The sequence below is a fragment of the Lemur catta genome, chromosome Y, assembly GCF_020740605.2.
Source record: "Lemur catta isolate mLemCat1 chromosome Y, mLemCat1.pri, whole genome shotgun sequence".
Classification (NCBI taxonomy): Eukaryota; Metazoa; Chordata; class Mammalia; order Primates; family Lemuridae; genus Lemur; species Lemur catta.
Genome location: NC_059156.1, coordinates 5,811,814 through 5,955,992, shown reverse-complemented (window position 1 = coordinate 5,955,992; position 144,179 = coordinate 5,811,814). Strand labels below are relative to the sequence as shown.

General features: G+C 36.0%; 2 protein-coding genes across 4 annotated transcripts; both read left to right on the top strand.

Annotated features, from left to right (window-relative positions):
* Positions 1-37,738: 37,738 nt before the first annotated feature.
* Positions 37,739-60,151, top strand: LOC123629105 (eukaryotic translation initiation factor 2 subunit 3, X-linked). 3 transcript variants are annotated; one of them, XM_045539075.1, is made up of 13 exons: positions 37,739-38,036; positions 38,662-38,725; positions 40,030-40,157; positions 40,240-40,361; positions 42,148-42,242; positions 44,677-44,835; positions 45,965-46,099; positions 48,149-48,243; positions 48,605-48,749; positions 51,873-52,042; positions 53,438-53,610; positions 58,858-58,922; positions 59,729-60,151. In XM_045539075.1, exons 1-12 carry the CDS (start codon positions 37,968-37,970, stop codon positions 58,913-58,915), a joined length of 1,413 nt encoding a protein of 470 aa, XP_045395031.1. In that variant the 5' UTR covers positions 37,739-37,967; the 3' UTR covers positions 58,916-58,922; positions 59,729-60,151. The 3 variants fall into 3 exon arrangements, 2 of the variants coding, with proteins under 2 accessions (XP_045395031.1, XP_045395030.1); XR_006731905.1 differs by having other exon boundaries at positions 37,741-38,036; positions 58,862-58,922; positions 59,729-59,770; XM_045539074.1 differs by lacking the exon at positions 58,858-58,922 and having other exon boundaries at positions 37,751-38,036.
* A 5,341-nt stretch (positions 60,152-65,492) lies between these two features.
* Positions 65,493-124,792, top strand: LOC123629040 (membrane-bound transcription factor site-2 protease-like). Its single transcript, XM_045538972.1, has 8 exons — positions 65,493-65,563; positions 73,574-73,701; positions 107,750-107,868; positions 108,904-109,084; positions 114,579-114,673; positions 115,250-115,445; positions 116,987-117,062; positions 124,529-124,792. The coding sequence occupies exons 1-8, from the start codon at positions 65,493-65,495 to the stop codon at positions 124,746-124,748; spliced, it is 1,086 nt and encodes a 361-aa protein (XP_045394928.1). The 3' UTR covers positions 124,749-124,792.
* The last annotated feature ends 19,387 nt before the right edge of the window (positions 124,793-144,179 follow it).

Here is a 144,179-nt window from a genome sequence, read left to right as displayed (position 1 = left end):
GCTATGCTGATGCCATGGCACTCTAGCCTAGACAACAGAGTGAGACTCTGTCTCAAAAAAAAAAAATAATAATAATCTATCACAACAAATTTGGCTTCATCCCAGAGATGCAGGGATAGATCAGCATATACAAATGTATAATTGTAATTCACCACATAAATAGAAACAAAAACAAAGACCATATGGTCCTCTCAAAATATGCAGAGAAAGCATTTACCAAATTCAGCACTCTTTTATGAAAAGAATGCTTAACAAAATAGGCATAGAAGTGTTGTAGCTAAAAATAATAAAATCCATATGTGACAAACCCACAGCTAACATCACTCTGAATGGGAAAAAATTGAGAGCATTCCCACTTAGAACTGGAAGCACGCAAGGTTGCCCTCTACCACCATTTCCATTAAACATAGTGCTGGAATTCCTAGCCAGAGCAATCGGACAAGAGAAGGAAATCAAGGGGATCCAAATTGGGAAACAAGTGGTCAAACGATCACTCTTTGCTGATGATATGACATGATATCTAGAAAACCTCAAGGATTCTGCCAAAAGACTACTAGAATTGATAAACTCAGCAAGGTCTCAAGTTACAAAATAAATGTATAGAAATCATTAGCATTCATATACACCAGCAAAAGTCAAACTAAGATCTAAATCAAAGACTCAATACCCTTCACTATAGCAACCAAGAAAATAAAATACCTAACATATATTTAACTAAGGAGGTAAAAGACCCCTACAGAGAGAGCTATGAAACACTGAGAAAGAAAATAGCAGAGGATGTAGACATGTGGAAACCATTAAAACATCCATACTACCCAAAGTGCTCTAAAGATTCAATGCAATCCCTATTAAAGTACCAACATCATTTTTCACACATCTAGAAAAACAATTGTATACTTCGTATGAAATCAGAGAAGAGTCTATATAGCAAAAGCAATCTTAAGCAAAAAGGATAAATTGAGAGCATCAATTTATTGTACTTCAAGCTATAGTACAAGACTACAGTAACTAAAACAGCATGATGGTGGCAGAAGAACAGAGACATAGACCAATGCAACAGAACTGAGAATCCAGATATAAAACTATCCCCCAAAGCCAGCTAATCTTTGACATAAGAGACAAAAATATACACTGCGAAAAAGAATCCTTATTCAATAAACAGTGCTGGAAAAATTAGATAGGCACATGTAGAAGACTGAAACAGGATCCAGACCTTTCACATCTCACAAAAATCAACTCATGGTGGATAACAGACTTAAAACTCAGGCATGAAACTGTAAGAATTCTAAAAGAAAATGTTGCAGAAACTCTTACAAACATTGGACTAGGCAAAGAATTTATGAACAAGACCCCAAAGGCAATCACAGCAACAACAAAAATAAATAAATGGTATCTGATCAAATTAAAAAGCTTCTGCACAGCCAAGGAAACTATCATGAAAGCAGACAACCTACAGAATGGGAGAAGATATTTACAGGCCATACATCAAATGCAGAGCTGATAATTAGAATCTATATAGAACTCAGGAAAATCAGCAAGAAAAATCAACTAACCCAGTCAAAAATTTGGCAAAGGACATGAACAGAAATTTTCAAAAGATAGACTAATGGTCAAGAAACATATGAAAAAATGCTGAACATCTCTAATCATCAAAGAAATGCAAATCAAAACCACAATGAGATTTACCTTAACTCCAGTGATAAAGGCCTTTATGAAAATGTTACAAAACAATAAATGTTGGCCAGACATGGTGGCTCATGCTTGTAATCCTAGCACTGGGAGACTGAGGCAGCTGGATTGTTTGAGCTCAGGAGTTTGAGACCAACCTGAGCAACAGCAGGACCCCGTCTCTACTAAAAACAGAAAGAAATTATATGTACAGCTAAATATATATATAGAAAATTTAGCCGGGCATGGTGGCACATGCCTATAGTCCCAGCTACCTGGGAGGCTGAGGCAGAAGGATTGCTTGAGCCCAGGAGTTTGAGGTTGCTGTGAGCTAGGCTGATGCCATGTCACTGTAGTCCAGGCAACAGAGTGAGACTTTGTTGCAAAAAAAAAAATCAATAAATGTTGATGTGAATGCAGAGAGATAGGAACATTCATACACTGCTGGTCAGTCTTCAAAGTAATACAATCTCTGTGGAAAGTAATGCGGAGATACGCAAAAGAACTAAAAGTAGAACTATGGCTTGACCAGTTATCTCATCTCTGTGCATTCACCGAAGGGGGAAAAAAAGTCATGCTATAATAAAAACATCGAGACTTAAATGTGTATAGCAACACAATTCAGAATTGCAAAGATGTGGGAACATCCCAAGTGCCCACCAATCCATGAATTGATTAATAAAATGTAAATGTGTACCATGGAGTACTACTCAGCCACAAATAACAATGGTGATCTAGCACTTCTTGTATCATCCTGAGTGGAGCTCTTGCTCATTCTTTGAAGTGAATTTTCACAAGATTGGAAAAACAAGCACCACATGTACTCACCATTTAATTGGTATTAACTGACCAACACTGTGTGGACATATAGTAGTAACATTCATCGGGTGTCAGACAGGTGGCAAGGAGAAAGACGTGATAGGTTTATTCACACCTAATGGGTTCAGTGTGCCCTATCTGGGGGATGGACATGCTTGAAGCTCTAACTCAGGTGAGGCAAAGGCAATATGTAACTTAAACATTTGTATCCCTGTAATAGACTGAAATTTAAAAAACTTAAAAAATCAGTTTAAAAGATAAGCTGAGATTTAAAAAGGATATTAATAAAAGAAGTAAAAAAAAAATAAAATTTTAACTTTGTTAGTGGCTTATATTACTACTCCTTTAAATAAAACCTTTATACATTTATCAAGCTGTAATGGTATTTGTTATGTAACAATGTTGATGTAAAATTTATGGTACGTTAAAAATAAATAAATATCAGGATTGTGGGACTGTGTTGCCTCATGGATATAAAAGGGCTGTGTTTCCTTGTTTGGTTAAAGTTTAGCTGGGGACTTGTGGAACCTGCAATTGGACAGATTTGTAAACATGCATTAGCTTATTTGGGGTTCCTAGGAATGGTGTCTGGACTGCAGGCTTAGGACTGTTGGGAAAGCCCTTGTTGGGGCTCTTAGAGGCTCAGCTTATGATTGCTCCACTCTGGGTTTGTCTGACATGTCAATAATATTGAAGACAAGAAATCAACTTTGGTCTGATGCTATAGCAGCATCAACGCCACTGAACAATATTGTAAGAGGATAGCCTCTTTGCCTCCAGGTAGTAACAGCTACTTCTGAGTTGACTGTGTCTATTCGCAATCCTGCCACCCTTTGTCTTTACAATGTGATTGTTTAATGGTTCTAGAGACTATATTCTAGCAGAATGGATCTGTCAAATCAGTCAATCCCAGAACAGGATTGGGGATCTTTTTCACTGATGGGAGCAACTTTATAGACAATGAGCAGCTGGATATGCAGGGATCACAACAGTGGCACTACCACCTGGGACACCAGCCCAGGAAGCTGAGCTGCAGTTACCAAGGGGAAAAAGGTAAACATTTATATGGATTCTGAATATACTTTTGTAATTGTGCGTGCTCATACTGTTGTTTAAAAGAAAAGGGACCTCCTGGTGGCAGAAAATAAGATTATTAAGTAAGGCACTGAGATAATTGCCTTGGTGCAGGCCATGGCTAAGCCCAAGCAGGAGGTCAGCATGGTAAAAAGAAGTCAGGGTAATGACAGGGCTGCTAAGGAGGTTGCTGGAGGTGATTTGTTCTCTGGGCCCTTAATATCCCAACTAGATTTAGATTCTCTTTAAAACAAAAGATTGGGGCCGGGCGCCGTTGCTCACACCTGTAATCCTAGCACTCTGGGAGGCCAAGTCGGGAGGCTCATTTGAGCTCAGGAGTTTGAGAGCAGCCTGAGCAGGAGCGAGACCCTGTCTCTACTAAAAAAAAAAAAAAAAAAATAGATATTAGCTGGACATCTAAAAATATACATAGAAAAAATTAGCCGAGCATGGTGGTGCATGCCTGTAGTCCCAGCTGCTCAGGAGACTGAGGCAGAAGGATTGCTTGAGCCCAGAAGTTTGAGGTTGCTGTGAGCTACACTGATGCCATGGCACTCTAACCCGGGCAACACAGTGGAGACTCCATCGCAAAAGTAAATAAATAAATAAAACAAAAGATTGGGACTCTACCATTTGGGATGGCATAGCTAAGTGGAGACAATTCTCATGGACTTGTTCTCCTACCTGAAGTTTTAGTTTGGGCTCTTATGAGTCACCTAAATAAATACACACATTAGGGGTGTGATGCCTTAACAGATTTGGCGAAACTCATTTGGGAGGATCCCATGTGCAACAAACTGTTTATGTGCTTGGGGTAGTCCAAGGACAGAGAGACAAACTTCTGCACAAAGACTCCAACATGTGGGGGACCCAATTCTTTTGGCAGTTTCACTCAGTATTAGTAGATATATTTTCAGGATGGAGGGTTGTCCCATCTGAATGGAGGGAGCATCTAAAGTTATCACAGTCTTTCTGAAGGAAATCACTTACTTTGTGAGTTCCAGTGTGCTTGAGTTCCTGTGGTGGAGGGAAGCAAAGAGTAGGAACAAGCCTCAGAGGATGACAGGATAATAGACATCAGCAATCCAGGGGAAGAAGCCAAGCAGATGAAAAATGGCATGCAGGTAATGGGTGCTATGGACAGGTAGATAGATACAGAGACAGTTTGACAGCTCAAGGTATTACAGTGTTTATTTGTTCTCTTGGCCAGGCTGGAGTCAACGGCCAAATATTAAATTAGGAGGATGGGGTGGGAGTAATGGCTCACGTCTGTAACGGTAGTGCTTTGGGAGGCTGAGGTGGTAGGATCATTGAACTCATGAGTTCAATGCTAGCCTTAGCAATACAGCAAGACCTTGTCTCCACAAGAAATAAAAAACAATTAACCAGACACAGCAGTATATGCTGATAGTCCCAGCTACTCAGGAGGCTGAGGCAGAAGAATCACTGGAGGCCAGGAGTTCCAGGCTGTGGTAAACTATTATTGCACTACTGCATTACAGCCTAAGCAACAGAGCCAGACTCTGTCTCTAAAACAAAAATAATAAAATGTCAAAAACAATAAAAAATAAAAGAAAAAGAAAAATATAAAAAGAAAATTAAGCCAAAATGTATACTTTTTTATTTTTGGAAGAAAGAGACTTTTTTCCAGCAAACAGTTTGCCAGTTTGCAAACCAGGGAGTTCCTGGCTTCTGTGTAAAACCAGTGTGCCTTCCAGAAAACAAAGAAGGCTTTGGTTTTGTAGCAAAAATTCCTGCCAGTGTTCCTAGTCTGGTATATTTATATAAATACAGGATTGAAACCTCTCTTAGTTCTGATTGGCAGATACAGCTGAGCTCTGATTGGTTAGGCAGGTGAGCTCTGAAAGTCCCACAGACACAGAGCTGTGGATTTTCTAGGAACTCAGAGCACATGTGTGACCTCTGGCACATTAACTGCCACATGAGTTGTATTTAACTTACACTAGTTTTGAGCCCAGGGCCTCCTTGAATCTTATGTAACTTACACATCTCTACGTTGGGAGACATGTGAACTATTTTTCAGGTTGCATATAACTCACACACAGAAAACAATAAAAAATAACAAATTTGTCCTTAAATTAAAAAGGATCATTTTGTATTTGAAATTTTATTCTATTTGTGTAAAAAAAAAAAAAAAAAAAAAAGGAAAAAAATAACTATGGCCCCAGGGAAAACTTTATTTTTCTAATGTGGCAGTCAACAAATGGCCTCTAGGCTCTGTGTCAAAGCTAGGCCCAATAGCCACACAGGATCCATTTTAAAGGATTGTCTCCTTCAAGTTCACATTTATTCACATTTTCCCCTTTTGGTTGAAACCTGTGGGCAGACAGCACGGATGGCTATGTAGGTTGGTTGCATTCCATCACAGTGCAACGTGGCTGGCATCCTGCTCCAGGTCCTTCTAGTCCTGCACAAGGATCCTAGTGGCAGGGGAGAGGCCATTTGAGCAACTAGAACAATTTATTTATGAAAGGCACTCAGGTATCTAATTTGAATCAAGTGCTCTTGTGTTAAGTTGCTTCCAGTTTCTGGCTGGAGCGAGTTTAAAGTCTCAATGTGTGGGAGTCTCTTGCAGAGTTCTGTTAAAATAGATGAAAGCAATTTTAAAGAACAGCTAGATGCTTACCCCGAACAAAAAAAAGGATCATTAAGACCTTTGGGGCAGAATGTAGAAGGGATCCTATACAGAGGGAAGCCAGCTGAAAATATCTGGAAATTTGAAATTTAGTCCAATAAATCCAGCCAGGAGACTTCCTGAAGATGTTTCTTTCAAAGATTTGGCCAGCTTTAGGATTTTAGATGTTTCTAATTCAATCTGAATGAAAGTATTTTCCCAGGTGCAGCGAAAGTGTTAGCAACAGCACAAACATCACCCCATGCAGCAAGGAGATATTCTAACACAATGCAGTTGTCTAGAACCCCATGGGCAAGGCAGCCTGGAGACATTATTGTGTGCTGATTGCATGGGCAGTGGAGCAGGCAATTCTGTTAACAGTGTAGGGGAAGATTCTGATCATATATCCATTCTAAGCAGGGTTTAGTTAGAACAAGAACCCCAGAAAACTTCCTCACCTACCTCCTTCACAAAGATTAACCCCTCTAGGTAATTTGCATCCTTGGGAGTGCCCACAGCTATCATTTTCCTAATCTGGGGGTTATTGTCAGTGTTGGATTGTGCTCAGACTTTCAGGTAGGTCTTGGAGAGTAGGGTGGGTAGCATTGGTGAGGCTAACTGAATACACTCAGGTAAAAGGCATTTCTGTGGCCATTTTTCTGTGGCAAAATCTCCTGGTTAGGATAACTCAAGCGTTAGTTCCCCTTTTGGGGAGAAGGAAATAGGGGCTGGGTAGCTTTCTTATATTTATTTATTTTAATGTCATATTGCATTAAATAATTAATTTTATTTTTTTTCCTTTAGGCTATTTTTATTTTTTTAAATTCAGGATATTATGGGAGTACAAATATTTTGGTTCTATGAAATGCATTTCCCTTCCTCAAGCCAGGGCCACAAGTGTGTCCTTTCCACATACAATTTGCCCCATCTCAATTAGCTGTAGGTTTACCCACCTTACCTGCCCTACTCCCCACCCCCACCCCCATCCCGCACCTGAGTGGCATCCAATGAGCATTACTACTATGTGAGCACCTTAGTGTTGTGTTGGGAAATAAAGCTAAGAGACATGAAAGGTTTGACAGGTTTGGATGGCTTGGCCTTGAAGAAATCTGTCAGTGTGTTAGCTCACAGACTAGAAGCTGCTCCCCAAAAAGGGAGGCATTGTTAGAACACATTTTCAAAGCAACGTTTCTTTGATGCTGCAAGCCATTGCCTAGAGCTTATTGCAGAGCAGAGCTCGGTTTGGGCCCAAGACTGAGAAGCTGATCAAAATGCCTGCCCAGCAGACAACATGCAGCTGGAACTATCTTAAACTTCAAGACTGTTTCTGCTTCACTCCTGACCACATGTCTCTGTATTTGGAGAAATAGATTAGATTAGTATACAGACTCAGTGTTCCTGCTTTATACATTTTTATCTTTAATTTATATACTCAACTAGGTCTATTTCTAACTTAGGGCTTAACATGTTTACCTCAGAAAAATTTTGTAACCATCTATTCTTGTAGACAGAATTAGGTAACGGTGCCTTAACCCCCAACAAATGAGCTATACACATAATTCTTTAACCAAGGACAACTGTTTGCTGTAACAATAAATACTGATGTGGGATTTCACTCAGTGCCTCACAGCTCATGGGAATGCTGGAGGACCCATGACTCCCCCATCACTTTAAACTGCATTTGGCCTCTGTCTGTTATTTCTCTATCTCTATTATTTCCAAATCTCTTGTGATGATCCTGCCTAGGACCTGTTTTACTGGGAGAATAGCTAACTCCTAGTAGTGTTGATTAATAAATACCAGTTTGATGGCAAGTACATGTGGTGCATGTTTTGCCATGTTTGTGATACCTCACTTCAAAGGATGGGCTCAATCTCTAACCAGGACAATATAAGAGGTGCTAGATCACCATTGTTTTTTGTAGTTGAATAGTATTCCATGGTATACATATGCCATATTTTATTAATCCACTCATGGATAGATGGACACTTGGGTTGTTTCTACATCTTTGTAATTGTAAATTGTTCTGCTATAAACATCAGAGTGCAGATGTCTTTATTATAGACTGTCTCTTTTTCCTTTGGATAAATGCCTAGTAGTGGGATTGCTGGATCAAATGGTATTTCTATTTTTAGCTCTTTGAGGTATCACCAAATTACTTTCCACAGGGGTTGTACTAATTTGCAGTCCCACCAGAAGTGTAAGAGTGTTCAAACCTCTCCACATCCACCAGCATTAGTTATTTTGGGACAAAATGTATACTCTTTGATTAGAAAATTCCTTCTAGAAATTTGTGCAAAGGAAATAATACAAAAAATATATAAAATTATACTCGCCATGTTTTTCTTTAAAGTCTTATGTATAATCAAAAGATAAAAAATATCCAGAAGCCCAACACAAGACAGTTAAAAAATATGTATACTTCTACAATAGATTGTTATGTTAATAATGTCAATAATCTACTATTGTGACAAAAGATAGTTAGATATTGTTAAAAGGAAAAGAAAAAAGAAAAGACAGCCACAATATACTGCATATATTTAAATGTAGAGGAAGAGAGGGCAAGGTGGCAAACTAGAGACATCAGTCACCATATCATTCTGAATAGGGGAAGAAGGTTCAGGTATAAAAAAAAAAAAAAAGCATAGGTAAAATACTGAGGGAAAGGTGCCCGAATCTACCCTTACTGGAGATCCCATGGGAAGAAGTGGTGGTGCAGAACAAGAAGGAGCAAAATCTCCATAAGGGAATCAGAGCTTACCAAAAAAGGTAAGTAGGCATGTTTATTTTTCCTCCCCTCACACCTGTGGCAGTCTGCCAGTTCCCAGTCAGTCAGAAAGTCCTTCTACCCTGACAAATCCAACCATTTCTGCCAGTAGTGAACTGAGAACTCAGCACCAGATTGCAGGCTTATGTATGGTCATATCCCCCATCACAGATCTACCTGAGACAGTGTTTGCCATATTGCCTGCCCATATACTGGGTGCCTCTATCCTGATGGAGAATTTGCAGCCTCTCAGTTTCCTTGTCACTGGATCCCATATGAACATTCCTCAGTACCTACTCTGACTGTAAAAACCACAAAGGAACAAGGAGACATAGGAGAGCTGCAGTATTCTCAGAGTTCTTAGAAGGCAGGCTGAATGAAGGAAACTGGGAAGTTCTACACATGCTTTTTAGGAGAGAGAAGGGAATTCATACTCTCCTATATCAGAATCCCTGGATCGTAATCTGAAGTTGTATGTATCCCCCCCAGTGAAGACATATCCCACCATTTGGGGCCTTATCCTCCTCCTCTCTTTTCCTGCCCATTGCCACAGATGCAGCCATGCCTAACAGGGTGTTTTCATTCAAGACTCATGAGTATTTCACAGGGGATGATTAAGCTAGGGGACCTGAGAGTGGCTGCTGTGCCTCTGACAGAGCACCTATCACACCCATGCTTCCATGGAGCTTGGGAATCATTCCCTTCCCACTAAAAACAAGCAATGGATGTTTGAGTGTGCCACAAGAACAAAAACTACCACCTCCTCTGAGGGAGTGCAGAGGTAGCCGTGCTCTCCCAGAGGTACAGGCTGTCTAAAACTCCTGGAGGCAAGTCTCTATAGCAGAACCACACTTCTCCTGGTGAAGCATTTTAGTCACAGCCCACAAGCAGTCTGGTAGCCCTACTACTATGGATGAACTTCCTCCACCATCTCTGCTGCTCCTAGACCAGGGAGAGAGCTGGGAATCTGGGTGTTTTTTGCCCCCAAATGACAGACACCACTATCATTCATGAGAGAGGAAGATGTGAGCAGATTGTGCACTCCACTGCTGCCCAACTCCACTAATCTCATTGCAAGGGATTCACCTCTCCTGTCCCCTGCTCACAGTGTATCTGTCCTTCTCCTGCCTGCGCACAGTTCCAAAATAGAATAGCACCCCACCCCTCACTATCACAGCCAGTTATGAACCCAAGGAGGCTTGAGACAAATTTTGCCAGCTTAGTCTTTTTCCATGCCCCCAAGACTCAAGCACACCATCCAGGGACCTGGGGAATGGAGATTATCAAACTAGGCCATTACTGCTTACACCTGAACACTCTTCCAGGCATCTGATATCTTACCAATCCAAACTGCCAGCAACACTACCATAAATACCTACCTGAACAAGCTGAAAGACAGTGTACTTCTCCTTCACTACATTGAGCATCAGAGTTTCCAGCAAGAGAGAACAAATAACCACAAAGTTTTCTGTTTCTAGCTGTGGAAAGAGATTGTAGATGAGAAGGAACCAGCACAAGAAATCTGGCAATATGAAAAATCAGGTTATTTTGATATGCCCCAAATGATCACACCAGCTCTCCAGCAATGGACTTCAACCAAATGGAAATTTTGAAATGTCAGATATGAAATTCAATATGCTTTCTCCAAGAAAACCATTTTACTCATAAAGATTCCCATAGACTCAAGGTAATGGGGTGAAAAAATGTCATGCAAATGGAAACCAAAAGTGAGCAGGAGTAGCTGTTCTTATATCAGATAAAATAGACCTTACATCAACTAAAGTAAAAAAAAAAGAGACACAATGGTCATTATACGGTGATAAAGGGTCAACTGTACAAGAACATATAAAAATCCTAAACATACAAGTTCTTAACCCAGGAATCCTGAGATTCACAAAACAAATACTACTAGTTAAGGAAAGAAACAAATAGCAGTATCACAAGAACCAGAGACTTCAACACTCCATTGAAAGAACCAGACAGAATATTGAGGTAGAAAATCCACTAATACTGGACATAAATGAAATTCTAGGGGGGAAAAGGACCTACCAGACATTTACAGAACATTCTGCAAAACTGCAGAATATACATTCTTTTCATCAACATATGGGACATTTTCAAAGATATGTTAGACTACAAAACAAGTCTCACCACATTTTTAAAAAGTGAAATCATACCATCTACCTTCTCAGACCACAGTGGAGTAAACTAGAAATAAGCTTCAAGAGGAACTCTCAAAACAACACGAATACATGGAATACCAAATGAAATGGAAACAAACAAAAAATACAAATGATGAACAAAATGAAAAGTTAGTTCTTTCAGAGATAAACAAAATTTACAGACCACTAGCAAGATTAGCCAGGAATACAAGAGAAAGAATTCAAATAAGATAAATCAGAAATGATAAAGGAGACATTACAAGTGATACCACAAAAATACAGGTTATCATCTGAGACCGCTATGAAAACCTTTACACACAAACTAGAAAATCCAGAAGAAATGAATATATTTTTAGAAAAATGTAACCTTCCAAACTTTCAATCAGGAAGAAATAGCAATTCTGAAGAGACCAATGACAAGTAGCCAGATTCAAGTAGTCATTTAAAAAAAAAAAGTCCCAACCAAAAATAAAACCTGAGGTGGGGGGAGGGGATAGGTGTATACCTACATAATAAGTGTGAAGTGAACTGTCTGGGGAATGGACATGCTTGAAGCTCTGACTCAGGGGGCTGGGGGGACAAAGGCCATATACATAACCTAAACTTTTGTACCCCCATAATATGCTGAAATAAAAAAAATAAAAGATAAATAAATAAAAAGGCTTTCTCAAGGTCACAGAGTCAGCTAGTACATTTCCTTGTCATTCTGTGTACATTATACCATTAAATCAGTACTCAAGGAATTATGTCTTTTTAGAATGTAGTTTCAGTTAAGTGATCAGGATATAATCTCAGAAGAATGATCTGTCTAGTTGATCCCAAGAGGTTAAACAAATGAAATGGCGAAGAAATAAAGATGGCAGTAGCATACCAAAAAAAAAAAAAAAGCCTGAGACCACATATATTCACAGCCAAGTTCTATCAGATCTCCAAAGAAGAACTGGCACCTATCCTACTGAAACTATTTCATAACATAGAGAAGGAAGGAATCCTCCCTAACTCATTCTACAAAGCCAGTATCACCCTGATACCAAAATCAGGAAAGAACACACTAACAACAACAACAACAACAACAACAACAAAAAACTACACAACAATGTTCCTCATGAACATAGATGCAAAAATCCTCAACAAAATATTAGCAAACTGAATTCAACAACCTATCAAAAAGATAATTCACATGATCTAGTGGGTTTCGTTGCAGGGATGCAAGGATGGTTCAACATACACAAACTAATAAATGTGATTCACCACATAAACAGAATTACACACAAAAATCATATGATTACCTTGATAGATGCAGAAAAAGCATTGATAATTCCAGCACCACTTTATGAAACTAACGTCAACAAACTAGGCACAGAAGGAATATATCTCAAAATAATAGGCGTCATATATGACAAACTCACAGCCAACATCATACTGAATGGGGGGAAATGAAATTATGCCATCAAAGAACTGGAACAAGACAATGGTGCTGCTGTCCCCACTTTTATTCAACATAGTACTGGAAGTCCTAACTGGAGCAATCATGCAATAGAAAAGAAATCAAGAGCATACAAATTAGAAAACAGGGTGTCAAACTATCTCTCTTTGTCAGTGATATGATCTTATATCTAAAAAATCCTAAACACTCCCCCAAAAGACCCCTGGATTTTGTAAGTGGATTCAGTAAAATCTCACATTACAAAAAAATGTGCACAAATCAGCAGCATTTGTATACACTAACATCAGTCAAACAGAAAGTCAAATCAAGAACTCAGTACCGTTTAGAATAGATGAAAAGAAAAGAAAATACCTAGGAATATACTTAACCAAAGAGGCGAAAGACCTCTACAAGGAGAACTAAAAAACACTGATGAAAAAAATCATAGATGACACAAGAAATGAAAAATCCCCCATGCTCATGGATTAAAAGACTCATTATTGTTAAAATGTCCATAATGTTGCAAGTGATTTACCATCAAAATACCAATGTAGTTTTACACAGAACTAGAAAAAACAATGCCAAATTTCATATGGAATCAAAAAAAGAGCCCCCAAAGCCAAAGTAATCCTAAGCAAAAAGAAAAAATCTGGAGGTATCACATTCCCTGCCTTTAAAGTATAAAACACCCTATTAACGTTATTCTTATGGGAGGAGGAGGGGATGGGTGTATACATACATAAGTGAGTGTGATGCACACTGTATGGGGGATGGACATGCTTGAAGCTCTGATTCAGGGAGGAGGAGGGGGAAACAAGGGCAATATACATAATCTAAACTTTTGTACCCCCATAATATGCTGAAATAAAAAAACAACCAACTTTTACAATTAAAAAAAATTCTAATACAACGCTATAATAACCAAAACAGCATGGTACTGGTATAAAGGTAGACACATAGATCAATGGAACAGAAGAGGTTGAACCCAGAAATAAAACTGTCCACCTACAGCCAACTGATTTGCAACAAAGCAGACAACAACATATACTAGGGGAAAGAGCACTCTATTCAAAAAACAGTGCTGGAAAAATTGCCTAGTGTCTTTCAGAAGAATGAAACTGAATTGCTATTTTCACCATATATAAAAATTAACTCAAGATGAATTAAATACTTAAATATCAGACCTGAAACATTAAAAATTCTAGAAGGAAACTTAGGAAAAACTCTTCTGGACATTGGCCTAGGCAAAGAATTTATGGCTAAGATCCAAAAAGCAAATATGGCAACAACAAAATAAATAAATGGCACTTAATTAAACTGAAAAGTTCCTGCACAGGAAAGGAAATAATCAACCGCGAAAGCAGACAACCTACAGAATAGGAGAAAATACTTGCAAACGATATGTCTGACAAAGTTGTAATAGTCAGAATCTACAAAGAACTCAAACAAATCAGAAAAAAAAAAAATCTTATCCAAAAGTGGGCAGAAAATTTAAACAGAATTTTCTTTCAAAAGAAGGTATACAAATGGCCAAAAAGTATATTAAAAATATATTTTAGTGATGCTCAACATCACTAATCTTCAAGGAAATACGAATTGAACCACAATGAGATGTCACCTTACCACTGTCAAAATGGCCTTTACTAATAAGTCAGAGAACAATAGATGTTTGGCACAGATGCAAGGAAAAGGTAATTCCTGTACAGTACTGGAAACTAACACAACTTCTATGAAAACCAATATAGAAATTTTGCAAAGAACTAAAAGTAGACCTACAATTTGATCCAGAAATCCCAAAAAGACACCTGTACCCAAATGTCGATCATAGTAAAATTCACTGTTATTAAAGTATTGAATCAATCTAAGTGCCCACCAACTAATGAGTGAAGAAAGAAAATGTGGTATATATTACACACACACACACACACACACACACACACACACACACACTACTGAGTCATAAAAAAGAATTAAGTAATGTCTTTTGCAGCAACTTGGGTGAAAATGAAGATCATTATCCTAAGTTAAGTATCTCATGAATGGACAAAGACCACATGTTCTCACTTGTAGGTGGGAGTTAAATAAGGGACATATATGGTCATAAACAGCTGTAACAGACACTAAAAACTAAAGAAAAGAGGGGGTGGAGGATCAAAAATTATCTATTGGGTGCAATGTACACTACTCTGGTGATAGGTGCACTAAAAGCCTTGACTTCACCCTATACAATTCATCCATGTAAAAAAAAAAACAGTTGCACTCCCTAAATCCATTGAAATAATAAAAGTTTTTAAAAAGAAAAACTAAATTTAAACATGCATGTATATGTCTAAATGAGGGAAATATCTACCAAAATGATGTCCCTGGTTCAGAAGATTTTTAGGTTTTTCTTTCCTTTTTCACTTACATTATTTGCTTTATTTTTAAAGAAATAATTATATATTGCTTCAATATTAAAAAATATATTACTTGGTAAAGAATCAAACCAGAGTTTGAAGCATAGCCAGAGTTTAAAATTATATATTTTAAATAAAGCAGAATAAACTATTTCAGTCTATTGGACTGTTTTATGAACCAAAATAATTTGTCATTTTTACACAAATCACCCAAGTTATCTATTACCTCCACCCTCATTCCCACATAGATCCCATTACTTCCCCAATGACCCAGTTTCCCATTCCCAAGTCTTCTCTTAAACCGTTCACTGTGCCCTGTGGAATCTTGCTCAATGTAAACAAAATTCCCTAGAAGATAATGTTCTTGGCAGAAAATTTCCTCTACTTTGTGATTTAAATAAGACATAGATTTCCTCAAAGTTGCAGCTTCTGGATCTGCTACCCTCATCTATAATATTACCAAAAACACACAAATAAGCAAACAAAGAAATACATATTCCTCTATAATTTCTACATCTCTACCGCTAAGCTTTCTCTTAGCTTTCTTTCTATTGCTCTTTTTTTCAACCTAGGCTTTGCTCAAATAAAAACATATCTTCTATTTCCTCTTGTCATTTAACATACATATACCTACTGACTAATTAGTGATTCTCCCACATTCAGTGGTGATTCAGCCCCTGGCTAAGAGTCATCTTCAACTCCTCAATATGCACATATGATCAATCATCCAAAAAATCACAACTCCTACAACCTTCCTTCTTCCCTCATTGCAAATCTTACTCCCAAACACCTTCAACCTGGTCCTTATCCAGAATTGGTTCACCTCTGAAATCCTAACTACGAACTTCCCCGCTCTCTCTTATTTTTATTTAAACTCTTATTCTTAATTCTTTATTCCCACTGAAATTTATTCTTTGAAATCTAGAGGAACTCTTGTCCTGGTTTCTTTTTAACTTTTCTATCATCCCTGATGACAGATCCTAAAGTCTTCCATGCCTATCTTCAGTTTAGGACTTTTAGTATGTCAGGGAAACCACTGTTTTGCAAAGGCTGTTATTCCCCTTACTACTTTGCCTATCCTTCATACCTGCCCTGCTAAACCATCAATATACTGACCGGTATTGTAAAATTATGGTCCTTTAATATTGGGTAGACCTTTCATGCCCTTGGACAATTTTTTTCCTTTGAACAGTTGTAATAGCATTCTCTGTTGATATACATTGATGCAGTATGGATGCTCCCAAAGTAAGGACAACTAACATGAAAAAATTTATAAGGTACTATAGCCATTTTAACCTTTTTTTTTTTTAGAAGGATTCTGCCTGCATTACCCAAGCTGTTCTCAAACTCCTACGCTCAAGCAATCCTTCTACCTCAGCCTCCCAAGTAGCTATGATAACAAGCATGAGCACCCACACCTAGCTCTACAGCCACTGTAAAACATTATCTGTAACAACTTGAGCCTAATGACTTAGAGTTATTTACTAAAACACTATCCACAGACCTTGTCAGTTTAAAAGAAGGCAATTAAAGATATGGCAGTAAACATTTATGGCTCTGATTGCCCACCAGTGACAGCAATGAAACCCAATCTTCCAATTTCTTTCCTTTTCTTGATTTTCCTTTTCTTATTTATTTGGATAGACCACAAATCTTCCAGTGCAACTGGCACCGTAGTCAACTGATGTCACCTGCTCTACTTCCTTCCTCAGAGAGGCCACCTCTGCCAGTCTTACCACTTTAAGAATGCCACTGCTTTTATCTACTAAAAGGAAGAGCCCCTCTGTGTGCCAGGCACTGTCTCTGTACCCTGGATTTGGCTAAGCCCTCAGCTGGCAAGAGGGAAAAGGCATTATCCATGGACATTCCAAAGACAGCACTTCTCTGCTCTCATGAGCAGGTGACCACTGGATTTACTTTGTGTCATCAAGGCATTATCTATAACTTCTTACATTTAACTTCTTGACATACTAACCTACTTATCCAAGTCTAAGATCATCTCTTAAAAAATGGTGATAAAAAAAGAGTCTTAAAAAATAATATAATACAACAGAATGTTAAATGTTTAAAATGATTATCTTTGGATAGCAGACTATCAGGCTCCCCACCCTACCTACTCATGCCTCTTTTATGAATCTGTTTCATTGTATTTTCTGTAATGAAAATGTATAATTGCTCATAAACTTTCCAATTCTTAAACTGATCATTTCTCCGTCTCCTTCATGAACTTATCTTTCTTGAAGTATCCCTTAAATATATGTGTTTCTTAGGGTTGTTCTTGCTCCTTCTCTCCTTTCATTTAAACATTGTGTTCTCCCTGAATGATCTTAACATCACGGTTCCTACTGGTACCTACTTTTACTAATACCTTCACAATCTTTACCCAAATCTCTGTCCTTGTTCCAGTGCTGTATATATCAAACCTCCTGTTAGACACTCTTGAATGTCCAACAGGGATCTCAAAATTGACATGATCTAGAAAAGAAACATAATTCTACCCCTCCACACAAGCATGGTTTAGTTTTTGGGTTGTTTTTTTTTTTTAATTCCCCAACATATCCTCATTCCCTTCATGTGCCCTAATCTGCTTTTAAATCTTATTTGTTGTGTGTCCTCTGGGCACACAGTAGACTCACTTATCTAACACAGCAAGCTATGATATGAAATTAGTATCAAATTTTTTAAATTAATTATATTACTTAAAGGTATATGTTTGAGTTTTGAAAATGTCTGATATAAGAAGGTTATCCATGATTTGGGGAAAAAACTTATTTGAGACACTGTAATACTTGACAGAATTACTAACTGATTAGTTTTAATACTGGGTGTTTGGTCTTATTTATCTAATTTTTTTCCACATCACACATTTATTTTCACAGTTAAGAGGGAAAACATTGTGAGCCACACAAATCAAGTTTCTGTTTTTAGTGTACTGCTAAAAACACAAAAGACAGCATGATGTGACTAGAATACAGATCACTGTATTATTTTTTTAAAATAATTAACATGCAGAGAATTTTCCAAGTATTTAGAACAAATGTCACTATGGACAAAAGAGACCATCGTATTACAGTATGTTCTAGTTAATCAAATATTTTGATTAGTAGAAAGCTATCAATATTATACTGATTACCAATTTTTAAAATAATTAGAATAAAGTATATACTAAATTAAACCAGATGAAAATGTAATATTTTATTATCCGTCTAAAGGTCATTAAGGACATCAGTTAATGTTATGTACTTTCTAAATGTATTTGGTTGTAATTAATGGAAATTTTTTTATTTCAGCATAATATGGGGCAAAGGCAATATATGTAACTTAAATTAATGGAAATTTTAAAGTGAAAGACTATACATTAGAATTTGTACACTTGGGAATTGCTACTGTTTAGTTCTTTTGTATTTCATCAACCTGTTATTTTGACAGTTCCTAAAACACCACATATTTCCCTTCTCTCCAAAGTAAACCTCATTATTCAACAGTTACTTTACCTGAAAATGTCTCAAATACTTCATATGCATTTAGCATATTCTTCTCTGGAAAAGGCTCCATCTGGAAAAAAAATTTATAAACAGATACTACGCTTTCTCAAAAAAAAAGTTACCAGGTTTCAGATACTTACTATAATGGAAATGTCATAGCAATAAGAAGTGTGATTTTGGTAAGGAGGAGAAGGATTGGTAAGCTGTCAGTCAAAATACATCACCTGTGTGACTCAGCACTCTCCTCTGGGCACTCAGCCTGAGGAGAGAGTAGGCAGTTTCCACTCTGTAATCCTAGCCCCAATTACATGTTGTCATTCAGAAGTAGAAAATATGAATCAAAATGAACAGAAATTTAGCAAAGGAAGGGTGATAGAAGGGAGAAAGAAAACAGGAAAGAGAGAGAGATGCACTGACTGTGTAAGACTAGAACTAGAACAAGTCAAAGAGCAACAGTGGACACCACTTCTGCCTTCCATGTGGGTTGAGGATTACAGAAAGGCAATCAACTGAGAAAGAAGAATAAAATCAAGAGAAGAGCATAAGGGATGCTTCTTTATTTATTTATTTTTTCATTTCAGCATGTTACAGAGGTGCAAATGTTTAGGTTACATAGATTGCCTTTGCCCCACCTAAGTCAGAGCTTCAGAGATAGCAAAACACATACACTATTGGTGAGACTGCAAACTAATTCAACCTCTATGGAAAGTAATTTGGAAATACCTCAAACAGTTAAAAGTAGAACTACCATTTGATCCAGCAGTCCCATTACTGGGCATCTACCCAAAAGAAAAAAAGACATTCTATAAAAAAGACATCTGCACTAGAATGTTTATAGCACCATAATTCATAATCGCAAAGATGTGGTAACAACTCAAGAGTTGCTTCTTAATGCCTTTATTTTCCTAGCCCCTAATCCTAGTTCTATGTCAATCCTTCGGTTCAGGGAGAGATCCTTTCATACTTAGAAAAAAGGTCCCTTTTCACTACTTTAACTTGATTTCTTCTGCTTACAATCATATCTCTATTGGTCTTATCTATCTGTCAAATGACAGAAGAGTAAACGCCGTAATTCATTTTTCGCCTCTCTTGCCTAACAGCTTTACTTTTCTCCAAAAAGTCTGATTTCTCTGATCATTCATCAGCCTGCATATGATTCAAGGAGTAGTAAAGAGGAACATGTGCTCTTAAGTGGGAAAATCATTTCAATCCTTATGTTGCCACTGGCTAGATGTTTGATTTTTAGCAATTTTCTTAACTTCGAATACCCGCGTCTTTAAAAGGGGATCATTTCCAGGAAATGGAATTTTAAAACAGAGAGAGAGAGAGATCGAGAGAGACCACGCAGATCAGTGTGGCAGCTCACACCTGTAATCCAAGATGTGTTGGGAGGCCAAGACAGGATGATCACTTGAGGCCAGGAGTTCAGAGACCAGCCTGAGCAACAGAGCAAGACTGTGTTTCTGCAAAAAAACTTAAAATTTGGCCAGTCATAGTGATACATGCTGTAGTCCTAGCTACTTGAGAGGCTGAGCTGGAAGGATTGTCTGAGACTGGGGAGTTGAAGCAGTCATGAGTTATGAGTGCATCACTGCACTTCAGCATGGGTGACAGAGCAAGACCCCATGAAAGAGAAAGAAAGAAAAGAAAGAAGGAAGGAAGGAAGGAAGAGAGGTAGGGAGGGAGGGAGGGAGAGAGGGAAAGAGAATCATGCTTCCATCACACATTTTTCATTTTTCATGAGAATATACATCAACTACCTATTCCAAGGCCCAAATCTTATAAACATTATAACCCATCATACGTACTTATTACACATGGAGTCTCCATAATATTCTAGCTTGTCTGACCCTGAATAACTAAGTCAGGCTATATTCTACTTGATTGATGACCCACCCTTGTTCAAATAAAGTAGGAAGGCAAGGGAGAGAGAGTGTCATACGATGCCAATACAGGACTGACATTTTCAACACAAATGATTCATGCATATTATCTTTCTTCAGCATTCCACTTTCAACTCAAAATTCTATTGTGAACCAAAATAGGCTGTATCTTATGAATAGTGCTTTAGACTGTCAGATGAAGAAACTAAGTCCATAAGTGAACTGACTTTTTATTCAAGGTCAAACAACTGGTTAGAAAGAGTTAGGATAGGCATTCAATTTGCCATGTATGGTTGGAGTAAAGTCTTTGAAATCAGAGAAGGCTTTCTAGTACTTACAATCTGTGTGACCTGGAGAAATTTAGTAATGCATATCATCTTGACCTTGATTTCTTTATCTGTAAATTAGGAAAAACAAGAATAATCTTACTCAACTGGGATGGTGATTAAATATGTTAATATATTTGAAACATCTCTCCCAGAGCAAGGTATTCACCAGAAGTCAATGTAGTTCTTGCTTAATTCTCTTTTATCCTGCTTTTTTTTTTTTTTTGAGACAGAGTCTCACTCTGTTTCCCAGGCTAGAGTGAGTGCCGTGGTGTCAACCTAGCTCACAGCAATCTCAAACTCTTGGGCTCAAGCAATCCTTCTGGCTCAGCCTCCCGAGTAGCTGGGACTACATGCATGTGCCACCATGCCCGGCTAATTTTTCCATATATATTTTTAGCTGTTTATATAATTTCTTTCTATTTTTAGTAGAGATGGGGTCTAATTCTTGCTCAGGCTGGTCTCTAACTCCTGAGATCAAGCAATCTGCCCACCTCGGCCTCCCAGAGTGTTAGGATTACAGGCGTGAGCCACTGCACCTGGCCATACGCTCTTTTTTTAATTAACTTCAGAACATAATGGGAATAACAAACATTCCAGTAACATGAATTATTTTTGTACAGTTTGAGTCAGTTATGAGTGTGCCCATCACCCACATAGTGTGCAATATACCTGTTACATGTGAATTTACCCACTCCCTCCTCTCCCCTCTCCCAGCTGCTTGATTCCCATTGAATTTTACTACCTGTGTATATATCAGTGTTGATCATTTAGGTCTAACTTAATAGTGAGTACCTGTGGTGTTTGTTTTTCCATTCTTGTGATACTTCACTTACGAGGACGCTCTCCAGTTCCATCCAGGTTGTTACAAACAGTAGTAGTTCAGGATCCTTTTTTGTGGCTTAGTGGTATTCCATGCTATACATATCCCACATTTGATTAATCCATTCATGTATTGATGGGCACTTGAGTTGTTTCCACATGTTTTGCAATTGTGAATTGTGCTTCTATAAATGTTGGAATGGAAGATTCTTTTCAACAAAATGTCTTTCTTTCCCCTTTGGGTAAATGCCCAGTAGTGGGATTTCTGTATGAAATGGTAGTTCTACTTTTAGCTCTTTGAGGTATCTCCATACTCCTTTCCATAGAGGTTAAACTAGTTTGCAGCCCTGTCAGCAGTGTATGAGTGTTCTCATCTCTCCACATCCATGCCAATGTCTGTTGTTTTGAGATGTTTTGATAAAACTCATTATCACTGGAGTTAGAGAAAATCATATCATGGTTTTGGTTTACACTTCACTGATGACTAGAGACATTGGGCATATTTTGATATGTTTATTTGCCATTAGTCTATCTTCTTTTGGAAATCTTCTGGTCATGTCTTTGGCCCACTTTTTAATGGGGTGGTTTATTTCTTGTTGCTTTCCTTGAGTTCTTTGTAAATCTGGTTATTAGCTCTTCATTGGATATATACCATGCAAACATTTTTTTCTCATTCTATAGGTTATCTATTTGCTCTATTGATTGTGTCCTTGGCTGTGCAGAAGCTTTTTAATTTGATCATTTATTTATTTTGGGTTTTGTTTTTTTTTTTTTTTTTTGAGACAGAGTCTTCCTCTGTTGTCCAGGCTAGAGTGAGTGCCATGGCATCAGCCTAGCTCACAGCAACCTCAAATTCCTGGGCTCCAGAGATCCTTCTGCCTCAGCCTCCTGAGTAGCTGGGACTACAGGCATGCGCCACCATGCCCAGCTAATATATATATATATATGCATATATATATATATATATATGCATATATACATATATATATTTGGAGTCTATATAATTTCTTTCTATTTTTAGTAGAGAAGGGGTCTCACTCTTGCTCAGGCTGGTCTCGAATTCCTGAGCTTAAACAATCTGCTTGCCTCGGCCTCCCAGAGGGCTAGGATTACAGGTGTGAACCACCGTGCCCGGCCCCATTTATTTATTTTTGTTGTTGGTGTGATTACTTTTAGGTTCTTCATAAATTTTTTGCCTAAGCTGATATCAACAAGAGGTTTTCTAACCTCTATTTCCAAAATTTTTATAGTTTCATGTCTTATTTTTAAGTCTGTTATCCATAATGATTTAATATTTGTGAGTAGTGAGAAGTGTAGATGCCATTTCAGTCTTCTACATGTGGGTATCCAATTTTCCCAGCAACATTTATTGAATAGTGATTCTTTACCCCAGTGTATGTTTTTGTGTGCTTTGTCAAAGATTAGATGGTTATATGAGGATGGTTTATTTATCGGTTCTCAGTGCTGTTCCATTGCTCTATGTCTCTGTTATTGTGCTAGTGCCATGCTGTTTTAGTTACTATACCCTTGTAGTATACTTGGAAGTCACAAAAGTAATGCCTCACAGTATGTTCTTTTTGCTTAAGGTTGCTTTGGCTATTTGCAGCCTTTTCTGGTTCCATTTGAAGTGTAGAATTACTCTTTCCAGATCTGCAAAAAATAATTTTGGTATTTAATGGGGATTGCATTAAATCTGTAAATCATTTTGAGTAAAAAAGATATTTTAACAACATTGATTCTGCCGATCCATAAGCATAGCATGGTTTTCCATCTGTTTAGGTTTTCTGCTATTTACGTCCTCAGTATATCATACTTCTCCCTCTGGAGTTCCTTTTCCTCCTTAGTTAAATATATTCCCAGGTATTTTATTTTCTTTGTAGCAATTGTGAAAGGTATTGAGACTTTGATTTGGTTCTCAGTTTGATTGTTGGCATATATGAAGGCTCCTGATTTGTGTACCTTGATTTTATAACCTGATACTTTGCTGAACTTATCCATTCCAGCAGTCTTGTCCCAGACTCTTTGCAATTTTCCGGATATAAAAATCATATCTTCAGCAAAAAGCAATACTTTGACCTCTTCCGGCCGCATTTGGATGCCCGTGATTCCCTTCTCCTGGCTGACTAGAACTTCCAGTATTATGTTAAATAGAAGTGGTGATAGAGGGCAACCTTCTCTGATTCCAGTTCTGAGCAAGAATGCTTTTAATTTTTTCCTGTTGAGTATGATGTTGGCTGTGGGTTTGTCATATATGGCTTTTGTCATCTTCAGCAAAGTCCCATCTTTGCCTATTTTATTAAGAGTTCTTACCATAAAAGGGTGCTGAATTTTGTCAAATGTTTTTTCTGTGTCTGTTTAGTGGCTCATATGGTCTTTGTTTTTGCTTCTGTTTATGTGGTTAATTACCTTATAGATTTGAGTATGTTGAACTATCATCCCTGCATCTCTGGGATGAAGCCCAGTTGGTCATGATGGGGTTTTTTTGTTTGTTTGTTTTCTGTTGTTGTTGTTTTGGTTGTCTGTGGGTTTTTGATTAGGTGAATTTGATTTGCTAGAAATTTATAGAGAATTTTTGCACATACATTCCCAAGGGATATTGGTCTTTAGTTTTCTCTTATTGTTGAGTCCTTTCCTGCCTTTGATATCAGGGTGACGTCAGGTTTTTAAAATGTGTTGGAGAGGATCCCTTCATCTTGATGCTGTGAAATAATTTCTGCAGTATAGGCACCAGTTCTCCTTTGTGGGTCTGGTAGAATTTAGGTGTGAAACCATCTGGTCTGGGATTTTTTTTAATAGAAGGTTTTTTTATTATAGCTTCAATTTTGGTGCATGTTACGGGTCTATTCAGGAGTTCTGTTTCTTCCTTATTGAGCCTAGGGTGGCTCTGTATTTCCAAGAATTTTTCCATTCTCTCCAAATTTTCAAGTCTATGTGCATAGAGATTTTGGATGATATTTTTTATTTCCATGATATCATTTGTAATTTCTACTTTTTCATTCCTGATTGAGCTTATTAAAGTCCTTTCTTTTCTGCTTCTGATTAATCTAGCAAGAGGCATGTCAATTTTGCTTATCTTTCCAAAGAACAAACTTTTTGTTTTATTAATCTTCCCTATAGTTTTGTTATCAGTTTCATTTAGTTCTACTTGGATCTTTGTTATTTATTTATTTATTTTCTGCTGCTGGTATTGGGGTTGGTTTGCTCTTCCTTTTCCATTTCTTTGAGTTGATTCATTAGATTATTGATTTGTGATCTTTCTGTCTTTTGGACATAGGCCTTTATGGCTATGAATTTTCCTCTCAGGACTGCTTTAGCTTTGTCCCACAGATATTGATAACTTGTGTCCCCTTTACTATCAAGTTCAAAGAATCTTTTGATTTCCATCTTAGTTTCCGCCTTGACCTGAGTATCATCAGCAGTAGGTTGTTTAGTTTCCATGACATTGTGTAGAAATGAATGTTTCTAGTGGAGCTGATGTCTAACTGTATTCCACTGAGACATGTTTTTTAGCCTAGAATATGGTCAGTTTTAGAGATTGTCCCATGAGCTGTTAAGAAGAACATATACTCAGTGGTTTGGGGACAGAATGTTCTATAAACGTCTTTTAGGCCCATTTGTTCTAGAGTTCTGCTTAAAATCATTGTTTCTTCATTTATTTTATTGTTGGAGATCTGTCCAATTCTGTCAAAGGGGTGTTAATGTCCCTGGCTATTATGGTGCTGCTGTTTATCATTTCATGTAAATCAAGTAGGATTTGCTTTATGAATCTGGGTGCATCTCTATTGGGTGCATATTTATAATTGTTATGTCTTCTTGTTGAATTGTTCCTTTCACCATTATGTAATGACCATTACTTTTGTTGATTTGAGCACTAAGTTATCTGATATGAGAACAGCTACACTAGCTTTCTTTTGGTTTCCATTTGCATAGAATATTATTTTGTGTTCCTTCACCTTCAGTCTGAATGAGTCCTTGCACACTAGATGTGTTTCCTGAACACATTAGCTTGTGTATATTTATTGATTCATCTAACTTATGTCTCTTCAGTGAGAAGTCCAAAGCCATTCATATTTATTGAAAGAATTGATAAGTGGGTGGATTTCTGTTCATCCTCTTAAGTAGAATTCTGTTGCTTTACCTCTTGAGCCATTCTGGTGTCTGTCCTTTGACCTTTAGCTTTTGGGTGATTTTACACTGGTAAGTGGTTATTGTGCTGGCCCCATAAAAAATGCAGTTCTGAGTACTTCCTGAAGGGAATGTCTTGTTTTGACAAATTCCCTCAGTGTTTGCTTGTCTGAGAAAGTCTTGATTTCCTCCTCATATATGAAATTTAGCTTTACATTATACAAAATTCTAGGTTGGCCTTTATCCCATTTAAGAAGAATGAGAATGGGGCCCAATCCCTTCTGGTTTGTAAGGTCTCAGTTGAGAAGTCTGTAGTTAGTCTGATGGGTTTTCCTTTGTACATTCCCTGCTGTTTTTGTCTTATGGCTCATAGGAACACCTCTTCCACATTTATTTTGGGAAGTCTGATGATTATTTTTTGTGCTGACTGACTCTTTGCAATAAATCTTACAGGGGCCCTTTAAGATTTTTGTACCTGGTTTATTTAGATTTCTAAGAGGACCAGGAAATTTTTTCTCAATTAATTCCTCAAATACATTTTCCAATCCTTGTGTATTTTCTTCTTCAGCCCCAGGGAGGCCAATGAAACAGCAGGCCTGCATCCTAGCTGCTGTTTTGACTCAAGGAATTCCAGGACCATGGTGTGGACCTCCCTCAGGTGCTCTGTCCAAGACAGGACACTCCGGAGTCCCAGACCTCCAACAAAAGGGACATACCACTGCAGGTCCCAAGCAATGTGCCTATTACAAACAGGAAGGTAACTGAAAGAGATAGTGCCCAATCTTAGAAGAACTAATTCTGATAAAGATTTCCTCCCCATTAACCACATGCCTGGGGTAGCTGGGGGGCAGGAAGCCAAAATTGTTGAGGATGGGGACCAGAAATTGACAGGGCCCCAGGAATTCCTCACAACCTAAGAAACACCCTCTAAATTTCCCACATGGAGCCCTGGGTCATGATGACAGTGGGAAATCTACTTTTGAACTTTTTGTTAGATGCTGACACCATTTACATGCCAATAAACACCCAGATGTCTAAACTGTCTTCAGAGACTATGGAGGTGACTGTAGTCTCCAGAGAAACCTCCATGAGGCCATTCCTACAATCCTTGGAGGATTAAGGGTTAACCCAAACCCACTTGAAACACAGTTTACTCTATGTGCCTGAGTGCCTCATTCCTTTGCTGGGGCATTATCTTTTAACAAAACTAAATGCCAAACTTACCTTTAGCCCTGGACAACTGAATGAATATCAATCAGGGTGCCTCCAGAAAAGGGCCTGTGGCTTGCAGCCTGAGCTGCTGAAATCAGAAACCTCTGCGCCAGTCCCCACTCCTAAACAGAAGCTTCAAGAGGTGAGTCTGTAGTCATGGGAAGACGGAGACTAGGAAGGGCTAAGACCATCCCAATGTAAACCAATGTACAGGTGAAAATGCCACCACCACATTTAAAGAAATGCCCCTGCAGGGAAAAGCATGACAGAGAATCCAGTCTCTCTTGTCCACTTTCCTCAGTTTGGACTCATTAGAACTTACTGGTCCCCAAATTACACATCCAGCCAGCCAGTCCAAAAGCCTTGAACTATGGAATATAGATTTGTTCAGGACCAGAGACGTTAGCCCAATTGTAGAAGACATTCACCCAGCAGTCCCCAAGCCTTATAAGCTACTTACAACTCTGACTGGTAAACTTTGCTGGTTCATGGTCTTGGATTTGAACTGTGCTTTCTTCTGCATCCCTCTGAGCCCAGAGTCAAAAGAACTGTTTGCTTTTGAATAGGAGGACTTGGAAACAAAAGCAAAGCAAATACTACTGGACAGTTCTTCCCCAAAGTTTAAAAAAATACCTATAATCTTTGTGGAAATCCTTGCTAAAGACTTCGGAGACTTCCAATTAAAGGATACAACTTTACTGCAATATGTTGATAAAATACTAGTTGCTAGTATCACAAAAGAGGCATCTTATCAGAACACTATATTAACTCTAAAGTTTCTGGTTGAGTGGGAGTATAAGGTAAGCAAGAAAAAAGATTTAAGTTTCACAACCTTCAGTCAAATACCTTAGATTTGAAGTTTTCCAAGGAAAGAGAAACATGCTCCTGGATATGAGGTATGCCCTCACCAGAGTAGCCAAACACAAAACAACAGCCATGAGGCTTCTTAGGCATGGCTGGATTCTGACATATATGGATTCCTAACTTTGGACTTCTTGTTTGCTAAGCCCCTATTTGATCTCTTAAGGAGAGTAGATAATGAATCTGTAGAATGGACTATGGACAGTCAGAAGGCCTTTTTTTTTGTTTGAGACAGAGATTTGCCCTGTTACCCAGGCTGGAATGTAGTGGCATCACTGCAGTTCACTGCAACCTCAAATTCCTGGGCTCAAGAGATCTACAGACATGCACCACCCCACCTGGCTAATTTTTCTATTTTTCGTAGACATGGAGTGTCTCACTGTTGCTCAGGCTGTTCTTGAATGCCTCCCTCAAATAATTCCCCCACCTCAGCTTCCCAAAAGTACTAAGATTACATATGTAAGCCACTCTGCCTAGCCTGAAGGTCTTTTTAAATATACAGGAAAAGCTGCTGACTGCCCCAGCATTGGGGCTCCAAAATACAAGAAAACTTTTTGATCTTTTTGTGTATGAGAGGCAAGGAATAAATCTGGGAGTGTTAACTCAGGATCTGAGAAATGTTAAGAGAACGATGCTTATTTTCCAAAGCAACTGGACATTGTTAAAGTGATGGCCGTTTTGCCTCCAGGATGTTGCCACCAACTGTGACCTGCATCAAGAAGCAGAAAAGTTTGCATTATGTCATCCCACCACCATTCATGCATACTACTATGTGCTTCCCTTGCTGGAACAAAAAGGAAGATATTGGCTGACCTCTGGGAGGGTTAGCAGATACCAAGCCATCCTTTTAGGCAACCCAAATGTAACAGTGAGAGGAGTATCTCCTTTAAATCCTCCCACTTTACTCCCCCATATGCCCTATGAACCCATGCATGACTGTTTGCTCTACACAATCAGATTCAACAGACATAACCTTAAAAAGCCCAGACTTAAAGATGTTTACTGATGGAAACAGTTTTATGGATGAAGGACAACAGAAAGCTGGGTATGTGGTGGTAACAAACATCAACAAACATTAGAAGCCAAAACTCTCCCCACTGGAAACTTAGCACAGAAGGCAGAACTCATAGACCTTATCAGGGAACTCCAACTAGATAAGGAGCATGAGTAACCATTTCCACAAACTCCAGGTATGATTTTTCTGTTGCTCATGCTGATGAGGCCATCTGAAGAAAATGGGGAATTCTAACCTCTGGTAACAGGGAAATAAAGCATGCCCTCCTTGATGCCATTTTTGCCGCCAAGTAAGTAGTCATTGTGTGTCGCCTCAAACATCAGTAGGCAGTTTGTTGGCAAGGGGCAATCATCAGGCAGATTGGGTCATGAAGGAAGCAGTAAGAAAAAAATGCTCCCAAGACTTCACTGATGCCCTTATTGCCTGAAGTAGATGTTGGCCCTGAACCTCCCATATACTCAAGAGTGCTTTATTGGAAGCTTGACCCCGAACAAAGGACTCAGGATGGGTGCATATACAATGAGACTGGAATGGTTCCCAAATATTTTATGAATAACATTTTCAGGCATATTCATGACTCCACCCACTATGGTGAGATACCACCCTATTACAATGGATACAGATATATATCATTGGTCCAATATGAAAAGGACCATGCTGAAAGTTATAGAAATGTGTCTCTTATGTACTTTCCTTGTTGGAGGGAAAGAGAGCTTCAAAAGCCATAAGGCCCTGATAAAAGAAATGATTCCTCAATTTAGAGTACAGGTTTCCATTCTAATGTGACCTCAGAAAAGTCACTGCCTATTGCCCTATTTAGAATAAGAAACCTGCAGGAGTTTATTCAAGTTCAGCCATTTTGAAGTTCTATATGGAAGACTGTCCCTGTGCTCTGGCTCTAAACTATGAGACCCCAACAGGTTATTCATCAAAGAGTTGGATATTATATAATTAGCTATATATAGCCCACAGTTCTGACCCTAACTGCTATACATATATATATATTTTTTCTGAGACAAAGTCTTGCTCTGTTGCCAGGGCTACAGTGCCGTGGCGTCAGCCTAACTCACAGTAACCTCAAACCCCTGGGCTCAAGCCATCCTTCTGCCTCAGCCTCCCGAGTAGCTGGGACTACAGACATTCGCCACCATGCCCGGCTAATTTTTTCTATGTATTTTTACTTGTCCAGCTAATTTCTTTCTATTTTTAGTAGAGACAGCGGTCTCACTCTTGCTCAGGCTGGTCTTGAACTCCTGACCTTGAGCAATTCTCCCGTCTTGGCCTCCCAGAGAGCTAGGATTACAGGAATGAGCCACCGCACCCGGCCCATAACTCCTATTCATGAGTTTGCTTCTAGCAGATTGCAGTTCCTGGTGGACATTCCATTATATCACATCTGGCCTGGGGATTGGGTACTGCTTAAGACATGGAGAAATCAACATTCTGATGATCAACTAAGGCCCTTGTGGAAGGTACCATATGGAAGTCTTGCTGGTGTCTGCTCTTCCGTCAGACTCACAGGAGTCAAGGCCTGGACTCACCAAAGTCAAGTAAAGCCAGGCCTGATTGATTCCTGTCCCAGCAGAAAAACCAAGAAAATACTTTGGGGCTGGGTGTTGCAGCTCACACATATAATCTCAGCAATTTGGGAAGCTGAGGCAAGAGGATCACTTGAATCCAGGAGTTTGAAACCAGCCTGAACAATATAGCAAGATGCTGCCTCTACAGAAAAATAAAAAGATTAGTTGGATTTGGTGGTACACACCTGTAGTCCCAGCTACTCAGGAGACTAAGGCAGGAGGATTGCTTGTGCCCAGGAGTTCAAGGCTATAGTGAGCTATCATGATGTCATTTTACTCCAGTTTTGGGGAACAGCTCAAAAACAATAAGAAGAAGACACTCTGAGCTCTCATGAGTGCATAAACAAGCCCATCAGAACTTAAGTATCTCTACACGAGAAATCCTAGATAAGCATTTCTTTTATGTTTTAGTAGAACTTAAATGAAAATATATGCCCTCCTGATTATAATCATTATTTTCAATGTCATAGGAATCTTTCCTATCATGGTGCTTTGTGAAAAAATACGGGATACCTTCATAATTTTTGTTGCCTACTAGGTGTGTAATCCATACATTTATTTCATTATTGCATTTATTATTGTTATTGCTAGAATCCTTTGCATTCTAGACATCTTGTGCCATGCAAGAATAGTTCCTTGTTTCCTCTTGTGGACATTCCATTATATCACATCTGGCCTGGGGATTGGGTACTGCTTAAGACATGGAGAAATCAACATTCTGATGATCAGCTAAGGCCCTTGTGGAAGGTACCATATGGAAGTCTTGCTGGTGTCTGCTCTTCCGTCAGACTCACAGGAGTCAAGGCCTGGACTCACCAAAGTCAAGTAAAGCCAGGCCTGATTGATTCCTGTCCCAGTATACCCTTGATACTTAGGTTTATCAAGGATGCCAACTTTTAATTCTGTGAGCTTAGCCACACTTACATCCCCCCCGTCTTGTCATCCAGCCTAGAATGGCATAACAATATTATAATCAAACTATCTCAAAGCAATGCTACAGGGATAAATCTGTCAGATTGTTGGATTTGTCAATACTTACCCTAGTCTATTCAAGACAAACATTTACCACTGATAATACCCATCACAGAATTTTCAGATATTCCCAGTGCCACCACATATCCAAACCAATCCTTCTATTTACTTTTCAAGTTCAATTGATCATGTTCCAAGATATACCTACTCCTTGTATCAACCTACCTGGTGTTCTTAGAACAGGGTGGTTATACTGGACCACAGGACCCCCACAGTCCTTGATCTATACGATTAACAAATGGAACCTGGACCCAGTGCAGGATCCTTCTTATACCAACAGATCATACATATGGGGTATCATATAAATACATTTTGTAAAGCCTGCAAAAAACATGATTTCTGGCTTGACTGCATATTATTCATGCTCCCTATGAATGAGTCTATTAATGAGCGTATTCTAGGGAGTAGTACCTGTGGGCCCCCTGCATATCCCATTGTCTGTAGCATGGAATCAGATCCTCCCTTGCAATGATGGGCCCATTTCCGCCTTAATAGTATACATATAGAGGGCTCCTGTTTTTTGGACACTCTGTGACCCTATTCTCTGTCCTAATGACAAAGATTTCCAGCCACTGCCTCATATATTAAAGAGAGGGGTACCAAGAGAACACCAGGACACTAAGAGCCTTTTAGGAATAATTGTTCCCAGCTAAGAATTTCACACTAACAAAGATGTGATCATAAACTTGATAAACAAAGATGTGATCTGCCACCTTGGGGTTCATTTATGATGAAACCATAATAAGCCGCAGGGCCCAAGAGAAGGCCTCTAACTCACTAGCACAATCACGCAGCCTGAGACCTCCAGTTGGCTAAACAAGGGGTTTTGTACAGCACTAAGTATCACCTGGTGAACCTACATGAATATCTCAGAAGAAGTTGAAACCCAAAGAGAAAAGATTTCCCAATAAGCTGCATGGCTACCACAGGTTCCTACTAATAACAGCAGGTTGCTGGAGCTGTTTATCTGGATTCCCCAAAGTTTCAGATCAGTTCTACAAGGCCTTTGAAAGTTGAGATCCTCCCTTCCTCTGACGGGACTCCTCATTTATTTTATCATCCACTGCTCCCTTAGGTATTATATACAGAATGAACCTCTTTAAAGTTGTTTTATAGAGTTAGGTTCCTATCCATTAACACATGGAATTTGGGAAGTGGAATGGTGTGAATGTTGGTGCCCCCCAAAAATTCATATGTTGGAACCTAATACCTAATGTGATAGTATTAATAAATGGGCCTTTTGTAAGTGATTGAGCCATGAGAGCTCTACCCTCACGGATGGCTATTGTCCTTATAAACAGGCTCAAATAACCTTTCTTTCACTCTTCTGCCATGTGAAGATGCAGCAAGAAGGTATCATCTTTGCGTTGTGTTTTTGTTTTTTGTTTGAGATAAGAACTCATTCTGTCACTCAGACTAGATTACAGTGGCACAATCATAACTCACTGTAGCCTTGAACTCCTGAGCTCAAGGGATCCTCTCACCTCAGGCTCCTGATTAGCTGAGACTGCAAGGACGCACCACCACATCCGGCTAATTTTTAAATTTTTTCTAGAGATAGTGTCTTGCTGTATTGCCCAAGCTGGTCTCAAACTTCTGGCCTCAAACAGTCCTCCTAAAGTGCTGGGATTATAGGCATAAGCCACTATGCCTATCCCCAGGTGCCATCTTTGAAGCAGAGACCAGTCCCTCACCAATTATTGAATCTGCCATTGCCTTAATCTTGGACTTCCTTTTTCTCCAGAACTAAAATTTCCATTGTTTGTAAATACCAGTCTAGGGTATTTCGTTATAGCAGCTGGGATGGACTAAGGCAGGAAATATCTAACAATAAATATGAAGTCATTCAATCCATGCACACAGGATGTGTTTGTGTTTATTTAATTTAATCTTTAATTTCTTTAATTTCATCTTTAATTTCTTTCTGTGTTGTATAGTTTTTAGTGTTCAACTTTTGAATATCTTCAGTTAATTTTTTTCTAAGTATTTTATTCTTTCTGATCATGTCATAAATGAAATACTTTTAACACTTTATTTTCAAATTGTTTATTGCTAGTGATACAATTGATATTTGTAGATTAATTTCGCATCCTGCAACCTTCCTGAACTCATTTATTAACTTGAATAGTTTTGTTGTATGTGTGAATTTCTAATGATCTTCTAAATCTAAGTCATATAATCTGCAAAAGAAAATAGTTTTACAACTTCCATTCCAATCTGGATATCTTTTATTCTTTGTATAGTTTAATTGTCCCAGCTAGAACTTTCAGACAATCTTAATTAGCATTGCTGAAAGTAGATATATTTGTTCTTAATCTTAAAGAAAGAATCCAGTCTTTCACTGAACAAATGTGAGACTAGGTGTAGAATTTTCATAAATGTCCTTTTTCAGGTTGAGGAAGTTAGTTTGTCTATATTCCTAGTTTGTCGAGGATTTTTGTCATGAAAGGATGATGGATTTTGTGAAATCTTTCTGTATGTGTATAGATGAACAGATAGATGAACAGAATCTTGTGAGGTTTTTTTTTTTCGTCTTTAATTTACTCATCTGATATATTACATGGATTTTTATGTTTTACCAACTGTGCATTCCTGGCATAAATCCCTCTGCTTTGCAGTGTATAATCGTTTCAATATATGTCTCAGTTTGGTTTGCTACTGTTTTGATAGAATTTTTACACATATATTTACCAAGGGATATTAGTTGAAGGTTTTTGCTTTAAATTATTTCCTTTTATTATGATGTCCTTGTTTGGTTTTGGTATCAGGTTAATACCAGCCTCATAGAATGAGTTGGGTGTTGTTTTTAAATGTAGGTTTGTTATTTGTACATGGTGAAACCAACAGAATAGGAAATGACTGCCACTGAAAAAGACAGTTACAGTTCTGTGAAAACATCAAAAATAATTAAATACTTAGACACACCATGCTATGTGCAGGGTCTCTTGTGAAAGCACCAGGCTTTGTCATGAGACAGAAGGACTGAGGGAGAAACATAGGCAAGCTCCATTATGGTGCCTTTCATTGGGAAGATTGGGTAAGGCAGAGGAGTAAGCAGAGTATCGTTATAATTGGCTTTAGGATTAACCTTAGTTCAAATAATTTTATCAGGCCTTGGGGCACACGGCTTATCCCTCCTAGTCTAGTGACAGGCCCTGAGTGATTAAGGAATGGGGATAATGACTGCATATGAAAGCCTAATGGAGGGGTGGGGTGCGCAGGCTCTGGATTAATTGGTGTGCATTTTGAAGACCGTGCTCTGTCAGGACTCTACTAGTCCTCAGAAAGAAGTGTCAGCAGTGTCAGCAAGACACAGATGGGAAAATGTCAAGAGATACAGAAAATACAAAAAAACATGATTAATACAGAAATGTTCCCTCTGTGAGGGACTGGTGTTAATTCTCCAAATATTTGGTAGAATTCAGCAGTGAAGACATCTAGTTTTGAACTCTTCTTTACTGGTGTTTTTGTTTGTTGTACTGTTTTTGTTTTTAGTTACTGATTGAATCTCCTTACTCGCTATGTTGCTACTTGAATTTTGTCTTTATTTCTTCTTCTATTCTGTTTCAGTTTTGTGTTTCTAAGAATCTGGCAATTTAATACAGCTTATCTTATCTTGGGGGTCATATAATTGCTTATAATATTGAATTATAACTCTTACTTTCTATAAGATCTGTAGTAATGGCTTCTCTTTTGTATTAGATTTTAATAATTTGAGTGTTTCTTTTTTCTTAGTCAGTGTATTAGTGAGGTTCTGTCTCTAAAAGAAAAAAAAAATGCCAAGCATGGTGGCTAGCACCTGTAATCCCTGATACTTGGAAAGGTAAGGCAAAGGATTGCTGGACTGCTTGAGACAGAGAAACAGAACCAACGGAATATACATAGAGAAAGAGACATTGATTTAAGGAATTCACTTACATAATTATGAAGGCTTTGGAAATCCAAAATACCAGGAGGCAGCCTTAGAGAGCTGAAAATTTAGGGAAGATTCAGAGTTTGAGTCTATAGGTAGTCTGTTGGCAGAATTCCCTTACTTGGGGAAGTTCAGTCTTTGTTCTTCTGTGGACTAGATGAGGCCCACATACATTATGGAGGATCATCTGTTTTACTCAGAATTCACTGATTTAAGCATTAATCTCATCAACAAACACCTCCACAGAAACATCTAGAATGTTTGACCAACTAGCAGGGTACTGTGGCCAACATACGTGTAAAATGAAGCATCATAGCTAGTCTAGTGGCAAAATTCTTCAATTTTCCTAATGTTCTTCCAAGAACCACCTTTCAGTTTTATTAATTTTCTTTCTATTCTTTTTCAATTCTTTATTTCATTTATTTATGCTTCGTTTCCTTTTTTCTATTTGATTCTGTTCATCTCACTCTACATTTTTTGATTGTTAACATATAAGATTTGATTGTTAAGCCAGGCACAGTGGTGCTATCTGTAGTCTTAGCTACTTGTGAGGCTGAGGCAGAAGGATCTTGAGCCCCAGAGTTTCAGTTGTCCAGCCTGGGCAACACAGGAAGGCTCCATCTCTGAAAAAGCAAAATAAAATAAAATTAATTTTTTAATGTTTAAAAAAAGATTTGATTATTGGTGGTTTTTTTTCCCTAGTTGTCACCACTAAATGTCATAAATTTTATGAATTTTGATATATTGTGTTTTCATTTTTATACCATTTAATACAGTTTCTAATTTTCTTATGAGATGTCTTATTTACTCAAGGTTTACTTAGAAATTGCTCAACTTCCAAATGTTTGGTTTTCCAAATCTCCTATTATTGATTTTAAATATTAAAATTGTTTCTTTTCATCCTTTTAATTTATTGTGAATTGTTTTATGACTAGCCCATGATTTACCCTGAAATATGTGATTAAGGATTGATGATGGACTTAGCACACAATGACTTTAAGGCAAGTATCAAACATGTTCAAATAAGTAAAGGGAATCAAGTCAAAAGAATTAAAGGAATATGGTGAATTTAAAAAAAAGAATTAAAGGAATATGAGTAACTTCATATGAAGAATATCAATAAAAAGACAAATTATACAGCCAAATAGAATTTTGGAGTCGAGAATTTCAAAAAATAAAATGAATTATTCACCAGACTATCTCAACAGCAATTTTGAGGTGGCCTGGGCCAGTAAACGAAGAGCAGTAGAACGGAAACAAATGAGAGACATAAAAAACATATAGCAAAATGGCAGATGTTTAAACCCACAGAATTTCCCAGAGGTAGGTACAAAGCAAAGGGAGGACTCAAAGATGACTGCAAGGTTTCTGGTTGGATCAGAAATTAGAGTTGTCATTATCTGGGATCAAAAAGACTTTGAAAGAAGCAGAATTAGGAGATGGAGGATATTAATCATTCATTTGGAAGTTAAGTTTGAGATATCCAAGTGGCACTGTTCGGTAGGTATTTGTATACATAAGCGAAAAGATCAGGACTGGAGAAGTAAACACTTGGAATTCACTAGAATCCAGATAAGTTATTTTTCATTACCAAGCACAGCATAAATATGACAAAGTGACTCTGAAAGCAGAGGTAGCACTGATTTGATGAGTTTAAGAGTGCTGAAGCAGAAAAAGCACAGCACAAGCGTTATGAATTCCACCTCCACTACCTACTAGCTGAAGGACTTTGCCAAATTAAATTTTCTGTAACTCAAATGTCCTTCTGTAAAATAGAACTGTACTACAATGGATTGTTGTGAAGATTAAATAAAATCAATACTTCACATCGTAAGTAGTCACTCTTATCCAAAATTTGTTTAAATTAAAATACTAACTTCTTGTGAAACCTGCCATTAAAGAAGTAGGTTTTCTTAGATTTGCTTTACTTAAACATCTGAAATAGCTTTTACCCCATGCCAAATCCATCTAAGATTAGTTTTGCGTCACTACATACCACTGGAGCTAGAAACCACTACTACCCGGAGCCGCTCAGCCCTCCACCCCCTCCCACGAGAGGGCGCCCTCCCCTCCTAACAGGGGCCGCTTGGAATTCGGAGCGTGGCTGGCTCAGCACCGGTCTCGTCCTCCCCAAGAGCCCCATCACAGGCAGGTTCTGTCTACAAGCTGACGTTATGAAATTACAGAACTCCTAGCACTTTGGGAGCCTGAGGCAGGAGGATGGCTTGAGTCCTGGAGTCTGAGGTTGCAGTGAGTTTGATGACCACTGCACTCTAGCCCAGGTGACAGAGCGAGACCCTGTTCTCAATGAATGAATGAAAATAAAATAGGAAGGGAGGGAAAAGCGTCCGATGGAGGAGAAAAGACTTTGTCACCGTTCTCCCATTCAAGATACAATGCTCACGTCCCAAGAAATTGCTTCCGCCAACGCCACAGGAAACGGAAATGGCTTCCAGAGAGCAAGTTGCATCACTCGCCTTGCAGGGAGCATTTTGTGGGACTGTCCTCAGCGTTGCCTGTACAAAAATATCTAACAGGTTTGGGAAGTAGATCCCGAAATTTTGCGTCATGTTTGCAGTGAGCCTGCCGGCAAGCATTATACAAATCCAAGTGGAGAGAAGCCCAAGCAATGAGGCCACTGCCGCACCAGTCACTCTCTAGGCCCGGGCCCTAGTTGATGTTTCAGCTTCCGTTTCCCTGACCCGCTTCAGGGGGCCTTCATATTGTCAGGCGGTAGCCGGCCTACTTCTTTCCTCTCTGGACAACATGGCTGAGCGGGAGGCTGGAGTGACTCTAGGGCAGCCGCATCTTTCGCGCCAAGATCTTTCTACCTTGGTGAGGTTTTGCTTTGGGAGGATGCAGCTTGAGCTCAGTAGTGGGCATGCCCGAGCCGCCGTAGAGTCGGTGCTGGGCTGTCGGGAGCACGAGTTGGGAGGGAACCCCGGGGCCGGGCGCCTTCACTCCGGTAAACTTGCCGTCCCCTGTACCTTGGCCGGCCAGCCACCTAGAAATGGGGATGTGCGATTGTGGTATTCTGAGTTTTTGAGGAGTTCGGCTGCAAGGTCTTGAGGTTAAATGACACTACTGTTTTCATCTCTGAAGGTCTAGGAAGAGGGTGTCTGTAAAACGTACTAAGATTTGTATCTCTAGTAAGGCCATGGGAAGTAGCTGTTTACCCTCTCTGTACTATGCCTCCAAAGACTGGACCTTAGACTCATGTTTGTGAGGAGCGAAGGCTTGCAATTCTCTTTTTTTTTGTAAGCACTACGTGAAGAGCTTTTAGATCTCCCCAGCCCAAAGAATTTATCTCTAAAATAAAGATTAGTTTTACAAGAAAGGCGGTTTTTGTAAACAGAGACCAAATTAGATAGAGAAGAGCTTGTAAACAGCAAACGTGAAGTGAAAGGTAAATACTGCTTTGTCCTCCGTGCAATGTTTAAACTAAAATGTTTCATTGCAGGATGTTACCAAGTTGACTCCACTGTCACACGAAGTTATCAGCAGACAAGCCACAATTAACATAGGTAAGAATAACTGGTTGCGTAAAGTACTAGAGTTCGGGACTCCTAATTTGACTAGTCTCTGACAGGAAAATTTAATCTCCTGTGTCTGTGGTCTCCAACCTTTTTGGCACCAAGGACTGGTTTCATGAAAGACAGTTTTTCCACGGACAGGCGTGGGAGTGAGATGGGACAGGGGGTGAAGGCGGTGAGGGGGTTGGGAGGCAGAGCTCAGGCAGTGATGCCAGCGCTGAGGGAGCAGCTGACCTCCTGCTGTGCGCCCACTTCCTAAGTTTCAGGGGGGAGGATTTGTCCACAGTGGGGGCGGGGGCCTGGTCCGTAACAGGCTTTCCCGGGGGATTGAGGACCACAGTCCTATGTGATTAACCGAGTTATCCTGAAAATCAGATATTTAAGGTGCAGATTTGAGCAAAGCGTCTGCTAGACCTTTTGGGAACCAGAAAGAATCGTCTTCGTTTCTGTCTTACAGAATAGATGTGTTGGAAACACATAGATAGATAAAAAAGAAATATGCTTTATGCATTTGTAGGAAGAGTTTACAATGCATGTTGTACAGACTTATCACAAACAGTGTTTGTCAAGGTCTTACTTAATAAATAAGCTGTTATTAGAGTATATAATTTTCCTGACTGACATCCTTAGCAATTTGAAAGTTATTTTGAGTGAGTGGAAACTTTGGATATTTTAGGGTTTCCACAAAAAATAAAACCTACTGAGACTTGGAGTTATTAAAATGTTACAAAACATGCGTTTGGCCTTCCGTGTGTGTGGCTTTAAACAACCCAATCTGGGAGTAAAAAATATTTGGAAAAAATTTTATCCATGTTAAACATGTACATACTTTTTTCTTGTGTCATTATTCCCTAAGCAACACAACAATTGTAAGCAATTGTAAGTAACTTAGAGATGATTTTAAATAATGGGAGGATATGCATGCATTATATACAAATACTGCACCATTTTATATCAGAGACTTAGGCATCCTGGGATTTGGGATTTGGGGGAATTTGAAGAACCAATCCACCACAGATACTGAGGAACTAAAGTATTCCATTCTTATTAAACAGGGATTGTTCTTATGGATTCCTTGTTTTTGTATGAGGGATAGTCACACCTGCTTAGCTCACTTTGGGAATACTGGAAGTTTCTTAGCATACAGAATTTTGTATTCCTTTCAATAATGTTTCTTTTAAGTGAAGGGCATCTTATTTGAGGTTAATAAGTTCAATAACATATTACAGTGAGTATGGTTTTTTACACAAGGTGCTTAGTTACATGGAAAGTTCACTTTTTGTTGTTTTTTGTAGGTACTATTGGTCATGTTGCTCATGGAAAATCCACTGTTGTAAAAGCTATTTCTGGTGTTCACACTGTCAGGTTCAAAAATGAACTGGAAAGAAATATTACCATAAAGCTTGGATATGCAAATGCCAAGGTACATACTATATTGTGGAAACCATTTTACTTTAACTGTTGAATATGCACATGACAGATTGTCTTTTCATTGCAAATTTTAGATTTATAAACTAGATGACTCAAGTTGTCCTCGGCCAGAATGTTATAGATCCTGTGGAAGTAGTACACCTGATGAGTTTCCTACAGACATTCCAGGGACCAAAGGGAACTTCAGACTAGTCAGGTAATCATTTTTGTGCTAAGCACTTTTCTTGTCTTGTGCTTGTTGAAATATTTAATGGAGATTTTAAACAGTGATTGAAACTTTAGCTTGATACAGATGCATTTCTGACAAAATGTAGGTTAAAAACTCTGAACAGTATTTTCTGGCAAGGTGATATAACAGATTACTATAGTTGCAAATTAAAGTTGTTGTCTGTGTTTTTTGGATAGGAGAAGAGCAAACCTTTCCTTAATTCTTTTTATTACTTTCGCTTGTCCTTTATCAGTTTTTGGATTGTGATTGCATGATACTAATTTTTCATAAGAGAATACTAATGTCCACCAAGTAACTTACGTGGTTGTTAGGGGTATCCAGGGAAAGTTTAAATCATGACAATACGTGCTACAGTTTTTTAAAATGGTAACAGTTTTGAGTGCGTAGTGTAGCTTTGTTTGTTGTTTGTTTATTTAAGTGCTACTTTGTTTGTGTTAGGATGGTCATTTCCATTTAGCTTTTCAAGATGCTAGAGAAAATCTTTAGCAAATTCTTTTTTTCAGTGACAATTCCCATTCTGTTTTTCCGGCAATTTAATATGCATACAATCATGCATTGCCAAAAAGACCTTTAGTACAGTTCCTGCCAAAATCACAACAGGGTATTTTGTTCATTTAAATAAAATTATTTGGAAAGTAAAAGGAGCCAGAATAACAAAAAATTTTGAAAAACAATAAAATAGGAAGAATTGGGCTACCAAATGTTAGGGCTTATATAGCTACAGTAATCAAGATTGTGGTGCTGCTAAAGGAGTGGGTCAATGACACAGAATAGAGAACCTAGAAGAAGACCACATCATAAATATGTTCAATTGGTCTTTGAAAAAGGCACAAAAGCAGTTCAGTGTAGCGTAGGTTTTCCAAAAATGTATTAGAGCAACTGAATGTCCATAGTTGAAAAAAGAGCCTGCTTTTAGACCTCACCTTATACTAATACTATAGCCCTATATTGTACAGACACTTAAAATTTACGTTTGCTCCGGTGTTGAGTAAATGCTTAAAATATGCATACATTTTAGTGTTAGCTCAAATAAATTAAATAATAAATTAAATTAAGTAAATTAAATAAATCAAATAAATTAAATAGAACTTTTGGAAGAAAATATAGGGGAAAATCATTAGAACCAGTGGTTTAGTGAGGCATTTTTAGATGTTACACTAAAGTATGATCCATAAAAGAAAAAGATTAGTAAGTTGCAAGTTGCGTTTTATCAAAATTGAAAATAATTGCTTTGCAAAAGATCCTGGTAAGAAGATCAAAAGACAAGCAGCTAATTCCCAATAAATAAAACTTGTAAATCGTATGTTTAACAAAAGACTATAATGTATAAAGCACTCTCAATACTGAATAGTAAAAAATAACCCAAGTAGAAAATAGGCAAAAGACATGCAGATGACAAATAAAACTGTAATGATTCATTAGATTTTGACTTTTTAATATGATTTCTAGTATAATCGGTAAAGTTTATTTCTTCTCCTCTTTGGGTTTTATAGTTTTTCTAGGCTTATTGGAAGCTTGTCTTTGGATAGCTGTATCTGCACAAGCTGACTTTATCTGTTTTGTGTTGCTGTTTAGACATTTTAATTTCAGCTGGTAGTCTCATTTTGAAATTCTAGAACCACCAAATTGTATAGCAATTTTACTTTGCAAAAAGATTAATTACTTTTGGAGCGATCTAACCCTAAAAAGTCTATGATTTGTGTGTTTGAGTATTAATTATTCTGAAAACTGATTGTTACTTTTCAATTGTTAGACATGTTTCCTTTGTTGATTGTCCTGGTCATGATATTTTGATGGCTACTATGCTGAATGGTGCAGCAGTGATGGATGCAGCTCTTCTGTTGATAGGTAAAATACATCAGAATTGTTTTGAACAAGTAAATGTGGAATCCGTCTGTTAGGGAATATTTAAAGGAGAAGGTAGGTCTTTAAGTGCCTTAAGAGCCTGTAAATGAGAACTAACAGGTCATGCAAAATAATACCCATGGCAATCAACTATTATAAAATACTAAGGAAGGTGAATTTGGGGCTGATACTTGTTAGAATTCCTATGCTAGTGTGAAAAAAAAAGTATGTCATTGGTGCTTTTTTTCTGCCAAAATCATGTGGGTTTATACAGTGTCTTATTTGGAAATTCAGATATAAAAGTATATGTTTGCTTGTTTGTTTGCAAACATACTCTGGGCTGTCCACTTTAATAATGACAATGATTTTATTTAGATACCAGTCTCATTCATATGAAATGCTGAAGTCAAGGTCTGTTTGGATGTTTTCAAGGCCAAGATTGTTCTTTCTTCCCTATTGTGAGCTACCAAGAGATTTGTTGTTGGGAGCTACATGGAGTATAGCCATATATAAAGTTGGAGCACACAGGCTGTACATAAAACTGTTCTGACTTCTAGCAACTGCAAATTCAAGGAGTTTCCGGCACCATCCTAAAGTTTGACAATTTCTTTGAAAGGCTCACAGAACTCACTGAAAGATGTTATGCTCATAGTTATGGTTTATTCAAGAGAAGGAATACAGATTAAGATTATCCAGAAAAGAGAAACATAGATTCTAGGAGAGTTCCAGATTTTAGGCTAATGTGTCATTGTATTTGTTCAGGCAGAGATTACTTTTCCAGGATCATTGTGTGACAATGTGCATGAACTATTGCCAACCAAGGTAGCTTACCTGCATAGAGCTATTATTGGAGTTCATTTATTTAGTCATGATTGATTGCCTATTAGATTGATGATAATTCAGGATCCCAAGCCTTCACATTAAATCAAATGGTTGGTCTTTCTGATGTGGGTAGCTTCCACCCCAAGATTTTCGAGTGTGACAGCCCCATCCTGAGGTCTGATTTGGGCAGCCCCAGATCTAAATAAGGATACTCTGTCAGGGTAACGTGGGTTACTTTCAGTCCAGGACAAAGACCAGGCCTCTTTTTGGGCAAGGCCAAATGCTACTTTACAGGGATATACTTTTCCAGAGACATAGCAAATGAACATCACAACTTTGGGAAGATGATCTTTGATGTATGAACAAATTTCCTTATATTATTGGTTATCTTTGAAAATAGTGTTTTTCCCTTTTATTAATGAACAGCTGTATTTTCTGTCTGTTGCTGTGTATAAAAGTACAGTCAGCCCTATGTATCCAAGGATTCCATATCCATGTATTAAACCAACGTGGATTGCAAATATTCAGAAAAAATAATTCCACAAAGTTCCAAAAAGCAAAACTGGAATTTTTCACATCCTAAGTACTACATTCAATCCATGCAAAGGAAGTGATGCATAAGTTTTGTTATTAGATACTATAAGTAAGCCAGAGGTGATTTAAAGTATACAATAGTAAAGTAAAATGCATAGGTTATAGGCAAGTGACACATAGTTTACTGTAAGGAACTGGGAAGCACCTGTGGATTTTGGTGTACACAGGGGGTCCTAAAACCAGTCTTTCATGAGTACTGAGGGACTGCGCTGTCTTAGAATTTGGTGGCTTGGAACTAACATTTATTTATAGTTTCTGTGGGTTAGAAGTTTTGGTGTCTCTGAATTGGATCTTTTATGAGGTTACATTAAAAATGCCAGTAGGGGCTGCAGTTATCAAGATTTTTCTGGGGCTGGAGAGTCTTCTTTTAAATTCACTTGAACTCACTTCTTTCCACGTGGACCAGTTACCTTGGTATCCTTATGACATGACAACTTCTGGTTTGAGAGAACGCTCAAGTTGGAAGCCACAGTTTTTGTAACCTAATTTGAGAAGTGGCATCCCATCACTTTTGCAGTATTGTCTTTGTTAGAAGTTTTTGGTCTATCCCCATACTTAGAGAGAGAGATTTCACAAGAGTGGGAATTGCAGAAAATAGCGATCATTAGGGACCACCTTAGTGGTTTTCTACCTTGATAGACTTGGGTAGTTACAGTTCGTACATTGCATTAAGCACCTTGTTTTAACTATTTTGGTGCTGAGGAGCTAACTGGGCCAGAATATTCCAAATACCAGGTAGAGCCAAAGGTTTATGTTTTGCTTGAGCAAAAGCTGTGGATAGGCCTTGAGAAGCCAAGTTTGTTGACTCCTAAATTGTGCTTAAGACCAGGAAAGGGAGTTAAAAGACTGGGGGATCCAAAGAAATCAGGCCTGGACTTTTAAACAGGGACACACAAAAGCACATTCTTAACAATGGTGATCAGGAATTTGCCTTGAGCAGTATATCCAAAGAGCTTTTGATTAGGTACTACTAATTCTTACAACTCAACTTGTTTTATTTTTTTTTTAATCATCAATTTAGCCGGTAATGAGTCTTGTCCTCAACCTCAAACTTCTGAACACCTGGCTGCCATAGAAATTATGAAGTTGAAACATATTTTGATTCTACAAAATAAAATTGATTTGGTAAAAGAAAGCCAGGCTAAAGAACAGTATGAACAGATCCTTGCATTTGTACAAGGTAAGAAGCCTTATTTAAGAAATGTATGGATTATTTTGAGAAGCATTTAAACTGGATATCTTACTATATTATGTCAGATAGTCAATTTATGGTTGTAAGACCTGTTTCTAAGCCTTCTAATTAACGTCTTTGTTGCTTTTAGCCCCATAATAAAAACTGTGAGATCTATTTCTGAATTTGATATACTAAAAGGACATTTTAGCTAAAAATGCAGTAATATTCTGGAAACATTTTTTTGCTTTTTGATTGTTCTAACAATATTTTTTTCTTATTGGATATTTCCAGAAGTGGAACTGACAGTGATTTCTTTAGGTTTTATGGTGTCTTTTCTCTAACAATATATTGTTTTCATTTTGGGGAAGACTTGATTTATTGTATTTTTCACATCTGATTTCTTGTTCTTATTGTTAGGCTTTGTGAATCCTTCCATGTGCTAAAGAAAAGAAAAAGATAATGTTTTCAAGATCATTATGCTTGGTCCATTTCGTTGACCAGTCCGTTTGACATTTAATAAATAAGGAATAAATTTTTTATGTGTTAGCCGTGTTTTCAGCTAGCAGATTTTATTTTCTGGTTGTGCTATATTTATTCCTTTAATTGCTTTTTAAAAATTATGCTTGTTAATATAACAGTAGTCTTTCTTTTTTTTTTTTTAAGAGACAGAGTCTTGCTGGGGATTGCAGTGGTCTAATCATAGGTCAGTGCAGCCCCAAATTTCCAGGCTCAAGGAATTCCTCCCACCTAGCCTCGCAAGTAGCTGGGACTATAGGCATATGCCACAGCACCTGGCTAACTTTCTTTTTTCCATTTTTTTGTAGAGGAGGGGCCTAAGCATGTTGCCCAGGCTGATCTTGAACTTCTGGCCTCAAGTCATCCTCCTGCCTCAGCCTGTCAGAAGTGCCTAGGATATTACAGGCTTGAGCCACTGCACGGAGCCAATTTTTCTTCTATAGGGAATAGTATTTATTCTCAGATAGAAAAACAGAATATTGTTATGTTTCCAGACAGAATGATTATTTTCTACCTGTTGCTGACATATATATGAGGATCTTTGTATATCTGTGTTAGAGATTAACAGATTATGAAGAACAGTTTCTTAAAACTTATTTTTCTGAATTTTGTTACACAGGTACGGTAGCAGAAGGGGCTCCCATTATTCCAATTTCTGCTCAGCTGAAATACAATATTGAAATTGTCTGTGAGTATATAGTAAAGAAAATTCCAGTACCTCCAAGAGATTTTACTTCAGAACCTCGACTTATTGGTAAGGACTTTACCTGTTGTCCTTTAACTATTGATTTTATCTTTCTGCCTTGCTGATTCTCCTATATAGATGTTTATTATTTGTTCTTTATGCAGAGTTGATAATAGATTGCAAACTTCATATGCTTTTTTTTTTTTTTTTTGAGACAGAGTCTCACTCTGTTGCCCAGGCTAGAGTGAGTGCCGTGGCATCAGCCTAGCTCACAGCAACCTCAAACTCCTGGGCTCAAGCAATCCTCCTGCCTCAGCCTCTCGAGTAGCTGGGGTTATAGGCATGCACCACCATGCCCGGCTAAATTTATTTTTTCTGTATATTTTCTTAGTTGTCCATATAATTTCTTTCTGTTTTTAGTAGAGACAGGGTCTTGCTCTTGCTCAGGCTGGTCTCGAACACCTGAGCTCAGACGATCCGCCCGCCTCGGCCTCTCAGAATGCTAGGATTACAGGCGTTAGCCACCGTGCCCGGCCTATTCATATGCTTTTTTGAATTTTAAGAGAAAGAATGGGTTTATGAAATCTAAGGACAACGTTACATTTTAAAATAAGTGGAGTGACATTAAAATGTATATGTTCAATTAAAATGGATTAATTCTAAGATTGTATTAGCAATGCTAGATTACCATTACTGGGTGAGGAATCAAGTCCTGAATAAAATAATAGTTGTTAATCTTTTGTGCTAAGTATGCGGTATGTTGTGTGATCAAGATTTGAGTAATATAAGCCAGACATGGTGGTGTACACCTGTAGTCCCAGCTACTTGGGAGACTGAGGTGTGAGGATTGCTTGAGCCCAGGAGTTCAAAGCTATAAAACACTTTGATGGAGCCAGTGAATGGCCACTGCTCTCCAGCCTGGACAACCTAGTGAGACCGCATCTCTAAAAAAATACATATATTTAAAGATTGGAGAAGGATAGTATTCTTTATGGAAAGGTAATGTTTTAATAAAGAACAAGATATTTGAACTTCTATACAAATCATTTCAATGTACTATTAATGTTAATTTTCATGTTCCTTTTAGCATAATTTAAATCTGCTGTATCAGCATTGGTCTGATTGGATTATTTAGCTTTGTGGTTTCTGGACAGAGGTGGGACCCTTTCCAAAACAAACATTTCAGCCTTTCTGGGACTTCACATGGGCTTTTCTGTATTTTGTGGAAATTGTTCTCTTAGGTGATTGTAATGCACACCCTTTGTTAAGAATCACTGTTTTCCACACCTAAGTGCTGGTTATATAATCCTAGAATTATTTTTTGTTCTATTACAGAAGCCATATAATATAAATGTAATATTAAGAAAAAATTTGGTCCTGCAACACTAAAGCAAATGTGTATTTCCATATCTTTCTCTGTGTTCATGTAATTATATAAACACTTATGTGGATATATAGTTTTCTTTAAATGGTAGTAAGGTTTTACCCTTCTAGAGCTGTTGTAACAAAATACCACAGACTAGGTGGCTAAAACAAACAAACAAACAAATTATTCTCTAAGTTCTAGAGGCCATAAATTCAAGATAAAGGTGTTGGCAGGTTTGGTTTATTCTGGGACTTCATCCTTCAGCTTATAGAGGGCCTCCTTCTTTTTTTGTCTTTACATAATCTTTTCTCTGTGTACATGCATACTTGTCTCTTTGCATCCAAATTTCCTCTTTTAAGAACTCCAGTCAGATTGGATTAGGGTCTATTAAATTGGCTTCATTTTAACTAAACCATTTCTTTGAAGGCCCAATCTCCAAATATATGTACATTCACAGGTACTAGAGGTGAGGGCTTCAGCACATGAAGTTTGAGGAGATACAATTCAGTCCACAGAAGTCATGCTTTCAAATAATTGTGTATAAGCAGTGTTTATGGGTTTTTTAAATAAAAGTTACATTGCACTCTCTGGTGTACCGTAACATGTCACTTACAGATCAAATTATTTTTGTTTTTCATGTTACAAATTTCAAGTGACTATTCCTATAGAGAGCTAACTTGAAAAAATATTTCTTCTAGTTAAAATAACAAGAGTTTTATGAATTCCTTTTTTCTTCTCTATCTTCTCCCCAGTCATTAGGTCCTTTGATGTTAACAAACCTGGCTGTGAAGTTGACGATCTTAAAGGGGGTGTAGCTGGTGGTAGTATTTTAAAAGGAGTGTTAAAGGTAAACTGAATTTTAAATTCTTGTTGTCTTAACCAGAAAAAAAAAATGTGGTAAAATTAAGTCTAAAAGTTAAAGTTTTTTTAGGAAAAATATATATATAGTTTTGTTTACTGTTGTGACTTTTAAAGGTGTCTTATATCTAAATTTTAGAGTTTTTGTAGATGATTACTTAAATTGAGTGGTTAATAGCTTTAGGAATCTTTTCTACATTTTTATTTTTATTTTTTTATATTTATGTTTGAAATTGTTCTTGCAAGTAGGGGTCCTTTTTCAGTTTAGCTGTCTACCTATTAGGACTGTTTACATTCAGATGGTGGTTATGTTGTCCCACGTATTTCAGTCACTTATTTGTATGTTTCAGGTGGGCCAGGAGATAGAAGTCAGACCTGGTATTGTTTCCAAAGACAGTGAAGGAAAACTCATGTGTAAACCAATCTTTTCCAAAATTATGTCACTTTTTGCAGAACACAATACTCTTCAGTATGCTGCTCCAGGGGGACTTATTGGTAAGGATTCTACTCTAGTCCATAAGCTTTTGTTTGTGGCTGGTCATGTAAATTTTTGTGTTAAGTGGATTATCCAAGAAGATACATCAGTAATTAGACATTTTAATTTTGTGTGGAGCAGTTGGGTAGACGGGTAATACATGTGGTTAAGTTGATTTTAGTTCACATGAAAAAAGGGAAGAAAGAGAGGCAGAAATATAACCTGTGTCATATGACATCATATGTACACTGGGCTGACACTAAAAGATAACTTCCATTTTGTAGGAATTGATGAAATAATCTGGATTTTTCTAGTTCTTTACTATTCAGTGTATTACCATTATCCAGGAAAGGCAATTTTGTGAGAGTTTCTATAGTCTTTTGTATTAAAGAAGAAAATATTGACTGAAAAAGAGTTTGGGTCTGTGTTTTAGTTATATATTTCCTTGAGCACTTGGAAAATGTTATCTCAATGCACTCTCCCTTCTATCTGCTGACTCATTCATTAGTTGTTCACCTTGTGAGAATTCTTTGTACCTTGTGAGTCACTTCTCTCGTTTTTAACAGTCTGGATAAAGTATGTCTTACTTGGGATCTCTTTGAGTTTATCTGAGGGTGGTTGAGATTCTTCAATGCATAAATTGTTTTTCCCTTTTTTTCTTTCTCTTTTTTCTCTCTTTTTAAAATCAAGTCTGGGAAGTTTTCACCCATTATTTATTCAGATTTTTTTCCTTCAAAGACTGATTGTGTGTTGCTATGCTTGATGGTTTTCTATGGGTTTCTGAGAATATCTTTGTTTTTCTTGTTTGTTTCCGTTCCTCAGACTGGATAACTCAACTGTCTTCAAGTCTGCTGATTTTTTCTTCCTGCTTAAATCTTCTCTTGCTACTCTGGCCATTTTTTTATATTAGTTGTTATTCTTTTCGACTCCAAAATGCCCATTTGGTTCTCTTAGACTTTCTCTGTCTTAATTGATATTCTCTAGTAGATGAGCCATCATCCTCATGCTTACTTTTACTTCCTGAGACATAAGTTTTTAGTCCCTAGGACACATTTAAAATGTGCTAACTTAAAACAATTGTCTAGTAATTTTAACGTCTTTAGTTCCTTGTGTACAATTTTGTACACGTATGTGTGGTTTTTTTTTTAACAGGCAGGGTTTCTGTTGCCCTGGCTAGAGTGCAGTGATTCAATCATAGCTCTTTGTAACCTCAAACTTGAGGGCTCAAACAATCCTCCTGCCTCAGCTTCCTGAGTATGACTGCAACAACACCTGGCTAATTTTTAATTTTTTCTTAGAGCCAGCATCTCACTACGTTGCCCAGGCTGGTCTCAAATTCTGGCCTCAAGTGATCAGTGATTTTCAAAATTGTTTTCTTTTTCTTTATATAGGCCATACATTCTACTTGTGCATCTCATAGTTTTCTGTTGAGACTATTTTGAAATGATACAGTGGTGGCTCTGTAATTTAGTTCACTCTCCTGCTGAGAGTTTGCTGTTATTGCTGCTGCTTGTTAGTTCTTTGTTTATTTAGTGACTTGTGTATTATTTTTGTGTGTGTCTGCTGAAGTAGGCTTAGTTAGTTTAGTGGTCAGCTAGTGGTTAAATAGATTTCTTTAATGCCCAGAACCAGTGAGTCTCTCAATGCATGCTAAAGGGGTCTGTGTGCATGTTGCAGCATGCTGTCAATGCTCAGCCCAGTAGCTAAAAGATAAGAACTGACCATCTCAGGTCTTTCCTGAGTATGTGATAGCTCTACCCATGCACATGGCTTTCTAGGTTTGCAGGAATATGTCACACTTTTGAAAGCTCCCTCATGTACATCTCATTCTAAAGCTTTTTCTTTTAAGCTTTGTTATCCTCCAGTGTTATACAGTTACCTCCAGATGATCTCAATAAATGCTTTTTGGGAAAAGGCTTTTTGCAGCAGGCATAGAGACTCAGCCTTGAAAGTAGGATATTTCAGGAAAACATCACACAAGTCCAATGATAATTCTCTGGGAATGAGGAGCTCCACCTCCCTCCAGTGGATGCCAGGCTGCTGCTGGCTTTCCGCCACAAGTGCAGGTTGTTAGTTTTTGTTGCCACCCAACAGCTGCTGTACAGAGATGAAATTAGGGCAAGTGAAAAAGATCACAAACTCACTATTCTTACTGAGATTCAATGATTTTTCTTAAATAAGCACTTCTCAGATTGCCTCAGAGTTTTGAAATATTGATCTGACATTTTTATCAGTTTTCTCATTGTTTTCAGTAGAGAAGAGAGTTTTGGGGGCTTGTACTATGCCATTTTGCTGAAATTCTCCCATTGTTACATATTTAATTTCTCTATCCCCATAATTAAGAGTTTACCATATGTGGTTGGGGCTGATTATTACATAAGCATGGAAATTCTGAGAAATTTTTAATCTAACTTTTTATAATTGAAATGTATAAACATGTAAATAGACTCATGCCTGTAATCCTAGCACTGTGGCAGGCTGAGGCAGGAGGATGGATCACTTAAGGTTAGGAGTTTGAGACCAGCCTGAGCAAAAGCAAGACCCCTTCCCTACCAAAAAATAGAAAAAATTAGCAAGGTATGGTGGTGCATGGCTGCAGTCCCAGCTGTTCAGGAGGCTGAGGCAGGAGGATTGCTTAAGCCCAGGAGTTTGCGACTGCAGTAAGCTAGTGATACCATTACACTCTACCCAGGGTGACAGAGTGAGACTCTGTCTCAAAAAAAAAAAAAAAAAAAAAATGTAAGTAGAATAGTAACAACAACAATAACCCTTATATGTCCACCAACCAGTGTTAAAAATTATCAGTATAATTATCATTATGACCTATCTTTTTAAGCTTTATTATTACTGAATAGCTTTATTAAATAAAATTCATCTTAATTAAGCAGGTAGTATTTGCCCTTTGTAATTTAAATCAAGAGAATCTCTTTGTTCTTAAATTTTTAGCAAACTTGTTTCCAAATCTGTATTTTTTAGATAAAGGAAGGATTTTGTATATGATTTAATTATGTGCCTATTAAATGATATGGGCAAAGTGTAACTGTAAAATGTGTAATATACGCTTTCCTGGTTTGGCTAACTTTAGCTTTGTAGGCATTTTAAGAAATAAAATGTTAAAATAGTTATGTATTATTTTTTGTTAGGAGTTGGAACAAAAATTGATCCAACATTGTGCCGTGCTGACAGAATGGTAGGACAGGTGCTTGGTGCAGTTGGAAATTTACCTGAGATCTTCACAGAACTAGAAATTTCCTATTTTCTGCTTAGACGACTTCTAGGTGTACGTACAGAAGGAGACAAAAAAGCAGCAAAGGTAAATCCTTTTATGATTTCTATTTCAGGAATATAAGCAGAACAAAGCGTCACAACCAGTTATGTGTTTCATCCTTTTATATTTATGAAATAGAACTACAAAAAAAGGAAGGCTGAGTAAACTGAAAAGATTTATAGGGTAAATGTCCATAAATCAATTTGATAGTTTTTGTGGAGTTTTTTGTGCTAGTCAAGTAAAGCAGTGGGAGTGGAGAAGGGACAAAGGAATTTGTGGTTGGTCATGATCAGTTACTTGTAAACACCACTGCAATCAGACCAGTGAATTTTTTAAAAAGTATTTGTGTCATGTATTAAAAGACTTTTCCTAATATGTGACTTTAACGTAAGACTGAATAAGATTCAGTTGACAAAGATGGAAAATTATCAACACCCCAGTTGACAGGGATACAGGGAAATAATTACTCATACTCTTAGAGAATATATAAATTTGTAACATTTTTGTAGATGAATATAGTACTGGTTATCAAAATATTAAATGTGCAAACACATAGTTTCAGCAGTTTCACTGCAGAGTTAACTTTTTTAACAGTGATAGGAAAATGTGCCATCTGTAAAACAATGAGATGGATTATATATTTCTTGATTAAAAGATATCCAAGATACAGTAATCTTGCCCAGAGAAACAAGTGACCAAAGATCAGTATGGGATTTTATATTACCTTTTTAACACTAGGCTTTTGTGTAACCTTAAAAGGAATGCATACTTCTACTATAGTACTAGAAATTCTGTATATGTATGGTCATAGAGTCCTTTATATATTAGGGAAAAGATATGGTTATGAAAAAGCAATAAGGACATTGCTTAAAATATGAATCATAGGCTTATCAAGGTTTGTCTTTTTTTTAAGTTTCTTTAGTAAGGTTTTTAGGCTTTTTTGTTGTTTATTTTCTGGCTTTTAATGAGGTACGAAGCCCTTAAAAACATTGATCTGAACTTTGACATTAGTCTATAAGAGTAGATAAAGCAATAGGAGCTAATATTCGCTTTGGTGATAGGTGTAACCCAGTTTTACAAAGCCACAAAGTTTAAGTAGACCCACGTAACCACTGTATTATTCTTACCATACTGTTCCTTTCAGAAAATTTGATAAGCCCTTTTTACGAGATAGGTTCTTCAGACTTTTAAGAAATTTTCTGATTATTTGATGTCAGAAGCTCATTTTAGGGGTAGCTCTTGTATAAATTCATCGAATGCCAAGTAAACTTTTGTTTTGATACTTGTAAGATGTATATAGTTCAAATCCCATTATAATGAAATTAGTACAGAATTATTTTTCCCTTCATAAGTATAATACATTTTTCTTAATAACCTCACTTATTTTAGAAAGCATTTTCTTGATTTTAGAGTTTAGTTTTTTTGAATTTATTTCTCTAGGTACAAAAGCTGTCCAAGAATGAAGTTCTCATGGTAAACATAGGATCCCTGTCTACTGGAGGAAGAGTTAGTGCAGTCAAAGCTGACTTGGGTAAAATTGTTCTGACTAATCCGGTGTGCACAGAAGTAGGAGAAAAAATCGCCCTTAGCAGAAGAGTTGAGAAACACTGGCGGTAAGTTTGTCCACTTTGCCACTATCTAATGAAGAAAAACACAGCATATTTTCTTGGGAAACTTAGTTCTTGATGGTGTAAGGAGGCACACACTTTTCCTTGAACTCAATATTTCTTGAGACTTTCACTCTCAGTTATAAATTTCTATGACTGAAATCTATATTTCTAACCCCTAATTGTAAAGCTATAATTCAGTCTTTATTAATACTTTGAATACTGCAACTGGCTTTTTTTTAATCTCAAACACAACGTATGTAAAAACAAACAATTCAAAGTTAATAATTTTGTTGTCTTTCACTTCTTACATATACATTTACATGTATATAAACAAGGACTTTATTTTTTTCTCAACTACTTGAATAATTTGCATACTGAGACATAGAGTTCAAGTATGTATTTCTTGAGAATATGGACATTCTCATACATAACTAGTGCAGAAGTTTTAACTTGATGAAAAGCTAAAAACTGTACTCCAGATTGCACTTTTGTCACTAGTCCCAATAATACCCTTTTTAGCACTTTTGCTTGCTCCAATCCACAGTCATACATTACTTTTTTTTTTTTAATTTCTCCTGTTTCCTTTAATATGGAACTTTGTCAGCCTTTGTCTTAACAGGATTTAAATACCAGCCAGTTAATTTATAGAAGACTCCTCAATTTAGATTTGTCTAATGTTATCTCTGATTAAACTGAGGTTGGGTATTCTTGGCTAAGAAGGCTATGTAGGTGGTGATATGTCCTTTTGAGAGAATCACATTCAGAGTCATACGACGTCTAGTTGCTCCTACTTGTTGAGATTAATTCTGTTCATGAGGTCTAGACATTGTTTAACTTCTCAAATGAAGTCTGTAAAGTCTCTCTTTTATTCTTACAACTATTAAGCAAATTATGGAGAGATCACTTGAGACTGCAGTAGCTTCTTTCCTGTAGATAGCTTGTTCCTGATCAGATTACCTCCCCTCTTCCCACATGATTATTCATTATTAAATTAATCTTGACTGTCAGGATAGCAAAATAGTATGTTTTTATATTTCTAACTGCTGTTTTTCTGCATTTGTCATTCCATTTCTCCTGTTTATTTAACCTATATAACTACAGTGTGAACTTAGATGTCTGTTTTACTCGATGGGTTATGATGCAGTACTGTTTCCTTTCTTTTGGTGATCAAACTGTTACATGTTAGCCAATGGGGCTCTCATCAAACCTGTTCCTGTGCTTTTTTGGAAATGGATTCATCATGGTGCAAAATGCCCCAGGCTCATCTTGTACTTCCTATAATGTGCCATTTCTCCATGTTTAGAAACCAAGAAGTAGATAGTAGGATGTGTGCCTATTGCTACTGGACTTATAAGACTTGTAGTAGATAGCTAGAAACTATCCTTGTGAACACAGGTCTGTGACTCTTAAATGTATTTTTTTCTTCTTTCTGGATTACTAATCTATCCCTTCTCATTCTGAGTAACATTGTAGCCCACATCATCATTGTGTACTTAGTAAGTTTTAGAAAAAAAATTCTGACCTCCTTTTTCAGTGACTTTACTGCTTGGTCAAATTTAGTCTTTTAAAACATTTCATCATACTGTTTTCAACAATTTCTAGTAAATCCTCACCTGACTCCAGTATTTAAGGCCTTAAACAAGCATGCTTCAATCTTTCTTTTTTGTTTTTTTTTTTTTTTTTTTTAGAGACAGGGTACAATCACCCTGTTGCCTGGGCTAGCATGCAGTGGCATCATCATAGCTTAACTTAGTTCAATCTGAAACTCAATCTGTCTTCTGCCTCAGCCTGTCACGTAGCTGGGACTATAGGTGTGCACCAGCATTCTCAGCTAATTTTTCCTATTTTTTGTACAGATGGGGTCTTGCTCTTGCTCAAGGTAGTCTCGAACTCTGGACTCAAGCTATCCTCCTACCTTGCCTTCCCAAAATGCTAGGATTACAGCTGTGAGCCACTGCACCTGGCCATTTTTTTTTTTTTTGAAACATCAGAGTTGACACCAACAACTTGACTTTTCTTCCCGTTCCACCACTATAAACTCCATTTTTCTGCAGTTTTTATTGTTCCCATAATAATTCAAATCCCCTTTGGCTCTCTGTTCTTTTCTTATCAAGCTCTCTTGTTAAGCCTATCCTTAAGACTTTGCCCCATGAAGCTTTCTCATTGTTTATCTCTTTTTTCTTTTCTTTTCTTCTTTTTTGTTGGGGAATAAAGTCTCACTCTTTGTCACCCTGGCTAGAGTGCCTTGCCATCATCATAGCGCATTGCAACCTCAATCCCCTGGGCTCAAACAGTCCTCCTGCCTCAGCCTCCCAAGTAGCTGAGACTCCAGGTGCACCACCACACCTGGCTAATTTTTCTGTTTTTTAATAGAGACAGGGTCTCTGTCTTGTTCAGGTTGGTCTACAACTCCTAACCTCAAGCAATCCTCCCACCTCGGCCTCCCAGAGTGCTAGGTTTGAGCCTCTGCACCCACCGTCATCATTTATCATTTTTAAGATTCATCCAACTTATACTAGTATTGTAAAAGTTAAGTTTTACTATGTTTTGAGAAAATAATACAGTTTTGTGGTGATTTCTGTTAATTTGATTTTACTGTTTTCTCTCGTATTCTGATTTCCATTGATTGTATTTAAGAATAAGTGTAAATAATATAGAACTTCCAAAGACTTCCACCATGGAATGTAATGTTTAGAATGAATAGGGCATTTTCTGGATTAGAACAAGTTTTTAAAACAAAATATCTTTTGCTTCTGCCCACTATTATTGTAAGAGAATTCTATCCAAATGAAATTTTAGGCTTGGAAAATTTTTAAGTGTTATTTAAAGGAATGTCTGAATTATCCTTTTTATTTTTTTAATTATGCTAAAATACACATATCATGAAATTAACCATCTTAACTAATTTTAAGATATAGTTCATTAGTATTAAGTGCATTCACATTGTTTCACAACCATCACTACTGCCCATCTTCAGAACTCTTTTTAAAACCTTGAAAAGTGAAAGTTTCCCATTAAACAATATATTCAACTTAGCAGTTGAGCATCCCTAGTCCAAAAATAGGAGGTGCTTTGATGCATGTCTCTCTGAACATCATGTTGACACCCCAAAAAGTTTCACGTATTTTTGGATTAGGGATATTCAGCCTTTTTGTCCCTCATTTCCTCTTTTATTGCCTTTTTTGTTGAGTTCATTTTTTTTTAATAGTAACACGTTTCCTTACCATTCTCTTTTGTATATATTCTATAGCATATGTATTTCTAATTTTCGTGGGTATTACATATAACATCTTAAAGTTAGTAACAACTTATTTACCTTGATACCTTTAATTACATACAAAATCTTTTTTAGGCCGGGCATTATGGCTCATGCTTGTAATCTGTCATCCTAGTACTCTCAGAGGCCAAGGCGGGAGGATTGCTTGAAGCCAGGAGTTCGAGACCAGCATGAGCAAAAACAAGACCCTGTCTCTACAAAAAATAGAAAAAATAGCCAGGCAAAGTAGCATGTACCTGTAGTCCCAGCTACTGGGGACGCTGAGAGGCTGGAGGATTGCTGGAGCCCAGGAGTTTGAGGCTTCAGTGAGCTACCATGATGGCACTGCACTCCAGCCTGGGTGGACCCCATCTTCAAAAAAAACTTTCAGTTAGTTCCTCCCCTTTGTTACTGATCTGACAAATTTTTCATCTTTCTATACCTCTTTTTTTTACTGTGTACCCACTAATGGGTTTATAGTTTTATACTTTTGTCTTTTAAATCCTATCAAAAGTGAAAAGTGGAATTTTGAACCCAAATTCCAGTAATAATGGTTTTTATATTTGTGCATTTACTTATAGTGGAGAACTTTTTATTTGCATCTGGCTTATTGTCTAACATCCTTTTGTTTCTATTTGAAACATTTTAACATTTCTTTTAGTGCAGCTCTAGTAGTAATGGACCTTCCTCATGTTTTGTTTATGTGGGAAAGTTTTCATTTATCCTTCATTTCTGAAGGACAGTTTTGTCAGATATTGAATTCTCAGTTTACTGATTGTTTTCTTTCATCATTTAAGTGTGTTATTCTACTGCCTTCTGGCCTCTTGAGAAATCTGCAAATAATATTATTGAGGATTGTTTGTATGTGATGAATCACTTTTTCTTATTGCTTCAAGATTTTCTGCTTGTCTATAACTTTACATAATGATTATCATGTGTTTCTATGTGGGTCTCTGGGTTTTTCATACTTAGATGTCTTTGAACTTTTGTATTTGGGTATCTGTGTCTTTATATTTGGGGAATTTGGGAGCATTATTTCTTCTAATACATTCTCTACCATTTTGTCTGTCTCTTCTCCCTTAGGGACTTTCATAGTGGATGCATTGAATAGTATCTGTAAGTTCCTCAGGCTCGGTATACTTGTCTTGATTCTTTTCTCTCTTTGCCCCTCAGCTTGATAATTTCAAAAGACCTGAATTTAGATTTGCTGATGCTGCTTCTGTTAAGGTTTGCTTTTGAATGCTTGTAATAAATTGTTTCAATTCAGTCATATTTTCAGCTCTTTTTAGTTATTTTTATAATTTCTTTCTCTGTTGGTACTATCATTTTGGTTATTCTTTTTTTTATTTCCTTTATGTTTGTGTCCGTCTTCTCCTTTAGGTCTTTGAACATATTTAAGATAAGTATTATAAATTTTCTATTGAGTAAATCTGAGGCCTGTGTTTCTTCAGAGTTGGTTTCTAGAAATTTGTTTGCTTCATTTGAATGGGCCATGTTTCTCGCATTATTTGTGTGCCTTGTCACCTTTTATTGTAAACTGGGCATTTGAAAGGACATCTCCCTCTAATCTTGCAGACTAGCTCTCTGCAGGGAATGATCTTCTTTAATCAGCCCATAATGAAGGCAGAGGATCTCCAGCTTTTTCTAGACATGTGGCTTCCCTGGGTCTGTGTGTGTTTTTTTCCCCAATTCTCTCATATACATGGCTACCAAAAAAATGTCTTCCCCCCGAGAGTCACTCACTTGGTGCTGTTTGAACCTAGTTGTTCTGTGATATTCCTGTGCCTGTATTCTTTGCCCCCAGATGTAGATTCCCTTGCACTTCTCAAGCTTACAGCCCCACCACTCCTTTCAGAAGGTTCCAATCTGATATCTGTACTATGCCAGTTTCTGCCAGGGCTTCAAAAAAGCAAAGCATAAATTAGTCCCTTGGGCAGGCTGCAGTTAAGCTAAAACTTTGAAAATGAGTTCCACTCTTTTCTTTCTTCCCTGAGAAAGGAACTGAGAATTGATTGGCTTCTGCTTCACGGGGTTGCACTTGATAGATGGTGAAACGAAGGTGAGCAAAATGCCACAAAAGTTTCTACTATGTTGAGCATAGCTTTTTCTTGGTTGAGTATTTGGTTGATTACTGCAAATCCTTAACTAGTTTCTAGATTTTCCACAAAACTATTTTGACCAGTATGTTGTTGGTTATTTGGTGTTTCTGTAGGGGGAACAATGCCCTGGAGCCTTCAAGTCCTCCACTTTGCTGATTTTCCTCTTTCTCTTTTAGTCTTTTTACAATTGTAGTTTTTACCCATGTTAAGGTAGATTTTGCTTTTGCTAAATTACTGGCCTGGTCATTGACCAGTGCAAGCTTTAAAGTAGCTATTAAGAAGCATCTGCTTAGGGATTATATGATCTTCTAATTCTTATTTTTTTAAATCCATTATAATCTGTCAAGATGCTGTAAAAGTTGGGGAAAAAATTTTGCATTTTTCATGAAGGAAGGATAGATAATGAAATTTTGTTTAATTAGTCTGAAGTGTTTTATATATGGGCATGGGTCCTTAAGGGGACTTCGAGTGCTCTTATTTGCTGGTTCTGAACGAGAACGTATATTGCATTAGAGGAAGATGTGTGTGTGTGTATAGCAGCAACATCTTGTTTGCTTTTCTTGTCATTTATGCTGTCCAGCACTTATATATAAGGTTCCATAAATCTAAGGAGATGATATGGTCATTTCTTTATATAGGAACATGTTATGAGAACAAATTTGAATTTAGAATTAGGCAAGCAAAAGCAGTTAATGTCATGATTTTATGTGATAATGCAGATCAAATGGATTTTAAATTTATGATTTGTTTTATGCTCACTTTACAGTTTAATTGGTTGGGGTCAGATAAGAAGAGGAGTGACCATCAAGCCAACAGTAGACGATGACTGAAGAATCACAGTTAAATATTTGAATGAAGTCAGAATTTTTCTTAGCAACCTAGAGTTATATATTTTCAAAGCAAATAAGGGAATAAATTCCACTGCCGATAACCTTAGCCAAAGCTATCAGATTATTCTCATTTTTTTGTTGAAAATCTTATTTCCAATTAAACATTACAGTAGTGTCTACAATAAATGTCAGAACTGACATATTGATTAATTTAATGTATACTTTATTAGACATTGATCTTTGCTAAACATTTTCAAATTTGTACATCCATGCGGCTTTGAAATGAAATTGCTTGTTAACAACTAGCCTTTGCTGTATAACACATCCCAAGAGTTTGAAATAAAAAGTTTTTCTTTTTATTCCTTCATAATTTGTTTTTGAGTTTCCAGGCATAAAGGACTGTTGGACTAGTAGAAACTTGAAGACAAAAGGTGTCTTCAGAGACTGGCTCCCATTTTGTCCCAGATTTTATGTGGCCTTATCTTTAAAATTTAGGATGAAAGGAGAATTAACAGATTCAGATTAAATTCTCCTTTGGAGCATAAGTGCTCATTTACAGGGACCTTTTCAGAAATCCCCCTAAGATTCTGTTCCTAGGCTGGAACATTAGGAAGCTCAAGATAGTTCTCGTCACCCTGTCCCTAGATACCTTGCACTTACTTCTCATTGGTTAGCCCTAAAGTCAACACACTTTTTCTTTTGGAAAATACTATAACACCAAATGCCTCCACATAAGTGATGAGGGTCATTCCAGATTTTATTTTATGTTTATCTTAACTATATAATTTATAATGCAGTAGAACATAGATTTTCAAATGCTAGCATTTTTTTCCTGCTGTGAAGTGTCAAATATTTTTGTCTTTTTCTTCAAGTAATTAGTGAAGTTATTAACGATCTAAAAAAATAGGAGCTCATATAATAAAAGGCAAGTTGGTGATATGAAGTAAAATTTAATTATATTTAATGATTCATTTTTGTTAGGTCACATATATTGAATGATTGTGAATCTGCTTACACTTGACTTGTTGGTTAACTCACCAGTCAACAATAATGATAACTTGTGTTTAGAAAATTGGTAATTTGTACTAGTACTCTCTCAGGAGTGGGGAACCTACGGCCTTGGGGCCACATGTGGCTGTCTGGATACTTGAGTGCAGCCTTTTGACTAAATCCAAATTTTACAGAACAGATAAAGGGAATTGTTTTGTGAAGTTTGGATTGGGTCAAGGAGCCTCTCACTTGGAGATCCGGAGGACCACATGTGGCCTTAAGACTGCATTTCCCACCACAGTATCAAAGTTATCTTTCACGGTATTGATTGTGTTATGCAAAAAGCTTAAGAACAGCATTAACATTTATGCTTTTAGGAGCACAGATATCATAAATTTTTTTCAAGAACAAATATATATGACTTTTTAAAGGTAAATTTAGTCAGTTTTACATAGAATTTTCACAGAGCTAGAAGATTCATTCCATAAATTTCATGTTAATAATACTTATAATTTAACCATTTCATAATGTGTGCATATATCAAAACCACATTGTACACTATGATTATATATAATTTTTGTTTGAACTATATCTTAATTTAAAAAAAATTCCTATAATCTAACCTGTCCCTAAGAATATTACTACTAAGTATTTATTAAGTACTTTAACCTTCTGCTTGGCGCTATTCTAAGTTACTTGTGTATATATAAATATAATAATTTTCTAAAGCCAGTAAGCTAGGTTTATTATCTCCAATTTATCATTAAAGAAACTGGAGCACAAAGAAGATAAAAATGTGCCTAGGTAACGGAGTAGAATTCAAACCTAAGCAGTCTGCCTTAACCATGAAGTTATACTGTCTCTCTTGGACTCTTCTTCATTAATTGGGTACAGTGACTTATATCTTCCAATAAGATAGAACCTCCTAGTTACAGTTAAAAAGTTTTTTATTCTTTTCTTTTCCTACCCTTCCCCAGCCCACACTTGTTCTATTACTGAGAGAGCTCTAAGATCTCGCACTGTTGATGGAAGGGTCATCAATTTCTCTTCATTGTTGTTTTAGCCTTTGCTTTACATGTGTTGAAACTAAATACACATAAGTTGACAAACTATCTCTTCATGAAACAAATGTCTTTCTAATAACTATTCTTGTCTAGGGAAACATCTGCTAAGAATATAGCTACACAAGCATAATTTTGGTTTGTATCTACCTAGCGTTATCTTTTTTATTCTTTAGCCTTTGATATAAACTATTTAATTTTAGGCAACATTAATTAAAGCATGTGGGGATTATAATTTTTATTTCTATGTAAGATGAGAGGATATTTGCATTCATGTGAGCACGGTATGATACAACAAATAAAAAGTACTTTATACGTTTGGTTTTTATAGCATAACTGGAGCATAGCCTATGATGTGTCATGGACTTCTTATGATGGATATGCTATGGATCGTAAACTCCATAATATTAGCAAGATAGGACTTAACTCACAATATTGTCATGAGGAGAACATGTGGAACTACTCAGCCACAAAAAACAATAATGATTTAGCACCTCTTGTATTATTCTGGACAGAGCTGGAGCCCATTCTACAAAGTGAAGTATCTCAAGACTGGAAAAACAAGCACTACATGTACTCACCATCAAATTGGAACTAATATATCAACACCTACATGCACACACAGAAACAACATTCATTGGAGGTCAGGGGGTTAAATTCACACCTAAGGGATCTATCATCTCAAACCCAAATTTTACAGGACCTAAGAAATATGTTAGTCCACATAGGAGTATTTTAGAAGCATCCCTAACATAGATGTTTTTTCAAATCATGCTAGTGATCTGTTTTATAGAGTTAGCACTCTGCTTTAATTCAATGCATACCTGGGGTGCTAGATGATGGAATTGCTACTACTCACTGAACATGGAGGAATTTGTACAGTTGATGACACTTACTGATGCACATAGATAAAATGGGTATTACACAGCAGCTAGTTGGTTAATATGGGCAGCCTCCCATCCGGCTATTTGATTTTAGTTCCATTTATGAAGACCCTATCTAATTAGCATACTATAAACTCTTGGTATTATCCTCCTGGTGGTCATAATACTAGTCTTCCTGGTGTGCTGTATCCGCTCAGGAAGTTTTAAAGGTTTCCCTGTAGGCATATGTCAAATGGTCTCTCCGACTAGAACAACAAAACTGAAAGGAACACGTGATAATAGAGGATACCATAACCTATAAATGACATGTTGAGAGCAGAAAACCAAAATGATGGTAACTGAGTGGCACCAATGCCCCTGGAATTGTGAAATAAAAATTGTAGAAGGGCTTTGTTTTGGACTAGCTTCGGCACTTGGCCCCAGTAGGCTAGACTAAAAATCAAAATGGAGTGACCCATGCTAAAGTTCCACATCATCAAACCTGAGTAGGTTGTCTGACCTTGAGAGAAATCATGAGAAAGAGGTAATAACCAATTTTCCAAGCAAACCGGTTTAAAATCTTTGATGATTATTATAGTGAAGTTCTCTGTGCTTTAATTGTTACCCAAGAGAAGTAGCCTGAATTTTCCTGATGCTATTTAATCAGTGTTTCTCTATTGTTCTGTCTTCTTGTCCCTGTCTTACAAGAAAAGTAGCTTTGAAACTAAGCTGCCCTTTGTTCTCTGCTTCTTTCTTTTCTGTCTATAAAACCAACCTTATCTGCTCAGCTTTTTGGGACACATTCTATGTTATAACATACAGTGATGTTGATTCTAGTATCACAGTGAAACCAATTGAGATCTTTAAACTAAATTTGTTGTAATTTTGTCCTTTGACAGATCTGGCAACCAATGAAGGGATCTGAAGGAGACTGCTAATGACTGAGATCCCTTGTGTGTGAGACATTTTCTTTGTCCATTCATCTATGGATGGATGTTTGAATTACTTTCACCTCTTGGCTGTTGTGAATAGTGCTGCTATAAATATGCATATGCAAATATCTCTTCCACACCCTGCTTTTCAATTCTTGTGAATATACAGTCATGTGCCAGATGTTTCTGTCAATGATGGACCACACACACACACAACAGTGGTTCCATTAGATTATAACAAAACTGAATATTGCCTATTGCCCAATGACACTGTGGCTATTGCAGATCTTAGTGAAACTCATTACCCATGTGCTTATGGTGATGTCAATAGAAACAAACCTGTGTTGCCAGTCATGTAAAAGTGTAATACATATACTCATGCCTAGTACATAATGCTTGATAATGACAACAAATAACTATGTTACTGATTTATGTGTTTACTGTACTATATACATTTACCTTTTGTTGTTAATTTTGAGTGTACTCCTTTTACTTACGTAACTGAGTGCAAACTCATACCACTTACCGCACAGCAGCCGGTAAGTTGAGAGACAAGGTGTTATTCAGGAAGCCAGCAAACTGAGAGGATGGCAGACTAATGTCCTAAAGAGCCATCTTAAGTTGATATGAATTTTAGGCTCCCTCTTTTCTTCCTACTCTTCTGCTTCTTCTTCTTCTTTTTATTTTTATTTTTTTATTTTTTGGACACAGGGTCTCATGCTGTCACCCATGTTCGAGTGCAGTGGCATCATCACAGCTCCTCACTGCAATCTCAAACTCCTGGGCTCAGCCTCCCGAGCAGCTGGGACTACAGGTGTATAACACCACGCCTGGCTAATTTTATTATAGTTTTTGTAGAGATGGGGTCTCACTACTTTGCTCGGGCTGGTCTCAAACTCCTGGCCTTGAGTGATCTCCCTGCCTCAGTCTCCCAAAGTGCTGGGATTACAGGTGTGAGCTACTGCGCCCAACTGGGTTCCTTTTTATTTTAAGGGAAAGAGAAGAAGGAAGTTGCAAGAGGTGACTGGACAACTGTGGACATCTGGGCATCAGGGAGGGTCTGAGGATGTTATGAAACTTCTCTGTCCTTGGTCGGTTAACTTTGGATGATGTAGATCAGGTCACAGCTTTCAAATGCTATGTTCAATGCTATGTCAAATAAATCTTTCACATAGCATTGTTACTTGTGTGCAACCTTTCCTTATTGCCCAAGGAGTTAGTTTTGGGAAAGGGATGGTTAAAATTTTTCTTGTAAAGTTGAACTACTAACTAAATTCCTCCTATAATTAGCTGGCCTCCATGCAGAGCTAGGAAGCAGCTGTGAACCTAAGGGATATTGCCACCAGAGGTCAAAAACAGAAATGGAGTTGTCATGCTAAGCCCCACTTCCACTACTGCACTTACTGGAAAAGTTATAGTTGAAAAAGTTACATGTAGAACAGCCTCAGGCAGATCCTTCAGGAGGTATTCCAGAAGAAGACATTTATCACTGCGGATGACAGCTCCAAGATGTAGAGGTAGAAGACAGCGATATTGATGATCCTGGACCTAGGCTAATGTGTGTGTTTGTGTCTTAGTTTTTAACAAGAAAGTTAAAAAAGTAAAACAGACACACAAAAAGTACAATTTAAAGTTTTGAGAAGCTCATAGAATAGGGCTATAAAGGAAGAAAATAATTTGGTACAGCTGTACTATGTGTTTATGTTTCACCCTGTGTCAAAAAGTTAAAATTTAAGAGTTTATAGAGTGAAACAGTTACAGTGAACTCAGGTTAATTTATTACTAAAGGAAGAAATTTTTAAAAATTAATTTAGTGTAGCCAAAGTGTCCCTAAGTCTACAGTAATGTGCAGCAATGCCCTTGACCTTCACATTTATTCACAAACTTAGTCAGAGGAACTTTCAGTCTCACAAGCTCTATTCATGGTAAGTGCCAGCTGTACCATTTTCTCTCTCCTCTCTTTATTTTATTTTTTTCTGAGAGATAAGTTCTTGCTCTGTCATCCAGGCTGGAGTACAGTGGTGCCAATTGTAGCTCACTGCAGCCTTGACCTCCTGGTCTCAAGTGATCATCTTGCCTCAGCCTTCCAAAGCACTGGGGTTATAAGAATGAACCAGCATGCCTGGCCTAGGTGTACCACTTTTTATTTTCTATGCTGTATTTTTACTGTACCTTTTCTATGCTTAGTTCCAAGCAAATGTCATAGTGTTATAATTGCAGCGCAGAAACATGCTGTACAGGTTTGTGGCCTAGTAGCTACATATTTTATTTATTTATTTATATACATACCATATAGCCTAGGTGTGTAGTAGGCTATGTCATCTAGGTTTATGTAAGTACCCTTGGTAATGTTCAGACAACAACGAAATCTAATGACCCATTCTTCAGACGGTATCCCTTTCCTTATGTGACGCGAGTGTATACCCAAAAGTAGAATTGCTGAATCATCATTATCATCTGGTAATTCTATTTATAGTTTTTTGGGAAAGATTTTTGCTCCCTTTTGAGGTCAGTTTAATGTATGGTGGGAGTACAACTTAATATATTTTATGTAGATATACAGTTATTTCAGCATCATTTATTGAAGAGGTTATTACACTTTCCCCATTGGGTGGTCATGGAATAATTGTCAGAAGTCAGTTGTCCGTAGATGTGTGAGTTTATTTCTAGACTTGAAATTCTGTTTCATTGATCTATGTGATTATCCTTTGCTATTACCACACTTTTTTTTAATTTTTATTTTATTTTTATTTTTGAGATAGAGTCTCGCTTTGTTGCCCAGGCTAGAGTGGGTGCCGTGGCATCAGCCCAGCTCACAGCAACCTCAAACTCCTGGGCTCAAGTGATCCTCCTTCCTCAGCCTCCCGAGTAGCTGGGACCACAAGCATGCGCCACCATGCCCGGCTAATTTTTCTATATATATTTTTAGTTGGCCAGATAATTTCTTTCTATTTTTAGTAGAGACGGGGTCTCGCTCTTGCTCAGGCTGGTCTCGAACTCCTGACCTCGAGTGATCCACCCACCTCGGCCTCCCAGAGTGCTAGGATTACAGGCGTGAGCCACCGAGCCCGGCCTACCACACTTTTTATCAGTGTAGTTTTGAAATTGGGAAGTTTGAGTTTTCCAACTTTATTATTCTTTTTCAAAAATGTTTCACTATTTGAGGTTTCTTTCATATGAACTTTGGGATATGCTTTTCCATTTCTAGAAAATTTCTGATACACATTGCATTGAATCTGTTTATGTCTGTTGGAAGTACTACCATCTTAATAACATTAAATTTTCCAAGCCATAACATAGGAAAATTTTGTAAATTTTAGTGTACAAGTTTTAAACCTTTTTTTGTTAATTTATTCCTAAGTAAGTTAGTGTATTTTTTGAAAATATTGTAAATAGAATTATTTTCTTAGTTTTGTTCTTTCTTACTTTTTATTGCTAGTATATAGACTTCAACCTACATTTGCATGTTTTTTTTCTATCCTACAGCATTGCTGCATTCATTTATTGTATCTAATATTATTTTTGTAAAATTTTTAGGCCTGTATATATAAAAGTTTGTACCATCTGTGATAGATTGTTTATCTCCTTTTTTCCTAATTGAATGTGCATGTGTGTTTGTTTTATTTATTTATTTTATTCCTCACACTAAAACTTCCAGGACAGTGTTGAATACCACAGGTGATGTGCAAACCTTTGTCTTGCTCCTGATCATAGCGGGCAAACTTTCAGACTTTTTCAAATTAGGCGTGGCTTTTTTTTAAAAAAATAAATAAATGCCGTATATAAGGTGAGAATGTTAACTTATAATCTATTTTGTTTACAGTATTTATCATAAAAGTTTTGTTGGATTTATACATATATTTTTCTTCACCATTTGAGATTACTGTAGCCTCTGTCACCCAGGCTAGAGTGCAGTGGTGCCATCACAGCTCACTGACTCCTTGAACACCTGGCTTCAAGCAATCCTTCCACCTCAGCCTCCAAGTACCTAGAAGTATAGGCACATGTACCCCATGCCTGGCTAATTTTTTTTTAAATGTTTTAGAGATGACAAGATTGGCCCCAGCAACAACATAGCAAGACTTTGTCTCAAAAATTAAAATAAAATGATAATATGGGACTCTTATGGATAGTACATAGTTTTTAATAGATTATGTATTTTTATCCACTTTGCTCATGTATGCTTTTGAATTAGACAGTTTAATCCATTCACATTAATAGTAGGTACCAATACAAAGAACCTTATCATTTTGTTCTTTTCTATGTCTTTTGCCTTTTCTGTTACTCAGTTCCTCAGTTACTGCCTTCTTTTTAGTTTGTTTTTGTAGCACACCATTTTAATTGTCTTATTTTCTTTTCTGTGTGCGTGTGTGTGTGTGTGTGTGTGTGTGTGTGTGTAAACATAGCTTCAGTATCTGAGTTTCTTATCTGTGGACTCAACTCACCTCAACTAAAAATATGCAGAAAAAAATTGTATTGGTACCAAACATTTACAGACTTTTCCCCCTTGCGATTATTTCCTAAACAACGCAGTATAACAACTATTTACATAGCATTTACATCTTATTAGGTTTTAAGTTCCACCCGCCACTCTCACATACTTCATCCTATGTAGCTCTTCCTCTGTAGCTGTTAACATCCTTTATAATAAGCTGGTAACCCTAAGTAAGTGTTTCTCTGAGTTCTGTGAGCCACTCTAGCAAATTAATAAAACCCAAGAAGGGAGCTATGGGATCCCTGATTTATAGCTCATCAGCCAAGAAGCACAGAGAAACAATCCAGGGCTTGTGATTGGCATCAGAAGTAGGGGACAGTCTTGTGGGAGTGAGCCCTCAACCTGTGGTTTCCGACACTATCTCCAGGTAGATAGTGTTAGAATGGAAATGGCTTGCAGGGCACCCATGTAGTGTCCACTGCAGAAATGACTGCTTGCTCGTTGGTGGAAAAAAATCCCCACACATTTGGTCATAGCAGTCTTCTGTGTTGGTGGTGTTTGTTGAACAAGAAACCAGAAAAAACACTTTTGAGGTTTTTTTCCTCAGAGTTACCCTGGCTATTACATTTAACATATTAAATTTACACACTCCAACTTGAGTTACTATCAACATAAGCTTAACAGCTACAAAAATTCTCACATACACAGCTCTGGGGCCAGACATAGTGGCTCAAGCCTGTAATCCTAGCACTCTGGGGGACCAAGGAGGGAGGATCAATTGAGCTTAGGAGTTTGAGACCAGCCTGAGCAAGATCAAGATCTCGTCTCTACCAAAAATAGAAAAAATTATCTGGGCATGGTGGCACATTCCTGTAGTCCCAGCTATTCAGGAGGCTGAGGCAGGAGAATCACATGAGCCCAGGAGTTTGAGGTTGCTGTGAGGTAAGATGAGACCACTGCACTGTAGCCCAGGTGACATAGCGAGACTCTGTCTCCCAAAAAATAATTAATTAATTAATACACGCACAGCTTTGTTCCTCCCCATATGTCATTATTGTCACAACTTACATCTTACTCTATAAAGAAAAAAAATCTCAGGACCACCCCCTATTCCTTAGGAAAAAGAAAAGGTCCAGCCTGAAGGCTAAGTCATGCAATGCCCTGTTACAGGTAAATAACTGTTACTGACATTATGCATCAGCCAGATTGTCACAGAGAGGTAAATAGCCTCAGGCACCCACAAAGGACAACTGCCACAGATCATACACAAAGAAATTCCTTGCAGGCCTCCCATAAGCAAAGATATGCAAATTGTAACTTTGGGTCTGTAGGCTAGTCTGCTACCTAAAAGTAAGGTCTATTCAATTCCAGACCAATAATGTTGGTTACAGGTGCAGGACAGAGACGAGACAAGAGCAAGAGCTCTTCTGCCGATCCAGGGACACCTGTATAGTTGATGCTTCTTCCACTCTCTTTTTCTCTTCTGACATTCACTTTGTCTTATGTAAAATGTAGATTTCCTGAGCCTCACAAGAAGATAATCATTTCCCTACTATTCACTCCCACCTTCTTTTTCTTCCTATAAACCCTCTCACCTTTAATATGGACTTCCCAAATCACCCTCCGGAGAGCACAAGCCACAAAATCTTCTGTGGCATGTACTTTTCCCACTTAGGTCCTCAAAGTTTGACTTCATAAACCTCCATTGTTTGAGATCTTTGCCTCAGTGATTTATTTTGGACTGTTACAATTTTTTGCCCTTTGAGACAGACTTATAATTATCGTTTTCTGCACTTGTTTTTTTAATTATAACAAAGAAAAGAAGAATTATAAAGCAAATAGGTAATACCACTGGTATGTTATACCTTTTTAGTTAATATTAACCAGTTTCTTCCAATTGCCTGCAATTACTTGGTAGTGTCCTTTTACTATTGCCCGAAGGATGTTTTTCAGCATCTGTTATAGAATATGTTTCCTAGCGGTAAGATTCTTAACTTTTGTTTATCCAGAAATGTCTTTATTGCTTATTCATTTTTTCTCTTTTATTTTGGAATGATAGTTGCCAGATATAGAATTCTTGATTAACATTTGTTTTCTTTTAACAATTCAAATATTTTATTCTACTATCTTTGGCCAACAATGTTGCTGGATAGAAATTGGCTGTTACACTGACTAACAATTCTCATATTTCTGTGGCTTTTTGTTTTTTGTGCCAGTTTTGTTATAACGTGTCTGGTGTGGATGCCTGCAGTTGTTAATCATGGTGTTTGTTGAGGTTCTTATTGGATGTATGTTAAATTGATTTTTGCCTTTAATCCCGTTTGCATTTTGCAGTCAGTATTGTGAATATTGATGCTTTTTCCTCTGTCCTCTTTTTTTGGACTTCATTATATGTAATCCTGTATGCTTGATAAATTTTACAGATTTCTTTGACATCTATTTATTTTTTTCTTTTCTTCAGTCTGGATAATTTCAATTAACATATCTTCAAGTTGTGTAACTCGAAGTACTGGCTACTGTTGATCCTGTTTCTATCTCCATAGTTTTTCCTTTTTGAGAATGTTGTGTAGAAATCATACAATATGCAGCTGTTTCACATTGGCCCCTTTCACTTAGTAAGATGTATTTATGTTTCCTCCAGGTCTTTCCATGGTTTCACAGCTCATTTATTTTTAGTGCTAGATAACATCCCATTGTATAGGTGTATCGCAGTATTTATCCATTCACCTACTGAAGGACATCTTGGTTGCTTACAAGTTTTGGCAGTTACGAATAGCTGTATGTTTACAACTAACTTCTGCAAACATTCTCACTCAAGTTTTTGTGTGGACATTTAAGTCTTCAACTTATTTAGGTAAATACCCAGAAGTGTTACTTCTGGGTCATGTGTTAAGAGTACAGTTAGTGTTCTAAGAAACTGCCAAATTATGTTCCAAATTGGTGTTATCATTGTATGTTCCCACCATCAATGAATTAGAGTCCCCATTGCTCTACAGACTAACTAGCATTTGATATTGTCAGTGTTCTGGGTTTTGACCATTCTAATTTCTGTATATCTTATTGTCAGTCTACTATGTGTTTTCCTAATGTTTACATGTTTATTTGTCAATTGTATATCTTCTTTAGTGAGGTGACTGTCTAGGACTTTTGCTCATTTTTTAAATCAGATTGTTTATTTTCTTATAGTGGAATTTTAAGAAAATTGTTTGCGTATTTTGTGTAGAAGTGCTTTATTGGATTTCTTTTGCAAATATTTTTTTTCCTAGTCTGTGGCTTATCTTCACATTCTCTTGGCAATGTCTTTTGGAGAACACAAGTTTATAATCTTAATGTGGTCCAGCTTATCACTTCTTTCTTCCTGTATTATGCCTTTGGGGTCATATATAAATGTCATATCCAGGCCAGGTGCAGTGGCTCACACCTGTAATCCTAGCATTCTGGGAGCCTGAGGCAGGAGGATCACTTGAGCTCGGGAGTGGCAGACTAGCCTGAGCAAAAGTGAGATCCCATCTCTACTAAAAATAAAAAATTTAGCCAGGCATCATGGCATGTGCCTATAGTCCCAGCTACTTAGGAGGCTGAGGCAGGAGGATCACTGGAGCCCAGGAGTTTGAGGTGGCTGTGTGCTAGGCTGATGCCAGGGCTCTCTAGCCCAGACAAAGGAGTGAGACTTCGTCTCAAAAAAAAGAAAAATGAGGGACAGTAATACCCTAATTCAAAATTATTTTATTAATATCCACCAGTTTCTTTTGGCTGTATTTTTCTGTGTATACACAAGACTGGTATGTGGTTTTTAAAACTCTAAATCTAAAAGATTTCCAATATATATAAAATAAAGTTCCAAATGATTAAAAAATAGATCATTGTATTTTACTTGGCAGTGATTTTTCTTAGTGGTATATCAAGTAATAGCTCATGCTACAATTAGGGAGGGAATTTGAATATCATGAAATTCAGCAGCATTTCTAGTTAATGATTGATTCTCTTTTGCATTTACCCTAACTTTTCCTCCTCTTACAGTGTGAGAGTTTTTTTTAAATAATAAAGAGGAGTTGAATTTTGGGGATACTTTTGTTGCATCTGTTGATTTCTCTCCTTTAATTTATTAATGTACTTAAATGTACTCGTAGAGTTTCTAACTTTAAACTTTCCTTGACTCAGCTGAATATTTATTATTTATATTACCTGATAGTTCTATAATTTTTCTTTCTCAGTTTTTATTGATTTATTTTGACTAAAAGATTGTGTTAAACTCATAAAATGAGTTGAGGAGTTTCTTTCTTTCCTGAAATCTATTGATTGGCAATGAAACCCCAACTTGGTGTAGCAAATACTGTTACACTATGGTGGTTTAAAGGGGTAAATACCTTTTTTATTTACATTTGCTTTGACATAATGTAGTTTTATGACTTAGAGTTTTAAGTGACTATACAACATGTTAAGATTATTTTATTAAGATTATTTTAAGTAGCTATTTGGTCTTACAAGAATTTTGAATGCGGTACTTATTTCTATAGAATTATGAAAAAACTAAGTTAAACTATTACCAATAGGATTTTTAAGGACAATATGGTAGTAACATACTTTATTTTTTTTTGTTGTTGAGACAAAGTCTTTCTCTGTTGCCCGGGGCTAGAGTGCCGTGGCGTTAGCCTAGCTCACAGCAACCTCAAACTCCTGGGCTCAAGCAATCTTTCTGCCTCAGCCTCCCGAGTAGCTGGGACTATAGGAATGCGCCACCATGCCCAGCTAATTTTTTCTATATATGTTTTTTTAGCTGTCCAGATAATTTCTTTCTACTTTTAGTAGAGACAGGGTCTCGCTCTTGCTCAGGCTGGTCTCAAACCCCTGACCTTGAGCGATCCGCCCACCTCGGCCTCCCAGAGTGCTAGGATTACAGGCATGAGCCACTGTGCCCGGCCAGTAACATACTTTAAAGCATTGACTTTTATGTTTAACTGAAATATACTGAGATAAATTTCCACCATTATAATTTTCCAAGAAAAACATAAGTTTATTTGGACAATTTAGTTGGATTATATATTCTACTGTGCCCTTCTGAAAAATAATTGATAATAAACTATCAAATGTTTGTATTTAGTTTCTCAGAGAAGTATTTGCCATCAGTTTATATGTAAAGATTACTTTCAAGCTGTAAGTCCATTTCAGATCCATTGCTTTAAAGAACTGGATTTCACAGATTACCAAATCTACTATAAAACACTATTTTTAAAATGCTGCATACATGTAAGTATGCTCTTTGTTGGTTTGGGTTTTATTTATCCAGGGAAACTTTTTGTTTTTTAAGCAAAAATTTGAATTATAATGAGACATCTTAAGATTGTGTAGTATTAGGTTTCTTCATTATTTTTTTTTAATTTATTTTTTATTTCAGCATATTATGAGGGTACAACTGTCTAGGTTACATATATTGCCTAGTATTGTTTTTATGACAAATGAAAGAGCATTAGCAAATTATTTTTCATATATGATTTCTTAGGGAACAAGTTCGATTTAATGGTTTCGGGATTTTTCTCTTCACCATTTATCCTGGAGCATTTGTTGATCTATTCACTACTCACTTACAACTTATATCACCAGTTCAGCAGCTGAGGATATTTTGTGCAGGTAAACAGATTTTTTTAATGTTTTAAATATGTGGATAGTGTTTGTATGGAAAGTGTGCCCATCAAAAGTGAAAACATCTTGCCTTTTGGTGAGAAAATTTATTTTACAAGACTTCTAGTTAAAAATGACCTTTAATTAAAAATACAATATAAAAACATGGAATAAAAACATTTATTCACTCAACCAGGCAAACTATAGGAAACATAATGAATGTCACATCAGCTGAAATATAGTGAAATTTTTATCAAATCAAGAAACGAACACCAAGAGCAAACCAAGGAGTGAATCAAAATAATATGGGAATGAAAATGATGTTATGCATGAATAATTGGGCAAGCCTTATAGCTTGATCAGAGAAGCAGCCTATTAGGAAATACACACACACACACACACACACACACACACACACACACGTGCGCACGCGCGCGCGTTCCCCCCCCCCCCCCATGTTTTAGAGATTTGACCTTATATAGTGTTACTGTTGCTTAAATGCTATTGTTTCTATGTTTGGTACTGGAATCTAAAATCCCAAAGGCAGGCAGTTGGGAAGAATAGATGGATGTTAACTGGAGTGCATAAGGCTGACCTAGAACCTATAAGGACAGATTGAAGTTTTCACAGGGCTCTTGTAACCTGCAAGCCTCCAATTTTTATGATGTGAGTATCCTCCAGGAGAATTGAGAGTTTTCCATTTTGAAGATAATATCATATCAGAGTTGTTGAATGAAGATCTGGTAAGATTTGAAGAGCTGTCAGTCTAGCTGCAAATAAACTAGCAAATAAGCAATAATTCATGGATATAGCAGCCCCAGTACTTTGTGTCCAATACTGACTTTTTTAATATATAAAGATGATAGCTACTATCTCATATCCAGCCTTAAAAATCCCAAGCAAAATGTCTGTTGTATGCATGCTAACCCAGAGCTATGCAGATAGTAGAATTCTAGATTGTTCTAGCTTAGCTAAGACAAATTCATCGTATCTCTGTGTCTATTTAAATGAAAAAAATGACAACTCAACAAGGGTGGAAATAAAATTCTTAAACACATTTTTAATGTAATAAAAACAATAAAATTGTGTAGGTAGAAAGGAAAGGATTTATAAAGAAGTTAAAATACTCAAAATAGAAATGTAATAATAAGCCACAAAAAATTTCTGTGTACATAACAGAAAATTAAAGAAAGTTGGAGTGAAGCATATCTAAATAATATGATTAGTAAAAAATCTTTAGTAAAAATTAGGGATAGCTTGATACTACTTATGGAACTGTGAAACATTCTTGGTTAAATCTAGATGAAAAAGCCCACTAACAGCCATCACAGATTTTATAAATGGTATTCTGGAATTATTTTAGTCAGTGCGATTAAATAAAACAAAAATTTAAGATATAAACATTAGGGTTTAATTAGACACAGAAGGTCCATGGTGTGAGGAAGTGCCATCTTGATGAAAGAGGATACTGAGAAAACAAGCATAAGTGCATTCTGGAAAAGATAGCAATTCTCAGTAAAGATATAAAATCTTAGGAAAGAAATAGAAGATACAAAGAATTAAATGAAAATTTTAGACCTGAAAAATACAACCAAAATAAACCCTATGCAACTGATTTAGAAATTCTGCTTTTTTTCCTAAGTACTAGTGTGTTCCAAATTTCTGCAAATAATTCATTATAATTTTGCTTTTAATGAAGATATGAAAGCAATATATAATCTTGAAGTGGTGAAGGATTGATACAAAAGAATCATTTAGGAAAATATTGTTAAATTACACACACCAGAATATAAATATCCATAATGGAAATCCTAATCCACACCAAAGAGTAAACTCTAGGGGAAGGATACAAATTTGTTACAAAGGACCTATTTGTTAATAGTTTAAACACTTATAAATTGGTAAGAATAAGACACTCTAGAAGAGTGCATAGAAACAAACAGTTTACTGTCAGAGGAAATACAAATAACCTTTTAATAAACTTGGAAAATGTAGAAGTTAATCATAAGGAAATACAAATCAAAACAGTGAGATTTCACTTTTTACTTAACAGATGGGTAAACAAAAAATTAAATAAAATTTTGATTATATCTACTGTTGTTTAGAGATTACAGAAATGTTCATTTCTATATGTTGTTTATGGGAACATAATACAAATTCAGAGGAAAACAATTGCCATGTCTATCAAACATTCTTTTTTACTTCAGATACAATTCACACATTTTCATCTCACTGTAAAGAAGCCCCATGCACATTAGCAGAAACTCTCTCTTCCCACCTTCCCCTAGCCACTAGCAACAACTTATTTGCTTTCTGTCTCTATGGATTTGTCAAATCTGGATGCTTAATGTAAATGTAATTACACAATATGTGATATTTTGTATCTAGCTTCTTTCAGTTAGTATAATGAAATTTCTATATATTGTAGCATGTATCAGTACTTTATTTCTTTAATGGCCGAATAATCTGTTGTATATCTGTGCCATATTTGGTTTACATGTTCATGAGTTGATGGACATTTTAATTGTTTTTGCCATCACTTTTGTGAATAATGCTGCTGTAAGCATTTGTTTAAACACCTGTTTTCAATGTTTTTGATTATATGCCTAGGAATGGAATTTCTGGATAATGTGGTTTATATGTTTTAATACACATATTTTGACCTACCTTGGTAATTTTCACACTTTTGAACAGACACATAGTCATTTAGAGGTATATCAGTGTAAACAGGCATTGCCATGTTATTTAGATGTAAAAGTTAGAAAATGATAATTTAAATGATTTTTAGTAAGGAACTTGCAAATTCATATATTAATAAAATGGATTATTTGGTAGCAGATGAAAGGTAAGATATAAGTTGTATAGATATTAAAAATATTCAAAATAGTAACTGAAAAAGCAATAAGCAGAATCTAATAATTTTATGCCATTAGCATTTTTAAAAATGTATCTCTATTGTGTGATAGAAAAGATTGCCCACTGTGTTCTGGGCCAGACCTTGTCTGGATATTTCTATAATTTAAACTTCCTAATTACAATAGAAACAATCTGGATGAATATTTTACAACATGAAAAAACGTATTGGCTAGGATATCAGTTTGCGTATTATAACAAAACTTAAAAGTAGTAACTATGGTTTAACCTTTAATCAGACATTCCAAATGTAAGTAGTTTGGTGCTAAGGTGATATTTTATGATTTGGAGAACAGGCCCTTCCTGTCTTGTTAGGTTTTCTTTTCTCAGCAGCTTCTGTGTCATGTACTCAGCTCTGATTCCAATTCCCTCCATCATATATACATTCCAGATACTAAGAAGGAGTTTCCCATCACTTCCGTTCACATACTTTTGTCCCAAATGCAGTACCCAACCACACTCAGTTTCATGGAAATCTAATAAATGTCTTCAGGTTAAATTTCTATCATTATGGAAGAATGGTTCTCAGTGAGTGGTATTATCACCCTACTGAAACTGGTTGAATGTGTGGGATAGCATTTTTCATTGGTTGTCCAAGGGACTAGAGAGAACTCAAAAAATTAATGGGAGGGAGTCAGAACTACTAAACATCTTGTTATTTAAGGGAGAGACATGTCTAATAATCGTCCTATTTAAAGTGTTGGTAGTCCATCCTCATGATCACCTCACCACTTCTCACTGACTAGCTAGAAAAACACTTCAGTAAAGTAATGAGAGAATAGCTATTAAAGTGGTTTAGCCAATCAGCTGTACCATGTGATATAAGATTTTTAAAAATAAATGAGTGTTAAAAACTATAAAATTATATCTTAGAAAGCCTCTATGTTTATCTTTATGTGTGGATATAGGCATATAAGCAAGAAGCAGCATAGACCAACACTGCCTGTAACTCAACACAACAAATCATTCTTCATTGTTAGAATGATTTCTTAAAGTAATTTTATGTAATGCATAATCTTCTTTAAACTACTTTTTAAAATATTATGTATTCAGAATATTTCCTATTTTATACTCCTGAATAAATAATTATGTGTATGTATGTTTATATTCTTATGAGAATATATTTGGAGAAGGGTATTGAGGAATCATTATGGTTACTTTTACCATTTCTATACTGTTTATTTTTTTTTACAATGGTCACTTTGTTTTCAAAATATTAACAATAGATGAACATATACTAAATTGAATTTTCCCCTTTTACCTCAGAGTTGGAACATAGTGTCCAAATTAAGACTAAGAAAATTACATGCCCCCCCAGTCTAAGTAATAATTGAGTCTGTATGTCTCCCTCTGTGCTCAGCAACTGGCCTAGAATGGGTCGTATTACTTCAGCCATTATCTAGCCCACCAGTTCTTCCATCCCTGGTTGTCTAATAAGACTTGAAAAAGAGGAAAACAGAAGACTGGGAGTTATGAGTTATTAGAATAGGGGAAATTGAGTAGCTTTACCCTCCCGCTTTTCTAGGTGCTACGACAGGGTACTTATTTCCCTTGCCCTAGAACCAAAAGAGAAGCTCAGAAATTTGGGATTGGATATATGAAGAATTTGGTATTAGTCCCAGTTAGATATGTTCTGAGCCACAGAGTATCTAAACTCAACCTAGTACTTTCAACAAATTGAAAGAAAGCTTAAGAAGGAATATCTTGAGTAAGCTTATCATATATTCCTGAATTACGAATGAACATAAACTATGAAAAAGTTCTTGCAATATTTTGAGAAAGAAATATAAACATATAGCCACTATCTAGTACCTAGTTTTTATTTTAAAATTTGGACCAAATATACTTTAATTGTCTCAAAAGTGTCCTTTAATTTTTTTCTACAAAATCATGCTTACATACTGACACTGTGCCAATGAGGGGTGATAGATTGATGATAAATATTCACACATATATATGTTTACATTTACATGGACATAATCCCTACTCTTTTTCAGCATATTATGGGGGTACAAATGTTTAGGTTACATGTATGACCTTTGCCCCACCCAAGTCAGAGTGTCAAGCATGTAGAGACTCAGATGGTGTGCACCACACTCATTAGATGTGATTATACCCATCCCTTCCTGCCCTAAACCAATGAATGTTGCTACCATATGTGCAGATAAGTGTTGATTAATTAATACCAATTTGATAATGAGCACATGTGGTGCTTGTTTTTCCATTCTTGTGATATGTCCCTTAGTAGAACAGGCTCCAGCTCTATCCAGGGTAATACAAGAGCTGCTACATCACCACCGTTTTTTGTGGCTGAGTAGTACTCCATGGTATACATATACCACATTTTATTAATCCATCTATGTATTGATGGGCACTTGGGTTGTTTCCATATCTTTGCAATTGTGAATTGTGCTGCTGTAAACATTCTAGTGCAGATGTCCTTTTTATAGAATGTGTTTTTTTTTCCTTTGCATGGCTGTCTTGTAATGGGATTGCTGGATCAAATGATAGTTCTACTTGTAGCTCTTTGAGATATCTCCATATTCCTTTCTGTAGAGGTTGTACTAGTTTACAGTCTTACCAGAGGTGTATAAGTATTCCTACTTTTCCACACCCATGCCAACATTTATTGTTTTGGGACTTTTTGATAAAAGCCATTCTCACTGGGGATAAGTGATATCTTATTGTGGTTTTGATTTGCATTTCCCTGATGATTAGAGACGTTGAGCATTTTTTCGTATGTTTTTTTGGCCATCATTCTTTCTTCTTTTGAAAATTTTCTGTTAAGTCCTTTGCCCATTTTTTTATACAGTTTGAGTTTGTGTTGCTGATTTTCCTGAGTTCAGTATACCTTTTAGTTATCAGCCCATTATTGGATGTGTAGCATGCAAATATTTTCTCACATTCTATAGGTTGTCTGTTTCCTCTCATGGTAGTTTCCTTGGTTGTGCAAAAGCTTTTTAATTTGATCAGGTTCCATTTATTTATTTTTGTTGTTGCTGTGATTGCCTTTGGGGTCTTCTTCATAAATTCTTTGCCTAGGCCAATGTCTATAAGAATTTCTTCAACATTTTTTTTCTAGAATTCTTATAGTTTCATGCCTTAGGTTTAAGTCTGTTATCCTCCTTGAGGTGATTTTTTTGAGAGGTGAGAGGTATGGATCCTGTTTTAGTCTCCTACATGGGGATATCAAATTTTCTCAGCACCATTTATTGAGTAAGGATTCTTTTCCCCAGTATATGTTTTGTCTGTCTGTGAAAGATGAGATGGCTATATGAGAAGGATTTTATATCTGGGTTCTCAATCCTGTTCCATTGGTCTGTGTCTCTGTTTTTGTGCTAGTACCATGCTGCTTTAGTTACTACAACCTATAGTATACCTTGAAGTCCGGTAAATTGATGCCCCCTAATTTTTTCTTTTTGTTTTTGCTATATAGGGTCTTTTCTAATTCCATACAAAATGTAGAATTATTTTTTCTCGATCTGCAAAAAAATGATGTTGGTATTTTAATAGGAATTACATTGAATCTGTAAATCACTTTGGGTGGTATAGACATTTTAACAATATTGATTCTGCTGATCCATGAGCATCGTATGGTTTTCCACCTGTTTACATTGTCTTTTATTTTCTTCCTCAGTTTTGTAATTCTCCCTGTAGAGGTTTTTGACCTCTGTGGTTAAAATATATTCCCAGGTATTTCCTTTTCTTTGTTGCTATTATGAAGGTTATTAAGTCTTTGATTTGGTTTTCAGTTTCACTGTTGTTGGCGCATATGAATGCTACTGATTTGTGTACATTGATTTGGTAAAGTGAGACTTTGCTAAATTTTTTTATTAATTCTAGTAGTCTCATGGCAGAATCTTTGAGGTTTTCTAGATACAGGATCATATTGTCAGTATGGAACAACATGGTTTGACCTCTTCTGCCCCCATTTGGATGCCCTTGATTTCCTTCTCTTGTTCATTGCTCTGGGTAGGACTTCCAGTACTATGCTGAATAAAAGTAGTGATAGAGGGCAACCTTGTCTGGTTCCAGTTCTAAGCAGAAATAATTTTAGTATTTTCCTGTTCAGTATGATGTTGGCTGTTGGTTTATCAGATAAGACTTTTATAATTTTTAGGTAAGTCTTGTTTTGTTAGGTAAGCCTATTTTGTTAAGTGTTCTTGTCATAAAAGTGTGCTGGATTTTGTCAAAATGCTTTCTCTGCATCTGTTGACAGGATTGTTTGGTCTTTGTTTTTATTTCCATTTATATGGTGAATTACATTTATAGATTTATGTATGTTAAACCATCCCTGCATCACTAGGAGGAAGCCCCACTGGGTTGTGATGGATTAACTTTTGATAATTTGGTTTGCTAGGATTTTTTGAGAATTTTTCCATCTATATTAATGAGGGATATTGGTCTGTAGTTTTCTTTTTTTGTTGAGTCCTTTCCTGGTTTTGGTATCAGAGTGACGTTGGCTTCATAAAACTTGTTGGGGAGGATTCCTTCCTCTTCAGTGTAGTGGGATAATTTCTGCAGAATTGCACCATGCATCTTCTCAGACCACAGTGGAATAAAGTTAGAAATCAACTCCAACAGAAACACATCTCTACATAAAGTCAGGGAAACTAAAAAACCTTCTAATGAATGACCATTGGATTGAGGAAATTAAGATGGAAAGTGAAAGATTCTTTGAATTAAATGATAAAGGAGACAAGGTATCAAAATTTGTTGGACACCGGTAAAGCAGTCCTGAGAAGAAAATTTATATCCATAAGTGTCTACATCCAAAAGACAGAAAGATCACAAATCAATAATCTAATCAATCATCTCGAGGAACTGGAAAAGGATGAGCAAACCAACCCCAAACCCAGGAGAAGGAAAGAAATAACCTAGATCACAGCAGAACTAAATGAAATCAATAATAAAAAAATATACAAAAGATTAGTAAAACAAAATGTTGGTTCTTTGAAGAAATAAACAAAATTGACATGCCCCTTGCTAGATTAACCTGAAGCAGAAAGGAAAGGACTCTAATAAGTTCAATCAGGAATGAAAAAGGATAAATTACAACTCCCCTGGAAATGCAAAATATCATCTGTGAATGCCATAAAAATCTCTATGCACATAAACTTGAAAATGTGGAGGAAATGACAAATTCTTAGAAACACAAAGTCTCCCTAAGCTCAATCAGGAAGAAATAGAATTCCTGAACAGACCAATATCAAGTACCAAAATTGAAGCATTAATAAAAAAACTTCCTAAAAAGAAAAGTCCCAGACCGGATGGTTTCACACCCAAATTTTACCAGACCTATAATTCCTACTCTTTTAAAACTTTTTTTAAGTCTTTATTTAATTTTGTTTTTTAATATTTTGAAGGAATATTTGTTTTTATAATTCAGATAAAATTAATATAGAAGTCATTTTTACCATTTAAAAAGTGTATATATAGTTTTTTGTATATTCATAGTGTTATGCAACCATAACCATCAAATCAAAATATTTTCCTCACCCTAAAATGAATCCCTGTACCCATAGAGCAGTCTGTTCTGTTTCACCCTCTTCCTGGCATGCATTGATCTTTCTGTTTCTATGAATTTATCTATTTTAGCCATTTCATAATCATTCCAATAAATGGCCTTTTGTGTGGCTTCTTTCATTTATCATAGTGTTTTCAGGTTTCATCCATGTTGTAGCATATGGCAATACTTCTGGTTGAACTATGTGTTTTGTTTTTTATGTGGATAGACCATAATTATTTACTCATTCATCACTGAAGTGATGACATTAGCTTGTCTTTATTTTTTGGCTATTGTGCATAATGCTGCTATGAACATTTGACACAAATTTTACTTAAATACCTTTTTTAAATTGTCTATGATATAGTCCCCAGAGTTGAACTGCTGAGTTATATGATGTTTTTAACTTATTGTGGAGCCACAAAACTGTTTTGCACAGTGGCTGACCATTTTACTGACTATTTTACATTCCCACTAGCAAGGTAGAAGGATTCTAATTTTTTCATGCCATTGCTACTTCTTCTTTTTCTTTAAAAATAATTGCTGAGCTGTTGAATGTGAAGGAATATCTTATTATGATTTTTATTTGATGTTTCCAAATCACTAGTGATGTTAGTCATCTTTCATGCACTTCTTGGTCATTTTTATGTCTTCTTTGGAAAAACATACATTCAAATGGTTTTCCATTTTTGAATTGTGTTGCTTCCTCTTAGTGTGAGAAATCATTGTATGTCCTGGAGATATATGTGTATATAGGCAAAATATAAATCAGCAAAAATATCAGAAAAAATATATATCTAATAATAATATGTTAAATGTATCATTTTTGCCCGTGTTGGGAGAGTTTTTTTTTTTTTTTCTCTCTCATTTTTGTGATAGTGTTCCTTACTGAAGAGAGGTTTAATTTGGATGAAGTTCAATTTACCTACTTTGAACTTTGGTGTTTTAAAAACACTACTGCCAAGAAGGACAAAGTAAGATGACTTTATCAAACTCTCCAGTAGTCATCTTCCCACAGAAACATTAACTTGAAAATCACTGATGCACAAATATACCTTCAAAAGAGCTAAGGAAACCAGATGAGAGAACATCATACCTATTTATAGCATAATAAGGGAGGCATTGGAGAAGATAAAAGGGCAGTTTTTCGTTACTGTGTCACCCCTCCCCAAAGCCCAGACAGCACATCATGGAGATGCCAACTGTTTGGGGGAAGGGAAAGGATATGAGCATAGGACTTTGTGTTTGGCCTTAATTCTGGGCCCACTACAATAAAACCTAGCAATTTGAAGATTCTCACATCTGTATTTCAGGCTGTTACCCATGCACTGAGCCTCTGCCTACACTGGCACTGGATAGGAACCTGTAGCACCTGCAAGATGGATTCAAGTTCTGGACTACATCACCAACTGCAATAGCCTTGGGTTTGGCCAAAGATTAATTATAGACAGTTCACTGTGGTCGTGGCTTTGGGTGCCCACCAGCACTGTACCAACCTCAGCAGCCATGGGATTTTAGTCTGAGCCATGCTGCCCACAGTGTTCTTGAGCTTAGAGCAAGCATCCCCTAGCACTGTGCACATTGACAGTTAGCACAAGGATTACAAACAGAAACCAGAAGTCACCAATGGAAAAAATAAGATGCCCACCGATTAACTGGAGAGAGTGAGGTGTATACACTCAAGAGAAAGAATTCAAAATTGCTGTTTTAACGAAGTTCAGTGAATGTTAGGAAATACAGAGAATTGAAATACACAGCATAGAAATTTAACAAAGAAATTGAAATAATTTTTAAAAGGCAAAGAAAATCTCAAGGCTAAAAAATATAATGAAAATACTGGAAAATGCAATAGAGGGTATCAACAGTGGAACTGAACAGGTGAAGAATGACTGTGAATTCAAAGACAAGTTTTTTGAACAGATATAGGGGGCAAAAGGAAAGGAATGAGGAAAGCTTACAGGAACTATGGGACAGGATCAAAAGAATAAATATATATGTGTTCCAGTGGGACAAGAGAAAGATAAAGGGGTGGAAAGTTTATGTAAAGAAATAATTGCAGAAGACTTTCCAAAATGGGAGAAATATGTAATATCCAGGGACAGGAAAGTCAAAAGTATCCAATCAGATTCAATCTAAAATAAAACTACTCAATGACTACTCGGTGTAATCGAACTGTCAGATACAGAGGATCCTACAAGCAGCAAGGAAAAAGGACCAAATAACATATGAGGAAATGCCACTGTACCATGCATCACACTTAGCAGAAATATTACCATCCAAGAGAAAATGGAGTAATATATTCTAGATGGTGAAGGTAAAAAAAAAAGTGTGATGATCTATACTGTGCCCAGCAAAGCTGTCCTTTACAAATGGAGAGATAAAGTTGGGGGCATTCATTACTACCAGACCTTTCTTATAATAAATGCTAACCAGATTTCTTCAAGCTGAATGTAAGTGATATTAATGAATAACATGAAAACATATGAAAGTGTAAAACTCACTGGTAAAGGTAAATACAGGCAAATCAGAATACTCTAATAATGTAGTGGTGGTATGTAAATATCATATCCTTAGTATGAAGTTTAAAAGACCCATTAGTAAAAATAATAATCATAGTAATTAAGAGATAATACAACATAAGAAGATGTAAATTATGACATCAAAAATTCAAGGTTGTAGGTTGAGTTAAAATGTAGAATTTGTTTTATGTAACCAGAGATAACCTGCAATCTTAATGAGCTGTTAAAATCATAAGAATTTTTTGTAAGCCTTGTGGTGGCCATTAAGCAAATACCTATATACAATAAATAAAAAAACCAAGGAATCAGGCCAGGCACGGTGGCTCACGGCTGTAATCCTAGCACTCTGGGAGGCCAGGGCAGGAGAATCGTTTGAACTCAGGAGTTCGAGACCAGTTTGAGCAAGAGTGAGACCCCGTCTCTACTAAAAATAGAAAGAAATTATATAGACAGCCAAAAATATATAGAAAAAATTAGCCGTGCATGGTGGTGCATGCTTGTAGTCCCAGCTACTGGGGAGACTGAGACAAGGAGGATCACTTGAGCCCAGGAGTTTGAGGTTGGTATGAGCTGGGTTGACGCTGGGTTGATGCACTCTAGCCCGGGCAACAGAGTGAGACTGTATCTCAAAAAATAAATAAATAAAATAAAATAAAAAGCAAGGAATCAAAACAAATTACTAGAGAAATTTAGTTAATAAAATAGGATGAGAGTAAGAGAAAAAAAAGAAAGGATCAACAAAACAACTAGAAAATAATTAACAAAATGGCAGTATTAAGTCCTTACCTAACAATAATGGCTTTGAATGTAAATGGACTAATTTCTCTCATTAAAATATATGTAGTGGGTGAATGAGTTTTGGTAAAAACATGACCCCAAAACTTGCTGCCTATAAAAGACTTACTTCACCTGCAACTGCATACACACTGAAAGTGAAGTTTAGGAAAAAGATATTCTACGCAAATAAAAACCAAAGAACAATCATAGTTATAACAAATAGAATAGCCTTTACGGCAAACTGTAAAAAGAGACAAAGAAGTTTATTATGTAATGACTAAAAGGCAATTAAGCACCAGAATATAACATTTGTGTGTATAAGTACACACACGCATGTACAATGTATTAAGCAAATATTGGTAGATCTGAAAGGAGTAGAGTGCAATAAATAAAAGGAGGCTTCAACACCCAACTTTCAACATATTATCCAGACATCTGCACATATCATCCAGACAGAAAATCAAAAAGAAACGTAAGATCCAAACTGCAATCTAAATTAATTAGACTTAACATAGTTACAAAACGTTTTATCTAACAGCTATACAATACACATTCTTTTCACCTTCCCATGGAACAATCTCCAGGATGGACCATCATAAAACAATGTTAAGAAGATTGAAATTATATTAAGTATCTTTTTCTAACCAAAATAATATAAAGTGAGAGATTAATAACAGGAGAATTTTGGAGACCACAGATAAACAAAATTAAACACTATGCTCCCCAAAACAAGTAAGTCAGTGAAGAAAGTAAAAGATAATTTAAAAAAAAAAGACACATGAAAAAGGGAACACTATAACAAACCTATGAGATACAGCAAAAGTAGTTCTCAGAGTGTAGTTTTGCAATAAGTGCCTATCTCAAAACACGAAAGAAAGAAATTCTCAAACAAATCCAATGTTATACTACAAGGAACTAGAAAAATAAGGATAATCTCAACCCAAACTAATATAAGGAAGGAAAGAATAAAGATCGGAACAGAAATAAATGAAATACAATATAGAAAAAGAAAAAGTAATAAAAAAATCAACAAAACAAAGACGGGTTTTTTTGAAAGGATAAAAATTAACAGAACTTTAGCAAGACTTAGGAAAAAAGAGATGACTCAAATAAAATCAAAAATAAAAAAAGATATTACAACTGATACCACACAAATATAAAAGATTGTAGGCGACCTTTATGAACAATTACATCCACCAAAAGTGGATAATCTAGAAGAAATGATTAAGTTCCAAGACACACACAAGGTACCATGATTACATTGTGAAAAAATAGAAAACACAGATAGACCAGTAAGGACTAAGGGAATTGAATCAATTTTAAAAAAAGTCTCTTTTCAAAGAAATATTAAGGATTTGTTGGCATCACTGTTGAATTCTACCAAATGTTTAAAGAAGAGCTAATACCAGTTGTTTTCAAACTATTTTTAAAAGAAAGAGAGAATAATTCCAAATGCGTTCTGTCAAACATAACCATGATACCAAAACCAAAGAAATAACAAGAAAAGGAAACTACAGGACAATATTCCTAATGAACATAGATCCAAAAAGCCTCAGCAAACTACTAGCAAACTTTATTCAACAGCACATTAAAGAAATCATCACCAGAATCACAGAGCATTCACTACACTGATGCAAGTGTGCTTCAACCTCTGCAAATCAGTATATGGTACATATGTAAAAAACAAAGCTAACATCACACTTAATGGGAAAAAAATTCAAACCTTTTCTCTAACATCTGGAACAAGACAAAGATGCTCCCTTTCAAAAGGATAGAAGTGCTGACCGAGAAATTACGCAAGAGAAGGAAATAAAAGATGTCCAAACCGCAAAGGAAGAATGTAAATTGGCCTCTTCCAGACATGATCTTATAGCTAGAAGCCCTAAACACTTCACCAAAAAAATTATAAGAATTAAGAAACAAATTTAGTAAAGTTGAATATAAAAGCAGTATACAAAAATCAGTAGTGTTTCTCTGTGCGAATAGCAAACTGTCTGAAAAAGAAACAAAAAATTTCATTTACAGTAGCTCTAAATAAATAAAATACTTAGGAATAGATTTCACCAGGAACGTGGAAGATCTTTATACTTATATGACATTGATGAAAAAAACAGAAGACACAAATTAGTGCAAAGATATATTAATTCATAAGGAGAATAGATATTGTTAAAATATTCTTACCCCCAAAGCTATCTGCAGATTCAGTGCAATTCCTATCAAAGTGTTTGATTTTCTTTAAAGTAACAGAAAGGCATAATTCTAAATTGTGTATGGAACCTCAAAATCCCCAAAATAGCCAAAGCAAAGTTGAGCAAAAAGAATAAAGCTAGAGATACCACACTACCTGACTTTCAAATATAGTATAAATCTGTAGTAAAAAGCAGCATGCTACTGACATAAGAAGAGATGCATAGAACAATTGAAAAGAATAGAAAGCCCAGAAATAAATCTGTACATTCACAGCTAAATAATTTTTGAGAGGGTACCAAGGGCACACAATGGAGAAAAGACAATCTTCAATAAATGGTGTTGCGAAAACTGTATATGCTTGTGCGGAAAAATGAAAATAGACCCTTACCTTTGTGTATGTGTGGAAATGAACTTAAAATGGATTAAAGGTATAAATGTAAGGCCCAAACTATGAAACTGTAGAAGAAAACATAGGGGAATAACTTCATAACATTAGACTGCAATGATTATTTGGATAGAACTTCAAAAGTACGGGCAACAAATGCAAAAAATGGGCAAATGGGATTACATCAAGTCCTAAAGCTTTTGCACACCAGGATGGTTTACAAGACATACTAAAGGGAGTTTTCAATCTGAAAGAAAAGGATGCTAATGAGCAATAAAAAAATCATCTGAAGGTATAAAACTAACTGGCAAAATCAAGTGCACAGAGAAATATAGAATACTCTAGCATTCTAATTGTGTAAACCACTTATATCTGTAGTAGGAAACTATAAGAGAAACGCATCAAAAATAATACAACAATTTGTTAAAATATAGGTGATAGAAAAAATACAAATGAATATGACAAAAAATCAAAAGTGTAGGGGAGGGAGTTAAAAGTGTCAAGTTTTTAAATTTTTCTTTGCTTTTTTTGTGATCAGAATAATTTCATCAATTTGAAATAATTGGACATGCTTGAGGCTCTGACTTGGGTGGGGCAAAGGCAATATATGTTACATACACATTTGTACTTCCATAATGTGCTCAAATAAAAAAATAAAAGCCAAAAGTAGAGATAAAATAAAATTAAGTTTCAGGAATACTTATAAAAACATATAAAATAATTGGTTTTTAGGTAATTATTTGTAAGCCTTATGATAACCAGAACACAAAAACCTACAGTAGAAACACAAAAAATAAGAAGCGATAAATTAAAGCATACTACCAGAGAAGAATGCACACAGTGAAAGACAGGAAGAGAGGGCTAAAGAATAAACTCCCAGAAAACAAATGACAAAGTGGTAGTAAGGAGTCTTTACTTTCTAAAAATAACATTGCATGTAATTTGACTAAATTCTTCAATTAAAAGTGATAGATTGGCTGAATGGATTTAAAAAACAAAACAAACAAAAAAAACCATAGATGGCCTTTAAGAACATACTTAACCTGTAAAGACACACGTGGAATGAAAATGAAATGATAGAAAAGGTATTATATGCAAATGCAAACAAAAAGAGCAAGAGTAGCTATACTTATATTAGAAAAAATGGGTTTTAAAACAAAAATTAAACAAGGAAGAACGTTATATAATGATAAAGGGGCCAATTTGGCAAGAATACAATTATAAGTGTATATACACCCAGTGCTGGAGCTCCAGTCATATGAAGTAAATATTACTAGAGATTTTAGCTCCACAATAATAGGTGGAGATTTCAACACCTCACTTTCAGCATTAGAAAGATCATCTAGGGCTGAGCGCGGTGGCTCACACCTGTAATCCTAGCACTCTAGGAGGCTGAGGCAGGTGGATCGTTTGAGCTCAGGAATTTGAGACCAGCCTGAGCAAGAGCGAGACCCCATCTCTAGTAAAAATAGAAATGATCTGGACAGCTAAAATTATATGTATAGAAAAAAATTAGCTGTGATGGTGGCACATGCCTGTAGTCCCAGCTACTCGGGAGGCTGAGGCAGAAGGATTGCTTAAGCCCAGGAATTTGAGGTTGCTGTGAGCTTGATGCCATGGCACTCTAGCCCAGGCAACAGAGTGAGACTCTGTCTCAAAAAAAAAAAAAAAAAAAAAGATCATCTAGACAGAAAATCAAAAAGGAATATTGAATTTAATCTTTATTGTAGACCTAATAAATATTTACAGAATATTTCGTCCAACAGTAGCAAATACAAATTCTTATCCTTAGCACATAGAACATTCTCAATAATAAACCGTATGTGAGGCCACAAACAAGTAACAGATTTTTATTTTTTAGATATTTTTTATTTCAGCATATTATGTGGGTACAAAAGTTTAGGTTATGTATATGGCCTTTGCCCTCTCAACCCCCAAGTCAGAGCTTCAAGCGTATCCATTCCTTAGACAGTGCACTCATTATGTAGGTATACATCTATCCGCATCCCCCCAATATCTGCCTGACATCTGATTAATGTTATTCCCAAATGTGCTTTTAGGTGATGATCAGTGAAACCAATTTGCTGGTGAGTACGTGGTGCTTATTTTTCCATTCTTGGGATACTTCACATAGTAGAATGGGTTCCAACTGTATCTAGGAGAACATAAGAGATTCTATATCACCATTATTTCTTATAGCTGAGTAATACTCTATGGTATACATTATCACATTTTGTTAATCCACTTATGTATTGATGGGCACTGGGGTTGTTTCCACATCTTTGCAATTGTGAATTGTGCTGTTCTAAACATTCGAGTGCAGATGTCTTTGTCATAGAATTACTTTTGTTCTTTTGGGTAGATGCCCAATAATGGGATTGCTGGATCGAATGGTAGGTCTACTTGAATCTGTTTAAGGTATCTCCATATTGCTTTCCACAGAGGTTACACTAGTTTGCAGTCCCACCAGCAGTGTATGAGTGTTCCCGTCTCTCCGCATCCATGCCAACATTTATTGTTATGGGACTTTTTGATAAAGGCCATTCTCACTGGAGTTAAGTGATATCTCATGGTGGTTTTGATTTGCATTTCCCTGATGATTAGAGAGGTTGAGCGTTTTTCCATATGTTTGTTGGCCATTCTTCTATCCTCTTTTGAAAAATTTCTATTCGTGTCCTTTGCCCACTTTTTGATAGGGTTGTTTGATTTTTTTCTTCCTGATTTTCCTAAGTTCTAAATAGATTCTAGTTATCAGTCCTTTATTGGATGTGTAACATGCGAAAATTTTTTCCCATTCTGTAGGTTGTCTGTTTGCTCTTGTGACTGTTTCTTTGAGTGTGCAGAAGCTTTTTAATTTGATCAGGTCCCATTTATTTATTTTTGTTGTTGCTGTGATTGGCTTTCAGGTCTTCTTCATAAACTCTTTGCCTAGGCCAATGTCTGTAAGAGTCTTTCCCACATTTTCTTCTAGAATTCTAATAGTTTCACACCTAAGGTTTAAGTCTGTTATCCACTGTGATTTGATGTTTGTGAGAGGCAAAAGGTGTGGGTCCTGCCATGAAACCCTTCTTAAAGTTCTTTAACATGTATTGAAGGACTGTAGGCTTAGATTTTACACTACCCATCTTAGGTTCTTGAATGATGTTGCAGCTTAACAGACAAAGGGCGTGGTTTTTCAGATGTCTGCCTGGCTGCGTCCCTCGTGGGAACTTAGGAGCGTCTTGGCTAAGGTGTACCCATATAAACCCCAGGCCTGGTCGCTCCCTTTAGGGGAGTGAATCACCATTATGTCCTATGACACTGCCACAGAATCACAGGTGAGGACCCACTCAGGTTCTGTAGCCGTAGCTGTGGAACCAGTCAGTCTGCACAGATGGGGGTTTCTCTCAGGTATCTGCCTGGCTGCGTCCCTCATGAGAACTTAGGCGTGCCTTGGCGTAGGTGTGCCTGTATAAACCCGGGGCTTGGTCGCTCCAATTAGGGGAGTGAATCACTGTTATGCTATATGAGGCCACCACAGAATCGCAGGTGAGGACTCACTCAAGTTGCCTATAGCCATGGAACCACAAACAGTCACTCTTCACTCACTCATTCAGACAGGCAGAGGTTACACATTCCCACCCTGGGAATTTCCTGCACTCAGGAGGTGTTCAAGCTCCTCTTCTGTTGTCTGACGGGCCTGACTCTGACCGGTCCCGGGACCTTACCTGGTCTGACGCCTCCAGACCTGATTTGACTTGTCCATCCCTCCGGCATGTCTGGGCAAGTTTGGGACCCCGCTGCCGGCGGGAACTCCCAAGGAGTGAAGATATTCTGCAAAATGGCAGTTGGTACCGGTTCGCTTCTGTCATTGAGGTTCCACCAGTCGCTGTGCCTGTCCCCAAACTGGTGGCTTCGAGGGGAAAGTGTGGTTGATTTTCCCAGTCAGGGAACCAAAATGTTACAGTAAGTGTTACAGCAAGTGGTCCTGAGGACAAATCGAGTGGCACATGGAGAGTTGGACAATCAAGATTTATCTTCCAGTGAGCTCAGAGGGGTCTTGTCACCAAATTTTGAGCCCTGTCTGCCCAATTTTTCCCACTTTTATTAAGTTGGGGTGATCTGAGGGGTGGAGGGTCTCAGGTGACTAATGTCTGCCAGGTAATAGGTTAGTTGATGTGTCAGGTAATAGGTTAGTACTATGTTGATGTACCAGGCAATAGAGTACTTGATAATAGGGTAGTTGGTGTACCAGGTAATAGGTTGGTGTTATGTTGATGTGCCAGGTAATAGATTAGTTGATGTGCCAGGTGTAGGTTATTATTATGCTGATGTGGTCTTCTGTAAGGCATGGTTGTCTCAGGTGGCTGCTGTGCCAAGTAATAGATGGGGGTTTTCCTTATCAGTGCCACTCTATGAAAGCCACCACAGGCCAACTTACATACCGGGCCGGTCAGTCCTTTGGGAGCCCTAATAATAATAACCTTACTTTCCATCCCCCACTGTGGGTGTTCTGTGACATCTCTATCTGCCTGCAGTCCAAGAAACCCTGCACGTTCTCAAAACTATGAGCTCTTCTCGCCATACGTGATCTTAAACTCTCACCTAAGGTCCCTAGTGGCTCTACTTTTAATTCTCATTTTCAAACTGTACGTTCTCCACTATCTAGTACCATTCAGGCCCTAACTATTTCTCTCCAGCAAACCTCATCCTGCCTCTATTCTAACTTCAAGACCAACCATTTTCAACACCCTCCCTTTTAATAATTCAAATGAACTCCATAAAAAGATCTCTATGCCCCTTGTTGGCTGGAAGTAGCTACAGAAGAAAGATCTCTGCCCATTTTCCCAACTTCTGAGTTCATTTTAAATAGAAATTTAATTTTAACAACATAAAAAAGGGAATGTTAGGGTGGTCTTGAATCTCCCCATTTTCTAATAACAGCTAAAGATGAATCTCAAGCTGTCCCTACTCTTTACTGTTTCTCTCTCAAACTTGCAGGCAAACTGCTGGGACTCTGTTTTTATAGACACCTGAAAGAGTCCAGAAAGAATATGTTAATCTTTCTCTTTACATTTCCCCAGCTCACAGTTTTTAGAATTTGTTTAACAGTCTCAAGGTGTTCCTAAGAAGCCCCAAGACAGATAGCAGGCGAGGAAACTCTAGGCCTTTGTTTCCTGCCCAAACCTATATCTCAGGGGCAAAGATCACATCCTTGCAATGGGCCTGACTGCATTTCAGAGATAAACAAGTCTCCAGGAACAGAAAAAACAAGGAAGCAGTCAGAAAGACAATAATGCCCACTTCTAATCTTTCTATTTTTTAATTTTTTCCCTTTCCCATACCTTGCCCTTCGTTTTCTTATATGTATATAATAAAAAGGGTGAAATGTTAAGCTTAAAGAATTCACCCTCCCCAAACTTCCAGCCAAACAAACCTGCCACTCTCCCTTTCCTAGGGGGGTATTAGGCATTGCCAGATCCCTATGGGGATAAAGGAATGGAATGCAAGAGGGGAACTTACTTTCCTTATCCCTCCTGATAACGGCAAGCCTTATCCCTCCCAGCTGTTTGAAAAGAATTTATTACAGCTGCTGTTCTGGCCCAGTTGCTCATTCTCCCTAGAAAACCCTCTATAAAACCCAAGGCTCTCCCCTCCCTTGGTGTGGACCATGGATGCTCTTTTTAGCCTCCACCCATCTATACCCAGATGTTCAAATAAACAGTAGTTTGCTATGCCTGAGGCTTCTGTGTCGCCCTCTTGGCTCTGGACCTAACAATTCTAGTTACCTTTTAACTATAGATTTATTGCAATTCAAATGCTATTTGTGATAGTTGGCAAATTTATTTTCGTTCACATGTTAGTTTCTAAGAAGTTACAATTGATTAGATTAAATTGTGGTAGGAATACCAATAACCTAACAAAATGAAAACATATAATAAAGCTACAGAAATTAAAATAGCTTTTGCTTTTAATGTTGGAACACATTTATCATTTGTATACTAGCGGAGAGGCATACAAACATTCTCTTACAACTATAAAAACTGTATATAACATAGTTGACAACACAAATGAGAAAGGATGTAGTCATCAACAAATGATGTTAAGACAAGTGATATTCCATTACAAAAAATGAAAAGGGTGGAATGTGCCTAGTACACCCCCAGCAAGAGGAGAGTGGTGAGTTTTATAGGAGATTTGGATGGAAGTTTGAGGATGTTGAATTCTTTAACCCTAACATTCCACCCTTTTATACCCCCAAATAAATTTAAGGTGGCCTACATAAGTCACAAAAAATCAAATTCAGTAGAAGGTAAACCAGTCAAAATTTATGGTCCTGGGAAAACTTTGGGTTTTGAAAAGAATTAAAAACAAGAAAATACTAAATATAAATGGAAAGTGATTGATCTTATTATTTAACATTTAAAAACTATGCAACTATATGGTAGTAGCTTTGAAAAGTTTGACCCTATCCATGGTGACAAATTTTATATGTATTCTAACCCATTGGCTGGGCAAGGTGGCTCACACCTGTAATCTTAGCATTCTCGGAGCCTGAGGCAGGAGGATCACTTGAGCTCAGGAGTGGCAGACTAGCCTGAGCAAAAGTGAGATCCCATCTCTACTAAAAATAAAAAATTTAGCCAGGCATCATGGCATGTGCCTATAGTCCCAGCTACTTAGGAGGCTGAGGCAGGAGGATCACTGGAGCCCAGGAGTTTGAGGTGGCTGTGTGCTAGGCTCATGCCACTGTACTCAGGGCAACACAGTGAGACTCTGTCTCAAAAAAAAAAAAGAAAAAAAAAAAGAAAAGAAAAGAAAAGTAAAAGAAAAAAAACCATTAATCACCTTCTCAATTATGAAATTAAACAGGAACTTGACAAAGTTATACCTTATTACTTGCAATGTATTCCATATTTTTTATTACGTTTAAACATTTCTAATTATAACAGACTAGAATTATAGTTCTGAACATTGCTATACAATAACATCATCTGGAGAGAGCTTTTTAAAACATACCTACACTGAGGCTCTACCCAGACAAATGAAATTAGAACTTCTGGAAGTTAGAGCTGAACCGTGATAAAGAGTTCTGGTGATTCTCATTTTATGACCTGCAGTTTGAAATACTGTACCTCAGCCAAAGTAATTTAAAAAGCAAGTGCTCTGGGACCAACTGTCATGATTTGTTTTGGGAGAAAGGAACTTCGCTGGGTATTGGATGTTTAGTGTTAAAACTGGGAAGATCCTGAGAAAAATAGGGAGACCTGGTTTTCTCAACAGAAAGATTTTATATATATATATAAACTCACCAGCTCACAAATGGACAAAAGAGGATATTTTTAACAGTTATAACAAGGAAAAATTAGTACTCATAATGTATAAAATTGTTTTACAAACAACAATAATAATAATAAAAGAACAAGTTAACTAAAAAAGAACAAGTCATTCCAAAGTAATTTTCTGAAGAGGAAAACTGTAGTCATATAATACAAAAAATTACAAAATTAAAACAACAATGTTAGCATTTCACAGTTATCAAATTTGTAAAAATTTAAATAGTATTAAAGGTTGGTCAAGGTTTAGGAAACTGAAGACTCTTCTACTTGAGGGAACGAATATTAGTACAGTCACTGGTATAGTATAGCGAACTATATTATCCATCAGTTTTACCTCTTTATACTCCATGAAACATTATTGTGAATGTGGACAAAGAGGCATTTACATGGGTGTGCTAATGTTTTTCAAAGTGTCTCTTGTATGGCCAGGTGCAGTAGTTCATGCTTATAATCCCAGCACTCTGAGAGGCCGAGGTAGGAAGATTGCTTGAAGCCAGGAATTTGATACCAGCCTGAGCAAGAGTGAGACCCCCATCACTACTAAACATAGACAAATTAGTTGGGTGGGGTGGATCATACCTGTAGTCCCCGCTACTCGGGAGGCTGAGACAGGATTGCTTAAACACAGGAGTTTGAGGTTGCTGTGAGCTGTGATGATGCCATGGCACTCTAGGCTGTGTAACGGAGACTCTACTCAAAAATAAATAAAGAAATAAACAAAAATACACAAATAACCAATATACCTAAATAATATATATAATATAAATAAATGAACATACAGCTCTGTTCTCCCTCCTTATGTCCTTATTGTCACAAGTTACGTCTTAGCTACTTGTCTATATCTCTTGGGTGTATTGAACTATGGATTCCTGGGCCCTATCCCATACATACTAAATGAATTCTTAGGAGTTGGGGCCCAGAAGTCTACATCTTTAAAAATATGTTACCTTGGCAATTTAAAAACTATTGCTGGTTCCTTAATTAGAAGTGGTCTGGTTTTATTTATTGTTTAGTGTTACTAATTTTTTTGAAAACAAATGGTATTATGTCAGTCCACAAAAACGTGAAGAAGGAAGAAACTGTTATCTATAATGCCTACCCCACTGTAGAGGTCTGTGACCTCCTTAGTTAAATATATTCCTAGGTACTTTATTTTCTTTGTTGGTATTGTGAAGGGTATTGAGCCTTTGATTTGGTTCTCAGTTTGACTGATATTGGCATATATGAATGGGTCTGATTTGTGTCTATTGATTTGTATCCTGAAACTTTACCGAATTCATTTACCAGATCCAGGCATCTTTTAGTAGAATCCTTGGGGTTTTCTAGATACAATAGCATATCATCAGCAAGTGTGGGTTTGATCTCTTCTGTCCCCATTTGGACACACTTGATTCTGCTCTCCTGCCTGATTGCTCTCACAAGGACTTCCAGCTCTATGTTGAATAGCAGCAGAGACACTGGGCAACCTTGTCTAGTTCCAGTTCTAAGTGGGTATGATTTCAGTTTTTCCCCATTCAGTATGATATTGACTGTGGGTTTGTCATATATGGCTTGTGTCATTTTTAGGTATGCCCCATCTATGCCTATTTTATTAAGCATTCTTATCAGAAAAAGGTGTTGAATTTTGTCAAATGCTTTTTCTGTGTCTATGGAGAGGATCATATGGTCTTTGTTTCTGTTTCTAGCATATGTTGAACCATCCCTGCATCTGTGGGATGAAGCCTACTTGGTCGTGATGGATCATTTTCTTGATAACTACCTGGATTCAATTTGCTAGGATTTTATTGAGAATTTTTGCATCTATATTCATAAGGGATATTTGTCTGTAGTTTTCTTTTTGTGTTGCACCCTTTCCTGGTCTGGTATCAGAGTTATGTTGTATTCCTAAAATGTGTTGAAGAGGGTTCTATACTTCTTGATGTTGTGGAATAACTTTTATAGGATAGGCATCAGTTCTTCTTTGTAGGTGTTGTAAAATTCAGGTGTGACACCATCTGCTCTGGAGCTTTTCTTTTTGGGAAGGTTTTTTGTTGCTGTTTCAATTTCAGTTCTTCATATTGGTCTGTTCAGGAATTCTATTTCTTCCTGGTTGAGCCTAGGGAGGCTGTGTGTTTCTAAAAATTTGTCCATTTCTTCCACATTTTCTAGTTTGTGTGCCTAAAGGTTTTTATAGAATTCATAGATGATATCTTGTATCTCTGAGGCATCAGTTGTAATTTCTCTTTTCATGTTCCTGATGGAGGTTATCAGACTTTTCTGCTCTTTCTTAGTCTAGCCAAGGGCATACTGATTTTATTTGTCTTTTCAAAGAAACAACTTTTTGTTTTATTAATCTCCCATATAGTTTTCCTGTTTTCCTTTTCATTTAGGTCTGATATTATCTTATTAATTTCTCTCCATCTGCTAGTTTGGGGGTCTGTCTGTTTCTCCACGTCTTTGACTCAATTCATTAGGTTGTCTATTTGTGATCTGTCTCTTGGCTAAAGCCATTTATGGAAATAAACTTTTCTCTCAGGACTGCTTTAGCTGTGTCCCACAGATTTTGATAACTTTTGTCTTCTTTGTCATTTAGTTCAAAGAATCTTTTGATTTCCATCTCGATTTCCTTATTTATAAAATAACCGTTTAGGAGAATGCTGTTTAGCTTCCATGACTTTGAGCAGAAATGTGAATTTGTGTTAGTGTTAATTTCTACTTGTATTCTGCTGAGATCTGAGAAGATGGATGATATAATTTCTGTTTTTTTTTTTTAAATTTTTTAAGACATGTTTTGTATCCTGGAATACGGTCAGTCTTAGAGAATGTCCCATGAGCTGATGAGAAGAAGTATATTCAGTGGATTTTGGATAGAATGCCCTGTAAATGTCAGTCAGGCCCATTTGTTCTAGCGTTCTGTTTAAGTCCATTATTTCTTTTTTCATTTTCTGTTTTGAGGATCTGTCCTGTGCTGTCAACAGGGTGTTGAAGTCTCCATCTATTATTGTGTTACTGTTTATCATTTTGTTTAGATCAAGTAGGGTTTGCTTTATGAATCTGGGTGTACCTAAGTTGGGTGTATACATATCAAGTATAATTACATCTTCTTGTTGTACTTTACCATTCTCCATTATATAGTGACAATCTTTGCCTTTCATTACTTTTGTTGATTTAAAAACTGAGTTGTCTGAAATGAAAACCACCATGCCAGCCTTCTTAAGCATCAATGCTTTTAAATAAAATCGTACCAATTATTTTTTTCTGACCACAATGTAATAAAACCAGAAATCAATAACAAGAGGAACTTTGAAAATTACAAAATACATAGAAAGTAAACAACAAGCTCCTGAATGACCAGTGAAGAAATTAAGAAGGAAACTTTTAAATTTTTTTGCAACAAATGAAAATGAAAGCACAACATTCCAAAATCCATGGCATACAGCAAAAGCAGTACTAAGGGAGAAGTTAATAGCAATAAATGCCTACGTCAGAAAAGTGGAAAGAGATCAAATGAACAATCTAATGAAGCATTTTAAAGAACTGGAAAAGCAAAAGAGAGCCAATCCCCAAATTAATGGATGAACAGAGATGATAAAGGTCACAACAGAAATAAATGAAGTTGAGAGTAAAATGAAATACAGATAAATGAAATGAAAAGTACATTTTTGAAAAATAAAATTGTCCAAATTTTAACCAAATTAAGAAAAAATGAAACACTCAAATACAATCAGAGACATAAAAGGAGACATTACCATTGATACCACAAAAATTTAAAGGATCAATAGCAACTACTGTGAGCAATTGTGCTAATAAATAGGAAAACCTACAAGAAATGAATAAGTTTCTAGACACATACAACCTATCAAAATTCAATCATGAAGAAATACGTGAGTATACCAATAAGATGTAATGATATAGAAGCATAAATAAAATGTTTCCTACAAATAAAAGTGCAGGATCTCATGGCTTCCCTGCTAAATTCTACCAAACATTTAAAGAAGAAATAATCCTACTTGAACTATTTCACACAAAATCAAGGAGGAGGAAATACTTCTAAGCTCATTCTACAAGACCAGTGTTACCCTAATACCAAAGCCAGATGAACATAACAATACAAAGAAAACTACAGGCCAATATCCCTGATGAACATAGACACAAAATTCCTCAACAAAATACTAGCAAATCATATTCAACAGCACATTAAAAAAATAATTCATTATAATCAATTAGGATTCATCCTACAAAGCAAGGATAGTTCAACATACACTCATCAATTAATATAATACATCTGATCATTACAATAGTTCATTAGACACTGAAAAATATTTGATAAAATTCAACATCCTTTCGTGAGAAAACTCTCAAAAGAAAAAAACTGAGTATAGAAAGAACCTACTTTAACATAATAAAAAGCCATATATGGCTGACCCACAAATAGTGTCATAATGAACAGTGATGACCAAAAGATCTAGAAGAGGACAAGTATGCTTTGTAAGTCCATTTTGTGTTGCTATAAAAGAAATGCCTGAGGATGTGTAATTTATTAAAAAAAAGTTTCATTTGCCTCTTGGATCTGCAGATTGTACAATGAGCATAGTGCGGGTATCTTCTTCTAGTGAGGTCTTCAGGAGCTCTCAGTCAAGGTGGAGGTGAAAGAGGAACGGGCATATCATATGGCAAGACAGGAGCAAGAGAGAGAGGAGTTGGTGCCAGCCTCTTTTAAACAACCACCACTTGTGTAAGCTAATAAAGCAAGAACTTATTATGGGAGAGGTCACCACATCATTCGTGAGGGATCCACCCTCATCACCAAAACACCTCCCATGTTCCCAACATGGGAGCACTAAGATCAAATTTCAATATAAAATTTGATGATTAAATATCCAATCCATATTAAATGCCCAGTTTCACCACTCTTACACAACATAGTACTGAAAATCCTCCCAGTACGGTTACACAAGATAAAGAAATAAACGCATTCAAATTGGAAAGAAGGAACTCAGATTGTATTTATTTTTAGACGATATGATCTTATATTTAGAAAACCCTGAAGACCATCAAAAAGCTATAAGAAATGAGAAATGAATTTAGTGAAGTTGCAGGATACAAAATCAAAATAGAAAAATCAGTATTTCTATATGCCAACAACAAACAATTTGTAAAGGAAACCAAGAAAATAATGCCATTTACAAGAGCCATGAATTAAATTGCCTGGGAAGAAATTTAACCAAAGAAGTGAAAGATCTCTACCATAAAAACTATAAAACATTGACAGAAGAAATTAAAAAGGACACTTAAAAAGTAGGACAATACTGTATGTTCATGGATTAGAAGAATACATGTTAAAATTCCCATCCTACCCAAAGTACTCTACAGAATCAATGCAATTTCTTTTAAAATACTAGTGGCATTTTCCACAGGGATAGAAAAATAATCCTCAAATTTATATGTAATTACAGAAGACCCAGAATAGCCAAAGCAAAGCAATTCTGAGCAAAAAGAACAAAGTTGGAGGCATCATGTTACCTGTCTTCAAACTACACTACAGAGCCATCATAACCAAAACAGCATGCTAATGGTGTAAAACAGATGGATAGACCAGTGGAACAGAAGAGAGAACCTAGAAATAAATCCATGCATTTACAATCAAGTTGTTTTCAACAAAACCATCAAGAAGATACACTGCGGTCTGGGAAAGTTGGGTGTTCCTGTGCAGGAAAAAAAATGAAACTATATTTTCTCTATGTAAGACTATGTCATCTCCAAATAGAGATAGTTTATTTCTTTCCATTTGGGAATACTCATTTGTTTTCCTTGATAATTTCCCTGGTGAGGACTTCCAGGACACTGGTGAATTGAAGTAACAATAGGAGACATCATTCTCTTGTCACTGATCTTAGGAGAAACTTCCACTGTTTCACCATTCAGTATATGATGTTATTTTGTGGTTTTTCATCATAATTTTTTATAACATTTATTTAGGCAGTTCTTTTATATTCCTACTTTCTTGATTGTTTTGATTTTCAAGTGGTGTTAAATTTTGTCAGATTTTTTTTGCATCAATTGATATAATTATGTGGCTTTTTTCTTCATTCTGGTAAGGCGTTATATTACATGGGAAGGTATTTTTATGTTGGAATATTTCTGGATTAATTCCCACTTGGTCATGTACAATCCTATTAGATCTAGATTGCTTGGATTTTCTTGAGAAGTTTGTGTATATATATTCACAAGAGATATTTGTGTTTTCTGTTATGATGTCTTTGTGTTTCATATCAGGTTAATACCATACAGAATGTGTTAGGTCATGTTTGCACTGGTATTTTTTCAGTGTTTTAGAATTGGTTTTCATCTTTCTTATTCACTAGAAAGTTTTCTGGTATTGGCCTTTCTTTTTTGGGTCATACAGAGTATTCAATCTATTTATTATAGGTCTGTTCGTATTTTCTATTTCTTAAGTCACTTTTGGTAGTTTGTGTGTTTCAAGACTTTTTCCGTTTCACATATTTGCATATTTTATGCCAATTAAATTGTTGGCGTACAATTTTTGGAGTAGATTTGTAATAACATCACAACTTGCATTCCTAATTTTGATAATTTGAGTCTTTTTCTTTTTTATTCTAAATATTTATAATTTAGTTGATCTTTCCAAAAAACCTATTTTATTTCATTGATTCTTTTTATGTTTTTTCATTCTCCGCTTCATTTATTCCCACTCTAATCCTTATTATTTGCTTCTTTCTATTAAATATTTTCCTTAGTTTTAGTTTGTTCTTCTCTTTCTAGTCCTTAATGTGCAAGGGTAAGTTAATTGGTTTGAGATCTCTTATGTATTCACTTGTTGCTATAAATTTTTCTGTGAGTACATCCGAAGCTGCATCTGAGCAATTTTGATGTACTGTGCTTTATTTGTCTTCATCTCAAAGTATGTTTTAATTTCCATTAGAATTTCTTTTTTGACCACTTGGTTAAGAGTGTAGTGTTTAATGAATGTTTTGTCTAATTTCTACATATTTGTGATTTTTTTCTAGGTATCTACCTGTTATTAATTTTAGATATTATTCCAGTATCTTTAGAGAACATGCATTGTATAGTTTCAATGTTTTAAATTTTTTGAGGTTTTTTTTTTGATCTAACTTATGGTTTTTCTGGAGAATGTTTTACATACACACATATATGTATATATACCAAATTCCTCTAGTTAGTTATTATTCAAGTCTTCTATTTGCTTGCTTGTTTTTTATCATTGTTTTTATGAATAAATGTCGCTTTTCTTTAATTTACAAATAGTAAATATATACATTTATGGGGTAAAATATTATGTTTCCATACATGTATACATTGTGTGATTATTAAATTAGGGTAATTAACATACCCATCACCTAAACATTCATCTTTTCTTTGTGTTAGGAACATACAGTTTTCTCTTGTAGCTATTAATATTTTGGGATATGCATTACTGAACACTGTAGTCACCCTGGTGTGCAGTAAGACACAAGAACTCATTCTTCCTTTCTAATTGTAACTTTGTACCCATTGACTGTCCTCTCCTTTTTCCTTCCCTTCTGAGCCTATGATAACTACCATTCTGCTCTGTACATCGATGGGATCAACTTTTTTAGCTTATGCAGATGAGGGAAAACTGAGAACACGTGGCATTTGTCTTTCAGTGTTTGACTTATTTCATTTGATATAACCTCCCATTTCAAGCATGTTGTCACCCATGGCAGATTTTGTTCTTTTTATGGCTGAATATTATTCCATTTTGAATATGTATTAGTTATTGACTTTTCTATTGCTAGACAAGTAGTTGGGTTTCATATCTTCTCTATTATGAATATTGCTGCCATAAACATGGGAGTACAGACATCTCTTTGAGATACTGTTTTTATTTCCTTTGAATATGTACCTAGGAGGCATGTGATTGCTATTAATAGATCATATGGTGGTTTTACTTTTAATTTTTTAAGGAACTTCCATACTGTTTTTCATAATAGCTCTGCTAATTTATATTCCCACCACAATGCATAAGGGTTCCTTTTTCTCCACATTCTTGTTGTCACTTGTCTTTTGTCTGTTCGATAATAACCATTTTAACTGGAGTGCAATGATAGCTTAATGTGATTTTGATTTGCACTTACCTGATGATTAGCAATGTTGAGCATTTTTCCTAAACCTGTTGGACAATTATGTGTCTTCTTTTGAATATGTTTATTAAGTCCTTTTGCCCATTTTTAAATCAGAATATTTGGGTTGGTTTTTTTTTTTTTACTATTTTAGTTTCTTAAATTCTGTTTAAATTTAGTTTCATACATTCTGGCCCCTTGTCAAATATATGATTTTCATCTTTAGTTGGACTTTTTTGATATGTATATTTATGTTATCATGTTTGGGAAGTTTTCTTTAAATATTCTTTCTGTTCTTTTCTCTTTTCTTTCTAAGACTACCATCAGTCTTATGTTGGTATGTTTAATAGTGTTTCACAAGTGCCTCAGAGTTTTCTATTTCTATTAATCTCATTTTTTTTGTCATTGCCTATGTCTATCTTTTGACTCCACACTTGACATTCCAATTTGTGACTCTTTGGCAGCTCACATCAGCCTTTCTAATGAATTTTTCATTTCAGTGATTGTATTTTGTAGAAGTTTTGGTGAAAACTAGACCTTTTGATTCAGAGCTCCCTATTTCCAGGATTTCTTATTGCTGTCGTGGTGGTTGTCTTTTTGTGTAGCAGATTTTCTAAAGTAAGTTTTTAAAGTTTTGTCATCTTTGTCATTTGTGACCACTGAAGTCACAGTTTCATTAATTTGGTAATTAGCTATTGATGCAACAGAATTTTTTTTTTTAAACACTAAAAAGTTCTGCTTCTCAGGAACACCTTCAGCACTCAGCCAGGCATTTTACATCTCTTCCTTTGTCTTTATTTTCTGCTTGCACAGAGTGTGAAAGTCTGCCAGGAATTGTCCTCAGTTGTTATTCCTTGTATCAGGTAACTAATGCATCTGCTTTTAAATGACCTTGTGGAGCAAAGAATTTCAAGTTAGTCAATAGTAAGCCATGCTTTTTGAGTTCATCTTTCAGGGAACCAGCAGCAAGGTTAAAACAAGCAACCAAAATTCTTTGAGTGTAGGTTTGTTCTGGTCCCTCTGGAATTAGGAATAGAATAGTGAGCAGTTGTTTTCAAGTCTGCTGCCAAAGTCAGAAGCAAGAAGTCTGAATAAGAAAATGATGTAGCAAAGCTTTCATACCGAGCATCAGCTTTTTTTTCTTGATTAAGTATTTTGCCTATTTTCTGTAAACCCTTCATTAGTATCCAGGGTCCAGTAATGCTGATTGTAACAATACTTGTTTTTTGGATAGCCAGGCTGTTTTAAAAGGTTCTATGAGGTGTAACTGACAAAAATTGTATATATTTAAAGCATACAATTTGATATTATACTATAGATAAGCATTGTGAAATTATACCATCATAAAGGTCATTAGCATATTTATCTCACATAATTATATTTTTTATTGGTGATGTGAACACTTAAGAACTCTTAGCAGAATTCAGATACATTGTACAGTATTACTAACTATGGTAATCATAATATATATTAGACACTCAGAACTGATTCATTCTATAACTGAAAATTGTTATTCTTTGACCAACATACACTAGTTTCTTTCACCCCAAACTCCATTAATCACCTTTTTGATATTCTCTGCTTTTGACATAAATTTGACTTTTGGAGATTCCACATATAAGTAAGATTATGCGGTATTTGTCTTCCTGTGCCTATCTTATTTCACTTAAGGTAATGTCCTCCAGGTTCATCTATATTGTTACACATGACAGACTTTTCTTCTTAATTAAAGATTAATAGTATTTCACTTCATACATATATAAAATATATGTAAAATACATATATTTATTCATTCATCCATTGATGAGCAGTTAGGTTGATTTCTTATCTTGGCTGTGGTGAATTATGTCTTCTCAAACCAGTTAGAATGGCTACTATGAAAAAAAAGAAAATGATTCTAAGTGTTGGAGACAATAAGAAGAAATAGGAACCACAGTGTTGGGGGACTATAAATTAGTACAACCTTTATAGGAAACAGTGTGGAGTTTCTCAAAAAACTACATATGATCCTGTATCCTACCATACTGGTATTGTCCAAAAGAATTGAAAACAGTATCACAAAGACATAGCTGTACTCCCATGCTTAGTCCAATGCTTTTTGTTCACAATAGCCAGATAAGCAGACAGGCTTTTGTAGGTCTTTTACTCTGCTATTTTCACAATGTTTTTCATAGCTGCTTTGTAAACCAATGAAACGTAATGGGTTTGAAAAAAAAGTTGGTACAATGTTTCTGACACTTAATGGGGGAAAAGAGAAAAGATGAGAAACTTCCTGAGCAAATCATAGATTAGGTATATAAATTTTTAATTAATCAAATATTTTCAGTGAGGAGACCAAAAAAAATCTGTTTTGTGGTGCCCCCCTCCCCCCACTGTCTAGGACAATTCTCTTAAGTTTTGCTATTAAAATCACTTTAAATTGTGAAAATATGAATTTACCATTCTAGCTCTATAATTCAATTTTTAAATCTTTCTTAAATACTTAAAGCCCTGTTTTCATTTATATTAACCTGGTATGAATTTATTTGCACAGAAAAAACAATAATGACTTAAAAATGATGTGATTATAGTAAGCTATATGAGGTGTATATTCCCTCATATTGGTATATATTCACTAAATTACATTTTTATATTTACATTCAATCAAATTTTACTTCTGTGAATGATTTGAGGAATAATCATATGAGTTATTTTATGTATGAAGTAATCTAGTTACCTAAAAATTACTTTTACGTATTCAGAGAAGTGAGGTAGCTTTTTATTTTATTTTCTTTCTAGACTACATACAATATAAGTGGGACATAGTGAGGTAACCCTTTACCCCCGCTAACTTTAAGTGTATGACTGCCTTGCTGCCTTCATCAGAGCAATAGAATTTCTTTACCCTTTACCTGTGACATCAGTCTTAAGCCCTAAATGACCCATAGACCAATCTTTCTACTAGTGTGCAATACCACTACTTGAAATATAAACCAGAATAAAGTAAGCCACCAATTTAATCCAAACACTTACTGTTAATTTTTTTAATTTTTTAATATGAAAAAAAAGTTCTAGAAATTCTTGCCTCTGCTATATAATGAAAATATAATTTAGCCTTAAGAAGCAAGAAAATTCTAACATGCTACTACATAAATAAGCCTTGAAGAAGACATTGTGCTAAGTGAAATAAGCCAGCCACCAAACCTAGAGTAGTCACATTCATTAAAGACCAAAAATAGAATAGTGGTTGCCTGAGGCAGTAGAGAAGAGAATATGGGAAGTTATTGTTAAATGGGTATGGAATTTCAGTTTTGGAAGATGAAAAAGTGCTGAAGATGGAAATCAGTGATGATTGTAGAACAGTGTAAATGTACTTAATGTTATTGAATTGTACAAATAAAGAGGCAAATGGTGAGCCTTATGTATATTTTATCACAATTTAAATGAAAAATGATACACTGCAAAAATATGCATGTAAAAAATGATTAGTCATTGAAAATCAGTTAATGACTTTTTTGACCTGTCAGATCAGTAGGTGTCTTGTTATTGTTGTGGTAGTTTTAATACCACCCAGTGTCAGCAGAGTTGGGGGAAAAGGCAGCTCGATAATCAACTGGTAAGGGGTCATAAATTATTACAATTTTTCTGGAGGGCATTTTGGTAGCATGTACCAAAAACTTCCAAATATGCCTTATTTTATTGTCACATTTTCACTCAGTGAAATTATCATCAGGAAATCAGACAGTAGTTGATGGTAAAAATGCAACAAAAATTGGAAACAATATAATTATTCCAAGTGTGAGGGATTCTGTGGATTATTCCATTCATATAGTCTGAGAAGACTGTTCAATGAAATGGATAACTTTTTGCAATAGATGGTTTTAAAGAAACTGTGAATTATCTAAATATTCCTTAAAAATTACAGAATTGTATAAAACAATAACTATAGTATATTCATAATACCATATTTATTATAGTGTTCTATGGCAGTGGCATTTATTAGCATTAGTGATGGTGATTTTTATTCTTTTCTTTTTTTTACTTTTTTATCTTTTCTGCATAAGCTATTCCTCATTTCAGTCTTTTAGTTTTTACTCTTTTTTTTTTTTTGGCTAGGAAACACATTTGTTTTATGCTGCTATGACATAAGACATTCTTTTTTGTTTCACAAATACAACTCTCAATTTATCATTGAAGATGAAAACTACCTCTTTTTTCTGTTTTTCAAGGTACCATTTGTGTTTTCTCAACACAATTCAATGGAAATTTTTTAATTGCTATTAACGTTTGTTTGAATAGCTCTGAAATCCAAGTGTCAATGTCATCCTACCCCTCCTTGAGCTTATTGCTTTGTTTCCTCTTTTTAGGTATCTGGCATAATTTCACCCTTGCGCTCTTGGGCATTTTAGCTCTTGTTCTCCTTCCAGTAATTTTCTTGCCATTGTACTATGCTGGAGTTGGGGTGCTTATCACTGAAGTGGCTGAGGTAAATAATGGATTATGTGGGACATATTTTCACAAAATTTGTGGAGATAATATTCAGCATAGCATGTCAGGAATTTTATTCAGGTTTTCCTAATATGCAGAATGCTCTTTTTCTTGAGAAATTACTATTTCTATAATTTCTAAAGTAACTACTATACTATTTTTGTAACTATAATTTCTTCTGAAGAATTTTAAAGCTGAGACACAATGATGTAAAGCACATTAGCTTTTTAAGATGGACCATTATTTTAGACCAGTTTTAGGTTCACAGAAAAATAGAGAGGACAGAATTAAGAGTTTCCCATATGCCTCTTGTATCCCACACATACACAAATTAACTTTCAAAAATATTATGGAAATTGTTTTTGTTCTGAATTCAAAGGTAGTATCAAGATTTACTACCTATAGTTTTTTGATAAAATGTATCATTTAACCTTATGTCTGTGTCTCTGTTTTTAAGTCAAATGTATTTACTACTAACAGATAACAAATATAAAACCTAGGCTTGCTTAAGTTAATGTCTTCAACTCTGTATTTCACTTTCTTAAACAGTAAACTACTATGATGGCATCAAGACTTTTACTGACACATTGAGAATAGGAAAATTACCTATGAGCAATTGGTTTACAAGATTCATTGTACTGACAATAGTGTTGATATTTGGGATAATGTTTATGTAAGAAATTATTTTATAGATTTATCCATTCAGAAAGTAGGAAAGTAAAGTCTACACAGGAAAATAATGACTAATTTCACACCAACACAAAAGTTAATTAGCAGTCTGGGAAAGATTTTGTTATCATTTTAATGTTCCATATCAGCAAATGGATTTTTTTTGCAGTTGCCAAACATTGAAAATCTTAGACTTTTCTAATATTCTATGTCTTTGACCAAAGCCGTTTCAATTAGTATTTTTTCCATTATTCAAAGTATTCTACTTATTTAATCTTATTTTTAAAAAATTTTATTGTTTTCTCAGATTATTCATAGCTTGTCTACACACATAGTCTGATTTGGCTTTGCCCTCTTCCCTAAGGACTCACCTGCCATTGGACCCAGAGGCCTTTTTGTGGGAGACCTTATCACCTATCTACAGGATTGTCCTGTCACTAATGTGCAAGATTGGAATGAATGTCTAGATAATATAGCCTCTAAGCCTCAGATTGGATACTGTATAAGTACATCAACTTTACAGCAATTAAGCATCCCTGTTAGAGGTGTGTATATTTTTTTCAATATAATTTAATGTTATAAGCACCAATATTTGCCATAGACTGATCCTTTGAATATGTCTATAGATTTATTTTATTCTGATTTTTAAATGGATACTAATATGTATGTTTTCTTTGCTAGACAAGTTTCAGGACACCAGAATCAAATTCTTTATGCATTCAAGCTTACTATGACCAATAACTAAATTTCAATAGCTAAATACACGATCTATGTATGATACTATCTCAATCTATGTTTATATAAATATATATAATGAAATTTCCTTAAGATTATTTCAGAATAGATGAAATACTGACAGTTAATTACTAAATAACTGATATAACCGAACATGAACATCCTATATTACTTTAATGTTCATCAAGAATTTTCATGGGGGCCAGGAACAGTGGCTCATGCCTATAATCCTACTGCTCTGGAAGACTGAGGTGGGAGGATTGCTTTAGTTTAGAAGTTCAAGACCAGGCTGAAAAAGAGCAAGACTCTGTCTCTGTTAAAAATAGAAAAATTAGCCAGATATGATGGTTTACCTGTAGTCCCAGCTACTCAGGAGGCTGAGGCAGGAGATCACTTGAGCCCAGGAGTTTGAGGTTGCAGGGAGCTATGATGATACCACTGCACTCTATCCAGGGTGACAGAGTGAGATACTGGTTGAAAAAAAAAGACAGAGAGAACAAAGAGAGAGAAACAGAAAAGGTGGCACCACACACACTAAAGAGAAGTCCAGAATTGCAGTCTGATGCAAGTATTAGCTGTATGAATGGTGGCATGTCCAAAGGCAACTGGAATAGAGTCACTTTATGAGGCAGGCATAAAGAGGAAATCATCATGACATGAGGTGGTAGTCCTTCAAATTATGCTGATGTGTTGATGTGCCTTCAGCTCCGAATATCAGCCCTCCAGCTGCTTCTGCAAAATTGTATTAATAGGATCTCATTTTATTGATGATATTAAAAATGCAAGTTATGCTCACAGACTGTGTCTTAATGTCTGGAAATGCCCGGGATGCTTGTCTGTAGCTACTGTTGTTAAGAAGTGTGATTTACAGAGCCAGAATAAATTTTAGTAAAGTATTATATATGGCAAAGGAAAAGCTCTAAGAATGAATTGAAAAACATTTTATTCCAAATACAAATCATTTTTAAACTGTTTTGCAAAAACTTTTAAACATATATTAAAAGTTAAGAGAATAGCATAATTAACCTCCATAAATTTTTCTTTGAGCTTCAACAGTTATGAACATCTTACCAATCTTTTTATCTAATCATCACCTAATCTTTTTCAGCGTGTTTTAAAACAGGCGTCCTGTCATTACCATTAAAGTCAGTATGGATCTTTAATAGATAAGACTTTTTAAAAAGGTAACCACAGTATTTTTATCACACCTAAAAAGATTACAAATACTTCCTGGCTCTCAAGTTGTGTTCAGTTTTCCTAACTGTCTTTAGAGTTGGTTTGTTTCATTTGATTGCTGTGTCTTTTAAATCTCCTTTAATGTACCACAGTTTTCAGTCCCATGTACTGGAATGCCATCTATCTATTGAAGAAACAGTCATTGTTTTGTAGAAGTTCCCATGATCTGGATTTATCTGGTTTGTATCTGTCCTCCAAATTCCCTATGAAGTGATTTGTAGACTTTGCTAGACTCATAAACCTATTTTAAAATTGACTGCAAATATTACACCATTTAACGAGGTACACAGTGTCTGCTTGTAGCTTATTTTTATTGACATTGAGATTGTTTAGTTGGCATACCTGATTATTTAATGTGGAAATGTTAGTGAAATTGATTTTTCTTTGAGAGATTGTTAATGTTTTCTAAAACCTTAAATGGCAGAAGTCAGTATATAATTTGCAATATGGTCTTCATTAAGAAAAATAATCCATTATTTTATACTTTTAAGTTTTTATAACTTTTCTATACTTCTTACAAACTATGTTGAATTACAAAGACTAACCTAACTCATTAATCAATAGATGTACCTCTAACGGGAACCTTAGTGACTACAAAATCACTTAACGTATATATTAGAGTAATTTTAATGACAGGGCTGGCCACTGAAGCTATGAATTGGATTTTTGCCCCTCAAAATTCATAAATTGAAGCCCTAACTAATGTGAACGTATTTGAAAATAGGAACCTTATAAGGAAATAAGAAAGGTTGAATGAGGTCGTAAAGATGGAACTGAATCTAGTAAGGTATTCTTATAAGAAAAGGAAAAGAGGCTAAACCTCTTTTTCTCACACATACACACACATGAGAACACAGCAAGAGGAAGGCCAGCAGCAAGCCAGGCAGACAGCCATCACCAGAAACTGACTCAGTTCACACCCTGATCATGTCCAAGGTTGTGGCAAAATAAATTTATGTTGTTTAAACCACACAGTCTGTGGTATTTTGTTATGGCAGCCTGAGCTAAGACAAATTTTGTTATCAAAAGTGGGGTTCTATTGTAACAAGTACTTAAAAATATGAAAGTGGCTTTGGAACTGGGTAAAGGGTGGAAGCTGGAGGAGTTTTGAGGTGAATGCTGGAAGAAGCTTAGATTGCCATGAACAGAATGTTAGTAAAATTATGGAGTAATTTTAATGACAGGGCTAGACTCATTCTGGTAAAATATCAGAAATAAGGAATATGTTATTGGACACTGTAAAAAGGCCATCTTTATTTTAAAGTACAGAAAAGTTGGCTGAACAATGTTTATTTTGTGTTGTAAGATAGGACTTGTTAATGGTGAAAATGGACATTAAGCTGATGAGATTTCTAAGCCATGTGTTGAGGGATTTTCTTGTTTCTTTCTGGCTGCTTATCCTTAAATTTGAGGAGAGAGAGATTACTCAAAGATAGAATTGTTAAGCAAAAAGGCATCAAATCTGAAAGATCTGGAGAATTTTGCCTATATATATTGCAAAACAATGAGAAAGCATGAACTGAAACCCAGCCAGTTTGAACTGAAGAGAACAGAGATGGGATAAAATTGCCTTCTTTCACTTGACAGAACTATTCAGCTGTAAACATGGGTTGTTCTTCAAGAAGAGGGAAATACAACCTGGAAGGCAAGTCAGAGATTTGGATCACCTTGGTTTTGGCAGACAATATATGCTTCATCTAAAGGTGTGAGGGCAGAAATGTCCTACAGAGCCATGGTGTTGGGGCACTCAGAGCCTTGGGGATGGAACCCCACAACGACAAAGCTACAAAGGCTACATTGGACTATGGGTTTAACACTGCTGCCCTTCCAGGGCTAGGGGTCAAACCAAGCCAAAGAGGATGATTCTCAAGCCTTAATATCTCATGGAAATTGTGTTACTAAGGTTTGGGCTTCTGTCAGACCCATTAGCCCTTTTGTTTTCTTCTGATCCCTCCATTTTGAAATGGGAATAACTATTCTATATGTTTTGCTATTGTTTTTTGGACATAAATTGGTCTCCTAAGTTATAGCTGGAGAAGAATTTTGCCTTAGTATGAATCATACCTCAATTCTCTCTCATATTTAGTTTAGATGGTATTTAGATGAAACTTTGGACTTTGGACTTTGGAGTTGATGCTGGAATGATTATTTTCCACATGAGAGGGGCATGAATTTTGTGTGGCTAAGAGCAGAAAGTTCTGAACTGAATTGTGACCCACCCAAATTTATATGTTGAAGACTTGACCCCCAATATGACTGTATTTGGAGATAGGTAGGTAATGTTAAATGAGGTCGTAATAGTGGAACCCAACCCAAAAGGATTAATGTCTTTATAAGAAGAGGAAGAGAGACTAGAACTTTTTTCCCTCTCTCTCTCTCTCTCTCTCTCTGATTTTTGAGGACACAAAAACAAGACAGCCAATAGCAAGCCTGGAAAAGAGCCCTCACCAGATGTGGACCACACTGGCAACATGATCTTGGGCTTCTATCCTCCATAACTGCAAGAAAATACATTTCTGTTGTTTAAGCTACCCAGTCTGTGGTATTTTGTTATGGAAGCCCAAGCTAAGGCAGCCATGGATTAGCAGCAGTTTATATTCATTTAGGCAGCTTTTTTTGTCTTTCCTTATGAATTAGTTGTGAATGATATGCCCAAATTTGAGGCCAACAATCAAGAGATATTCATATCAAATTTAGAATAGAATTCAGTACACTTTCTGAATGTACATAGTACATTAAGATTGTAGAGGTTCTTTCTGTAGTGAAATTATGAAACTTCTAGACTTAACATTTCCTAACTGTCTTCTATACTGGGGTTGTCTGACTATCTCTCACAGTTTAATGAATATTCCTGGAATGTTCCTGGACCTCCCATTATAGTGTTCAGTTGGACTGGCCTCTCATGATTAATAGAAAATGGAATTGGATTGGCATTTCCTGACTGATAGAAATGTTTTAATGTAAAAATTATCTGTAGCATCCATATAATTCTTAATTACAAATTATAATTTATAGATTATAATTATATATTGTAGATTAACAATCGAGTCAATAAAAAACTGCTTTATTTGATTACTAGAAAAATTCTGAAAGTAGATGAGTAAAGTCAATAGAAAAATGTTGAGTTTAGTTGCCTCATGGAAACTAAAATATTAATATTTATTGGAAAATTTTGCATGCACTAAATTTTGCCAGGTAGAGCACAACCATGGATTTGGTTGAAATTATCACCATATAACAAAGCCTAACTTAGAGATCCAACATGTGGTAACCTAAAATCCAAATCCAGTACCAACAGATATGCCAAGTTTGACATGCATAGTATTTTTTGTTTTAATTTGAATTGCTTGTCAATGTTTAGAAATGAGTAGACTTCATATAAAAGTCCAGAATATCTGGCTTCTCTTGGGAAGAATCTGGCAACACTGATGTGCCAGTTGAGTGGCTTGACTAAACCCCTTAGAAAGGGGGATTGTGCTATTTAGTTCTTATTGTTTTCCACACATATCTGCTTCATTTATTTGATATGTGTGACCCCTGTAGGCTTTTATATTTTCAATCTTAGTACTCACTTGTATCAACGTGTGTCAACAATATTACCAGTATTTCCTCTTTTTTTACTTCCAATTATGTTTGTACAGTCCTCCATGAGAAATTGGTGTTAGATATTAATTAATTTTAAAAAATAATTGCTGATGAGGAATAGAACATCATTTATATATTACAGTAAGATTTGGTTGGTAACATATGTACATATAATAACAGCTCATTAAATATTCAAGATTGACAAACAACAAATATTACCATGAAACCTAATGAGATCCTTACACTCTGGTTGTATGGGTGTGTACATTTATTTGAAAATAGTGTTACTTCTTGATTAGAAATTGGATATATTCCTTTTCCATCATGTAATATAAAACACTACAACAAGTAGAATCAAACTGAGCTCTATATAGTTGTTTCTGAATTCATATACTGTTTTATTTAGTCTATTTTGCCTTGAAAGAAAAATTGTGATTACAAATATACTTCCATAAAACAGATTCTAAAACTATTTCTCTTTAGCATACAAACGGCTAGATGGTTCAAATGAATGTTGCAACAATCACAGCCTCACAGATGTGTGCTTCTCCTACAGAAATAATCTTAATAAACGTTTGGTAAGTTATTCCTAAAATGGTTTTCTTTGACTTATGTAATTATTATGAAAATAAATATGTAGAATTAAAGTAGGATCTTTGAAAATTTTCTCTTTTACCCTCTTTATTTTAACCATTTGTTAAAATCTGTACATTTCATTTTTTTATTGATTTATGGAATAGAGGTACAGATTTTGTTATATGGATATATTGCATAGCTTTTTGTGTAACCTCCAGTTAGTGTACACGGTAACCATTAGGTAATTTCTCATTATACACCCCTTTCCCAACCTGTGCACTTCTGAGTCTGCAATGTGTATTATTCCACTCTCTATGTCCATGTGTACTCATTACAAAATCTGTACATTTTAAATGTTACATTTCTTTGAAAATCTTTAAAATATTATAATGAAATTATCTTATTTGGTCCATATTCTACTTGAATCCAGTTTGTAGTAGATATACATAAATGTCTTATGTTTTATACAAGCTACATTACCATTATGCTAGATGACACAAAAGATATAGAAGGCATTTAACTTGGATTTTTTTGTTAATAAATCACTTATACTTGACTAATTAATACTTTGTTCCCAGCACGGATGTCTGCCTGCCCGGAAAGCAGTTGAAGCCACCAAAGTTTGTAGGACCAATAAAGATTGTAAAAAAGGATCAACTGCAAGTTTCTGTATAGTGCCATCTTTGGAAATTCACACTCGCTTAATGAAAGTGAAACATTCGTCTCAAATTGATACATTGTACATAGGACATCCACTGCACCTTCACTACATGGGTAGGTATCCTAGTAGATCCTCAGAAAATCACTATCATACATACTCACAGTGGTGGAAACTCAGTGTCAATTCTTGCACTGATTTTATGACTTACCACTTATCAAAGCTTTGTTAACTTGTATTTAATAAACATTAAATGAATGTTAGGCAGGAGGCAAAATTCTGAATTTATAAGGCCAGATGCAGCTAAAACCCATCCCTGCCCAAGGATAACATTTTTTCTTCACCACCTTTTATGCCCATAGCAAATACATGCTTATAAAATTTATTCAAGTTCCTCAAAATGATGGCAAGAGCAACATGCTTTAAAGAATTTCAGGATGCAGAGAGATGTAACCAAGAAGTAATTTTCACATAAATTTTGCATAAATACAATTTCAAAATGGGGCCAGTATAACTGTTTAATAGTGGTAATATGGGGCTAAGTATATAACTTCTCCATATGGCTGAAGATCATACAGTGTAGCTCATATTGCTTTAATTTGTGTTACTTTCTTAAATAAAAGATTTATTGAAATACAGTTCACATACCATACAACTCATCCGCATAAAGTATACAAATTATTGGCTTTTAGTATATTTCTAGAGTTGCACAAACTGTCACCACAATTTTAGAACATTTTTATCACTTCTCAAGAAAACTTTGTACTCAGTACTCAGTAGCAATTATCCCCGTTTTTCCTTTTCTCCAAACCTTGGCAACCATAATCACTTTATATGTATATTTGCATATTCTGAATATTTCATATAAGTGAAATGAAGCAATTTGTAACCTTTTGTATCAGATTTAGCATAGTTTTTTCAAGATTCATGCATATTGTAGCATTTGTCATTACTTCACTCCTTTTTAGGGCTAATACTCCATTATATAGGTATATTGTATTATTTATCCATTCATCAGTTGATAGACATTTGAATCATTTCTTTAAAAAGGTTTCTCATTTTATACTCATACTAATAGATACAATCTGGATCATCCTCCTTATTAGTTTGTTGCTAAGTAACTCTAGAGTTCAACTATTAAATGCATCGTGAATGAAGCAGTACTACCAATTAGAGTAATTCAGAAGTATGTCCCGTGGGTTCTACATAATTACAGGAAAGGAGCTTTAAATGTTTGAAAAACACTGGATTGTGAAATACAGAGGGGAAAAGACTTTAATAATGCCCTCTTCTTGTTGCTTGTTTAAGCAGTGAAGATAATAACTAGCAAAAGATGTTAAGTGACATAATATAATTGTAGTAAATATAATTTTAATGTTTAAAGAGTATAGTCATTTTTATTAAATTCTAGTATATATTTTCCAGTCATGTTCTGCATTTGGTAACCATACCAAATTACTACATTGTGTTGCTTTGTGTTATATGCTTTAGCACAATCATTAGTTTGTGTATGTGAGGCATATAGCCTGTCTGCATACAATGGGGAAGAGATAGGCTAGCTCAATATTGGGCCATAATTTGGAAAGTCTGGCTAAACGTTGATAAAATTCATAATGTTTTTCTTATGTGGTATGAATAACTTTTTTTTCTCTTTCAGTAAGCGTAACCAGTTTTATCCCTCGTTTCAACTTTCTAAGCATAGATCTGCCAGTGATTGTGGAGACATTTGTCAAGTATCCTTTCTAGTGTGAAATGTTTAAAAGTGTACTACTTGTAGCTTGAGCAGTCTTGTCGTGGTTATAGCCTTCATAGACCTTACAAGTATTAATTATAATTGATCAGTTTTAAAAGTGGCTTTACTGTTGAAAGGAATCAAATTATGATAAAGTTAGAGGAGAAAGATTGATAAGGGATGAGGAAAGATTATGATGAAAGGGAACAAACCCAGAATACAAATTGAGAGTTGGCTGTACAGATCTCTAATTTTTCTTTTAAGTAAAAAGGAGATGAAAACCTCAGTCTAGGAAGGCAGCAATTCTGCCTAAATGGGAGATTCATATGCATTATCAGGAATTGTATAAATCTATTTCACTGGTTCTAAGGAGGAATGGGTAAGGAAATTGCAACTAGTGTCCACTATTAAAAAACAAAAAACAAAAAAACTGGGCTCTGTGGCATATTTTTATGTTTAAAGATATATATTTTAAAAATTGATTATTACGTAGAATTTGAATAAACTAAACAATTTGAAAGTTTTATTTTTATTGTTTTAACATCTTGGATTTTTTCAATGATTTCCTTATAAAAAGCAAATTGAAATAGTGAATCGTTCTTTAAAAAAAAGAAAAAAAAATATATATATATATATGTCTTGTTGTCTGCAGCTTTGTCTCAGATTTTATGCTGTAACCTGATAGATTATTGTAAAATTAAATACCGTTCAAGGATCAAAATCCTATGTTTCCTAGTATAAAATACTTTATATAGATAAAAAATAATTTTCTCATTTATTTTAAAATTCTTTTTCTTGGTATATTATTAAAGGTACATATCAGAGCTTAGCAAACTTTTGTCTCTAAAGGACCAGATAGTAATATTTTTATGACTTATGGGCCATACAATATCTTTCACGAATACTCAGTTTTACTGTTGTCAATATGAACGCAATCGTAGGCAATATATGAAATAGAACAAGCATGACTGTGTTGCATTAAATCCTTTTTTACAAAAACCTGATGATAAGTAGGAGTTTTGTCTGTGGACTGTATTTTGTTGATCTCTGCTTTGAACTTATCTTCTTGGAAACTCATTAAAAATTAGTTTAGTATATAAATGCTTGGCATTTATTTTAATCTATTTGAAAGTTTTGAACTTCATAACAGTATAAACTCATTTCTCATAGACGAGTTTTAAAAAGGGAATGTTCACTTCTGGTTTCTGGTCAGCCTGTATGAAGCTTAAAAATCACCAATGCATTCATTCTACCAACAAGTAAAAAGCTAAACAAACTGAAAAATCATCAGCTTGTTTTAAATCTCACAGACATTTTAGATCTGTCAGAGTACTGACTCATAGGGAAAAATGATTGCCAAACATTTGGAAAGATGGAGAAGTAGATATAATTAAGTCTTACTGGAGTAGAAACCCATGAACAGAAACTTCCACAAGAACCAATTTTTCCGATAGGAAAATCTAGACTGTGATTGTCAAATTGCTGGAAAATGTGTGGAACACTTTGAGAGTTTTTTTTTTTTTTTTTTTTTTAAGTTACAAAACTACAAAGGGGCCAGGCGCAGTGGCTCACACCTATAATCCTAGCACTCTGGGAGGCCGAGGAGGGCGGATTGTTTGAGCTCAGGAGTTCAAGACCAGCCTGAGCAAGAGTGAGACCCCGTCTCTACTAAAAATAGAGAGAAATTATATAGACAGCTAAAAATATATATAGAGAGAAAAATTAGCCGGGCATGGTGGCACATGCCTGTAGTCCCAGCTACTCGGGAGGCTGAGATAGGAGGATTGCCTGACCCCAGGAGTTTGAGGTTGCTGTGAGCTAGGCTGACACCAAGGCCCTCTAGCCTGGGCAACAGAGTGAGACTCTGTCTCAAAAAAAAAAAAAAGACAAACTACAAAGGTATCAGTTACAGAGGAGAGCCACACTTAGTGTGAATTACTTTCAGGAATGCTGCCAGGTCCTCACAGTGAATACCAGAGAAATGTCTTCTTGTGCTTCCAGCAGAGGGAGGAAAAGAAGAACCACTTTGAAATGCATGCGACCATTTTTATTTTTTATCAAGACCTGCCCTCAGAAACTATTTTACCCACTATTTTACCCAAGCCTAAGCAACCTAAGAGAAAGGAAATACCCAACCCCACCAACTCCTAGACATCCTGTTGCACCTTAGAAGAGAAAGCGAGAGGCACTGGTGCAAATCACCACCTAGGGCTCCAGGTTACCAAAACACAGAGACCTAATTAAAGGATTAAATAATTCTTTCCCCCACATTTTATGACCTCATAACTAGGGTTTATTTGTGGCAGTTCCTTTTAACCACCGTACCATCTCTACCTTCCAAAAAAAAAAAAAACTTAGAAAACATGCTAAAGGCCAGAATACTTAAAGAGACTGAACAAGCCTCAAAGCTAGAGTCAGATATGTCAAGAACATTGGAGTTATCAGGCCAGGAGTTTTAGCAAAACTATGAATAATATGCTAAGGGAATTAATAGAAAAAATTGGAAAACATGCATGAACAAATATGGAATATAAGCAGAAAGATGGAAATTTAAAAAAAATGTAAGAGATAATAAATGAATGCCTTTAATGGGTTCATTAGTAGACAGGACATGGCTGATGAAAGACCCTCAGAGCTTGACAATCTGACAATAGAAATTTCAAACTGAAAAGAAAACGGAAAAAAGACTAAACACTGACAAAACCAGAATATCCAAGAACTCTAAGTGTACAAAATTTACAACATACATATAATGGAGATATCAGGAGGAGAGAGATGAACAGAAAAAAATATGAAAAATTATAACTGAGAATTTTCTCACATTAAAGTCAAACACCGAGCCACAAAGAATCTCAGAGAACACTAAGCAGGCTGCATGCCAAATTCTACATGCAGGCTTATCATGTTAAAACGTCAAGTGATCAAAGATTTTTTTCACAAAAAATCTTGAAATAACCCAGGGGGAGGGGGGAATCTTAACCTAAAAAGTATCAAAGATAAGAAAGATACTCAACTACTTAGAATTATGCAAGCAAGAAGTGAATTGAGTGAAATATTTTGTGTTTAGAAGAAAAGCAAGCCAGAGTTATTTCTCCTAGTAAAATATCTTTTTAAAAATTAAGGACCTGTCACAGACAAACCAAAATTAAGAAAATATGTTGCCAGTAAATATTCTTATGAAAAAAAAAGTTACAACGATTGCTTCAGCAAGAAGGAAAATTATATGTCAGAAATTCAGAACTACATGAAGAAAGGAAGAACATTAAAGAAAGAATAAGTAATGATAAATACATTTTTTCACATTTTTTATGTAACAACTGTTGATGTGTTCAACCATAAAAATGCTTTTGCATAAGTGAAATGAATGACACATGGGATAGGGAGGTATTAGGAATCTTTTTTGATATAATTTATTTGTGTTGCCCATGAAGTAATGCAGTATTCTCTGACGTTTATTTGGATTAGTTGTCAATGTATATTGCAAACTCTATGATAACAATTAAAATCTTTTTAAGGAAGTACAATTGATAATGCTAACAAAAAAGAGCAAATTGAATTATATAAAATGTTCAAAACCACAAAAGTCTGGAAAAGTATGGAAGGAAAAATTGAAACAAAGAGGAAAGACAACAAATACACAACAAATATGAAACATATTTGAAACAAATATGAAAAATACTTCTCCAACTACATCAGTACTCACTTGAGGCATCAGTGGTCTAAATTGCCCATTAAAAGAGATTGTCAGAGCAGATTCCAAATACAGGTTCTATCTGTAAGAAACCTACTTTAAATACAACTATGTATAATTAAATAATATTAAAAGTAGAAGGATGGAGAAAAATGTACCATGCTAGCACCAATCGAAAGAAAGTTACAGTGCCAATATTTTAGGCAGAGGAGACTTCAGAGCGAGGAAAGTTATCGGAGATAATGAGAATTATTACAGAATGGTGAAGGGGTATGTACTCCAGAGGATGTAGGAATTAGTGTGCACTTAGCAGAGAGCTTCAGCATACAGAGACAAAAATTTATAAAACTGCAAAAAGAAACAAGTGAATCCACTATTATACTTGGAGACTTTAAACACTGCTCTATCAGAAATGGACAGACGCAACAGGCAGGAAATAAGTAAGGACATACTTGAACTCGGTCCTGTCAATCAACTGGATAGATTTAATATCTATACATTACTTCATCTGCTCTCAAATCCCAGTGGAATTAGCCTAAAAACCAGTAACAGGAAGATAACTAGAAAATCCCTCAAAATAAGGAATTGCGTCAAGGAAGAAATCTCTAGAGAAACTAACAATTTCTTCTGGGAAAAAAAAAAAAGCAGTGAATACTAAAATACAGCCTTTTTAGAAAAATGTGTGATGCAGCAAAAGCAATGCTAAGAGGGAAATTTGTATCACTAATTGAGTCTATTCAAAAAGAATAATGATCTAAAATCAATAAGCTTCCACCCTGGAAAACTACAACACTGTTCAAATTAAATCCAAAGTAAACAGAACAAAAATAAACATTTGAGCATGAATCAATTTTAAAACATAAAATTAGAGAACAACCAAGCTACAAGACTGTAGAAAAATTAAGAAAAAAAGAGATGACACAGATTGCTACAGTTAGAAATGAAAGAGGGGACAATACTACAAATCCTGTGGACATTAAAAGAATAATAAAGGAATGATATTAGCAACTCTCTGCCCACAAGTTTTATGATTTGTATGAACAGGACCCATTTCTGGAAAGACACAATCTGCCAAAACTCACATAGGTAGAAATTGACAATTTGAATGAGCCCATATCTATTAAAGAAAATAATTCACTAAGTTGTAACATTCAAAAACAAATATAACAAACTCAGATTTGTTCACTACAATTTCTTCCATCTCTTTCAGAAAATAAAAACAGAAGGAATAATTGGTAACTCAAAATGAAGCCACCATCACCATATTACCAAAACCAAAGACAGAACAAGAACGCTACTGACCAGTATCTCTTAATGAATACAAATACAAAAATCTTTGATAAAATATTACAAATATGCAGAACTGATTCAATATTTGAAAATAAATTAATGTATTCCATCACATCAACAAGCTAAAGGGAAGAAAAGTATCTTGATATATCAATCAATGCAGAAAGAACATTTGGCATTACCTTACACCCCTTCATGGGAAAAAAAAAGAAAAAAACCTCTCATTAAACTAGTAATCCAGACTTTCTCAAATTAACGAAGAACATCTACAAAAACCCTATAATTAATATTATAGTTACTGGTGAGAAAGTATTCATGGTATGGTCAAGAACATGCAAGGATGTCCTCCCTCACAGCTGTTTTTCAATGTCATATTAGAAGCCCTAACTTACACAATGAGACAATAAAGGGAACTAAATTGCCTATATAACAATAATATACATCTGTGACATGAAATAAAAATAACATTTGTATTAAAAATGAAAAGAAATACTGAGATATAAGTTGAAAATATGTTCAAAGTCTATATGAGCAAAACTACAAACTCTGATAGAAGAACACAAAGCAAAATAAGTCTGGAGATACTATATGTCCATGAATAGGAAGGAATACTCAATATTGTCATAATCTTAGGTGTCCCCCACTTTACCTGTAGATTTAATGCAGCCCAGTCAAAATCCTGGCAGGTTATTTTGTGGATATTAAAAAACTAATTCTAAAGTTTATCTGGAGAGGCAAAAGATCTGTAAGTATTCAACAGAATATTGAAAGAAAACTATGTTAAAAAACTGACATTAGTGAATTTCAAAACACACTGAAAGACTGTAGTAATCAAAACAATGTAGCATTAACAAAAGAATAAACAATTGGAAGGGAAGAAAGAAGAGAGAGGGAAAGAGAAAGGAAAGAGAAAAAATAGAAACAAAGGAAGCAGGATGGAAGGAGAAAAAAGGAAAGAAGGAAAAAGAAAAAGGAAAATAAATAAAGGGAGAGGAAAAAAGAAAGAAAAAATCCAGGCACAGCTCTTAAACACTTCACAAGAAAATAACTGGAAATGAATTATAAAGTGTAAAACTCAAAACTATCAAACTTTTAAAAGGAGATCTGAAAGCCCTTGTATGCGGTGATGACTTTCTATATAATACATCAAAGACACAATTCAGGAAAAAAAGAATTAGTATGCTAGACCTCATTAAAACAAAACCTTCTGTTCTGCTAAAGACACTATCAGGAAATGAAAAGAGAAGGCACATACTGTGAGAAAATATCTGCAAAAAAGTGCCAGATAAAGGACTGTTTTCCAAACTATACCCCGTTCCTAAAAAAAGAAGACAAAGCAATTACAAAATGATTCAAAGACCTAAACAGACACCTCACCAAAGAAGATATATGCAGTTAATAATCATATGAGAAGATGCTGCACCTTAAGTCTTTGGGGAATTGCAAATTGAAATGAGGTACCGCTCCATACATCTTAGAATGGTTAAGATGAGTGCACCAATTGCTGGTGAGGATGTCAAACAACAGAAACTCTCATTTATTGCTGGTGGGAATGCAAAATGGTATGGCCATTTGGGAAGACAGTTTAATAATTTCTTACAAAACTAAATATTCTCTTACCTAATGATCCAACAAGTGTGGGTTTTGGTACTTTCAAAGGTATTGAAAACATTCTCACATGAAAATCTATGCATGGATGTTTATACCAGCTTTATTCATAATTCCCAAAATTGGAAGAAACCACCATGTCCTTTGTTAGGTTACTGGGTAAAGTGTGATACAACCAGACAATAGAGTATTATTTAACACTGAAAATAAATGAGCTATCCAGCCACAAAAAGACATGGAGGAAAGTTAAATGTATATTATTAAGTGGAAAAATGCCAATCTGAAAAGGCTACCTTTTGTATAATTCTGAGAATATGACATTCTGGAAAGACAGAAACATGGAGACAGTGAAGAGGTTAGTGGAAACCAGGAGTTGGAAGAAGAGAGGATGAATTGGCAGAGTAAAGAGGATTTGGGGGGTAGTGTATCTGTTCTGTATGATGGTACAATAGAGTATACATGTCATTAAACATTTGTCAAAACCTATGTATAACACCCAGAGTGAACTTTAATGTGTACTACAGATGATGATATGATGTGTGTATATATGTAGGTTTATTGCTTGTAACAAATCCACCTTGATAGTGTGAGAGGTAGATAACAATGTAGCTTGTGGGTGGGTGGGCATAGGAAATATATGGGAACTACTGCTTCATGCTCAATTTTGATTTGAACCTAAAACTTCTCAAAAATAAATTTTAGTTTATTTAAAGAAGTAAAAGGAAGGAAATGGCCTATATTATTGAAAAGAAACTTAAAGAAAGTAGAGCTATTAACTGTAATTCAGTCTTCTGTAATACTGAATACCCTTTTGTGACTCACTGAATTGTGTCTGTTTCTAAGACCTTACAATCTGCTCCTTAACTGATTTTAACCAGGTACCTGATTTCCCTGTCAGGAGCTCTGGCTATTGGTAATGCAGTGCCCTGCTTTGCTTTGGATGGACAGTGGATTTTAAACTCTTTCCTGGATGCCACGCTTGCCTCAGTGATTGGAGATAATGATGTCAAAGATCTGATAGGATTTTTCATTTTGCTTGGTGGCACTGTACTTTTGGCTGCCAATGTTACACTGGGGCTCTGGATGGTTGCAGCATAGTAATTGCACTCATATGCTGGAATCTAACTTACAATACATAGCTATTTGGTAGTATCTGTTGCCATTGATAACTTTACTTGGCATGGACTTATAAATTTCCTTAAAATTGTATCAAAGCCAACAACTTTGAATTCCTCTCATATCTAGTGTCGAAATTCTCAGATGTTTCTAGAACAATTTCTGAACTTACTGAAAAGTGATATAATATTGTCTGTATAACTATATATTTTATCACAACAGTATAAAGGAAAACAGAGTTGGGTAGAATTAATCAGGAAAATGTTTTGGAAAGGCAACATTAGTGAGGATTTGAAGGAGACAGACTTTTCCCAAGTGAACATTTTCTTGGTCTTTATCTCTTGCTGTTTGTTTTGTTTGAAAAGCACTTTTAAACTTAATGGTGTATTATTTTGTACTCTTTAAAAACTGATGTCTGATTATAATTAAATTAATAAAATTCAATAAAATAGTCTGTTGACATGAAAGGTAAAATCTTGGTGCAATGATGCCAAATAAATAAAACAGGAAATAATACCTAAGATTTGATGAGACATATTTTGCCCCACAATAATGGCTCTGTGGTAATGGGTTTCTGCAGCTCTGTAAAAGCACTAGCCTTGATATTCAGAATAGCCTGCTTGATGTGTCTCAGATCTACAGCATTCCAAGGCAGTTAGAATTAAATACCAGAAGTAAGCCAAGTCTTCTGAAAAAGGAAAGTATGATGCTTCAAAAATACTTGCTACTGTTTTCTGTAGAACTTTGAGGCATAGAATTCTTCCACTGTGAATATATTTTGCTGAGGCCATGTAGGGCCTAGATCCTTAGTTCCTGCTTCAGGAAGCAAGGACTTTAAACCCTGAACTATGCTCTGTCTTGAGCTGCTCCCATGGTTTCCTGTGTTGGGTGATTAAACAGCAAGTCATTTCATTTATCATTCCCTAAACCGCCTCTGTGAGTCTTACGTAATCTGTTAGTACAGTGAGAATGGTCTCACATAAGTACAAATATGTTTTTTTCCAAATCTGAGAGGGAACTAGCTTGGGCCTGAAAGCTACAACTTATTCAATGTCTTTTAAACTAGAGATACAGTCCTGGGAAATTGGAAGTCAAAAGACCACTGTGGAGATATTAGTCTTTGAGGAGTATAAACCTTCTGTTTTCTTGATGAAAATGCGTGATTTATGCATTTAAGGCAGTAACTCATCAACAGTCATGTATCTAATTTCACTAAATGAGGTATAGCATGGGGTTGCCTTTTTCAAATCATTTAGCTCTGTTTTAAGCACTAAAAGATTTTAATTGTTTTAACATATTTTTAAATTTCAGCACAAGTTTTTTTCTTAAGTTATGTACTCAATATAATTATAACATTTTATTAATGACTTCTGGTCTCCAATTAATGCCAGCATTAAAACCAGATAAATTATTGGTCTGTCTTAGGAAAATAGGGCATTTGTCTATTAGGTAAACAGTCATTTAAGATCATATTTTAGTCGCATAAAACTTTTCAAGTTTATTCAAATGATTATGTTATGTAAGTAAGGTTTTATTACATAAAAAAGAAAATATTTTTGTCCAGCTTGAATGTGTCAAAAACTGTCTTTGTAGATCTGCCACAGTCTATGAGATATCATAATGCTTAATGTATTTCAATTGATGGCATGTAGTGTTATTTCTCAAAAGGGAAAGCATGTGTCTACTTAAGCTAAAAATTACCGAATACTTCGCTTTGCAAAGACATGAAATTAAATATAACCTTTTGATAACTGCTTATAAAGGTCAGTATTCACACAGTAAATTATACACGTGTTTCAAAGATACCTGGTTTTCAGTCACTATTTAATCCTATGGTATTTATTGAAAACCCATGTACTAATGTTACCTAGTATCGAAGATTTACTGTATATACTTACTGTAAACAAAAAAATACAATACTTTGTGTCTCTGGCAAATTGTCTTTTTTATGGAAAAATCCAATTTGGTTTCTGTAGAGCAATTAGAAACAATAAACTTCTTGAGTATTTAAGAAAGTGTTAATAACGGTTAAACTTTATTTTCAGTGTTTCTATGCTGTAGTGTTTACATTTTGTCTGCAATGCATAAATATATATTCATATATAATTTTTTCAGTTTGTAAAGACACAAACTTTTGATAATTTATCATATAGATCCTTGTTCTAACAGTAAATTGCAGGCATGGGTTTCGGGGATATGTGACTCTTGGTCATTTTTTCCTGTAGTATTTATTGAATGCCCAAAAAGAAAAGTGTTTTTAAAATAATGTTGCTGTGCTCTCACTTCTGTCTTGGAAATCATTGGTTTGAGAAAGATCGTATTTTCATTTACATGTGCCTGACAGAGGTCTTTTGTAAGTTAGGTCATGTTTGGGAATTTCATAAAGAAATTATTTTAATTGGGTTCTTCTTGAATTTCTACACTAGCATTTCCTCCCTTATTCTCAGCCCTATTCTCTCACCCCTACCCATGCACACACAAATTCGGTGTTACTAAAAGCCACCATCCGAATAAAATAGATACGGAAGTCAGCACAATTTCTGATAAATTAGCGTTTCATTACACTTTTTTTCTCTGTTCTCATTACAGCACAGTTAGGAGCCAATAACACTAGAAAACAGATGATCTACACTACCTTTTATGTTTGGTTGAACTTCAGTACATGTGTTTTCGGCTTTAGGAGTAGATGAGCATTAAATGATTTTTTTTCATAAGTACCACATGTTGAGGAAATGCGGTAAGAAAATGGGAGGCAAAAATAAGTTTTCTAGTAACTACATTACTTTACAACCATTTTAACTATGAACTGGCCTTCAGTACTAGAAAAGACAAGAAAAAGTTTTTTTCCTGTTGATGCCTATCAAATTTATTTTTTTTATTTCAGCATATGACAGGGGTAAAAATGTTTAGGTTATATATATTGCCTTTGCCCCACCTGAGTCAGAGCTTCAAGCCTGTCTATCTGCCAGATAGTGAGCACCACACCCATTAGGTGCGAATATACCCATCTCCTCCTCCCCCCTCCCACCTGCCAGATACCCGATGAATGTTGTTACTATATGTGCACTTAAGTGTTGGTAAGTTAATACTAATTTGATGGAGAGTACATGTGGTGCTTGTTTTTCCATTCTTGGGGCAAGAAACATTTTTAAGGTAAATAAGCATGGATATCCTTTTTATGACAATAACCCTCTTTAATGAGTACATTTACCACATTTTTTTCCAAAAATTTGTAACTATTTAATCTTTTTGTTTACAACATTTAATTTTTAAGCTACTCTAACACAAAGTTGAGTCGTTTACACCATATCAAAATACACATGTGGATTAAAGATTTAAATGTTTAAATAATTAAAATTAGTATGAGAAAAGTACTGTAAATATTGATATAACCTGAAGTTGAGGAAGGACTTAAAAATGTATATTCAAAATGTGAAAAGCCCATTTCTATTAAAAAACCAGTAAAACATTTTTCTTAAAGTTGTATCAAAGTCTGGAACTCAGGAGAAATTAGTTGTAGACACCAGTATTAAGCTGATGTATCCCACCTATGTAATTGTGCTGACAAATGTGGATAAGATAACCTAGGAAAAGGATATAAGAATAAAAAGAAAAGAGAAGATGACCTTGAATAGAGCTCTCAGACCAGGATTTAGGTAAGAAAGATGCAGAAGGACACTAAAAAAGAAAGATCTTTGGGAAAGTAGGAAGAAAATCACAAGTGAGAGTTTGATATTAAAAGAACAAGAAAGGGAAAGTGTCCAGAAAAAGTGATTATCAATTTTATGGAGATTTCTGAGAATTGAAGTAGAATAAATTAAAAGAAAATCTGTTAGATTTCACAGCAAAAGGTTCATAGATAAGCCTCAGTGCAAAAGCAGAAGTGGAAACAAAGTGGTAGTAGATTGAGTAAAAGGTGGTGTGTTTTCATGAAGAGACTGGAAATACAGAACATACCCTCAAAGAATGTGATTTTGAAGGGGAAGGAAAAAATACTGTGGCGCTTGATCAGAATGTGTGGGAAAGAGAAAACAAAGTCAATTTTTTTATTATTATTATTTCAGCATATTGTGGCAGTACAAAAGTTTAGGTTACATATATTGCCCTTGACCCCCACAGTCAGAGCTTCAAATATGTCCATCTCCTAGACAGCGTGCATAGCGCTCATTATGTATGTACACACCCATCCCCTCCCTCACCCACATCTGCGCAACACCCCATCAATGTTATTCGTAAATATGCTCTTAGGTGACGATCAGTGAAATCAATTTGATGGAGAGTACACGTGGTGCTTATTGATAGGGTTGATTGACTATTTCTTGCTGATTTTCGTGAGTTCTATATAGATCCTTATCAGCCCTTTACTGGATGTGTAGCATGGAAATATTTTCTCCCATTCTGTAGGTTGTCTGTTTGCTCTCACAATAGTTTTCTTGGCTGGGCAGAGCTTTTTAATTTTATCAGCTCCCATTTATTTATTTTTGTTGTCGCCGTGATTGCTTTTGGGGTCTTGTTCATAAATTCTTTGCCTAGACCAATGTCTATAAGAGTTTTTCCAATGTTTTTACTCTATCTCTTGATCAGAGAGGTTAGCCCCTTATAGTCAATTTATTGTTGATTGATAAGAACTTCCAGCCACTATGGTATTATTTGATTTCTGGTCATATTTTGACCATTGTTTATGGTCATCTTTTCATTCCTTCTTCATTTGTGTAAAAGTGATTCTCTGGTAGTGTGTTTTATTTCTTACTTTTTATTTTATTTGTATCCATTGCAGGTTTCGATTTGAAGTTATCTTGAAGCTTGCAAAACATCTTACAACCAATTATTTTAAACCAATGATAACTATTTACCTCCCAAACCCCAGAAACACTCAAAAAGAAAGCTAAAAACAACTCTAGACTTTCTTTCTATCTCCCTACTTTTTGAGTTTGTAGTTCTATTTATATCTTTTTCTTTGATCTAGCTCTTAAAAGTTGTTTTATTTTACTTCATAGGTTATTTTTTAATCTTCTTATTCAAAGTATGAGTGGTTTACAGAACACAATTACAGTGATAGGGTATTCTATATTTTTGTACTTACTGTTACCAGGTACGGATTTTTGGAGTTTTTTTATTTGTTTTTTACTTTAAGGTTATTCTTATTGATTGTTAACCTCCTTTTTTTTCAGATTGAAGAACTCCCTGTAGCATTTCTTGTACAGCAGGGTTGGGGTTGATTAAATCCCTCAGCTTTCATTTTTTTATGAAAAATCTTTATTGTTCCTTCTTGTTTAAAGGATATTTTTGCAAGATATAATATTTTAGGCTTGATTTTTTTTCCTTCAGCATTTTGAATATGTTGTACCATTCTTTCCTGGTCTGAAAGGCTTTGATGAAGAAGTTTGCTGTGGATGGGGAGATAAAAATAGTGGAGTGGAGGTAAACTCTTGGATTCCTGTTCCCAGAGAATGAGGCATAGATCTCAGTCTGCTACACATGAGTGGATCACTGCCCCACAGGAACGGTGTTGTGAATTGGCAGAGAATCAGTGTGGGACACAAAAAGCAGGAAAAAGAAAAGGTGAACGTGAGATAAGATTGCAAAATCTGGAGCGTGCGAGAAAAAAAATGGAGAGTAGAGCATGGGATGTCTGTGTCTGCCTGGCCAGCAAGTGAGGTGGGACCAGACCTATAGGAGAACATCTTGCTTTCCCACTGACCTCCTCATCCACCCAGACAGGGATCTGCCTGAAGTCAGTGCAAAATCATAGTGGGAGACATGGGACTCTGTGGGCGGGTGACAATAGTGGGAAGCATTTTGAACTCCCCAGAGCTCTGTGCCAGGACTGCACTGGGTGGGGGATGGACTGGTCTGGGCTACCACTAGAGGTAATTAGGAGACAGGTAACTTGCCTCTGGCACTCAGCAGGTCCAGCTCAGTGGAGGTGAACACTACATAGGGGACTTTAACCTGGAAACCACAGCGGATGAATAGGCCTGCTCAGGGTGGGTCAGAAAGAGGGAGAGCTCCTGCTTAACAGGTGTGAGATTGTGGGAGGGTGGCATACAAGAGACAATGGGGCATCCTGATGACTCAGCCTCCCAATCCGACACCTGCCAACTCCTGAACAGTTGCCCCCAGTACTAGCACTCTGCAGGTGGGCGGTCGCCATTTTGGGAGCCCACAACCCAGCTGCTGGGGTGTGATACAGTGCAGGGCAGCTCCCTTCACCCAGCCTGGGGACTCTTGTGAGAAGCTCAGCCCTTACATGACCTATGGTCAACTAGGCAGGCCCATTTCGATGACGGAATTCTGAGTGCTTCCCTAGTCGTGGGAGGCTTTCATGGGGAACTTACAGGCACTGCGGTATGGGAGGCTAATGCCTGCAGAACTTACTGGTGGTGGGTGGGGGAGGCTAATGCCTGCAGGACATACAGGCGCTGGGGCACTGGGCACACTGGGGCACCACCGCCTCTACCTAGCCAGCATTTTTCATGCTGAAAAGTGGTAGGCTACAGCCCTGGAGGTAGGGTGACAAAAGAAAAACCATTTTCCCTCTGCAACTAATCTGAATCTGTGGGGCCTTGGCACCGATCAATAGTTGACAGCCAAGTGACTTTGCTTATGAGACTGGTTTAGATCATGCAGTAGGATCATAACTCTGAGGCTGGATTTCTGCTATCGGTGGCTGCCGACAGTGGGGTCCATGGTCATGGAACAAAAGCCCTGGCAAAGGGCTGAAACAGGCTCCCCAAATAACCCCTCCCACCAGGAGCTGCCTCCCAACTGTGGTAAAACCCTGAACCACATATTAGGGGCTCCCCCTAGTGGCAGATCAAGCAACAATAGAAGAGCACATACCCAGGTTGATAGGCAACAGCTGCGATCTGCCTTGCTCCTACAGCATCCACTGGAAAAAAAGTCTACACAGGGTATGTAACCTTCCAAATGAAATCTGAAAGGTAGGAAGCAATGGCTGATCCGGAGGGGAAAGACTCAGTGAAAGAACTCTGGAAGTATGAAGACTCAAATGGAAAACACACACCCAAAGAGGAACACCAACTCTCTAGCAATGGATATTAACCGAATTGAGAACACTAAAATGACTGAAGAATTTCAAACATAGGCTGTGGCCAGGCACGGTGGCTCATGCCTATAATCCTAGCAGTCTGGGAGGCTGAGGCGGGTGGATCATTTGAGCTCAAGAGTTTGAGACCAGCCAAAGCAAGAGGGAGACCCTGTCTCCATTAAAATTACAAACAAATTATATGGACAACTAAAAATATAGAGAGAAAAAATTAACCAAGCATGGTGGGGCATACCTGTAGTCCCAGATACTCAGGAGGCCGAGGTAGAAAGATTGCTAGAGCCCAGAAGTTTGAGGTTGCTGTGAGTGAGGCTCATGCCACGGCACTCTAGCCTGGGCAACACAGTGAGATTCTGTATCCAAAAAAAAAAAAAAAAAAAAGAAAAGAAAGAAAAGAAAACATGGATTGTAAGAAAACTCAATAATATGAAAGAAAAAAAAAAAGGATAGCCAACACAAGGCAACCACCAAAAATATCCAGCACTTGAAAGAAAAATTCACTAAAGACATTGAAATATTAAAGAAAAATCAAACCAAACTCCTAGAAATGAAGAATTTATTCAGGCCACTACAAAACACACTGGAAGGCTTCAAGAACATGATAGATCAAACAGAAGAAAGAATCTCAGAGACTGAAGATAAAACCTTCCAATTAAGTCAGTCACAGAGAAAGAGCAGAGAAATAAGAGAAAAAAGCAGAGCCTGCAAAAAATGTGGGATTATTTGAAGAATTCTATGTGAGAGTTATAGGCATTCCTGAGGGTGAAGAGGATAATATACAGAGTTGGATAAGGTATTTGAAGATATAATTGAGGAAAATTTCCCAGGCCTGGCTAAAAATCTAGATATACAGGGTCAAGAAGCTCAAAGGACCCTTAGGAGATTCATTCCAAATAGGAAGGCAGCACGTCATGCAGTCATCAGACTCACCAGAATATCCAGCAAAGAAGCCCTTCTACGAGCTGTAAGGTGAAAGAAACAAGTAACATACAAAGGAAAGCCCATCTGAACAATACAAGACTTCTCAACTGAAACCTTACAAGCAAGAAGACACTGGGGACCCATTCTCATTCTTCTGAAACAGAATAATGCCCAGCCTAGAATCTTATACCCAGCAAAGCTAAGTTTTGGATACAAACGAGAAATAAAAACATTCGTAGATAATCAAAGACTGAGGGAATTCACCAAGACAAGACCAGCACTCCAAGAAGTACACAAAACAGAGTTACACACAGATCATCCCAAAAAACACTCACAAATGTAAAACCACTGAAAAGCAAAAGATGAATGGCCAGGTACAACAATGGCTCAAGACAGAAAACAAAGCAATGAAGTTCAACCCAACAGGATGAACAGAAATCTGACCCACCTATCAGTTCTCTCAATAAATATGAATGGCTTGAACTCCCCACTCAAGAGACATAGGCTGGCTGAATGGATAAAAAATTACAATCTAACCTGCAAGGATATATTTAGACTAAAAGTAAAGAGGTGGAAAACAATATTTCAAGCAAATAGAAGTGAAAAGAAGGCTGGCGTGGTGGTTTTGATTTCCATACCTTAGTCTTTAAATCAAAAAAACTAATGAGGCCAGGCACGGTGGCTCATGCCTGTAATCCTAGCACTCTGGGAGGCCCAGGCAGGTGGATTGCTCAAGGTCAGGAGTTCGAGATCAGCCTGAGCAAGAGTGAGACCCCATCTCTACTAAAAATAGCAATAAATTATCTGGCCAACTAAAAAATACATATAGAAAAAAACTTAGCCGGGCATGGTGGTGAATGCCTGTAGTCCCAGCTACTGGGGAGGCTGAGGCAGTAGGATCACTTAAGCCCAGGAGTTTGAGGTGGCTGTGAGCTAGGCTGATGCCACGGCACTCACTCTAGCCTGGGCAACAGAGTGAGACTCTATCTCAAAAAAAAAAAAAAAAACTAATGAAAGAAAAAGAGGGTCACTATATAATGGTGAAGGGTACTGTTCAACAAGAAGACCTCACAAATCTAAATATGTATGCACCCAACTTAGGTGCACCCAGATTCATAAAGCAAACTGTACTTGATCTAAACAAAATGATAACAGTAATAGCAAAATAGCTGGAGACTTCAACACCCCTCTGACAACACAGAACATTTCCACCAAACAGAAATTTAACAAAGAAATAATGGACTTAAACAGAAATCTAGAACAAATCGGCCTGACTGACACTGACAGACCATTCTTCCCCAAAACAACTGAATATATGTTTTTCTCATCAGCTCATGGGATATTGTTTAAGACTGATGAGATCTTAGGGAACAAAGTATGTCTCAAAAAATTTGAAAAAGTAGAAGCTAAACAATGCATCTTGTCAGATCACAGTGGATAAAATTAGAAATCAACCCCAATAGAGGCTCTCATCTCTACACAAAGTCATGGAAACTAAATAACCTTCTGCTGAGCTATTATTTCATAAATGAGGAAATCAAGATAGAAATGAAAAGATTCTTTGAACTAAATGACAAAGGAGACACAAGTTATCCAAATCTGTAGGACACACTTAAAGCAGTCCTGAGAGGAAAATTTATTTCCATAAATGCCTATATCAAAAAGACAGAAAACTTATAGATAGACAACCTAATGAATAGACTCAGAGAGCTGTAGAAAAAAGAGAAGAGCAACCCCAAACCAAGCAGAAGCAGTGAAATTAATAAGATCAAATCAGAACTAAATGAAATGGACAACAGGAAAACTATACAGGAGATTAATAAAACAAAAAGTTGGTTCTTTGGAAAGATAAACAAAATTGACATGACTTTGGCTAGACTAACTAAGAGCAAAAAGGAAAAAATTTCTGATAACCTCCATCAGGAACATGAAAGGAGAAATTACAACTGATGACACAGTGATACAAGATACCATCTATGAATTCTACAAAAACCTATATGTACACAAAATGAAAAATATGGAGGAAATGGATAAATTTTTAGAAAGACACAGCCTCCCTAGGCTCAACAAGGAATAAATAGAATTATTGAACAGACCAACATCAAGAACTGAAATCTAAACAGCATTAAAAAATTTCCCCCCCAAAAGTCCCCAGACCAGAAGGTTTCACACCTGAACTCTACCACACCTACAAAGAAGAACTGAGGGCTATCCTGCAAAAGTTATTCCAGAACATCAAAAAGGACAGAATCCTCCCCAACACATTTTATGAAGCCAACATGTCTTTGATACCAAAACCAGGAAAGAATGCAACAAAAAAAGAAAACTATAGGCCAATATCCCTTATGAATATCGATGCAAAAATTCTCAATAAAATCCTATCAAACCGAATCGAGGTGCTTATCAAGAAAATAATCCATCACAGCCAAGTGGGCCTGATCCCAGAGATGCAAGGATGGTTCAACATATGCAAATCTATAAATGTAATTCACCACATAAATAGAAGCAGAAACAAAGACCATATGATGCTCTCAATAGACACAGAAAAAGCATTTGATAAAATTCAACACCCTCTTATGATAAGAATGTTTAACAAAATAGGCATAGAAGGGGGATACTTAAAAATGATACAAACCATATACAACAAACCCACAGCCAACATCATACTGAATGTGGAAAAATTGAAACCATTCCCACTTAGAACTGGAACCAGACAAGGTTGCCCCCTGTTCACACTGCTATTCAACATAGTGCTGGAAGTCCTTGCCAGAGCATCAGGCAAGATAGCAGAATCAAGGGTGTCCAAATGGGGATAGAGGAGATCAAACTCTCACTCTTTGCTGATGATATGATATATCTAGAAAGCCCCAAGGATTCACCAGGAAACTCCTGGAACTGATAAATGAATTCAGTAAAGTCTCAGGATACAAAATCAATACACACAAATCAGAAGCATTCACATATCCCAATAATGGTCAAACTGAGAACCAAATCAAAGACTCAATACCCTTCACAATAGCAACAAAGAAAATAAAGTATCTAGGAATACATTTAACTAAGGAGGTCAAAGACCTCTACAGGAAGAACTATGAAACACTGAGGAAGGAAATTGCAGAGCATGTAAACACCTGCAAAACCATACCATGCTTCTGGATCAGAAGAATCAACATTGTTAAAATATCTATACTACCCAAAGTGATCCACAGATTCAATGCAATCCCTATTAAATTATGAAAATCATTTTTTGCAGATATAGAAAAAATAATTTTATGCTTTGTATGGAACCAGAGAAGATCCTGTTTAGTAAAAGCAATTTACAACAAGAACAAAATGGGAGGTATTAATTCACCAGACTTCAAACTGTACTATAAGGCTGTGGTTATTAAGCTTGGTATTGGCACAAGAACAGGGACACAGACCAGCGGAACAGAACTGACAACCCAGACATAAAACCATGTTGCTTTGACAAAACAACAAAAACATACACTGGGGAAAAGAATCCTTATTGAATACATGGTGCAGAGAAAACTGGGTAGCCACATGTAGAAGACTGAAACAGGATCCACACATTTCACCACTCACAAAAATCAAATCATGGTGGATAACAGACTTAAACTTAAGGTGAGAGACTATTAGAACTCTAGGAGAAAATGTGGGGAAAACTCTTATACACGTTGGCCTAGGCAAACAATTTGTGAAAAGGACCCCAATGGCAATCAGAGCAACAAGAAAATAAATAAATGGGACCTGATTAAATTAAAAAGCTTCTGCACAGCCAGAGAACCTGTCATGAGAGCAAACACACAATCTACAGAATGGGAAAAAAGTTTTGCAGGCTACATATCCAATAAAGGACTGATAACTAGAATCTATTTAGAACTCAGGGAAATCAGCATGAAAAAGAGCAAGCAAACATATCAAAAGGTGGGCAAAGGACATGAATAGAAGTTTTTCAAAAGAAGACAGAAGAATGGCCAATAAAATGCTCAACATCTCTAATCATCAGGTAAATGCCAATAAAAACCACAATGAGATATTACTTAACTCCAGTAAGAATGGTCTTTATCAAAAATCCCAAAACAACACATGTTGGCGTGGATGCAGAGAGACAGAAACACTCATACACTGCTGATGGGACTTCAAACTAGTGCAACCTCTGTGGAAAGCAATATGCAGATACCTTAAACAGATACAAATATACCTACCATTTGATCCAACAATCCCATTATTAGGCATTTACCCAAAAGAACAAAAGTCATCCTAAAAAAAAAGACATCTGCACTCGAATGTTTACAGCAGCACAATTCACAATTGCAAAGATGTGGAAACAACCCAAGTCTCCATGAATCCATGAGTGGATTGATAAAATGTGGTATATGTATACCATGGAGTGCTAATCAGCTATAAGTAGCAATGGTGATATTGCACCTCTTGTATTTTCCTGGGTGTGGCTGGAGCCCATTCTACTAAGTGAAGTATCCCAAGAATGGAAATATAAGCACCACATGTACTCACCAGCAAATTGGTTTCACTGATCATCATCTAAAGGCACATTTAGGAATAACATTAATTGGGTGTTGGGCAGAAGGGAGCACATGGGCATATACCTACATAATGAGTGCAATGTACACCATCTAGTGGATGGACAAGCTTGAAGTTCTGATTTTAGGGGGAAGGGGACAAGGACAATATATGTAACCTAAACTTTTGTACCCCCATAATATGCTGAAATTGAAAAAAGAAAAAAGAAATAAATAAAAGCATAAAAAAGAGAAGTGAAATTGAAACAGCAATAAGAAACCTTCCTAAAAAGAAAAGTGCTGTAGTAGATGGTTTCACACCCAAATTTTACCAGACCCACAAAGAATTTGTGCCTGTCTTACAGCACTTATTCCACAATAGCAAGAATGAAGGAACCCTTCCCAACACATTGAAGCCAACATTACACTGATACAAAAACCAAGAAAGAATGTGAAACTACACACCAATATCCCTTATCAATATAGGTGCAAAAATTCTCAGTAAAATCCTAGCAAACAGCATTCAGGTGCTTATCCAAAAAATAATTCATCATGACCAAGTGGACTTTATCCCAGTGATGCAGGGATGCTTCACCATACACAAATATAAAAGTAGCTCACCACATAAATAGGAGCAGAAACAAAGACCATATGATCCTTTCAATAGATGCAGAAAAAGCATTTGACAAAATTCAATACCCTTTTATGGTAAGAATAGTTAAGAAAATAGGTATAGATAGGGCTTACCTACAAATGATACAAGTTATATATGACAAACACACAGCCAACATCTTTTGGAATGGGAAAAAATTGAAACCAATCCCACTTAGAACTGAAACCAGACAAGGTGGCCCTCTCTCACTGCTCCTGTTCAACATAGTACTGGAAGTCCTAGCCAGAGCAATCAGACAAAAATAGCAATTCAACTTCATCCAAATGGGGACAGAAGAGGTCAAATGATCTGTCTTTGCTGACGATATGATCTTATACCTAGAAAACCCTCAGGTTTTGCCATTCTTCTACTGGAATGGATAAACAAATTCAGTAAAGTCTCAGGTTACAAAATCAATGTACAGAAATCAGTTTCATTCCTATAGACCAACAACAGTCAAACTGAGAACAAAATCAAAGGCCCAATACACTTCACAATGGCAACAAGGCATATGAAGTACCTAGGGACATATTTAACTAGCGAGTTAAAAGATCTCTACAGGGAGAACTATGAAACACTGAGGAAGAAAATAGCAGAGGAGGTAAAAAGGTGGGAAACCATACCACGCTTGTGGGTTGGCAGAATTAACACTGTTAAAATGTCTGTACTACCCTATGTGATATACAGATTCAATGCAATTGCTATATAAAATAACATCATTCTTCACAGATATAGAAAAAATAATTTTACGCTTCATATGGAATCAGAGAAGACCCCATATAGCAAAAGCAATCCTATGCAAAAAGAACCAAATAGGAAGCATTAATTTACCAGACTTCAAACTATACTACAAGGCTATAATAACTACAACAGCATGTTACTGGCACAAGAACAGGGACACAGACCAATGGAACAGAACTGAGAATGCAGATATAAAATCAACCTCATATAGACATCTAATCTTTCACAAATCAGACAAAAAAATACACTGGGGATAAGAATCCTTATTCAATAAATGGTGCTGGGAAAACTGGATAGCCACATGTAGAAGACTGAAACGGGATCCACACCTTTTACCTTTCACAAAAATCAACTCAAGTTGGACAATGGACTTAAATCTAAGGCACGAAACTACAGGAATACTAGAAGAAAACACTGGAAATACTCTTCTAGATATTCTCCTAGGCAAAGAATTTATGAAGAAGACCCCAAAGGCAATCACAACAAAAATAAAAATAAATAAATGGGACCTTATCAAATTAAAAAGCTTCTGCACAGCCAAGGAAACTATCACAAGAGCAAACAGGCAACCTACAGAATGGGAGAAAATAGTCACATGCTACACTTCCAATAAAGGTCTCGTAAGATGAATCTATATAGAGCTCAGGAAAATCAGCAAGAAGGAATCAAAGATCCTTATCAAAAAGTTGGCAAAGGACATGAACAGAAACTGTTCAGAAGACAGACTAATGGCCAACAAACATAGAAAAAAATGCTCAGCATCTCTAATCATCAGAGAAATGCAAATGAAAAACACAATGAGATACCACTTATCCCAAGTGAGAATGGTGTTTATCAAAAAGTCCCAAAGTAATAAATGTTGGCATGGATGCAGAGAGATAGGAACACTCATACACTTTTGATGGGACTGCAAACTAGTACAACCTCTGTGGAAAGCAATTTGGAGATACTTCAAAGAGTTACAAGTAGATGTACCATTTGATCCAACAATCCCATTACCAGTGTCTACCCAAAAGAGCAAAATTCATTCTACAATAAAGACATCTGCACTCAAATGTTTATAGCAGCACAATTCACAACTGCAAAGATGTGGAAACAACCGAAGGGCTCATCAATGCATGAGTGGATTAATAATATGTGGTATATGTACACTATGGAGTTCTACTCAGCCAAAAAAAACAATGGTGATATAGTACCTCTTGTATCATCCTGGATAATACTTCTACTGAGCGAAGTATCCTAAAAGTGGAAAAATAAGCACTATGTATACTCATCATCAAATTGGTTTTAATGATCAACACCTACGTGCACATTTGGGAATAACATTCATTGGGTATTGGGAAGATGGGAATGGGGCGGAGGGGATGGGTGTATACTCACATAATGGGTGTGATGCTTGCCATCTGGGGGATGGACACACTTGAAGCTCTCTGACTCCGGGGCAGAAGGAGCATGGGAAATATACACTACCTAACTTTTGTACCCCTATAACATGCTGAAATAAAAAAAAATGGACAAAAGGCACGAAGAGATTTCTCAAAAGAAGACAGACAAATGTCAACAAACATACAAAAATGCTCAACATCACTGAAATTATCAGGGAAATACAATTTAAAACCACAAGGAGAAATAAACTAACCCCTGAAATTGTCAGAAGTGTCACAATCATTTAAAATTAAAAAAAAAAAAAAAGCATTTGGCACAGAGGCACTGAAAAGGAACACAGATATAACCTAGTAAAACTGCCATAGAAAACAGCATCGAAATTAATCAGAGAACTAAAAGTAGACCTACCATTTAATCCAGAAATTTCACTACTGGAGTACCTACACAAAGGAAAGGAGTTATTGATTAAAAAAAAAAAAAAAGACATCTGCACCAGAATATTATCATAGTAGAATTCACGATTTCAAAGATAGAGAAACAAGCCGTTTACCCATCAACTGATAAGTGCATAAAGAAAATGTGGCATATATAAAACAGGGATACTACTCAGCAGTAAAAACAAAACAAAACAAAACAAAACAAAACCCAAAATTATCTCTTTTGAAGTATCTTGGCTGGAATTCGAGTCCAATAACCTATGTGAAGTATCTCAGGAGTGGAATAAGAAATAGCACCTATTCACCCTTATAAGTGGGAGACAAATGAGGAATATATGGTCTTAAAGTGGTGAATAAGCATTGGAAACTAGAAGGAAGAGGTTGGCAGAAGGGAAAGGGATCTACTAAGTGCAATGTAGATTATTCTTGTGATACGTAGACTGAAGCTCTAACTTCAGCATGATTAAATTCCTCCATCTAGCAAAAAAAGATTTATACCTCATAATTTTTTGAAATTTAACATAGAAGAAAATATACTGAAATGACAGATAAAGAATTGAAATTATAAATTGTAAGAAAGTTAATTGCAACTCAAGAGAAAATGCCAAACTCAAAGAGACCACAAAAATAGTTCAAAACATGAATATAAGTTTTACTACAGTGACAGATATATTTTTAAAAAACAGAACTGCATAAGTGAGAAATTCATTTAGAGAAAGAGATACTGGAAATTTGAAGAACAGACTAGACAAAACAGAAGAAAGAATTTCAGGGCTTGAAAACAAAGCTTTTGAATTAATGCAGTCAACCAAAAATAAAACAAAAAAAATCAATAATCTTAGAGAAATATGGGAGTATGTAAAACAGTCACTATCATAACTATCCCTGAAAAGGAGAGAGGAGAAAGCAAAAGCTTGGAAACCCTATTTGAGGGAATAATGTAGAAAAACTTCCCATTTCTCACTAAACCTTTACACATCCAGGTAAAATACGGTCAACGGATACCTGGTAGATTCATTGCAAAAAGGACATCATCAGGACACAGTTTCATCAGACTGACCAAATTCAACAGTGGGAAAAAATTCTATCAGCAGTGAGATGAAAGCGTAAAGCAATTGATAAAGAACAACCCACCCCTCAAACTAATAGCAGACTTCTCAGCAGAAACTCTAGAATCTAGAAGCAGCTGGGGTCCTATGTTTACTCTTCATAAACAGAATTAATATTAGCCAAGAATTTTGTATCCTGAAAAACTAAGAATTATTTAAGGAGAAATAAGGTCATTCCCAAACACTAACAGAATTGATTATCAGTAAATTGGCCCTACTAGAAATGCTGAAAAAATTTTAAACATCAAAATTAAAGACTGATATTGCTTAGCATAAAATCTCTTCAAAGCAAAAGACTCACAGCTCTTATAAAACAGTAATGCAAGGAAGAATACAAAGAAACTACATAATAATCAACATCATGACTGGAACAAAATCTCATACATATCAATATTTACATTGAATATAAATGATCTAATGTCCCACTTAAAAGATACAGACTAGCAGAATGTATTTAAAAAACAATGCAAATATCTGCTGTCTCTGAGAGACTCACTTAATTCATAAAGATTCTTCTAGACTCAAGGTAAAAAGATAGGAAGAAATTTGCACACAGATAAAAATCAAAAGTGAATAGAAGTAGCTAATATATATAAGAAAAAGCAGAATTATATCAACAGTTAAAAAAAGATAAATATCAATGTATACTGGCAAAAGGATCAATTCAACAGAAATATATACTAGTCTTAAATATATAGGTACCTAAGACTGCAGCACTCAGAAACATTAAAAAAAAAAACCCAGTAGATCTAAGAATGTCTTCTCTGCCGATCTCATTATCTTTTTAGTAACTATAGAGTTTGTTTTTAATTTTCAATTTAAACAATTTTAAAAATTAAACATTTTTTAAAAATTAAAACAATTTTTAGTTTTTATGTTCATTCTGCAGATCATGTGAAATGATTTACAATGAGATCTGATTTATTATTTTTCCCCTTCCCCAATGTAAATATTTTACATAAATAATGAAATATCAAAACCAGAAAATTGACATTGATACAAAGTACATAGCTTATTGAGATATTATCATGTTGATAAACATTGTTGTGTAAGTATGTATGTATAGTTCTGTGTAATTTTATCACATATAACTTTGTGTAAATATCATCACAATCTAGATTCAACACGAGAATCTCTCATTGCTACTTTTCTAGTCAGACTCTGTCCAACCTATGCCTGTTAAAACTTAAACCCATCCCATACCCCTGTTTTTTACCCATTAAACCACTTATCTATTCTCTATCTTGAAATTTTGTTATTGCAAGAATATTATAGAAATCAAATACTTTATGAACACTTTCAAAATTGCCATTTTTTCCTAACATAACTTCCTTGAGGCTTATCCAAGTTGTTATTCATATCAGCAGTTAATTTTATTCTCATTGTTGCTAAACAGTATTTCATGATAGGATGTGCCACAGTTGTTTAATCAATTACCTTTGGTGGAACATCGGGATCAGCTTTGTTTACTACAAATAAGCCTTCTGTGTTCCTATATAATGAACAAGTTTCTACATAAAATAAGATGTCATTTCTCTGAGACCAATTTCCAAGAGTACAATTACTAGGTGAAGTAATAAGTCCATTTTTAATTTTAAAGGAATTGGTAAATAATTTCCAGAGGGGCCTGTCTCATTTTACATGTCCACCACTGAAGCAGGAGTGATTTTCTTTTTTACATCCTTTCCAGATTTAATGGTGTAACTATTTATTTAACCACTGAGATATGAGTGTACTGATACTCATTATGGTTTAGTTTGCAATTTCCTAATAGGGAATAATGATCAACATCTTTTCATGTGCTTATTTGCCATGGGTAGATTGATGCTCTACCATGTAGTCTTTCCTTCTCTAATTGGATTATTTAATTTTAACTGTTGAGCTCTAAGATGTCTTTATTGCCATACAAGTTATTTGCCAGCATGTGATACGCAAATATGTTCTCTCAGCCTATATTTTGTATTTTCATCTTGTAACAGAAAGTCATTTAAATTTTTAATAGCTATTCTCCTTGTTTAGATTTAGCACATAAGTCTATGCCTATTTTTCCAGGCTTACATTTCAATATAAATTTAATTTTCAAGCCCTTGAAATGCTAGTCTGCACTTCTTGGTTCAACTGTGCCATTGGGACTCAATCTGTGTTTTTATCTCATGCAAGGGCGGGAGACATCATCTTTAGGCTATCCAGAGGACAAGGTAAGGAGTAGACGTGCAAACCTACTTATGGGAACAGCACTTTAGATTTAAGGACATACATAGGCTGAAGGTAAAGTAACGGGAAAAGTTATTTTATGCAAATAGTAAAAGAAAGAAAAAAAGAAGAGATGGCTTTAGTTTTATCAGGCAAAATACAATTTAAGTCAAAATGTCGTTAAAATAAACAAGGACCTTATTTACTGATAAAAGCTGGATCTATAAGAAATATATAACTATATATGTATATACATATATATATATATATATATATATATATATATATATATATACACCATCACAGCACCTAAATATGTAAGCAAATATTGACAGGAATGAATGGAGAAATAGATAGCAATACCATAACAGTAAAGGACTTTAAT

What these genes read in the sequence shown, in the direction of transcription:
- LOC123629105 (XM_045539074.1), top strand. Translation starts at nt 37,968, where the DNA reads ATGGCTGAGCGGGAGGCTGGAGTGACTCTAGGGCAGCCGCATCTTTCG. An exon ending in TTTTAAAAGGAGTGTTAAAG is followed by an intron (nt 48,244 to 48,604) that starts GTAAACTGAATT and finishes TGTATGTTTCAG; the next exon opens with GTGGGCCAGGAGATAGAAGT. An exon ending in GAGACAAAAAAGCAGCAAAG is followed by an intron (nt 52,043 to 53,437) that starts GTAAATCCTTTT and finishes TTATTTCTCTAG; the next exon opens with GTACAAAAGCTGTCCAAGAA.
- LOC123629040 (XM_045538972.1), top strand. Translation starts at nt 65,493, where the DNA reads ATGCCCTTGACCTTCACATTTATTCACAAACTTAGTCAGAGGAACTTT. An exon ending in TCTCACAAGCTCTATTCATG is followed by an intron (nt 65,564 to 73,573) that starts GTAAGTGCCAGC and finishes ATGATTTCTTAG; the next exon opens with GGAACAAGTTCGATTTAATG. An exon ending in TTATCACTGAAGTGGCTGAG is followed by an intron (nt 107,869 to 108,903) that starts GTAAATAATGGA and finishes CTCTTCCCTAAG; the next exon opens with GACTCACCTGCCATTGGACC.